The sequence below is a fragment of the Ursus arctos genome, unplaced genomic scaffold, assembly GCF_023065955.2.
Source record: "Ursus arctos isolate Adak ecotype North America unplaced genomic scaffold, UrsArc2.0 scaffold_9, whole genome shotgun sequence".
NCBI classification, from domain to species: Eukaryota; Metazoa; Chordata; class Mammalia; order Carnivora; family Ursidae; genus Ursus; species Ursus arctos.
In genome coordinates, this window is record NW_026623111.1 from 30,588,625 (window position 1) to 30,732,803 (window position 144,179).

Below are 144,179 nucleotides of genomic sequence, written 5' to 3' on the forward strand. Positions count from 1 at the left end.
AAAGACCGTGTCGATCGAGGCCACCGCCCAGAAGCTGGGGATTGGATGAGTCTCCTTCAAAGCCCATGGCTGCTATGCCATGCAGGAGGGGTGGAATGGATACTCTGGAGTTGACCACAATATTCACCACAGGACTTGAACGTATGACTTAGAACTCTGAATCCTTTGGGTTTGTTTGGTTTGGGGTTTGGGTTTTTTTTTCTGGATCTTACATAGTGTTATCCTTCACTCCAGGAACAGACAACTCTATGTAAAACTGCTATGTTTGTGCATGTCAGCGGGCCTAAGAAGGTCCTTAGGTGACCAGAAGTCCTTCCCAACTGGTGCACACCAAGATGGGGCACTCCTCTGTGTGCTGCCACTGTCTGTGGTCTGTGGCTTCTTGGCTTACTTCTCCAACTCACATTCTTCAGCATTCTTTTGCCCCATTTATTTGTGTTTCAAGCACATTTTTGTTTCTTTGTATCAGGGCCCAGCTAGGAAGACAGAAACCACTCCGAATATTTAAAATAGGGGAAATTTAATGCAATGAGATGAAAGAAATGTCGAAGCCAAACAAGGGATTGTGAGGCAATCCAGAGACTAGCCACAGCAGGAAGTTGCTGCCACTCCCGGGCTGGAGGGACAAAGGGAGGAGGTGAGGCTACCCAAGCCCAGGGCCCGGGATGGCCCAGAGGAAGCCGGAACCCTGGCAGGCTTCCGGTGAGAGCTGCAGCCAAGGAAGGGAGGCAGCAGCCGCCAGAGGTGCCACCCCAGTACAGAGGGAGAGGGAGAAACGCCCTGACTTCCCCTTCCTCCTGCTGCCTACACTCCCACCAGAGCCTCCCGTGCGCCAGACCCAGTTAGGAGCCAGCTGACAAGGGGCCTGAGAACCTGAGCCTGGAGGGTCAGGCACCTGAATACAGAGCCAGCAGAGACAGGGCGAGGAAAGGATCTCAGGTCTGAGACGCCCAGAACCAGCATGCTTGCATGACAATACCATCTATGCCCATTGTAGGCAAATTCTAGAAAATACAGATATACAAAGAGAAGAAGGTAAAAATCATGATTTTATTAGTTTTTTTCAGTTTTATTGGTACATAATAGACATACAGCACTGTGTAAGGTCAATGTGTATAGTATGATTGACTGACGTATATCGTGAAAGTGATAACCAGACATCTGGTTAGTTAACATTGATCATCTCACAGATACAAAAAAAAAAAATGTTTTCTTCCTTGAGATGACAACTCTTAGGATTTACTCTATTAACAACTTTCCTATCTACCATAGAGCAATGTGAACCATAGTCATCGTGTGCTACGTCATATCCCTAGTACTCACTTAGAACTGCAAGTCTGTATCTCTGACCACCTTCCTCCAATTTCCCCACCCAGCAGCCCTGCTTCTAGGAGCCACAAGCCTGATCTCTTTTTCTATGAGTTGGGTTTTTTTCTTTCTCCTTTATCTCCGTCCCTCTCTTCCTTCCTTCCTTTTCTTTTGATTCCACATATAAGCGAGATCATAAAGTATTTGTCTTTCTCTGTCTGACTTATCTCACTTAGCGTGATGCCCTCAAGTCTATCCATGTTGTTACAAATAGCAGGATTTCCTTCTTTCTCTTGGCTGAATAATATTCCATTGTGTATATTTATCATATTTTCTTCATCCATTCATCCATTGATGGACACTTAGATTGTTTCCAAGTCTTAGCAATTGTACATAATGCTGCCACTAAATATGGCTCCAAAATGCTAGAGAAGCAGAGAATATCATCTATTAATACTTATGTAATAGGAATATTTTGTATATTAATAATGCTGTTTGTTCACCATTTTTCTTTCAATTAACTTTACATGTTTTAAGGATCTTATTTATTTATTTATTTATTTGAGAGAGAGAAAAGAGAGAGAAACAGCACGAGGAGGGGGAAGGGCAGAGGGAGAAGCAGACTCCCCGATGAGCAGAGAGCCCGATACGGAGCTCAATCCCAGGACGCGGAGATCATGGCCTGAGCTGAGCCACCAGGTGTCCTTCAATTAACTTTACATTTTCCACTTACTCCCAGGATCTTTGCTTAAATAAATACAAAGTGTAGATATGACTTGAACTATTATTTCGTTATTGTTCTTGTTTTTATTGAGAGGGGGCATTTTCTTGTTGAACGTGAGTTTTTGCAAGTGAGTGTATGTATGTGTTCAGTGAAGAATAAATTAGAAAATATTTCTACTAAAAAAAAGAAAATATTTCTATTGATTGTCCTCCTTCCTGAGTAGAGAAAAATGTCTGTATTTTTTATGTTTTTACCTAACGATGCAGAGAAATGCAACTGCCCTGTGTTTCAAATACGAAGACATTCAAGAATTGGTTTTCATATCTGTGTTAAATTTGTTTTTGACAAAAACATTTTCAAAACTTAGGCTGCAATAAACATGGGAGTACAGATATTTCTTTGACTTAGTGTTGAAGAGGCAAGTGCCAGGAGGCAAAGTTAAACCTGCCAGTCTTAGAGAATTGCTGAGTGCTGTCTACTGCTCATTAGTCACTGTGGGGGTCAATGTTCTGGTGCTTTCCCTGTCAAAAGGCCAAGCATTCTAGCAGTCTGACATTTTGTTATATATACCCTAAAAAATTCAGTTTCTCTTCTCTATCAAATCAAATGTGAAAAAATAGATGTGACAACCATGGCAAGAAGCTTTATTTCTTCCAAAACACCAATTTGCTTCTGCTCCCAAATAACACAACCTATATGGCTTATCAGTTCTCCCCTTTTTGCCCAGACTACCAGGAAACTCAAAGTTACCTCTCATACCAAGACCAGCAAATTTTAGCCCTTCTGGCGGCCTTGTGCTTCTTTTCTCTTCTCCGTGTTCCAAATTATGTTGTTTCATGTCAGCTCTACGGTGTATGTGTATGAGTCAAGACAGAAAGAAATGGAGGCACGTAAGGGAGAGGCCCTTGAGTTATTTCCCCAGAGGGCTGCTGGGGCATCACTTTGCCCTGTCCACTTTGTCCACTTTAAGCCAGCTGGCCAGCACGGAGGAATCATCCACCACAGTGGAACAGATTCTGTCCACCGCCCTCCCCAACAGCAGATGGCCCCTCTGGACTAATCCATGTCATACATCATAGTGAGTGAGACACCACCATCCACTGAGCAAATCACTAGCGTCTTTGCTCCAATTCAATAGGCTAAGACTTACATGTGCGCTCAGTAGACCCTGGTTCAGAAGTTTTCAGCTGTGGGGGCCCTATTGAGCATCTTCACAATGGAAAGGGGTGGAGCAAGGGGCTTCCAGAGAGATTAGGGTTAGATGTTTAATTACATTGGGCATTTTAATTAGGTCAGGCAAAGCTTTTGCAAAGAGGTGAAAGCATTGGCCCTTCAAGCAAGCTCCTCTCTGGCCTGTTTCGCTTCCTTGATTCACAAGTTAGTTTCTTTAGAAATGCTTCTCTTGTCCTTTGTTTATTTGAGGCCGACAGTCTGGCATCAGGCCCAGTTTAATGTAATTTTTACTGTTGCTATCACATCCCCAATTCTATCAAGAAGGTGATTATCATGTTGTCTCAGACACCTTACCATGGTAATTACCAGGCCAGGTGCACACCCGTACTCACTCCACCCCACCCCTCTCTACTTCTAATTTCAGAAATGAACTCGATGCTCACTCCCATTCCATTGAGACAAGAACCTGTGACTCTATGGCGTGGCAAAGTAGATATTTAGCAATTATCTAGATCACTTGATTGGGATAGGCCAACAATTCATATAATTTAGGTTCTAGAGTATATCTGTGGGTCTAACACACAGGGAAAATCGTCCAATTGCTTATAATTGCTCCAGACTTACATAAACACACAGGCTGCTTTTATAGCAAATTTGCTTCCCTAATTATGTTTTACATAATCTACTGCGTTCATATTAATTTGTATTCCCTACGTATATACCAGCCCAAAGGTATGTGGCCTGGTAAGCTGGTGAGGAAAACTGACCACAGGTGATCATCAGGGTAGAGCTAAAAGTTGGCAATAACAGGAAAGATCCAGTACTGACAAAAGGAAGGAATCACTACAGCATCTGGTTTGGAAAATGGTGTGCGTGTGCACGTGTGTGTGCGCGCGCACACATGTGCACACGTGTGTGCAAGTTTCATTGTTGGTTTCGGGGCAGAGTTGGGCCAGACCCTTAGCATGACTTTAGAACATGGGCAACGATGGTGAATGACGGTAATAATAACCCACTTCAGGGGTGTGGACGTTAGCCACTAGACGTACACCTCTGGCTTTGAGCCAAGACTTGAGGTGGGGCCTGGGCCTGGACTTGTCCAGGAGGCCTATGCCTTCAGCAGATAGAGGCTTACTGCAGAATTATATCACGCTGACAATGAGACTTACTGGAAAAACAAATAAAATGCTTTAAATGTTTAAATGCATTTCCAAGTATTCATCCGCCAAATATTTAGACTCTGAGCTGACTGGGCCATGAGCCCAAGCTTCCTGTGCATGCTGGATGGTTCCAACAATCTCCCCAAGATCAGCAAATATATAACGACTTAAAATATCATCCTTTTGGAGCCAAAAAAATTATTCCCCAGGTGTTTCTCCAGGAAATCAGCTAGGTCTCTGTCCAAAGCCTCTGTAACGTCTACAGGAGTTGATTCATGTTTAATAAACTTTTACAAAGGCCTTCGTAAGACCGTGGTCTCTGTCCACCGTGAGGTTGCAACGTAAATAAGACTGGGATAGGGGTAGAGGTGAGCAGGAGGAAAAGGAAGGAAGAGGGAGAGGGAGGCAGAAAGAGCAACATGTGGAGGACACTGGTCGCCATAGAAGGCTTTGATGCCTGAATCAAGTCTTCAAGAGGAAGTATGAGAAAACCAGGAATTTTGGTTTTTTGTTTTTTAAGGGAGGGGGACAGAAGGGAGAGGGCAGCAGAGACGGATTTCCTTTTGCATTTAAATTTCTCTAAATTCAGTAATCATAAAATTCATTCTCCTTTTCCCAGGGATATTCATACAAAAGCTTCCCCTTTTGGAAGCCTGCACAGCAAAAAAAATAAAAAATAAAAATAAAATTTATCTGATTCCATCTCTTCTTTAACTAAGAAACCCCACCAAATTAAAGAAATACCCTTCATGTAGATCTTAATTCTCGAATATTTCATTAGTACTTCGTTCAGTCTTCCCTTTGGACTATTAGGTAGAAGAGTGGAGTCGAATTTTACGTGCGTGTAACTTTTGTAAGTTTGATTATATGAGAAAGAGAGAGAGGGTGGGAGTGGGTGGGCGTGGGGGCGGGTACTGACTGAGAAGCAGTCCACCAGTCTCGGGCATGGCACCTCCCTAAGAGAGTTTGAAAGGCAGTTTCGATTATCTGTGGCCTTCAACTTGTGGCTGGCTTCAGAACCTGACCCTCGGAGCAGACACATCAATGCTGAATGACTGCCCTCAGGAAATGGGAAAAAGCAAAAAGAAGTGGAGTCATTTTGCTGATGTTTCTTAAACTTTACCAGGAGAATCGTGGCTTTCTACATCTTTGGATCCAGCTACAAAGCCCACCACCACCTCTTCTGCCTTGTTTTCTTATTGTGCGGAACAAAAATGGGGTCCACTAATGAAAAGTATGGGAGACAGAGCCTTTCTTCCTTCCCTTCTTCTTTCTTTCCTTCCCTCCCTCTCTCCTTCCTTCCTTCCTTCCTCTCTTCCTCCTTCCAATATTTGTGGACTATCAGCAATGTATCGGGGCAGGATTCAGCAGTAAGCTAATGCGAGTCAAAAAGGGAGTCAGTAGGGGCGCCTGGGTGGCTCAGTCGTTAAGCGTCTGCCTTTGGCTCAGGGTGTGATCCCAGAGTCCCAGGATCGAGCCCCACATCAGGCTCCTCCTCTGGGAGCCTGCTTCTTCCTCTCCCGCTCCCCCTGCTTGTGTTCCTTCTCTCGCTGGCTGTCTCTCTCTGTGTCAAATAAATAAATAAAATCTTTAAAAAAAAAAGGGGGGGGGGAGTCAGAAGAGCAAGTCTGGACTTGGTTATGTAGAACTAGCACTGTGACCCTGGGGTCACTGCAGATCCTTCTGGGTCTCCATCCACCAAAAAAGGCAAATAAGTTCCAAACTTTCTCCCAGTGATAAAATAATGTGAAATCAACTTAGAAATATTTTCTTAAAACTTAAAAAGGGGCCCCTGGGTGGCTCAGTCAGTTAAGTGTCCGACTCTTGATCTCAGCTCAGGTCTTGATCTCAGAGTCATGAGTTCAGGCCCTGCGTTGGGCTCCACACTGGGCGTGGAGCTTGCTTATAAATAATAAATAAATAAATAAAATTTAAAAAAGTAAGTAAGTAAATAAACAAACTTAAAAGAAATAGAACAAACTGTCCTTACTGCAACTTCATCGATGCCTGACAAGCACTTTGCCCTAAGCAACTCTTGTCCCTCTGCTTCGCCTTTCCAGGCTGCTGCCAGCTCCACCCACCTCTCTCTCCTCCAGATTCACCCTCACCTCCTCCTCCTCTTAGCTCTGGGGCTTCCGAGCAGACACTTCCACCAAATGAAGAGATGTCTTTCTCGATTTTGTTTCCTGTGGTGGATGCTGTCTTTCAGGCCCCAGGAGGGTGATTCAGGCTTCAGTGTTTTGATGAAATGTAAGGATAGCTACGTTATGGACAAAAGATATGGAAATCGATCCCTTGTAAGATTAATCATACTTTCGGATTGTGCAAATGCTTCATTTTCAATGACTGCACCATTTGTAATGTGGCTTTGTGGGCTATCATGGGGCATCTGAACCTGTTTGCACTTAGTTGGTGAATTTGGCAACAATAGTGGTTCAAACACCAACTGTCTTTGTTTAATCTAACCTAAAAAAATCATAATAAAACACTTGGCTACTCTCAAAGGGGAAAATATTCTTATCAAATGCCTGAAGGTTTGTGATATCCTATCAGGGAACGTTGAACGGACACTACTGTGGGTAATACCTGCTTCTCAGTTGTTCTGGTCCATTCAATAAACATGCCGTTGCAGAAGACCTATTCAGTCAACAAGGGAGCTCCCAGTCTCTCCCTGAGCATTAGGGAGAAGACAGAAAATGTAGAATTTCCTGGCATCACATAAGATGCGGTGGAAAGCCAGACCACTTAAATATGAATCCCACCTACTCAATATGTGATCCCGAGAGAGGCACTCTGTCATTGCGAGCTTTCTGTTCCCTGCAAGGGCGTCAATGACTCCTGTGTTATCTTCCTCATAAAATGCTGGTGAGGATAAACCGATGGCTCTAAGAAGAAGAGGGGGTTACAGTCACGGAACGCGCCCACGGCCAAGCACTGTGCAGATCCATTCAGTCCATCTTCATGAGAACCCCATTTTATAAGAAACCCCATCCCTGCAAGGGGGAGGGTCTTGCCAATAAAAAGTGGAGCTTTTTATCCCAACCAAAGCAGAATCCATGCATTTACCTCCAAATGCTAATCAGTTACACAAAGGTACCTACCAAAATGTTTTAACACAGAAGAGGAGGAAAAAACTTTTCTTTACCCTCCCCCACTTACGACGGCCAAGGGGGAGGAGATAAATGTGATATTTTAAGTGCACATCACATGATTAAGACGACTGCTAGGTTAACAGCATGAAAATGTTTCACATCGTGTGGTTTTCTTGCAAAGTTACAATGCTTTTGACTTATTAGGCTTTAAAATAGCACGCATTTATGCAACAATCCCACATTTTCCTCTTGAATTTACATTCCAACAAATTAAAAATAATTTTTTAATATCATGGCATTACAAATTGCTGGACTCCAGGGAATCCAGCATCTCTTGCTTTCTGTCTGCTTCCACGAAGCAGGCAAAAACTTGAAAACCAAAGACACCAGCAACCTTCCAGCAAACAGAGGCAGTCATTGTGTTTTCTGCACTTAGGAGCTTTTCCTCTGCCAGGCAGATACAGAGAGTACTCATCTCCTTCCAACTCCCAAATCTCTTGACTTCCTCCTTCTCCTTCTCTCTGTCTAGGGCCTTTTGAGTGAGATGGCCAATAAGCCCCTTGTTTCAAATCTCTGCAGGAACAAGTGGATGCTACTCTCAGTGTCCACTAAACCATAAGTCCTTTGAGGATACAGGAAGACACCCACCAATCTCCAGATCAAAATGTAACAAGGGGAAGTCTGCAAAGAAAGGAGGGGCTGTCCACCACTACCTTCTCTTGCAAAAATGGTAGAATCAGTGGGGAGAGTAAGCAGTTTACTCTTGCATAGTGCATATACTTAGCAAGGGTTCAAGAATAATATTCTCTACTTAGTTTCACTTTTTAAAATGTTCTTATAGTACAATAAACAACACTATTAGGAACTGAATACTTTGATGCATGTTCTTTCTCTGAACTTCATAGTGACAGTATTTGAACCTGTGTCCAGCAGACTCCAACACTCCGCCCTTCTCTTTCTTTCTTTCTTTCTTTTGAGAGAAAGAGCAGGAGCAGTGGGGAGGGACAGAGGGAGAAGCAGAGAGAATCTCAAGTACCCTTCCCACTGAGCCTGGAGCCCAATGCAGGGCTAGATCTCAAACAAAGGGCTGTATCCTACAATCCTGAGATCATGAGCCGAAATCAAGAGTCGGACGCTTAACCTACTGAGCCAACCAGGCGCCTCTCTCTTTTTTCTTTTCTTTTTTTAAAGTAAGCTCTACACCCAATGTGGGACTTGAACTCACAACCCCAAGATCAAGAGTTGCACACTCTGTGGACTGAGCCAGCCACGTGGCCCCAACTCCTGCCGTTTTCTTAACAACAGACTGACCTGAATGGATTCCCAAGATCACAGCCATTTATGATCATATTTTCTTAATGATTTCATTCCACATTCTAAAACATGTGTAATTGTACATTTTCAGGAAAACAGCATCAAAAGATCTAAAGAGAATGGGAGGGAAAATTTCTTTCTGAATTTTTTAGGTTTTAGTTACAAAAAGCAACACATCTACTCTAAGCACCCCTTTCCGTCTTTGATTTTATGACTCCTGTAATGTTTCCCTGACCCCAACTGCTAGGAAGGGGTAATTGGGTAAACCCAGAGAGGGTTATCAACAGATGGCCAAATCAACAGAAAAGATCAATTTGAATATAAAATGGTTTGAGATGGATTGACTGCTGGAAAATCAGGGTAGCCATCTCTTTTTAACATGTCAGCCATGTCCCATATAGTTGCTTGCATTGTCCAACAAAGTAGGAATGCCCAAGGAACTAGGACCTTGTCACCTCCTTTGCCTCCTCCCTACTCCCACTGACAATCTGGCAGAATTCAGCCCCAAAGGTAGGAGTTTTGTCTTGATACGTCTGGACTGGCCCTGGGGCCATCCCAAAAACCCTAGCATTTCTATTGTCACTTCTCTCAGCATGGCTGTTTTCACAAAGAGGACATTCCTAATCATTCGGTAGGAACTGGGTCATCACAACTAATTACTCACCACTTAGAAGAATGAGGTCTGCTAGACAAGCATTCCCTTCCAAGCGTGAGGATGGCTTGACCGTGATACAGGGTAAAGTGTCCACCATCACATTCTTCTTCAACGGGTAGTGGGGTGGGGCGCTTCATCCCCAAGAAAGTCCAGCAGGAAAAGGAGAAGGACGGTTTCAGAATATTTAGTGCTGCCCAACCAGGCCAACTTAAGTCGGGAGTGGTTAAGACTTGCAGGCATAAGGCCTATCATTAGTTATTCAGGAAAGCAGCATGGGAAGTCACTATCAGCTCAGATGGCCCAAAGCACACAAGTCAATTAAGCAGCCCAATGAAGGTGAGACGAGGCATGAGTGATGTCCAAAGAGGATGCCACACCCAGCATGGCTGGGTCCGAAGCAAGCCTCCTGAGAGCTGAATATGCTGTGAAATACTTGTAAACTCCTTGGATAAGTAGCTCCCATTCTTGTGATAAATAGAGACTCCCAAGGACAAAGTACTAGCCCACTAAGCCAGAATACAAATTGATGGAGAATGGTGGCATCCACAGTACGGAATGGCCTTGGAGGTTCTTTGATCTGCGCATTACTATATTTGGCTCAAGGCCCCATTAAAACCAAGCCGTTTATGTTTGGGCCAATAAATAGAGCTAATAAAAGTCACCCTTGGACTGGGACTCTTTGAATGGGGGAAACACAGGTCATCTGTGGTGTTTGGTGAGCGCGGTGCTGACGGTACTGCTGCAGTGTATATACTGGTCTCCCCGCACCCTACAAGAGAAGGACCAGTAGCACCCAGGCCAGCGAACGGAGTAGAAGCTTCTCCAAGCCCCAGCACAGAAATTTCATTAGATCAATATGCATTGCGCATCTACCAGGTGCCAGAGTTTAAACAGAAAGTAGACAGGGATGAAGCAGGCCCTGCCCGTGAGACTTCAGACTAGAACAAAGGCATTTATGTATCCCCAGAAATAATACAGCTCAGACTGTGATGGTGGCCACGGAGAAGAACGAAAAATTCGTTCTACGTGGGAAGAGTCTGGAAGGCTTTACAAAGAAGGTGTTTTCAGCTAAACCATAAAGAAGGAGTGAAAAAAAAAAACAGCTAGAAAAGGGTGGTATTCTGAGCAGACACAAGCTAAGCAAGACTTTGAAGAGCTGAGGGGCAAAGGCAGCTAGAGAGAGTGCTAGAATTCTGACAAGGAGGGAGTGCAAGGCCTGAGGCTGAACAGGTAGGTCAGGACAGGCCGAGGATAGTCTGGAATCGCTTGCTACGCCTGCACTTGACCTTATTTTTGTAGGCTGGGGTTGTAGGCATTTTACATTTTTGTACTTTATATTGGTTTTTACATTTTTATATTTCGACAGAACTTTTGTCAAGTGACTCCTGCATGAAACTTGAACGTATACATAACCAAGAGAAGTGATGCTTTATCAATACAAACTGACTTTTATCATCTCAGCTTCATGACAGTTGCCTCTTCTTAAATTAACCAATGGGAAGAATTATAATCTTTTGCACGTTAGTCAAGATTTTTTCCCGAGCACAAGTGACAGAAAACCCAGTCTACACTGACTCAGGGAAGAAACAAAAAGAAGGATTTATTTACTTCTGTAAATCCAGAAGTGGTTCTGGGATTCAGGAGAGTCTAATGGAATAAGATCAAAGCTTTTCGCCCATGTTAATGCAGCACCACTTCCCTCCCACTGGCTGCTCTGCTCCCAAGAAGGGCTTCCTCCCGGTGCTGGCCCTGGGCTCTGAGCCTATAACCAGCTTTATCAATTGCCATCTCTTTCCCAAGAGAGCCCCACACAGTCCCAGAACTAAGCCTCAGTGGCCAGGCCTGGCTCACACGCCTATCACGAAACCAGTCACTGTGGCCTGACAGTGGCGCCTACTGGGTGGCCACCGTGGGTCCCCCGGACATCCAGAGTCTCCACAGACTGGGTGTGGAGGCAGATGGCGACTCAGAGGGAAACTGAGGTGCTTTTACCAGAAGAAGGAAGGATGCCGGGCAGGTAAAAACAACACAGTTTACTCTGTTGTACAAATACAATGTGAACATTTTAAATTGGGGACAAAGAATGACAATTACAGGCTCTTATCAGCCTCAACACCCAGTCTGCGTCTGTATTGTATTTTAGTTGCACAGTATTGAGAAAATCCTGATTCACAGAGGGAGTGGTTACAAATAGTAACCTTCTTTTTTTAAGATTTTATTTATTTATTTATTTAGAGTGCACGCATGCAGGTGGAGGAAAGGGAAGAGGTAGAGAGACAATCTCAAGCAGACTCCCTGCTGAGCACGGAGCCAATTGCAGGGTTCGATCCCAGGACCCTGAGATCATACCCGAGTCAAAATCAAGAGTCAGACCTCCAACCAACTGAGCCACCCAGGTGCCCCCAAAAAACAGAGTAACTGTTTTTTAAACAGCATACCTGAAACACCCAGGATATTCTTCAATTCAATGTGTGCCTAAGTTTGAAAGTAGACCAAAAAGTTGAGTAACAGGAAATTCTATTTCAAAGTTTAATTACAGAAACCATGATGAGGCTCCTTTGCTGATTTCAGTGTTCCCTGGAAGATGCTTCTCAAATATGTCTGTAATACATGATGATAAATTCAACAATATCATTTTTTATAAAACTCCGATATCTCAGTAACTATGGTTCAAAGTCCGAATACAGTAAAGTAAATGCTGTTTTGCTACTTGAGTCACAATTTGAAGTTTCAACTGAAGTGTTATCAGCAAGTAAGCATGGTGATATAACCCCACACTGCCAAATCGAACACATTCAGCTTATTAAAAAAGCATCAGCAAGTGATGTTACTCTTATGCCAGAGTCCTATTTTGCAAAGTTTCCTTTTGGAGAAAATACTGATTTCTCATCTCAGTTGAAATAGTAATAATAACACCTTCTTTTGAGACAGTGGGTAAATATTACCAGAAAAAAGTAAATTCAGGAGCTCACAATCTCGTACATTCCAAATAACTTTGAAAAGCCTGGTTTGATGGTCATGCCTTATTAAACTGACAATATAGAGAATATTATTAACCACCTTTTCCCCCAACATTTTATTTATTTATTTGAGAGAGAGAGAGTGAGCACACAAGCAAGGGTAGGGGGAGAGGGAGAAGCAGACTGCCCGCTGAGTAGGGAGCCAGACGTGGGGCTCGATCCCAGGACCCTGGGATCATGACCCCAGCCGAAGGCAGACGCTGAACAGACGGAGCCACGCAGGTGCCCCCATTAATCACGGTTTTAAAAGACACTGCTACCTCCTAATAGCGCCCTTTCTATGAAACTTTCCAGGGTCTTTTCTAAAATCACATTTCAGTAATAACGTTCCCCAGTACTCTGCACCACTGTAGTCATTCCACATTATTTTATTTTTCTGCGTGTGGATGGCATGCTTACGTTCCTAGACTGAAAAGCTCCATGAGGCTGGGACTCTGTCTCATCACATGCTTCCTCCTCATACAGCACATTATAATGTATACTAACAGCTTAGCGTGATGTCTGATAAGAGGCAGGACTCAATAAATGTTTGGTAAATAAATGCTTAAAAATTTAATGTGGCTTATTTACAACAAAGCTGAAGGGGAAGGTTTGTCTAGCCATTGTGTCAAATAAAAATCCTGAGATGAAACAGTGTTGTACTCCAAATCAAGGGCAGACGAAGTCAAAAACCAAAAACTTACCTTCTTTAGAGAACTGCTCTCCGACTGAGCTCTGTGTGTCCAGGGCTGTTTGGGCCACATGCACGCTCACCCTTTTCACTGGTCATTCACTCAGCAAACAAGTAGTGAGTACCTACTATGTGTTTACGTACTGCCTGGTTGCTGAGGATGTTTTAAGAAGGCATTGAACATAGTCCTTGACCTTAAGGAGTGTAGTCAAGGAGAAGCATAACAAATCATCATAGAGCCACCCGATACGTGCCGTAATAGAGATATGAATATTACATGGCGTCGATCTGGCTTTTTCAGGTTGCCAGGAAGACAGCGGTGCTCTGGTGACTCCGGTTAATGTGGTTCATTGTGAGGATACCGGAGGAAGTGGGGAAGAGCAGGAAGCAGTTTTAGCAGCTGCCTGGCGGAGCTGGGAATGTCATTCAGGACACAGTATACCTCCAGCCACCTGTTTTTCCTGACATTGCTTCAGCAGTAGGCATCTGTTGCTCCTTCTCTAACGCTCCGCCAGTGTGGTGACTCAACTACACTCTGCCTCTGCTTTTCTCTGCTCGTGCTTCCAGATCCTCACGGCACTTCTTTTCCTCTACGCCATTGTTCCTGCTCTGTCACGGCCTCCACCGCCACGTGGACAGGGCTTTCTGACTGCGCTCAGCATGTCTGCCCATTTCCCCCCAACCTTTTGGTTTAGCTTTCCTCCTCCCCCACACCCAATAGGTTTCCAATTCAAGTGGAATTTGAAAGAGGTTCTGTGTGATTGGCCAATCATCATCCAGGAAACACTGACACATGGGGCGGAGCTCTTGCATCAGCCCATTTCATTGGCTACTGGACACTCCAGGTATGGCTGCCTTTGGGTCAGGCCTCAATGTTCAGTTCAATCTGCTGTAGCCAGGAAAGGCTCAGGGTTACCTGCGTCACAGGAGGGTTGGAGCTGAGGCTAGCAATCTTATCAGTTGACTTTTCTTCAGTGCAATGTTCCACTGTATTGTTTGCCAACTCAAGTTTGTGTCAACTGTTGGGCTTTGCTACGTATGGTGTCAGAGTTATCGATTTTTGAAATAGACTTTTTTTTTAAGATTGATTGATTGATTTTAGAAAGAGAGATGAGTGGGGTGGGGAGAGGCTGAAGGAAAGGGAGAGAGAGAATCTTAAGCAGGTTCCCCATCCATTAGGGAGCCAACTTAGGGCTCCATCTCAGATCCTGAGATCATGACCTGAGCGGAAACCAAGAGTCAAACTGACTGAGCCACCCAGGTGCCCCTGAAATAGACTTTTAAAAGTTATTTTAAATAGCAAAAAATTAAAAACAACTTAAATATCCCATAAGAAGAAAAGAGATGAATAAATTATATTTATAAGAAGGAATATTATACAGCCTTCCAAAAGAATCATAATTTGGAAGATATATCATGATAAAAGAAAATGCTTATTGATATAATGTTAAATAAAAATCAGTACTCACAAGTTATATGGTATTATTAATGAGCTAATTATACACTCACCTATGAAATTGAGAGAGAATAAACCGGAAAGACAAGGTGACGGGGACTTGGGATGATGAAATGATGTGTAAGTTTTATGTTTGTTTTCTTATGCATTTTTTTGTATCTCTCAACCTTTCAAAGGTAAAAGAAAAATTCTCCATTTTAAGATATATAAAGCAGTATAAATGACCACCTTTTCTTAGGATGCAAAACCTATAAACTGGTTTGACAAAAAATACAAGGTACTTGGGATCCCACTTTCAGTAAAGAAAGTGAGGTTTTCTTTCTTATTCACAAATGCCTAACAGCAGAGAAAACAAAGACGACGAGGAAATCAAAAGTACAACAGTATAAAAGGATGCATGATGGCTAATCATGTGCCCTGTGTTATGTACTCTTGGTAGGGTGTCTGGGTTGTCAAAATATAGTCCTTGCTTTTCCCAATCACGTATTATTCGTGGATCACAATGGAATGGGATTCAGGAGGTGCAAAATGGGAGACAGCCTGTGAACAACTGTAATCCAATGGAAAAGAAGTACTAACGAGATAATATGAGGCAGCATGGAGGCCCAGAAGAGATGGCTAATTCTGCCTGTGAGAGTGAGGGAAGAATTTAGAAGGTGAGTGACACTTGAGCTGAGCCTTAAGAAATAGTAATTGAATTTTCAAGGGATCCAGGAAAAGGGCACCTTTCTTCCCTTCCTGAATTCTAAACTAATTGAGAAATGATACAGAGGGATTAGGCAGATGGGAAACCAAACTATCACCTTTATTTGATATAGTTGATATTGAAGAATAAGGCTTTATGGCTGCAGGTAAGTGGATTTCCAGTTCTGAACCCAGAATTACACAGATGTATCCATGCAGTCCCAGGATCGCATGGCAGAGACAGACTTCCTGATGGAGGGCAAGACTCCTCTAAAACTTACAACAGGAGAATCAGCGCAGAACCTGTGTCTTTAGCAGTCAGGCCCACCCCAAGAAGAAAAAGGGAGGAAGAGGCTGGAACACATGGGCTTGATGTAGTGGGGTTGAACGGTGGCCCCCTAGAAGACATGCCCACCCAGAATCTGTGACTGTGACGTCATTTGTAAAAAAAAAAAAAAAAAGCTTTGCGAGTGTAACTAAGTTAAGGATCTTGGTGTGAGATCATCCTGGGTTTGGATGGGACCTAAATCAAATGGCAGGTGTCCTTAGAAGAGGACAGAAGACAAAGAGAAGGTCATGTGAAGATGGAGGCAGAGCCGGGAGTGACACTTCTGCAAGCCAAGGAACACCAAAGATCATGGGCAACCCCTGGAAGCAGGGAAAGAGGCATGGGACAGAAACTTCCTCAAAGCCTCAGGAAGAAACTAATCCTGTCCACACCTTGACTTTAGACTTCTGGCCTCCAGAACTGCGAAAGAATACAGTTCTATTGTTCTAAGCCGTTCAGTCTGTGCCCATTTGTTAGTGCAGCCCTATGAGACTAATACCCTCTGCTTCTTCTTCCAAACTCGGCCATCCGGGAGTAGAGAGAGGAGGGAGAGGCCAGATGATTCCCCTAGTAGAGTTGCCTCCACATAAAAGGAAATATTATGAATGGGGAAGACCTATCTTCCCCTAAAATAGTAATAAACGCCTCTAACATTTTTTGAGTGCTAGTCATACCAGCTATTGTTTTGAGTGGTTTCAGAAAGAATACAATAGGGGACTATGTAAAGAAAGGGAATTCCAGGCCAAGGGGAAAGCTCTGTGGGGTTTTCCCGACCCACGCACTTCCTCATCTATTCCTGCACAACTTCCATCCATCCCACGGACATTTGGTCCCGGGCTGCTGTGATTTACAACTTTGGGTCTTCGGGTTTCTCATGTCCTCTAGGCATAAAGATAGGAAGGTGTTTAATTACAAAATTTCTGTAAATATTATATAATGTTTATGAAAAAAAAGTAGCTATATTAGTCAGGGTTCCCCAGAGAAACAAAACCAAAAGTTACTGAGTTAAATGTTAATCAGATCGAAAAATACCTTCACAGCAACATCTAGGTTTGTGTTTGACCGTTCAGCAGGTGCCATACAGAGCCTTGCCAAATTGACACATAAAATTAACCCTCACGATGGGATCTTTTTTGTTTTAATTTATGTGTATTTTAACTGTGGTAAACTATACCTGACATAGAATTTCCCATTGTAACCATTCGTAAATGTACAGGTTCAGTGAGGTTAAGTACAATCGCGTTGTTGTGCAGAACTCTTTGCATCCTGCCAAACTGAAACTCTGGACCCATTAAGCAGTAATTCCCCATTTTCCCTTCTCTCCAGCCACTGGCAACCTCCATTCTGATCTGCGTCTCTGTGAATTTGATGACTCTAAGTACCACATAGGAGTGGAATCACAGAATTTTTCCTTTGGTCATTGGCTCATTTCACTTAGGTGTCTTCAAGTTTCACCCATGCTTTAGTATCAGAATGCCCTTCTTCATTAAGGCTGAATAATGTTCCACTGTACGTATAAACCACCTTTTGTTTCTCCATTCATCTGTTAATGGCCACCTACGTTGCTTCTACCTCTTGGGTATTGTGAATAACGCTGCTACGAACGTGAGTGTGCAAATATCTTCCCGAGATCCTGCATTCAATTCTTTTGAATACCTAGAGGAGGAATTACTTGATCATATGATAATTCTACTTCATTTTTTGAGGAACTGCCATACTAGTTTCCACAGTGCCTGCACAGTTTTAGTATGCTGTAGTCAGCATTTAAAAACTGGTAGCAGAAGATAGGATTAACCATTGTTTAAGGAAATACATGTGTATTAATGTTCAGCCTGTATGCACACACCCCAGAGTGAGCAAAGCACTCAACAAGTAACCAGAATAAGTTATGGGTACTGCAGGTTGACTATGCAGCCGCCATTCAACCTTTCCATCTTTCCTAAAAGAATTCTCATTTTATTCATTACTCTCCTCTTCCCTGCAGTGGTATGTGCCTCAGTGGAAAGCAACCCCAGCTCTAGGAATGGGTCTGATTGGTCTAAGGAAAATACTGCCTTTGTCAGGAGTGAGGCTGTGCTTAGGCAAGTGACTCGATTTTGGCTAATGAAATGAGAGTGAAATCAGTAGTGGGGCTCCTGAAAAATTGTTCCTCATTCTTAAAAAAGCATCACAGGAAGAGATCCTTTCTCTTCTTCCTCTAGATGTTGTCATTTCTGCATATAATTCTTGGAATTGCTACAGTCAGGCTGCCACTAACCTGAGGATAAAGCCAACATTAACCATGGAACAGTGGAGAAATGGAAAGAATCCATCACTGAATTGCTGAATTAACTGAGTCTGGAGCCCGCCCTATGCACTTTGGTTGACTTGATGACAGAACAAGTTTATAAAAATATTTGGCCTTCCATGAAAATGTACTCTGGTTATAAATATGTGAAAACTGAAAACAAAGAAAAGGAGAAAAAAGAACAAAAAATAAATCGCTCACGATTTCACTGTATTGCTCAGGGTTCTTGGTTGCAAGAAATAGAAACCAGCTCTGGTTCACTTAAGTAGAAAAAGAATGTATTGGAGGGATTGTTAAGGGCCTGACGAAACCAAAGGCAAGAGAACCAGGAGTCTTTCCCGGGGACCTGGAGCCAAGCTCATCCCAGGCTACATGATGCCACCATTGGCATCAACAGCACCATAGCCACTGCCACCACCATCACTGTTTCTGCCACCACTATCATCCTTCCACTGTCTTCACCTCCACCCCCACTATAATGATCTGCTTTCTGACTGTCCAAGTGTCAGACCATAGCTGGGACTTGAGAAGGCAAGTCAGGAGGCTGCGGCACAAAATTGAAGGAGGTCATACAAATGCAGATTGGTACCCGAGAATGAGTGCCTCCTTAAATTTTACACCCTATCACCCTAGATGCCTCACTCACTTACCTTATTCCAGGTTCTAGGTTCTGTGTCACACACCCAAGTTTTGAAGTTCCAGGTGGAAGCCTGGAAGCCTTCAGTGTCCAAGTCTAGCTCATAGGACCACACCCTCGTTGCTACGCAGTGAGCAGGAAAGGGGCTCCCCTTGCAGCTTCCACAGGCAACTAGGGCAAGGGACTCTGCCAAAACTAAACATAATGGGGAATTGCCTCCAAATGGGAACCACTCAGAGATGATTACAGTTAACACGGTTTGGGATCCGTCCTTTCAGATTTTCTTCCATGCGTACATATCTTCAGGGTGGATGCAAAAAATGATTTTATGTTTCTTACTGCAGTTTTTTGCTCTTAGAAAATATCTAATATTTGAAGGTAAAATTTACTCCATAGTTTCTCCTAACCAGCGTCATACCCTGATATCTGACGTATATCACCCCTGTAGTACGTGACTCAAAAAAATGGTATATTTTAAGTCAATCCTATGTTTAAGTCAATCATAGGTTTATATTTTTATTACCAACATCTGATCATTGACCAAAGACCCATATTGTTAATTCTTTTCTAAAATCATTGTGGTTTGCCTTTGAAAGCCCTGTCACAGATATTTAAGTTGTTGTAGGTAAGCGGATTGGCAATCCCAAATCCCCCATACCCAAGAGCATGCTAATGACAAAATCCTACCAAAGGATCAAAATACTACCAAAAACAAAACAAAAAAAAAAACCCAAACCCCACAGTGTGGAATTCACTAATGCACGGGCTGCTTTTACTTTGACAGTGATACTTATAGAAAGAGGAAAAGCTTTTTGAAGTGTAAGCAGTTTAACAAGGAGAAAAAAATAGATATTCAAACAAATCATAAATGGAAGGAAACTGTAGAACATTGTGATTTTCAATTTTGCCTTTCAGGGTAACTTTTTAAAATTAAACTGTGTTTACTTTAAATTTACATAGTTTAATCTTTCTCAAAGCCTGGTCAGAAGTCACTTTTTTTTTTTTAATTTCACTTTCTTTAATGGTAAAAATAATTACCCAAGCCCTCTCTGCAGGTTTACTTGCAGTTTTACTTTGCCTTCGTAAAGCTGATTCAGTTGACAGTTGCTAAGGTGATGGTATTTTTACAAGACATTTTATTTATGGAGACTAAAGGAGAGGCACATTTTACTTGAGACTTCTTAGAAAATGATACTTGCATATATGTCATAGATACATATATGTCACTCCAGTCAAATTTTAAAGACAGGAGAACTAACAGATGTTGTGAGACTTAATTAAATTAAGGACAAACGTAGTCCATAAACAAAAGCTCTAAAGTTTCCTAGCTGGTAGCTATGTTTTCATCCTTTCATTCTTTATTTTGCTGTTTAAGACTGTGAAACTCAGACCTCATTAGTGGTCTGGAAGATTCAAAGAAATATACTTTCTTACATGGCTCAAGAAGCAGACATAAGTAGTCAAAATAAGAATCATGTAATGAGATTTTTTTAATTACTTGTCCTAATTTACTTGAAATCTCTTGAGCCCAAGACATCACCTCCTACCAGTTGAAATCATTTTACCATCTATTGTTGTTGTTGTTATCATTACTATTAAATAATTCATTGCAAATGGTAGGGATATCCAGAAGGATAAACCCAAAGCCACTTTCTGCATGGAACTACTTGCCCTATGTTCACCATTCCTAAGCTGTTGTATTTCTTGAGGGAAATGTATACATAGCTTACCACCATTTTTTTTTTTAAGATTTTATTTATTTATTTGACAGAGAGACAGACAGCCAGTGAGAGAGGGAACACAAGCAGGGGGAGTGGGAGAGGAAGAAGCAGGCTCCCAGTGGAGCAGGGAGCCCGAGGCAGGGCTCTACCCCAGGACCCTGGGATCACGCCCTGAGTCAAAGGCAGATGCTTAATGACTGAGCCACCCAGGCGCCCCACTCACTACCTTTGTTTCCCATCTTCCTCCCTCAAAAGCTGGCAGTAGGAAGTCAACAAGCAGAGCTTCTCAATCTATTTACCCTCAGTTACAGTCATATGATATAAGGGGACCGAATAGGAAGACTGCAAAGGGCTTCTGGGCAGATTTTCCTCATTTCTAAAAGGAAACACAAGACAGAGACACTTCATCTTTCTCTTGTAGACCTTTGTCATTTACAAGTAAAGCCTGAGACTGTCACAGACATCTTGCTAAATTGTGGACAGAAACAAAGATGCTGGAAATGACAGAGTGGAAATTTGGATAAAAGAAAATCTAGGACCATGATGGCATTGCTAAGCCATTAAAATAACCCTGTAATCACTTTTCCTCCAAACTTCATATTTTGTGAGATAAATGTCTTTATTACTTAAGTAACTTAGAGTTGGATTTTCTGTTATTTAAACCAAAAGCACTCTAAATGATTACACAAATGGCCATAATTCTTTATCCCCTCCCCATATCTATAGCCTATATAATGCAATCCTGATGGAAGGAGACAATTTCTTCACCCCTTAAATCTGAACTGGGCTTGTGACTTGCTTTGGGCAACAGATTATGGCAGAAGCAATGTTGAAAAGTTCAGACCCTGGGCTTCAAGAGGCTTTGCATATTTTTTTCTCTACTTGTGGAATCCCACCGCCATCGTATATAAAGAAGCTCAGGCTAGCCTATGGAAGAGGAGAAGCCCTGTAGAGAGTGACACATTATTCCCAACCACCTCTACTGAGCCATGAAACCATCCAGCCCCAACTAACCCACCAGTTGATCACAGATACATACATGAGCTCAGCCAAGATCAGCCAAGATCAGCCAAACCAGCCCATCCCAGACCTTCCCAGCTTTCTAGCCCAAATTGCCAAACTACAGAATTAGGAATTAAATGAATAGTTATTGTTTTAATAAGATACTATGTGTGGGATTGTTTGTCATGTAGCCAAAGTTAACTGATATATGGATACAAGTTAAAATATGGATTGTTGGTAAGAACAAATTCTCTTAACTGTATGTTTTAATAAGCAATCTTTAAATACACAGTTGACCCTTGAACAATGTGAAGAGTGAGAGGTGCTGATACCCCATGCGGTCGAGAATCTCTGTATAACTTTTGACTCCCCCAAAGTTAACTACTAACAGCCTAGTGCTGACCACAAGTCTTACTGATAAATAAGCAGTTGATTAATATGGATCGTGTATGTTATGTGCACTATATGCTGTGTTCTTACAATAAAGTGAGCTAGAGAAAAGAAAATGTTATTGAGAAAATCATAAGTAAGAGAAAACACCTGCAGTACTGGACAGTATTTGTTGAAAAAAATCCATGTATAAGTGAACCCATGCAATTCAAGCCCTTGTTGATCAAAGGTCAACCGCATATCAATCATGGCATTAGAAATGGATACACATAAGTACTGCCAAGATTAAGTCATGAAATAGTACAAATGAGATTTTTGCAGTTGTAGAAATGGAATAATTGAAGACAGTGCTGGCATCCTACCATCATTTCCTATTTTTGATCTGTTATAAGGTTGGAGATGAGAGTGAGTAGAAAGAAAGGACGGGTGGTATAAAACCACATACAATCTGAAACCATTTATTTTTGGCATCAGAAAACCATATTTGTATGCATCTATGATCCCAATATTTCCTTCCTAATTAAAGTGTTCCTAGGCCTGGGATTGAAAGGAGATTGCATTGTCCATGCATTCCCTAATCAAGTGCAGAACTAGAGAACAGAGGGGCGCCTGGGTGGCACAGCGGTTAAGCGTCTGCCTTCGGCTCAGGGCGTGATCCCGGCGTTGTCGGATCGAGCCCCATGTCAGGCTCTTCCGCCATGAGCCTGCTTCTTCCTCTCCCGCTCCCCCTGCTTGTGTTTCCTCTCTCGCTGGCTGTCTCTATCTCTGTTGAATAAATAAATAAAATCTTAAAAAAAAAAAAAGAACTAGAGAACAGAAACTTCCTGAGTGGTGGGGACGACCAACCTTTAATTAAATGGCATGTCCATTCACCCAGCTGCTCCAGCCCAAACCTAGGAGGTATCCTTGATTTGTTTCTTTCCCTCCTGCCCCATTTCCAGACCAGAATCAAATCCAGTCAGCTCTAACCACCAAGATATGTCCAGAATCTAACTTTTTCACCACCTCTATCACCACCAGCTAAGCCTGGTCCATCTTTTTCCATTGTATTCTCCTAATGTGGTTTGTTTCTTCCACTCTTCAACTCTTTCCAGTTTATTCCCCGCACAGCAGCCTCAGTGAGCTTTGTAAAATGTAAATCCATTCATACCACCTTCTCCGGGGGTTCCCCTCCAGTGATTTCTTATCACACTGGGAATAAAATCTAAACTTCTTGCCGTTAAAACCAAACTCCAAGGGCTTGTAGGATCTGACCTCTCCCTTGTCTGATTTCATCTCCTGCCACTTTCCCACTTGCTCACCATGCCTCAGCTACACTGACCCTTCTGCAACTCCTGAAAGTCTTTCCCTCCATAAGGCCTTTGTCAGCTCTATTCCTTTTGCCTGGAATGCAAATCCATTGTTGGTCCTCTCATTTCATTCAAGCGTCTCCTCAAATATCATGTCACCAGAGATGCCTTCTCTGGCCACCTAAAAAGGAGCCCCCACCTCCACTAATTCTCTATCCCTTTAACCTGCATCATTTTCTTCTTATACGTATTGCCTGAAATTATAGTATATATTCACGTGTTGACTTATTTCTTATCTGTATTAGTATCAGTTTCCAATCACTGTTGTAATAAATTACCACGACCTTCATGGTTTGAACAATACGAATGTATCATCTTCAAGTTCCGGAGGTCAGAAGTCTGAAGTGGGTCTCGCTGGGCTAAAATCAATGTATAAATAGGGCTGTATTTCTTTTGGAGAACTCATTTCCTTGTTTTTTCATCCTGTAGGGCCACCTGCACTCCAGGGCATTCGTCCCCTCTCCATCTTCAAAGCTAGCAACAGCAGGTCAAGTCTTTCTCACTCGGCATCACCCTGATGTTCACTCTTCAGCCTCCTTCTTCTGTGTTTTAAGGGCCCTGGTGATACAGCAGGCCCACCTGGATAATCCAGAATAATCTTGCCATTTAAAAGCCAGTTTATTAGTAACCTTAATTTTATCTGCAAACTTAATTCCTGCTGCCATGCAACCTAATATATTCACCTGTTCCAGGAATTAGAACATGAACATCTTGCGGGGGGGGGGGCATTTTTCTGCCTACCACCCCCCACAAATGGACTAGAATGTGAGTTTCACTGGGGCCAGAGCCAGATCTCCTTCATCCTTCTCCAATACCTGGCACATAGCAACACGTATTGCATATGTGTTTGTTAAGTGAATTCTTGAATGCAACGTACTATTCTAAGAACTCTTCATGTATTATCCTAATTTTGTCTTCACACCTACTCTGTGAAATAAGAACAATTATTTTACATTTGATACAATGGAGGCACAAAGAAGTTAAGTAACTTGCTTTTGGTCACATAGTAAGTGCCAGAGCCAAGGACACAAAGTGAAGCAAACTCTAAGGCCTTTGCTCTAACCACTGTGCTATGGGCCCCCTCGTAAGGGAGTCATGGAAAAGGCAAGGTGGGGCCCTCCTAGAGTCTGCCTTGAATAAACTAAGAGGTAAGCCTGAGTGGTAAACACAGGGAGAATGCCATTCTCCTTGACACATGGCTATTCCGTCTCTGTCTAGATGTTGTTAGTGAAGACAAACTCACTAATTTGAGGTGGAAGTTATTTTAATCTTTCAGCCAGGTCTGGTTTGGGTCCAACTAACCATAACTACCCACAGGTTCCTGAGGATATTTTCAAGATAAACGCAAACTCTTCCATTTTTCCTGAGGAGGCCTTCTGCACAGAATTGTTCTCTGCTTTCCTACTCTGGTGAACAAGGCTGGGCCCTGAAGAAACTCAGGAACCACCACCATCTTTGCTTCAAGGCTAGATTTGAGCCACCTCAGCAGCCAACTTCTGTAGCCTTTCCCCTGTGTCTCCCCCTGGTCTCACTCAAAGATGAAAGGCCCCTCCACACAAACAAGACAAGACCCCTAGTCCCTTAACTCAGCACCCAGAATGCTTCAGAGGAGGGAGAATAAATGAGCGCCTTTTATTATCATTTCCCTCCACTCCTCCCCCAAGTTTCCATCTCCCAGGCCAAGAGAGAGGGTGGGTGAGGCATTGTTCTAAGAGGACCCTATTGTATGTTTGATGAATACCAGGGCCCCTCCCTCAGGAGGCTGGGAAGGAGAACAGAGAGTGGGTGGCCAACAGACAGTACTTTTCTTTTTCTGGCAAATAGTCCAGAAAATGGGTAATTCCCACAAACATAATTAAGTTAGCAGTTCATGTGTAATTTGGCAATATGCTTACTAATCAAATAATGACTTAAATTGCTTGTGGGATTTTTAAAGGAAAATGTACTTAGTCATTTTAATAAGGATGTTCCTTGGAGACCAATTTTTTTAAGAATTTTGAGGCAAATAAGACTAAGGTCAAAGGATTATCTCTAGATCTATGTCATTACAGCTGTTCGGAGTACGTTATTTCCCCTGCAATGATCCAGCTACCATACCTACACATGCCATACTCCCTCTGCCTCCCTGTCCCTCTCTCAATCTCCCTCTCAACAATCTCAACCATACACACACACCTCCATTTATATAGACACTTACTTACACCCTTCCTCCTAGTATCTCCCAGTCACCCATTGAATTCTCCCAGCCCTTCTCCCACATGCTGTTCTATTCTCCACTTCCACATGTAATTCCATTTGTATAATGGCACCCCTGGAATCATCAAACACTACCCATGTAGACTGTTGGTATCAGTCTTTCTGCATAAGTTGGTATCCCAGCTCCAACACTTAATATCTATGTGACTTCTGTCAAATTAGTTAACTTCTCTGAGCCTCTGTTTCTGCATCTGAAACTGATATAATAGTACCTAGCTCATGCTCAATATTGAGCATCAGCTTTGTCCCTGACATGGTTTCAAGTGCTGAGGATAAAGCAATAAAAATTGAAATCCCTGCTCTCAGGAGGCTTACGTTCTAGTGGGGAGGAAATGGATATCAAGCAAACAAGATAATGTCAGGTAAGTGCTATTGAAGATAAAACACAGTAATGTGGTACAAATTTAGGAGGAAGGTGATAGCCAGCCTCAAATATGGCTACTGATGATCCCTACTTCCTGGTATTCCTGCCCTGTGTAGTCCTTACCACAATGAATAGAGCTGACCAAGGTAACAAATAGGATGCTACGGAAATGATGGAATGTGGCTTCCAAGAGTAGTTCATAAAAGACATTGCAGCTTCCACATTGCTCTCTCTTGGATCACTCACCCTGGGGGAAGCCAGCTGCCATGTTGTGAGAACATTTAAACAGTCTCATGGACAGTCCCACTGCAAGGAGGTGCCATTGGCCAGTGCTTACCTGCTATGTTGAAAGTGATGACTGCAGACCCAGCAAACTCATCAAAGACACCAAGTCATAATCAGTCAGTCAAGCTGTTCTGGAATTCGGACCCACAAAAACTATGAGACTAAATTTTTATTGTCCTTTCAAGTGACTACAAGTTGAAGTAAGTTGTTACACAGCAACAGATAACGAATACAGGGAGCTTTAGATAGAATGGTCAGGAATGACTTCATTGAACTTCATGCACTCTGGTTAGTGTGAGGATCAAATAAACAAAGTGTACAAAGTGCTTAGTCCCGGGTCAGGCTTTTAGTACATGCTCAGAAGCACTGATAATGGTTATTCTAATTATCTGTGGTGAAATCAATCTTCACCCAACACCCTCATATTACAGGTGAGGAGCTTGGGAGCTGGGGAACTTCAGACATTTGTTCGTATCATACAAAGGAAGCATTGGTTAATCTAAGTCTGAGGGACAGGTCTCCTAGCTTCTACTAGAACCTAAGCCAGACCGCTTTCTTGTTATACGCTTCTTGGACACTCATATTTTTGTCTCTTCCTTCCTTGCACAAAATTTGTTGAAGTAAGGATATGACAACTCCGCACGCAGATTAAGACTCTCACCAAGTCTGCTCTACTGCCCTTGAGTGACAGTGCAGGGACAGAGAGGAAATGGGTGTGGTGCATGCAGGAGAGGCTCTTTGACGGCTTACCCATAAGGACCCCTTCAGTAAGCAATTCCCACAGCCAGCTGAGCATTTCTGAATTTATGTGAAATGCACTCTTTGTGAATTGCTGTTGGAAACCCAACAGCTATTTTTAATATTTTGATGCTAATCACCTGAAAGGCCATGGGGAGGAGGAAAGAGAGAGAGGCAGATAGTCTGCAAAGCCCATGAGCCTCTCTGTGCCTCAGCCTAAAAGATCTTCTCAGAACAGCCTGGCTCCCATATGCTGCTGTTCTCATCTTTCCGTGGGATAACGGAGGCAGCCCACTTTCCTCTCTTGGTGGCTGCCACACCCATTCTCTCCCTGGGCATTCCGTCCTCCCCTCCGCCCCCATGACCAGCTGTGGAGTAGCACATGTCCCCCATACCTTCCTCTTTCCTTATATCTTTCGAAGTTAAGCCCATAGGCCCTGCGTGCTATAAAGAGTTCGCTGCCAGTCACTATAGAGAAATAGACAACAGGCAAAGAAAATGACCAATGCAGAACAAATAACAAAGACGACAGAATCTTTTGATGTGGCCATGTCACTCCCTTCCTTAAAACCTTTGGGTCACTTCACATCAACCACGGAATATACCCCAAGCTCTTTAAAGAGGCACACAAAATCCTCCAAGACCTTGCTTGGGTTCAAATCTCTACACCGCACTTGCCAACTTGTGCTTTTGAGCAAGTTACTTATTTTTTGTGCCTCATTTTCTTCTAATGTAAAAAGGGGAACAATAATACAGGGTTGTTGTGAAAATTAATGAGTTAATATGTATAAAACCTTAGGTCAGTATCTGGCCCATAGTAAGTGTTCAATAAAGATGATCTATTACTACTCACTGTTCTTACGAACACCTCTGCAACTTTACCCAGTGCTCTCTGCCTTACCTTGCTTGACGATCCCTCACATATGTACCAAGCTTTGAGTCACCTCTATGCTATTTTGTTCGATTCTCCCGTCTCTAGACAGCATTTACCCTCTTATAAGTCTGGCTCACATCTAGGTCATTAGAGAAGATTCTACTCAAGCAAACCTCCATTGGAAAGCATTCCATGACCACTGTCTCATCATCTCAAGCTGGCTCGGGTATTTTCTGCTGTGCTCCTATGCATCCCTCCGTCATTAAGAATATTTGTGTGTGTTTCAATTATCTATAGCGGAATAACAACCCACTCCAAAATTGAATGGATTAAAATAATAGCCATTTGCTCACAGTTCTGTGGGTCAAGAATTTAGGCAAAGCTTGGTTGGGTGGTTCTGCTCCATGTGGCATCAGCTGAGTTCGTTCACTTAGCTGTAATCAACTAGCTGCTGAGCTAAACAGAAAGCCTATGAAGGTTTTAGTCACATGGGTAGTGCCTTAGCGCTCCTCTCACGCTTTTGCTCCATGTGACTAGTTTGGGCTTCCTCATAGCACGGTGGTCTTAGGTAGACAGACTCCTTACGTGGTGGCCGGCTGCAAAGAAGAAGCATTCGAAGAGTGGCAAACGTGAAGCTGTAGCTCCTTGAAGGCCCAACTTTGGAAGTTACACAATATATCTTCCACCACAGTCTACTGGTCAAAGCCAGTGACAGGACAAGCTCAAATTCAGGGAAAGGAATAAAAAGACCTTATAGCCATCTTGAAGTCACCACCATAGTTCCCTCTCCCAATAAGATTCTGAGCTCCTTGAAGGCAGGGAGAGAATCCTATTAGTCTTGGGAAGCCCAGCACCTACTTGGGAAGAGTGCACGGTAGAGAGTAGGCACTTACAACGTTGTCGTCGCACTGAACTCCCACACAAACACAGGAAAGCTCTGGAGGAGGAGGAGTTGGCCTAACAAAACCTTCAAGGCAGCTCACAGAGGGGTTGCCAAAGCCTCCCACCCACAGCCTCTGCTTCTTGTCAAATTCATCTTCAGCTCTTTCCTGGCACAGCAAGGTGTACAAGCAATGCCAAAGTCACTAATCAAGGGACACTAATCAGTGTCTCTAACTGGCCTTAGCATGGATAAAGGGCAGAAGTGAGAGAAGTTAGTATAATTGGAATGTTCCACATGCCCATCTAAAGGACAGATAAAATATGAAATGTATCTGTATATACATTTCTAACTCTAGTGCTTTGGGGATCCGGAACATCCCCAACCAAGAGAGCTCTAAATTCTTTTTATTTGGGAAAAACCCTCCCCCAAACCTCATGCAAATAACAGTAAAAGTCAGTGGCTAGATCATGAGATTCACTCCTTAATTCCCTAGAGAAAGCGCTGTTGTTTTTCCCCTGGTTCATGACAGCAGCCTGAGATTACTGCAAGACCAGGTGCCAGGGGAGTGACATGGGGAGGAGAGGGTATGCGAGTGAGTCAGCTCAACCAACAATTGTCTGTAGAGAAAATGGCCAGGCCTTGTCTATAGCCAGAATTGGCACAAGCATTCAATTTTTAATGAGCAAACCATTGGGAGGAAAATAAATACAAGTTTAAAATATCTGAGTAAGCAGGATTGCTTCTTTGTTCATCTTAGTGGTCCATGTCCTTGTCAATGGGATGGATCGGGTCATTTCTAACCTGGGATCCCAAACTGTTGGAGCCACCTGAGGGGAACAACTATAGTCAGAGCCCACGTGGCACCCAACAAAGGTAGGGAAGCAGCTCTCCCCCGCTCATTATAGCTGGGGGCGACTTGGCAGATGCCAGTCATTCTGAAGAGAATCACTTGTACAAGTTAGGAGCGTTCTGGATGGGTGAAAAAGTCACCCATTTTGCAACTCTCTGGAGTACCTGAGAGTGACAAGTGTCACCCAAGTCACCATCTTGTCTTCTTATGAGGCAACCAAGAGTGTAGAAGACAGCATGGGGGAGGGAAAAGTACAAACCCCTTTCCTTCACATTACAAACTGGGGAGAATCCTGGCAGCTGTGACATGTAGGAAAGCAGGTTAGGGAGGGACCATATTCCATATTCCCCAGGTTACCAGCATTCTTCACTTCCCCTCAGAAGCTAGGTTCTAAAGTAAGAAACCCGGGGCGCCTGGGTGGCACAGCAGTTAAGCGTCTGCCTTCGGCTCAGGGTGTGATCCTGGCGTTATGGGATCGAGCCCCACATCAGGCTCCTCTGCTATGAGCCTGCTTCTTCCTCTCCCACTCCCCCTGCTTGTGTTCCCTCTCTCGCTGGCTGTCTCTCTGTCGAATAAATAAATAAAATCTTTAAAAAATAATAAATAAAGTAAGAAACCTATGCCAAACATTGATGTTTCCAACCAACAGATATCTTGTGAGCACCTGCCACATAAAAGGCCCATTCCAGGAGGGAGGTACCAAAGAACTTAAGAGACCAGGTATCTGCTATATTGGAATTTTCCAATAAGCAAAAAAAAAAAAAAAAAAAGCAATTTCAGATCACAATAAGTGACATGAAAGGAATACTTTAGGATGTGGGAAGTGTGATGGAGAATGGTTCGTTTAGATAGAGAATGCCTCTCTGGAAAGGTGATATTTGGAGCTGGGCCTTCAGTGATGACACAGAAAGAGGCTGTAATTTGGGAGAGAAGAGCCTCAGGCAGAGGAAACTGCAAGTGCAACCTTGGGACAGAAATGGGCTCGATGTCTTTGAGGACCAGAACGAAGGCCGTGTGGAAATAAGAAACACAGCGCCAGACAAAGTAGGTGAAATAGATGGGTTACATCACGCAGGACCTTGTATATCCTTGTAAAGCAATTGGATTTTCTTTTCCTCCACATTTTGCCTAAATGTTACTGCTTGTTCCTTAACACATTTATAAGGCTTCATTTATCAGAGACAAAGATGTTCCAAAGCAAAGGTCCTCAAAATGTGGCCACAAACCAACAACATTGGCATCACCCAGGAATCCGTTATAAATGCAAAGTCTTAGGCCCCAATACAAACCTGCTGAGTCAAAATCTCTGGGAGTAGAGTCCAGCATTTTATGTTCCGTAAGCCCTCTAGGTGATTTTGGTGCATGATAGTTTGAGAACCATTGCTCCAGAGAAAAGAGCTTTCTAGATTGCTGAAACTTCCTTAAGTATAAACACATTGTTAAAGAAGACAAGTAAATGTATGTTATATATTTTAGTGTGTTTCCTGCCTTAAAAAAAAAAAAGGAAATGACAGTACATAGATTCTGTTATGACCTTTTATGGACAATTCATGATCCTCATTATGTGGACTCTGACAATTACTTCTTAGGGTCTAGGAAAGCAGATAAAATTTCTTGGCTCTAGGGGCGCCTGGGTGGCACAGCGGTTAAGCGTCTGCCTTCGGCTCAGGGCGTGATCCCGGCGTTCTGGGATCGAGCCCCACATCAGGCTCCTCCGCTGGGAGCCTGCTTCTTTCTCTCCCACTCCCCTGCTTGTGTTCCCTCTCTCGCTGGCTGTCTCTATCTCTGTCGAATAAATAAATAAAATCTAAAAAATAAAAAAAAATAAAATAAATAAAAAAAATTTCTTGGCTCTACACTTAATGGCCCAAGGTGGCTATTCTTTGAAGTTTTGTGCTTGCTTTTTATAGTGGCTCTATAGCTTTCTTTGTTCTGAAGCATTCACTTTACTTAATAATAAATGTAATAAAAATAAATAGTTATTTATTAAGAATTTACTGTAGAACAGAGACTAGGCTTCAATAGCACTGTAAGCAGATGTTATTACCATTAAAAAAAAAAAAAAGTAAACAGGCTTCAAAAGGTGAAGTCCTGTGTCCAAGGATACAAAGCTAGTAAAGGGTAATGCTGGTATTCAAACCCAGATATATGAGTTAGCTATCTATTACTGAGCAACAAATGACTCCAAACTAAGCAGCTTAAATAGCAAGCATTTAAAAAAACAAAACAGGGGGCGCCTGGGTGGCACAGCGGTTAAGCGTCTGCCTTCGGCTCAGGGCGTGATCCCGGCGTTCCGGGATCGAGTCCCACATCGGGGTCCTCTGCTGGGAGCCTGCTTCTTCCTCTCCCACTCCCCCTGCTCGTGTTCCCTCTCTCGCTGGCTGTCTCTGTCAAATAAATAAATAAATAAATAAATCTTTAAAAAATTTAAAAATTTAAAAAAAATAAAAAAACAAAACAAAACAAAACAGCAAGCATTTATTACCTTCCACATTGTCTTCTTATGAGGCAGCCAAGGATGTAGATATCCCACAAGGAGCTGGGAAGACTGAAAACCCCTTTCCTTCACACTGAAGACATCTGAACACACATACACACAGCAAAACAAAACAAAAACAAACAAACAAACAAACAAAAACCAAAGCAAAACAAAAACAGAAAAGCAAGGATATAAAACCACATGAATGAAAAACAAGAAAATACAGCCATAGAGTGCAGAGACTCAGATATTAGAACTTCTACATACTTAAAAAAAAAAACACATTATACTTAATTCATTGAAAGAGAGGAAATTCACCCTTGAAATTTTTAGCAGAGAACAGAAAACCATTTTTTTTAAAAAGAGCCACTGAAAATGCTAGAACTGAAAAGTAATAAACAATTAAGATATATATGGAATATATTAAATCTACATATGAATAGATTTAATAGTCAATTACACATAGGTAGAGAATTTGTAATATGGAAGAAAATATCTAGAATGAAGCATAGAGAGAAAAAATAAAGGAAAAATTAGAAGAGAGTATAAGAGACCTAGAAAAGCCCTTCATAATTTTTTTAAATAGCCAAAATGTCACAAACGGATAGTTCCGTACAATGCACTTAAAGTAAATCAGTAGAAAAAGATATAATAAATATAAGTCCAAATTTTCATTAGATTCATGGCATAAAATCAGTCTGCCAGTTGCTATAAAAGTGTTAAAATGGTTACTTTTAATTCTTGTACTTACCTTTTCTCAGATTCTGGCACTGACACAAAAGATCCATTAAAGTCTTAATGTATATTTGGTTGAAGTCCTGGAGAGTGAGGAGAGAGATTATGGAACAGAAATACAACTTGAAGGGTTAATTGCTGAGACTTTTCTGAACCTAATTAAATACATCAATTGACAGATCCAAGAAACCCCAAATGGGTTAAACAAAGGAAAACCTTGGTACTTTATAGAAAAACTGCTAAAGATCATAAACAAAGAAAATATTTTAAGAGCAGCCAGAGAAAAAAGACAGATTGCCATTAAAGGAGCTGTAATTAGACTGACAGCTAATTTCTCAACAGCAACACTGGAAGCCAAAAGACAATGGGATAATAGCTTCAAAATAATAAGATAATAATAAGAATAATAAAAGGAATTAACTGCCAACTCTGAATCCTGTTCCCAGGATAGATATATATCCCGAAAAGAGAACTGTTCCAACAAACCAAAACTGGGAGAATTCATCCCCAAAGATCGGAACTAATATATATAGCCTTCAGGCAAAAGGAAATGATTCTAGGTAAAAGGTCAGAAATGCAAAAAGGAATGATAGATATAAAACAATAAGAAAATAATGTCTTGGGGAGAATTATATATGGAGTTTTATAATACACGGCAAGAGAATTAAGTCAGGAGTGAAATAATAGGGTTACGGTGTGTTCAGGTCTGTGCATTGTCCAAGAAGAGGGAAAAGAACCAATTAATACTGACTTTGTATAAGTTAAGTGTGCACATTGCAATAGCTAGTGCAATCACCACAGGATTTTATAAGATTGGAACAACATTTTAAAGTCCTCGATCAACGCAATGAAATCAAGAACTAAAAGAAATGGAATAGAGAACAAATAGTAGAAATTGAAGAGCTGAGCAAGATGGTAAATTTAAATTTTAAAAATCAGAAATTAGATTATACATAAATGTTTAAATATCCTGTTTAACAGCCAAAGCTTGTCTTACAGAATTACATTGAATTGCACGTTATTTACAAAAGACAAGTCTAAAGCATTAGATTTCTCAAGGATATAATGATATCAATATTAGACAAACTATATATATTAAGGCTAAAAGCACTACCAAAGGCAGAGAGAGTGACTTCATAGTGATAAAAATTAAGCTCAAGAAGATATAAGAGTTCAAAACTTATATGTAACTAAGATACATAGCCTCGAATATTATTAACTTCTGTGAGATCTGATAGATCAGACAGAAGCTAGTTCAAATTCACAGGAGTGTATACACATTCATAAAATTGACTTAATGGGCCTGTAAGAATACCATACCCAACATCCGAAGAATACTCATTTATTTTATACACCAAAATTACAAAATTCTGGGCCTTAAAGCAAGCCCCAACTAATGTCAGAGGTCTGAAATCATGCAAAGTACGCTACCTTACCACAGGCTTGAGCTAGAAATCAATAACAAAATAATATGTAGAAAATCATGCTTAGAAATTTTAAAATACATTTGTAAATAAATCTATCGGCTCCAAGAAGGAATCACAATGGAAGCTAGGAAATATTTTGAATAGAGTAATTATGAAAATATGACAAATTCAGTTGTTCTGATACAACATAAGCTGTGCTAAAAGGAAACTATAGCTTTGGACTTTCTTAATCTGAAAGAAGGTATCGTCAAAAAAATCTATTTCAAATATTATACTTACTAAATCATGTGCTCAACCTCATCCATAATCAGGTACATGCAATCAATACCTCAATGAAATGCGACCACAAACTCACCAGAATGGCTACAGTTCAAATGACTGACAATACCAAATGCTGATGAGAATAACTGGCACCTATACTGTTGGTGGAAATATAAGTTGGTACAATCACTTTGAAAACCTATTCAGGGATATTTACGCAGTAAGTAAATATATATGCATTCTGTGTGACCCGGGAAGTCCACTATTCCACTTGTACTTTCACAGTCCCAAGAAATTCATATCCTTACATATCCTGGAGGAGAGGTGTAAGCGCCTTATAAGTCTGGGGGTACATGGAGGGGACCAAATCTTTGATAGAAAACATGAAGAGATTAAAAAATTATGAAGCAGTTTTTTAGTTCTTCTTCTCTTCTCCCGGGAGACTTTGAGCAAAAAAGCTTTGTGACGGAACGTTTTCCAGGCACTTAATCATCCGGAGGCACTTATTCTGAATAGTGGGTCTACATCGAAAACCCTGCTTTTTTCTTGTCTAGCTGTGTGAATTTGGGCGAACTCCTTAACTTCCCTGGGTCTCACTTACAGAAGGGGAACAATGGTAAGGCTGAAATGAGATAATCAAATGGCTACCTGGTGGACATGTTAAGACGGTTTTCCCTTCTCCCAAGACAGGTACAGAGGAAAGGGAGGAAGGATTTGCCCAAAAGTCTGGGCTTTGGGCAAGAGGGATTCAAGACATCTGTGCACGTACATCGGGTATAAAAGTAGAAAAGAGATTTAGGACGATGAAACTGGGGGATAAGAGGAGATGGGTCACAAAAACAGATTAAGAAACTAGGCATAGATGTGGAGAATGAAAAGTAAGGTTGACTTTATACTCCTCTCAGCTACCAAATCAAGATTCTTGACATTATCCCTGACCAGTGATTGTGGTCAAGGGGCTCTAGAAATGAGGAATGGAAGTGTGCCAGGACAAGAAACTACCCAAGGCATTGTAGAGCTCCTCCTTTGCGTGCATACACACCAGGCAAGTGTTCTTATTTCATCTCCACTCCCACGGCAGCCTGTACACCCTCTATTCTATCGCATGTGACAGTAAATAGTAGATGGCATTTCTGTCCACTGCCCACTACACTCTGAATTTCTGGAAAACAAAGACAGGTTTTTACTCATCTTTGAACCCAAATACCTAGCATAAGAGGCTTTCAATAAATGTTAAGTTAATGAATAGACAGATGAATGAATGATTGACGTAGTTCTGCTTGCTGGAATGAGGGTTCTGGAACTGTGCAGCCACCTAGGAAAACTCATCAATAGAGTGCACTGACCCCACTTCCCACAGTGCTCTCTGGCCTCACACATACTTTGCCACCACCAACTTCCTTCCCATCCTTCAGGGAGAAGCCTGGAGCCTGAGGGGACATTCCTTGGCTTCTCTGACTCCATCCAAAATATCCCATCCGTTGACTGATATTAACCTGAATGTTGCTTCTGTTTTCTTCTCCAGATCTGGGTGAGACTAGATTCTTGACAGTGACTGTCACACAAATATGTAGTTCTCCTGAAGATGTGCCTCTGCCTCCATTCACTGCTCCTGGACCAGTCACTAGTCCTGAGGCAGCCCGAGTGGAGAAGCAGAGTGCCCAATCCAGCAGAAAACATCTTATCCTCGGAAAGCGGTGCAGGGCTTGGCTGAGAGGCATCAGCGTGAACTAGGGGCACATGCGTGGGAGTGATTTTTGAGGATGTTAAACAGGAGAACAAGGAGGGGAGCAGAATATGAATGCAAGGGAGAGGTTCTTGACTTGGAAGCCCCTTACAGTTTGTAGTAGTGTGTTTCTGAATGGCTCCTTGAGGCTTGGACATGGTGATGCCTGACAGTGAATTACAGGCAGAGTCCGGAGTGCCACGGCAGGAAACTGAAGAAGGACTCACAATGCTCAGGGAGCCAGGAATGTTAGAACAAATCTATCGTGTGAGACATATGCTTCTTGGAAGGGTTCAAAGAACATTATTTTCACTAGGCGATAAAGACTATGTCAGCAAGGGGCATCCTCTCTGAGAAGCCTAGTGATGACCCTCTGCTGTGGGCCAGACTGAAAATAGGTGACTCCTCCTTCGAAGCAGTCTCCCTCGTGTCAAGGGCAATGATGGGATCCCAGAATAACGAAGGCCAGATGCCAGTGCTTAACTCTCAGAGCCAAACCAGACATAGACCGTAACAGGCAACAGAGCCAGAGGGGCGACCAGTGGGCCTCCACCCACAGAGGTTTTGATGATGGTTAATAGACCATGGTGTTCTTAGGAACGAGATAGAGGAGCAGCCAATAGAGTGTTGCATGGCTTGTAGAACTGGCCAAAAAATAAAAATCAAGAGCTATTAGGAGAAGCCTGATGGGCCCACAATTTCCAGAGCTGAGCCAGTTTTCAGACCCAAAGCCTGGGTCCTCTTGAGAAAGGATCCTGTACTGCTTCCCATTCTAGAAAAGTTTTTAGATCTTTGAGGATCTAAGGCATGTCAGGACACCCCTGAAAGGTAAAGAACAAGTTATTACACCTTGGTCCTACCGTTGCTAAAGAATCCAAGGCTTGGTGAGCCCCGTTGGGTTTTGGAGAAGCGTAACCTATAACAGGGAATCAACTGCTCCACATACGTATGGGGTGATTCAAGACGCTTGTAGTTTGAGGGCCCAGAGCAAGAGCTGCTCTGCAGCGGATCAAGGCTGCCGGGCACAGTGCCCTGGGGCTCCTCGATCTGGCAGACCCCCTGATGCTAGAGCTCCCTTAACAGATAGGGGGCTGGTTAGAGTCCTAGCAAGCCCCAATAGGAGAGTCACAAGATAGATTTCTAGGGTTCTTCTGGAGCTGCTTTCTTGAGAAAAGAACAACCCACTGTTTTAAAAGCAGTCCCCGGCATGCTACTGAGCCATATTAGAGACTGACATTCCTCCCTCTGGCAACTGCCTCTATTGTTGTTGTTGTTGTTGTTGGCTTCTCTTTATAATAAAATTCCTTGAAAGAATTGTCTACATATTCACTATCTCCACTTACTCTTTTCCCATACTGTTCTGAAACTACTCCCAATCAGGCTTTCATCCCCACGGTTCCACTAAAACTGCCTTTGGGTGAAACTTACCAATGACTTCCATGTTCCAAATCCAATGACTAATTTTAGTCTCTTCATACTTGATCTATCAGCAGCATCTGACCCAGTTGGACACGCCCATCTTGAAACAGCTTCTTTCCTTGCTTCCGAGGATGTCACTCTCTCTTCCTGTCTCACTGGTTCCTCCTCATCACCTTGGCTTATTCTTCTCACATCCTTAACCGCGAATGCTGGAATCCCTGAGGTTCACTCCTGGATTGCTCTTCCTCTCCACCTATATTCCCTCTTCTTAGGTGGCCTCCTCCCACCTATAGCTTTAATGTTTCATGTGCTTTCCACTCCCAAATTTACACCTGTAGCCCCATCCTCTCCCGTGAACTCCAGACTCATGTATCCAACAGCTTATTGGACCTCTCTACTAGCTGTTTATCAGGCATCTTAAACTTAACAATTCTAAAACCAAACCCTGGACCCCTTATTTCCAAACCTGTTCCTCCACCAGCCTTCCCTACCTTAGTAAGCAACAGCTCTATTCCTCCAGCTGCTCAGACCCAAGTCTTCGACTCATCTTTACTTCTCTCCTTCTAAGTTCACATTCCACTCATCACAAGATCTTGCCAACTATCCCTTCCAAATATTCAGAATCTGGCAAATCCTCAGTCCAAGCCGCTATCATCTCTTGCTTAGATTACTGTACCCTGTTCCCTTGCTTCCATCTTTGCCCTCTTCAATTTATTTTAAAATTTGTAGCCAGAATGATCCCGTCTCACTTCTGCTGAAAATCCTCCATAAGTTTCCCATCTCCTTCAGCATAAAATTCAAAGTTCTTGAAGGGCCCCACAAGGTCTGCCTTTGCCTCTGATTCCCCTCTGACCTCACCTCCCACCACTTCCCCGGCACCCTCCCTGGAACACCCCCTCTGTCTTGGACACGCTAACTTCAGACAGCCTCAGGGCTCTCCTCCTCACTGCTCTCCAACGCCACTTCCCCAGAGATACCGCCCCCCTCTATCTTTTGTACCTGTCTTCATGTTTCCTCATAGCATGTCTTGCTACTTGACATATTACACAATATATTGATTTTATTGTCTGCCCCAACCCAGTCGATTTTAAGTTCTCAGAGAGCAGGAGTTTGTTTGATTTCTGTATCCCCAGACCTTAGAATGGTGGCTGGACTAAGATAAATGCTCAACAGATTTTTGTTGAGTGCATGAATAAATATCAGGTCCTGCGCTAACGCACAAGGGAGGGGTGGAGAGGGGAAATGTAGATAAAAATAATTGAGACCTTTAGCAGTCCCCAGCGTGCTACCTTCTCCATTGCACAGGGTTTATGTATGTATCTTCCGCAGACCACAACAAATAGTTGTAACCAGAAAAGTGTAATCAGGCATAGAAAATAATTGGGTTTACTGTTTCTGCTCTTTCTGAACTTAGGATATTACCTTATTTAGGATATTTGACATAGCTCCATTTGCTAAAGCAACTTCGGATGTTAACACCCAAATCCACATGTTTTTCTGCTTGCCTATGAGTTGGGGAATTCCATGTGGCTGGGTCTGGTCTTAGAGACAGCAAGAGTTTCTTAGATGCCTGAGTGACACCATTCACCCCTCTCTTACCAACCCCCTCAAAGGTCTCCCCTACGGTGATTCAGCAGAACCCCAAATTACACAATTTACAATTCACTGACCTCTGAAAAAAGCAAGTCACGCCCCATGGAGAGCTGCAAACAAAAGCAGTCCTGAGCCAGATTCCTTGTTGACTCTGGTCTCTGGTTACACCCCAGGCATAAAAAGGGAGGAAATGTGGTCTTCAAAGCCAGTGCCTCCCCCACTTTTGTCTGTCCCCCGCAGAATCCCTTCCCCCAGCCCAGCCTCCTCTTGAGGTGCCCACTGTGAGGTCAAACACACAAACACTGCCCAGGGAGGCATTTTCAGGTTGCATACTATATTTAGCTAAAGTAACTTATAGGTCCAGTCTCATGTTCTCGGCCTTGGCAAGGGTTTAAAGACTTAAACAATTCCTCTCAAGCATGCCCTGTTGTGAATCCCCTTCCTGTCCAAAACCCTTTCTTGGCCCAGACCCCAGGAGTCACCTATCAGAAGAATCTGGCCACTCCCAGTGTGCTCTCTTTTCACCTCCTCACAAAGCAGCGACTTTTCCCAAGGGCTCAGGTCAGCCCCCAGAAGTAAGGCCACTTGGCTGACATCTCATGAGTGATTACCTTGTCTCCAGAATTCCAGAAAGGACTTTCCTCAGACCCTTCCGTTTCCCGGACTGGGAGTCTCCGGTTTTGGGGGGCCAGGGCTGGAGGAGACAAATGTGAGGCCTGAATGAAGCACCTCCCCTGCCACACGCCACCAGCAGATTTCACTCACCCACCTTGACATCCGGTGTCCTGGCCTCACTGCCCTTCTCCACACAATGTTCCCCACAGCCGTGGGCCTGGTGTGAGGCGTAGTAATACTTGTTATTCCCAGTGTGGGCTGTTGGGTTCATCGTCCATGCCAACCTTCATCCATGCCAACTCTATCATTTTTACAGAGGGGAACCTGAGGCCCAGAAAGTGGAAGCCATGTGCCCACAGTCAAAGAACCTGATAGGGTCAAAGGTGGGGCAGGAGACCCTGACTTACAGACCCAGGCTGGGGCTCCTCCCGTGGCAACAACCACTTCACTTGCAGTCTTGAGTTTTTCTCTTCCTGTTCCTCTCTCTCCTTTAGCCTACTTTTATGTCTTTCCTGGAGTTGTATTTCTTCCAGGGGTTCCACCTGGACCCAGCCCACAAGCATATCTAGGTAACTTCCTTCTTGTTACATTTTGAAAGCTCACAGCTCTGTTTCCCCAGCATCCTCAGCCCACCTGTTGGGTTCAGACCCCTCCACTGCTCCTTCTTGTCTCCATACACATTAGATTGTAAAGAACTTTGGAGTTCTTAAAGCATCTTTATGTCCAGGCCTTCATCTATGATCACAAAAAAGCTTGTGAAGCCATCTAGGAATGTAGGTTCCGGGTCACCTGGCTGGCTCAGTCGGTAAAGCACGTGATTCTTGATCTTGGGGTTGTGGGTTCGAGCCCCACGTTGGGTGTAGAGATTACTTAAAATAATAAAAAATCTTAAGGGAAAAAAAAGGAATGTAGATTCCTTTCTTCACTTTTACAGAGGCAGAGGATGAAATGCCAGTGAGGACTTGTCTACCACTACCCCGCAGACAAGTTACAGAGCCGAGGGGCAGGGTCTTCACTCCCCACCTTCTAAGGCTCTTTCATTCTCAGCCTTGTCTCCTCTGTGGAATGGTCCCCAGAACACCATTCCCAGGCAGCTTTATCCTCCACACATTTATTCCCTTGGTTTTGTTCATCTGTCAACTTCGAAGTTTCCAAATGTATATATTTCTATTTTTTCCTAGACATCTCCACACTTGGATGACCCCTCAGGAGACTCACGCCCCCCCCCCCCCCGAGTCTGTTTCTGTCACTATCACATGCTGTCCAAGCTTAAGGGTTAAGAGTCTGAAATCAGACAGACCTGTACCCCTCCAGGCTCTGCCTCTTACCTGCAGTGTGACCTTGAACAAGTGACTTAGCCTCTGAGATCCTCAGTCTCTTCATTTGTAAATTGAAAGGATAACGATCTGTGTCATGGGGCCATTGTGAGGATTAAGTGAAGATACGGTGGAACATAGTAAGTGCTCAGTAAAATAATAACCATCACCGTATGCCCTCATCATGGTCTTCATCATCATCGTATCTTTTACCTGGGATGGCAGTGGGTCTCTTAACTGTTCTTCTCCCTCTGAGCGTATTCCTCTCCATTGTCCAAACCATCTACAAATTACCTTTCACACACACACACACACACAGAAGAAAAATTTAAGAAAAATTTTCCTTCCATACAAATATGGTATAAAAGGAATTAAAAAAAAAAAAAAAAAACAATGGGGCGCCTGGGTGGCTCAGTCAGTTAAGTGTCTGCCTTCGGCTCAGGTCATGATCCCAGCATCCTGGGATTGAGCCCCTGCATGCAGCTCCCTGCTCAGCAGGGAGTCCTGTTTCTCCCTCTCCCCCTGCCCCTCCCCCTCCACTCATGCTCTGTCTCTTGCTTTCTCTCTCTCAAATAAATAAATAAATAAAATCTTTAAAAAAACAAAAACAAAAACACTGAAATCCCACCCTTCCCTCTTCCCCCACAAAAAACAGATCCTTTCTACGAAGAGGTTAAGGGGCCAGACTCTGGAATTCCAATCCTGGCCTACCACTCACTAGCTGTGCAACTGTGGGCAAGTGGCATATCCTTGCTCTGCCTCAATTGTTCCCTTGATTAAAAGAGGGAGAAAATCTGCCTCAAAGTTTTCCTGTGACAATTAAATGAGACAATCCCTGTAAAATAGTTAGCAGGTGGCTGCAGATAGTAAGCTCTCAACAACTGCTGGGCACTCTTAGTAGTTAGTGTTCGTATGCTTTTTCCTTTGCTCAAACCAGTTTCACAGGATCTCATCACCACCACTCCCTCCTCACTTCCTGTCTGTCTTGCCAGCTGCAAGACACCTCCTCCATGAAGCCTTTCAGGACTGATTGCTTCTGAATTCTCTTTGTGCTAGTACATACTCTTTCCAGGCTGGGCTATTTGCATTCGTTTGCCGGGAGCCCTTCTTTACCGCATCTGAGCATCTTGAAGGAGACAAGTCTCCTGCCCATTGCAAAAGAGAAGAGGGGAAGAGAGGAAAAAGGCAGTGGGGAGAAGAGGAGAAGTGGGAACAAATGCTGATGTCTGAGCTGTAAACTCTCCCAACCTTAACGTTTAACCTGAACCAAAACTTCCAATAGTAGAAATTGCTTAAAAAGAAAACCTTGGGATGCCTGGGTGGCTCAGGCAGTTAAGTGTCCGACTCTTGGTTTTGGCTCAGGTCAAGGTCTCAGGGTGGTGACATCAAGCCCCATCTGGGGCTCCCCCTCAGCAGGGAGTCTGCTTGAGATTCTTTCCCTCTGCCCCTCCCCCCACTCTTTTTCTGTCTCTCAAATAAATAAATCTTTAAAAAATAAAGTAAATAAAACCTTTAAAAAACTTATAATATTAAAAAGCATTATATTGACCCAAAGATTCTCAGTACCACCCGCTCAAGAAATATTTTTAAATATTTAAGAAATCCATTTACATTATTTTACATCGGTTCTCCATCCGCCTCTGAGGGAGGGTGCTGTTTTGCTCACCCCCTTTCCTGACATTCTCTTTCTGAATGGTCTCTTAAAGCAAGGAACTCAACCGCTATGATTGTATTTATCAGACTTACTCTGCTTTACCCAAGGACCCTGGGGCCATCAGCAAGCCACTTTGCCTTGGGAGAGCACCCTGGGGGGGGGGGGGGGAACAGCCACGAAGCCAACACCCGGGGGGGGGGGGGGGGGGGGAGCCGTCTAAGTGTCAGCCTGTACCTCGCGGCTGCAAGACACACAACGGGCACACACAACACAAATTCTTGGCCCAAGAGACCAGGACATTTTACTTGCCATTATACACGCTCTCTCCAGAAATTAAACGCCTCTGGGCAAATGAGAAAGACTTGGCTTTTCCACGTCACCACCTCCCCTCCCGACGTCTCCCCCGAACGCGCACTTCTTCGTATCTACTAGAAGTAGGGTTACAGTTTACATCAACAACTCAAAGTAAATGAGGAAAACTCAACATCTCCTGGAATGGACACTTCTGCATTTTACAGAAGAATAAATACAGCTCATATCCTCTTTTGTTTGTTATGACACAGAGAGAGAGGGAGAGAGGGAGAAGGGGAAGGAGAGGGAGGAGGAGGAGAGAGGAAAGAAAGAAAAAAGTCTAGATTCTGTTCGTTTCAATCTGGCATGCAAATGACAGGCGCCAGCCTCCCCATCTCACAAAGAGTGCCTTGGAGAAATGGTGATGTGCCAGGGGTAGGGGAGGAGCTGTTTTTAAAGAACCAAAACAAAGTTACAGGAACTAGAACACCCAAATGTTTGTAAGTGTCTAAACTAGCTGAGGAGCGCGGTATGCAGGGAGCTATGCGCATGAACACTGCGGGCTGCAGGTGCAGGTTACAGATGCGAGGTTTGGTTGTGGGCACGTGCCAAGGACGTAACAAACCTCAATTGAAGGGAGCCAAGTGGAGGATCATAGCCCCAACTTGAATACAGGAGGCAGCAAATTCCATAGGATTTAGGTATAAAAAGAAAATTGCCATGTTTTTCCTTATGAGTTCATTGAAATACCGAGCACAAGGATGTGGCATCTTATTTACTTTTCACCGAGTGCATTTTCACGATCGAGTCAGCTCTTTAGAAACAGTTCCTCTGCATGATCACCTAGGTCTCCCCTATCAGAATCAGTCCTATCTTCATCAAAACAAAACCAGATTAATTTGGCTAAAGAATGTTTACAGAAACTTGTGTATTTCACGTCCAAGGATAAAATGCAGCCGCTAGAAATATCCGAACATGAAAGCAACACAATCCCAACTTAGATCACAGTTCTGCTTATTTAAACCCCCAGATTGACTTGTAGCAGTGGGATGGATTGGGGAAGAGGAGAAAGAAACAAATAGCTTTTTAAGCCTTTACAAAACACTCGAGACTCTTTACAGCCATATCCAGTCTTCACAGCAGCCCCATGATACGTACTACCGTTCCTATTTTACAGCTGAGGACACGGAAGCTCACAAAAGCGGAGTGACTTAACCAAGATCATACAGCTAGTGGATGGCAGAGACAATATTCAAATTTGCATATTTAGGATTTCTCCTAAACAAATTTAGAGAGAGGCTTTGTATATTACTGGATATTACAGAGAATACAATGAGAACTTTGGTACAAATTAAAGCTTTGTTAAAGTGAGGTGGTTGGGGATCAGATCTTACTATTCATTACAGAATAATTTCTGGGGAGATGCTTATGTATTGTATTTTTTACATGTCAGAAATTGGAACTTGGGATTTATAGTCGATTTTGCAATACTTTTAAAATATTATCTGCTCTAATTTAAAGATATTTTCATGCTTTCCTTTTTTTATTTTTTATGACATAGTTCTAGAATTAAAAGTGAAAAAAGAAATTCTATTTTAGCATGTTCTCTGCACTTCCAAGTTCTCTTAGCTATTACTAGTAGCTCCTAAATACACAAACATGTGTGAACTCTTTAAAGCGGAAATTTAGTTTTGAGAAACAGCTAATCACATTAAAGAAAAAGCAGGCACTGGAAGATACTTTCTAAAAGACAGTATTAATATATGTGTAACTATTTTAGGAAAAACTAGAATCTGGTTAAAGCAAAAAATTTTATAATCAGATCACTTAGAAGAATAAGTGTTTTTCTCTACACTACCCTAAGATCATATAGCTAGTTAACCTGCTTTTAAGCAAACAAGAATTTTTAAACATTTTCTATCCTTTAAGCAAATGCTCTTTGCTTGGCTAAATGACAATGTTCAAGAAATGCCTACCACAGAAGCATAAAAAACCCTTGGCAACATTCCAGAAGAAATTCACCCTGCATAATGTGTTCCAGCCAATGCTCAATAGCTTTCTGGTGAACGTGCTGGCTCAGTGCGCACTTGAACAGGATCTGGAAAGAACAAAAGAAAAACTGATAGACATTTTCCTTTTTGTTAGTCTGGCGAAGTAACCCTCAGCTCATTTTAGCAAACTTTCCGAGCTTGTGTGGCTTGGAGACAACGTGTGTATGGCTAGCTTATAAACCCTGCCCTGGGCTCTGGTGTAAACTTGTTTTACTACCTTTGATTTTCTGAAATTCAAGTATAATTATATTGTTTGTCTTTTCATCCAATAAAATGTGCATTAGCATTTGGTTTGCTTTGGAGTGTGTTTATTTAGATGAATGTATTCTTCAAATGACTAGTAGTGCTGTCATAATGAGAACACTTTAGATTATATATAAACTCTCAATATAACATTAAAAGGAGGGAGACAGGAGGAACAAAGCTCTTCAAAACATTTTAAGAGTGTGTTCATGATTGGCTAAGGCTATTAACTTTGCCAGATATTTATGCAAGTAGTTCACCAAATGCAAAAGTAAAGACTTTAAAATGAAATCCATTTCCCTTCTATAAAGTGAAAGAGATGCACATTTTAATATTTTATGCCCCTTTGCAACTTTTTCCTGGGGTGAACGTTTCCCACTTAAAAAACAAAATGGCTGGCCCTCTTACAGGTCTGGGACCCCGTCGTGATGCATTTGGCCCCGTTGTCTCCTTGAGCCCGGGGAGCGGGGAGAGGCAGGTTTGGGTTGGCCTGGCACGGGGTATGTACTGAAAGCCTGTTTGGCCTTAATGCCCTGAATGGGGAGAGGGAGGATGGTTGGAAAGGTAATTTTCTCTATTTGACGTTCTAGGACAACTGCGTAGTGCTGAAACCGAACCACTTGGTGGGAGAGACGCTCTGGATCCCAACGCCAGGCCTGGCGAAGGGTGGAAGGCACTAGACCTGGCCTTCGTGGGCCCTCCCATCATCCGTGCATCATCCTATTTCATGCAGGGCCTTTTTCTGGTTCCCTGGGGCCACTTGGAGGAGCGCAGCAGCAGAACCGTTGGCTCAAGACTTGAAATGCAGACATCTGATGGTATCACAGAGCTCCATCGGCAGGACTGCAGAGAAAGGATTCGTCGCTCAACTTGAATGGTTGAACACAAACATGTAAATTACACCCAGCACCGGGCTGGTTGTAACCTTCTTCTGGCAGGTCTTCATTTAGTACTGTGCTGGAAACACAAAGAAAAATGGAAGAGACCCCATTCGTGGGACCTCTGAAAGGCCCTGGCTCTCAGGAAGTCATGTGGGACATCTGGAGAAGACGAGGTATTTACAAAACCTTCGACCGCTTTCTGCAGAAGAGAGCTGGGCCTCGAGACTCCCAGTCACCAAAGCAAGTCGCCAAATAAAAACCAGCACAAAACAGATGAAACTAAAGATAACTTTGACTGGCACCCTTATCCTGATCTCGCCATCCTCAAAAAGTAACCGTGATTCTGAGTTCGACGTGTCTCCTTCCTGATCTTTAAAAAGAAATACACACACACACACACACACACACACACACACACACACACAGAATAAATGATGTTTTTTTATGTGGGTTTTTTTACATATTTGGTATAATGCTGTGCATACCCCCAAACTGCTTTATTCATTCGATACTATTTTGAGGCTCACCCCTGCAGCCACCTTTAGATTTATTTCCATACTTTTGGCTGCTGAATAGTACTCCATCATTTGGAATCACTGCTTTTATTTAACCCCATTCCCCTCCTGAAGGTCATTCAGAATTTTTCTCTTGATGATCTGATGTGTTCTTCCAGCCCACTTAATCTTACCCTTCTCGGAACTCTGACTGTACTCTATTCTCCTTGGTTGACTCAGGAATATGAGACCTGTCTCCCACACTAGCAGATAAACTTCTAGAGAGTAACTTCTACATCCAGGTATCATATGCATTCTGTCATGTTTGGTGAATGATGAGGTGTGGGCTTTTGACTCCCTCAGAAAGGTTAACAGAAGCTTTGGACTCACAGAGGCTCAACAAATTCTATCTATTAAGTGATTTACTCCCTTTTCCTCAAAGAGAAGTTTTGTATTTTCGAATCAGATTCAACTAAAATTCAGTTCCTTTCCCAAGCTAGTTTTATAGTAGTCAGCATCTCCTTAAGATGTTCCAAATCCTGAGACTGGTGATATAATGACGATTGTACCTTTTAAAGATGTGTGTGTGTGTGTGTGTGTGTGTGTGTGTGTGTGTGTGTGTAAGGGAGAGAACAGAGAGGGAAACAGGGACTAAGAGACACAGAAAGAGAGAGATAGAGAGACCCAGAGACAGAGAGAAAGAAAAAGGAGAAGGAGGAGGGGGAAGGGGAGGAAGAAGATGAGGAGGAAGGGGAGGAGGAGGAGGAAGAAGGGGAGGAGGAGGAGGAGGAGGAAGGGGAGGAAGAGGAAGAGAACGAAAAGATCCAAAGCTGCCTTGGGGTGTGACGCTGTGGCCCTGGCTGGCCCGGACGCAAAGCCAGCACAAAGGACTGATTGTCTTTGCAATAAAATCTGGAAAACAAGCACTTTTCCTCCTATTCTTTTAAAAATCTCATCCTGTCCCTTTTACTTTACACTTTTAGGTTGGTGGTGTCAAAATCAGTTTTCATTTCTTTCCCTGGGAACTTTCTCAGACACTTTAGTTTTCCTTAAAAAAAAAAAAAATTAAGCCCTTTCTAGGGATAATGAAGAAAGTGCAAAGTCTCCATATCCACTCACCAGAGATCCTCCAGACCATTCAGTGAGACCCTGAAGTATGTCATAAAGCGCTGGCCTAAAACCGTGACACACCTTGCAGAAGAGACGCCATCGTTCTGTTGTTTGTTAGAGGACAGGAATCGGTGTGGGGTTATTAACGCAAATAGGTATTGGACGTGTCTGTGTTTTGCCATTTTTTCATCTCGTGAAGTCACTTTCATTCTTTCCTATTTTTTTAAAAGATTTATTTATGTATTTGAGAGAGAGAGAGAGAAACTATTGAGTGGGGGGAGGGAGAGGAAGAGACAGAATCTCAAGCAGACTCCCTGCTGAGCACGGAGCCCGACACCAGGGCTCCATCCCACAATCCATGAGATCCTGAGTTGAGCCAAAACCCAGAGTCAATCCCTTCATTGACTGAGCCCCCCAGGTTCCCCACATTCTTACCTATTATAAGACACCTTCAGCAACAGTGTTTGTCTTGTTTAGGTCTGATCCCTTTGCTCTTGCCAGGGTCTGGTGTCCCCTCCCCCTCACCCCTGCTCCAAATGCACATATGCTTATATCATGCAACTCTGCAAAGAATTCCAAGGACTTCAAACATTCCCTGGGACCTACAAGAGCCCAGGTTAAGATCTGAAAGCAAGATTGTGAAGGATCCAGCTGTATGTGGAAACACTGGAAGTTATAGGCACGCTGAGCATTGATAGTAGCAAAATCCAGCCCATCTCCATAGCGGGATATCGGAGAAAGAAATGCTGATCCCGAATGGGCCTTTTCAGACACCGCCTTATCTATGATGGATAACAAGAGTAACAATGTGTCATCAGGATACCATCGTCTTTGACTACAAAGATTGACTCTGTGTCTGGAAAATGCTGGACAAGACACAAGACTATACTGATAACGAGGAGACTTTCTCATCAGAAATATCTACACCTGTAACGAGGGCTAGAAGTAAGTGAATAGAAGGTCTCGTCCACCAGTACCTTCACCTCAGTTTCTTATCACTCCATTTTCATCATTTCCTTCAGTAGCTGTTCGATCCTCAATGTCCACCTTAGTCCTTCCTCAGCTTCAAAGACTTGATAAGCCGTCTTCCTTAGATCGAATCTATTCCAAATCCACCGCTATTCCCAAAACCAGACACTCAGAAGATGACTGTCACCAGTTACAGAGTGGCTGCAATGTACCAGCCAAGCATGCAGTACTTATAATGTACTATGCACATTTATTAAACCCTTAAAACACCTCCACTATGTAGAGCAGGATTTCTATTTTACAGGGGAGACATCTAAGGCCTAGAGAGAAGAAATATACTAAGGGTCACAGAGCAAGGAATGGGCAGAACTGGGTTCAACCTTAACTCCCTTTGTCTGCAAGCTCTCAGTCCTGTTGGTTGGTTGCCAGAGTCTTAAAATTTCGGAATTCTCAGTTTACATGTATTCTTAGCCTTCTGTGGCTCATAGAATATTTGATCAGAAAAGACAATCTTGAGGAAGAGCATGTGACACTTGATCTCAGGGTCGTGAGCTCGAGCCCCACGTTGGGTATGGAGATGACTTAAACTAATAAAACTTAAAAAAAAAAAAAAGAGAGAGGAAGAAAGGCAATTTTGTTAGAGGCAATCTTGTGTGATCCTTACACTTTACAAATTAGGAAACTGACACTCCACAGGATGGGTTCCCGTTCCAAACATGGCCGCCCCTTTTCCTGTTCTGAGGGGGCAGGACCACAACCTTTGAGAAGTAATTTCATGCTTCTCCCAGCATAGCTCTAAGTAGAACAAAAGTCTCCATGTGGACATCTGATGACCGTTCCAAATGGAGCAGAACTTAAGTCCAGAAAGTCTGAATAACCAGAACAAGGAATGGCCAAACTCAGATGGCATCTGCTTCAAAGGGAGTAGAACAATCTAGGGTGTGCCCCTTCCTACTCGCCCAGGGGAAGCTAAGGATGTTGCCTGGTCCTGGGAGCTAGTGTAGCAATGCAAACACGACATGTAAAATCACAGCAAAGGAGGCCCAAAAAGCCAACACCTGCATCTTAAAGCCACTTCCACAGACAGCAGTGACATGTAGCCCAATTAAGCAGATAATTTCAAAGCCCTGCACTTGAAGTGAGTAGTAGCTGGAATGAGGAGGGAAAGGACAAGTCATTGCTTGAAAGCTTGCCTTTAGGTTTATTATCAAGCTAGAATAATAAGGGATTGCCATTTTTCAAATGTGTTTAGGAAGCCCTGAATCGGATAAACTATTATGCCTTGCCTTGTCCTTGAAAACGCAAAAATAGAAAAGGAAGAAATTATCTAAAGGAAATAAACCAGAGATGCCGAGACTAGGTGGAGGTGTGAGCCACAGATCGTTAGTACTGATGCTTATAAACACTTACCGTATGATGGTCGTTGACAAGCTCTCTTACGAGCAGAGAAGTCAACATGGTTCCAGTCTATCTCCAGGAGAGAGAAATAATAATAGAGCAAGAGAAAAGGAATATAACTGGTTAATCAGCATTTTTATTTTCTGAAAGAGGCAGTTTAAATGACCCTAATGCTTTTAACCTTAATTTTGGTCACTTCATTATGTTATTAGGGAACAGCAAAATACAGAGTACTAGGGTTAATAGATCACACACAAAAGAGAAGAGGACACACTGGGTGGGTCCATGACCTGGGCTTGCCTGAATTAGCTTTAATTGATTCACTTAACATCTTCAAGATTTCCTGGGCTATTTTGTAAATAAGTGTGGTTGAAGACAAGTTGCTGTGTTAATGTTCAAAAATGAAAGTACGTATGTGTATAAATCTTTATTTACATATATACATACACACATATATATTGAATATATAGATTATACTATATATATATATATTTTTTTTTTTTTTTAATATACTGTGACCACTTGACACATCCAGGTACTGAGCCTGTTGTCCAGCCGAGTAAGTCAGTTCCCTGGGCTCTCAAAGTATAAATTCTGAGCCATCTCAGGGCACATGCCCTGTTTGCTCAATCTGTAAACACGTAATTATTGAACTTGCCTGCTAAAGTAACACCACACCCTGGATATGATGCAAAACCCAGCATTACAAGATAAGCTCTGTCTCAAGTTTCTGCTCGTTATAGTGCCTGAAGTATTTGCTCATAAGCTCAGGGGCTGAAGCAGAAGTAAACAGTCAGGCCAGTATTATAGGGACACCTGCGTTACAAAACTGACTTTCTGATATTGTGAAAGCAATGAATGAAGCCCGGCAGGACTCCTGTAAGAATGCCGATTCATCCCACATCACGTTGGTCAAACAGGACTTCGGCCTTATCGCTTCCCTCCCTCAGCGGCGCGGGTCAGACTGCTCTCCTCCTCCGGGATCAGATCTCAGCTGGGGCCGCGCTGCCCCGCCTCACCCCCCGGGTCTGTCTTCTGTCCGCACCTCGCTCCGCTGCACCAGCCCAGCTTGCCCTCCGTGTGCCCAGCTCTCAGGTCTGGAACAAGCCTGTGCACAGTACATTTAACATGCCTGGACTAATGATTCTTTTTATCTTTAAAACTCCACCACTCTGCACACTTCCTTTGTGAATCCTTCTCTAATTAGACAGAATGCCGAGCTCCGGCCAGAGGCGCTGGCACAACTTCGTGCGGTAGTTGGGTATGATTTTTTATATTCTTCTCTCCCTGCCGAGATGTGACACAGCTCAGGGGTTAACAGGGAGAACTTGGAAGCCAGATGACCAGGGTTGGAATCCTGGCTCCACCGCGCACTGACAATGCCTCAGTTTCTTAACTTGTGACAGGTAGGTATAGACAGGGAACGAAGGAGCTCACAAATAGTGCCTGGTGTGCAGCAAATGCTCTTGAAGGGCAGGCACAATAAATGTGCTAACGGGCAGCAGCTCCTATCTGCCTCGGGGTTCACAAGACAACAGCAAGGGACGGGGCTGCCCCTGTGATGAACTGTACGTCCCCTTGGAGGGACCTGGCCTAGTGGGACCCACTGTTCACAATTTCAAGAGAAGGGAAGATCCACATTTTTGGATTTCAAATTATTGGGTGACATTTTTTTTTAAGTTTTTGTTTTTAAGTAATCTCTACAAGCAACATGGGGCTGAAGCTCACAGCCCTGACCGAGATCGAGAGTCGTGAGCTCCTCCAACCGAGCCAGCCAGGTGCCCCTTATTGGGGCACACTTAATAATTAATGTTGGAGCCAAAGAAAGCCTGTCTGGAGGCAGATTTAGCCCTCAAGTCACCATTTTGTGACCCCTGACATGTACGAATCTATAATGGTGTGTGATTGTGTGTGTGTGTGTGTGAATGCGTGTGTGTGTGTGTTCATGCACTTCCATTTTTCTGTTTCTTTTCTATACATCTTCCTCAATGCAATATCCTAGAGGCAGTAGAAAGCATGCAGAAGGTATTCAATTAAGTCCAGCTGACCAATCAAGGTTTGTTAATAACGAGACACCAGTGGAGCTTTTCTGAAATAAAAGAACAGGTAACTTCGTGTCACCCACATCTAGCGCCCTCTCTTAAAATGCATCTTTGGGTCACAAACCAGACCTTGGAAATACAAATATGAACCAGGTGTCGTCCCTGATCTTGAAGAGCATACAGATTTGTGGGGGACACAGAAATGCAGACAACCGTGATATTTACAAAACATGTAGACATGTGTTATCTCATTTACATCACAAGAACCCAATGCAGTAGGTACAGCACATGATTTTTATACGCAATGTACAGAAGAGAAACTAAGGCATAGAGAGATTAAATGACCTACCCAAGATCACTCCACTAATAAGTGAAATTGTGATAAGAGCCCAGTTCTGCTATCTGCAGATCCAGGGTTCTTTCTGCTGCACTGTGATGTCTAGCATAACACCCATGTTTTCCAGCACGGTGACGCTGGAGAAATCAGGCTCAGTAAGAAGGTCGATAGCCAGTGAGTTAGAAGGAGGCATTGACAGCATCTTGGAATGCAGGCTTTGAAAAGCACCTGTCAATGGTTAGGGAAATATTTTTTCTTCTCATTAATTCTAACTTTCCATCTACTGAAAAAGAATTTGAGGCCACTTTCAACAAAGCATAATGCCGTATATTTTTTTAAAAGATTAAACAAACAAGGTAATGAAGCGAAACAGGTGAAATCACTGTTTCAGAAAGTTAAGGGTAAAAATAGGTAGCACAAGGGGGCAAAATCTTCGCTCTGAGCTTCCTGCAAGACACGACAAATTGGGAGTGACATGGTGTTTGTTGTTTATAAAAGAAGGCAGACTAATTTTAAGTTTAGTATATATTATCTCTACTTGTCTAATTTCTGAATCACACAGCAAAAATTGCTATTCTTATGGAAAACACTGATTTGGAAGTATAGCATTTTACCCCCAAAAAAGGCTGATGTGTTATATTTATAAAATCTGTGGTTGATCAGAAAATTTGGACATTTATAACCTACAGACAAGCACGTGATTGCCAATATTAATGGTCCGGCATGTTCTGCAAGAGAAAATGGGAGGAGTAGAATCCAGTTTAGAAGGATTGTGCAGCAGAGGATTGGAACGGTAATTTGGGGAAGAGGGTCCGTAAAGGGTTGCCCTGTTCATCAACAGCACACGTTTCAAGTTTTTAACTGGGCGAACTAGAGCGCCTCAAACACAAGATGGTCTTCAACGGCCATGAGGACATTTCATCGTCTGTTCACTCATTCAGCAAACAGTTCCTGAGTGCCCGCGGAGCAGGCATCTATGCACTGTCCTTAGAGAGGGAGACGAGCAAGGAACAAATCAGGCAAAAATCCCTGCCTTCCCGCAGCTCTCTGGAGGGGAACGGTATGTTGCGCAAATTAAAGATGGAGGCGCCCATTGTTTAGGGGATGGCTGGCCTGCCCACAGCCGCACGGTAATCCAAATCAGTTGTCCTCAAAAGGCTGCCGGCCTGTGTTACGGAGAACCTCGAAACAGATGCTTGGCTTCTGTCACACAACTATCTAGAACGCAGGAGCAGCTAGGAACGGGAGGAGCCGGACACAGAAGAGACACAGCACGGGGCTGAGGCCTGGGTCCCACTGTCTGAAGTTCTCAATGGACGAGGGCGGGTCTCCCCTCCTGCTGCAGATAGTCCACAAGCCCCTCCCTAGTGTGATGAGATGGTCCTCCTCTAGAAATGGCTTTAAGAAGCCACTGGAAGAAGAAAAGCTACAGCAGCTGTAGAAACTGTTAGACAAGGTACAAACAGAAGTAAATAGGGGCTTTTCAAACCCATACGGGCATTTATTCCACCAATATTTATTCAATCCACGCTACATATGTAAAAAAAATACCCATGCTAAGTACTGGGAGTAGGTGGGGGGAACAGGAACATGGTTCTAGTCTTCAGGTGTCTTACATTCTAGAAAGAGTCAACATAGAACAGCTAATTAATTTTAATTAATTGTCTCTCTCTCCCTCCCTCTCCCCTCTCCCTCCCGTCCCCCTCCCCCTCATCTCTCAGCCACACACACAAACACACACACGCTGGTGCACACACTGATACACGCACAGGTACGCACACAGGCATACATAGCTAAGGTGTGATAAAGCATCTCATGTCTTCCTCTCTCAAACAGGCTTTCTTGGGGGCTGGAAATGCTGGAGATGCTATTCCTTCTGGGTTTTAGGCCAACAGGCTGCACTCTGGTAAATCCCATGGCCAACGTTCCTACTCTGAGCTAAGAGGCAGCCAGTTAAAGAGGAAAAATACTTAGACCGATTATGCCTTCAAATGTCCTTAGATCTTTGACTTTACGGTTGTGCTTGACCCTACTGATAGTTAATTAGAATTTACAAGCCTACAACACGAACATGCCGGAGATTATAGTGTTCAAAACGAGAGTGACTGCTTGCCATTGGATTGTGGGCTAATCGATAGCCGCTCAGTGTCGGATACGAAGCCAAGCTAAACTACATAAAAACAGAAGATATAAAAGCTAAATGTGAAAAACTAAAATTTAGACTCTATATATATACTGAATCTGATGGGCTATCAATTACATTAAAAATGTCAAATTGGAAAAAAAAGCATAAGAAAAGCAGGTAAGAAACATTATTTTGGACAAAACGTTAAGCTAGGAAGATTTTTAAACTTTTTACTTATAGGTATAATGTGTAGTAGATAAAAATTAGACAATATGCACAAGTATACAAAAGGAGGCAAAAACACAGCCATACAGGACTGTGTCAAAATGTATTTAACCAATTCTCCATTACTGGGCCTTTGTGTTTGTTTCTAATCTTTAACACAAAGGCTTTAATGAGCACCTTTATATGTACATCTGCACACACATCTCTCATTATTTTCTCGTGATAAACTCTCAGAAGTAGAACTCCCCAGTTGGACAGCACTCAGACGTTTAAAATAAGAATCGAGGCAATAGCCAAACTCAAAGTCACTTTAAATTCTTTTTTTAAGATACTTATAACACTTTCAAACTTAGAAAGCATCCAAAATTTGGTAGTAAACAGTCTTTATTTCCATATCAAAGTCAATAATAATATTGCATATATACAATTTCCAGACTCTGACATTTCTTCAAACCTCCCCAGATACTAACAGACAGCAATACCATATGATTATAGACACTTGTCAAACAGCAAGCCTGTTTCCCATTGTAATACAACAAATATGTTAACTGACTGTTGCATTCCTGGATTTAAAATGCTGAACAGAAAACCAATCACACCAAACATATATAATATTTGTATACATACGCAATTGCATTACACAGCACAGCAGAAGAATCCTGGACTGAGATAGTTTTTTCCTTGTTGGCTATGGGCAAAGTGATAATCTCTCTCGGTCTGAGTTCTGAGGTGAAAGACACAAGAGCCAGGGTTTCCAGATTTTTTTATTTAATAGACCAATTAAACTAAAAAAAAAAAAAAACCTACAAGCACATAAATTCATAAATAGCCTTAAAATGGGAGGGAGACATTATCTCTGAATAAGAAATCATCATTTAAACCAAATGCATCTAACCTGATTTTTTTTTTAAAAATCTGCTCTATTGCTCATATTTTTCTCATTTTGCCTTGGAGTATGAAGACTTGCACTAGGTTACAGACTTTTTTTTTTTTTAATTTATTTATTTTAGAGAAACAGAGCACAAATGGGAAGGGCAGGGACAGGGAGAGAGCATCTCAAGCAGACTCTGTACTAAGCACAGAGCCCGTCTCGGGGCTGGATCTCAGGACTCCGGGGTCACCACCTGAGCCAAAACCAAATTTAGAGGCTTAACCGGCTTTGCCACCCAGGCACTCCTAGTTCGCAGACTCTTGATTGAAAACAACTTCTAGATGACTCTTAAATCCTTTCTAGTTCAAAAGGGCTGTGCTTTTGTGGATCTAAATTTAAAGTTATGCTCTATGTAAAAAATCAGTTTGTGAGGAATTTTAAAATCTGGTCTCCCATATTTCTTTGAGGCTGCCAATGAGTGGATCCCAGAGAGGGGATGTGAGCGTGGTACAATCCAACAGCCACTTGGTAAGGGCCTCCAATAGCCAGGCTTGGGATATGCAAGGCGCATATAGCGGCACAAAACACAGCTTCTGCCTTCGGTAGGTTCTCACCGAGAGGGCAACGGCATACTAGAGCAAGGAGGCAGTAGGGCACCACAAGTAATATAACACAGGGGGGCTGCGGGGACATGGAGCATTTAGGAGCAGCGCCCTGCCCAGACCAGACTGCGCTGGCCAGTGGGCTGGATCTTTAGGAGGAGGTGAGATTTAAACTGGGTCTCAAAGAAACAGAAGGAATGTTAGGTGCCTGAGGATGTCTTTGGAGGCAAGTGAGCAACCTGGGCGTAGCCAACATGTAGCAATAACCCAGAGAATCCTCGGAATCCACATCCTAGCACGTTCCGGTGAGGGCAGAGTCTGTGAGTTGGAGGATTGCTGAAGACACAGTAGGGGGAGGCAAGTGGCCAAATTTAGGAGAACCTGCAGTGCTACCTCAGGAGTTCAGACTTTTTTTTTTTTTTTTTTAAGATTTTTTATTTACTTATTTGAGAGCCAGAGAGAGAGAGAGAGCAAGCATGAGCGGGGAAGGGGCAGAGAGAGAGGGAGAAGGACAAGCTGACTCCCCACTGAGCACAGAGCCCAACATGGGGCTTGATCCCAGGACCCTGCCATCAAGACCTGAGCTGAAGTCAATGCTTAACCAACTAAGCCACCCAGGCACCCCAAGGAGTTTAGACTTGATCCCCAACACATGGGACATCACTGAAATATTTCAATCCAAGGAGGACCCAAGGGCACATCTTAACTGTTTGCTTCTTCTCCCATCTCAAATTTTGAAGTTAGAGCTGTACAGTTGAAAAGAACCTCAAGGGGAAGAATTCTTACACTACCTTTATTATTATTTATTTTTTTTAAGAATGAAGATCAGGTAGTATAGGCTTGTTAAAAAAAATCCAAACAGTATAAAAGTGCCCAAAATAAAAGAGGAAGATTTCAAGACTTCCCTCCCTCATCCCTTCAACCAAATCCTATTCCCTAGGGTTAATCACTATTTTGAGTTTCATGTACATCCATGTATTTATTTTCTAAATATATACAAAAGCATTTATATATAATGATATTTTTGTGAGTTCTCTAATAGAGACTGTATTGGTCTGCAATATGCTTTTTCACTTAATATATTGTCAGTACAGATCAAGTGCATTCTTTTGGACTGTATAGTATTCCACTGTGTGGCCTGGGTATGTCCCAAAGGTATTTAACCATTTCCCTGTTGGTGATCATTTAGGTAGTTCCCAATTTTCTAGTCATTGCTGCAGTGAACATCCTTGACTGTTTTCATACATCCATGTGTTTTCCTAAAGGATAGTTTCTTAGGATGGAATTACTAGGTTGAAGGATCTAGGCATTTAAAATTTTGAAAGGTACTGCCTAGTTGCTCTCTCAAAAACTGTTCCATTTTGCACTCATCCTGAACATACAGGAGTGCTCATTTCCTCCCACAATGGCCAAGCTGGGTTTTATCAATCATTACCGATCTGATCAATAGAAGATGCTATCTTGTGGGGTGCCTGGGTGGCTGCAGGTTAAGTGTCAGACCCTTGATCTCAGCCCAGGTGTTGATCTCAGTGTCATTGAGTTCAAGCCCCACATTGGGCTCCATGGTGAGCATAGAGACTACTTAAAAAAAAAAAAAAGATATTATCTTGTCATTGGCTCAATTGTTTGTTAGTGAGTTTGACCATCTTTTATATATTTATTGGCTAAATACACTTATTTTTGTCTGTGAATTGCCATTTTACAAACTCTACAGGTCAGAACTTCTTAGTCTGGGGTCCCAGGGCTCCTGATTTCTGATATGGCATTTTCTGTGTGTGTGGGATGCACGCTATTATCAGGATAAGGCCCAAGGAACATTAAGAGTCACTGATCTTAAACCGTAGGCTGACAGGAGGACGTGGAAAGAAAGAAGCAGGCTAGAAGGAAGGATGGGAAAGGAGTGAGGGCCAGGTTCCGTGACTGGTTACAAGCACACACTCCGCTTTTATTACCTTCCCCTGGTCTATACCAGGCCTTCCAGATAGCATTCCTTTACTTGCATCCCCGAAAGACCCACCAGCCACTCAGGGGCTACGAGATCACCGTGGATTGGGCTCAATTCTTACTAATATTCATACACATATCACAGAGAATGCTGACAAACAATTCGAAATGCATCTTTATTTAGAGTTTGGTTCATAGAAACAAACAAAAACCTTATACAAACAGGGCGCCTGGGTGGCTCAGTTGGTTGAGCATCTGGCTTGATTGCAGCTCAGATCATGATCTCAGGGGTTGTGACATCGAGCCCAGCGATGGGCTGCACGCTGAGTGGGGATTCTGCTTGAGATTCTCTCTCTCCCTCTCCTCCTGCCCCTTCCACCCCCTCCCTCACTCTCTCTCTAAATACATAAATAAAATCTTAAAAAAAAAAAAAACCCTTATACATACAAGCCATCACCGATTTATCTGAACGTACAGAAAAGCCATTAACTTCAATTTTATGTCTTAATTATTTCTCTAACGTACCCACAGCTTTTCATCACTGGGACCGTCACATAGCCCGGCCATACTCCTTAATCCCGCATCTGCACTGAAGCCTGAGGATCTTTTCATTTCCACATCCCCCAGCTGACACCCCTCTCAGGGCTCCCCTTTGCTCCTGGGCTAAAGGGCCAATCCTCACCGCCTGCGCGCACCTGGGGCTACCTGGTCTGCCCCGCCCGCCTCTTCTGTTCAGCTAAGCCCCTCCTCCCCACTGGCTCAGCTGCCAGAGACACTCAGGCATTCTCTCTCCCCCTCTGCGACCTTTGTAATTCTGTTTCTTCTGCTGGAATGCTGTCTCTCCCACCCAGCTCTTTGCCTGAGTTCACTTCTAAGCAGCTTAAAAATCACTTCCCTGGGGGGCGCCTGGGTGGCACAGCGGATAAGCGTCTGCCTTCGGCTCAGGGCGTGATCCTGGCGTTCTGGGATCGAGCCCCACATCAGGCTCCTCCGCTATGAGCCTGCTTCTTCCTCTCCCACTCCCCCTGCTTGTGTTCCCTCTCTCGCTGGCTGTCTCTCCCTGTCTAATAAATAAATAAATCTTAAAAAAAAAAAAATCACTTCCCTGGGGCACCTGGGTGGCTCAGTTGGTTAAGCAACTGCCTTCAGTTCAGGTCATGATCCTGGAGTCCTAGGATCGAGTCCCGCATCGGGCTCCCTGCTAAGCAGGGAGTCTGTTTCTGTCTCTGGCCCTCCCCGCTCTTGTGCTTCTCTGTCTCAAATAAATAAATAAAACCTTAAAAAAAAAATCACTTCCCTGACCTCCCAGCCCAAGTCATGAGGTCCAGTTTCAGGCTTCCAGAGCATCGTGAATTTTTTTTTCCTCAGCGATTATCCCAGATTTGCAATTACCTAGCTCATTAACGTCTCTTCCACTCTGGCAGGTGAGCACCACGAAGATAGAAAAGAGGATCTGTTCTGTTCTCTGAAATCCAAGCGCTCAAAACAGGGCTGGCGGGGAGCAGGTGAGCAATAAACGCTGTCGAAGGGAGGGAGGAAGAGGATTCTATTAGAAATGGTCCCTTGTCGGCCTTTATTTTCCTCTAAACCTTCCTTCAGCGATGAGCACATACAAATTATGTCATGGATACAGAAATTCGCTCTTTCAGGTCATTCCCATTATTTATCAGGAACCTATTGTGAATGGACTAAGCACTTTTCCAGGAGCTTGGGGGACACCACAGTGAATGAAATAAACGATCCTCCCCTTCAGCTTACCTTGGAGGAGGACCAAACAGGTCGTAAACACACCAGATGTGATATAGCATATTTAGAACGTGTAAAGTGCTGTGAGAAAACTCAAGCAGGGTAAGTTGGATAGGACAGTTAGGTTGGGGAGACCAAAAAAGAGGGGGTGTGAGTACTCTTGTGAAGTTTGAAATAAATTTGAGAAACCCCAAGGAAACAGATGGGGCTGCACATCAGCCCCGGTACTGCCCCACCTCGCGAGAGGGCCACATTGAGCAGCCTGGAGGCTGGCTCCAGTAGCTCCTCTGGCGCCCTGATGCCTCGACGTCTTCCTCAAGAACTTCCTACATTTCAACGTCGGTCTTCTCCGCAGAACCCTCCCTTCCTCCTTGGAAAAGTTGGTGGATCGTTCTTCCAGGCTCCAATGACCTTTCAGTCGTCTCTGTGCTGTTATCACTTATCTCCCTGTCCTGAAACCATCTATCTCCAGGTGCCTCCGCCCACCAGGACCCAGGAATTCCTCAAGGTCAGGGACCCGGTCCTGGTAGGTCCTGGTATCCGAGATCGGGTTGTTTCCAGCCGCTGCTAATAGAGGAAGTGCTCAAAGTATTTGATGAATGAGAGGAGGAAAGAATGGATAAGGAATGAATGAGGAGAAACAGAATAAGTGTACCCACGGGAATTCGAACCCCTTCAGTTCTCCAGAACCTCTCCATATTTGTGTATGCATATCTGCAGCACTTCTGGATCCTAGGAATATTTTAATGGCCGGACAAGACATTCTTTAGAAGGAATCAAAATATTTGGGTAGGGATTCATTACTGGGTTACAAACTCGATTTAATAGAGCCTGAAAAGCATCTTTATAATTAACTAGGATACATGAAAAAAATAATAATACAAATAAAAAATAAAAATAGTAAAAATAAATAAATAATAGACTACGGATAAAATAACAGAATGCATCAAAATAAATAAGATTAGGTGGCTTTGTGACATGTGGCTCGGTTTTCCCAGAATAGCTCGTTTACTCCTGTTGGATCAGCATAGTTATTACTTTCAAAAGTAATAATTTTCCTAATTTTTACAATAAATTAGGTGATCACTTTCATTATACATATACATGTACATAATGGTTCTACTGGTTTGTGATCGCTGTGGACACGGGACAAAAAAAGTTTCAAAAAGGCTTTTCTGGAGAGGTTCAAACTTCTGAAACTAAAGAAGCATCATGAAGGAGAGAAGATTAGGGAGAAGCAGAGGGAAGAAAAGAATACCGAAGCTCACCTGGGTACCTTCCTCACCCTCACACTATCGTGCTCGGGAGGCAGAACCATTCCATTTTACAAAGCTGAGAACTAAAATAAAGCTCCCAGGGCTCAAAGACTTTGCCCAAGCTCATATGCCATCAAGTCTTACACCAGTGTTGAATTCTAGGTCAACAAGGGGGGATGGGTGTAAAAAAAGCATTTTGCTCTACACATAGGAAAGGGAAAGTTGGGGGGGGGTTGTCTTTGTTTTTTTTCCCACTTCTTGGAGACCATGTTTGTAGCCACATAAAAATTTAGGAGGGGATAATGGAGTACATCTTCCATCTAGTATTATAAGTTTTATAATTTAATACACATACTTTTATTTTAGAAGTATTTTGCATTTGGAACTACTTAATATTTTGACTCAGATGGAAGTTCTTAATTATGGACTGAAAAAGTGGATAAATGTTTAGGAGTGGTGAAATAAGCCTTGCTAGGCGAAAGCAGGGACAGTGAGCAGTTCTTTGTAGAGTGGTGCAGGATCTGGAGACAGACAATATAGGTCCAAATCTTAATAGCTATGGGACTGTGGACAGGTTTTTAAGTTTCTCTCTGCTTTAGTTTACTCATTTATAAAATGCCTACAACAACAGTACCTATCTCATAGGGTTTTTATAAAGATTAAACAAGAGCTTCGCATATGGTTCTGCACGTGCTTCCTGGAATGTGGTAAATGCTCAGAAATGTTAGCTGCTGTAAGGATGAAAATCAAGACTATTGAGGCTAATGACGCTCCCTCTCCACTTCCCATTGGCACACACCCCCACCTTCAAAGGTCTTCCTCGAGATTTTCTGACATTTCTAAAATAACCACCCACCATGATGTATTGTTTCTTTTAGAGATTGTTGGACTTGATTTGCTAGTATTTGCTAAGGATTTCTGTGTCTATCTTCATGGGTCATATTGGTCTCATGTTGTTGTTTCTCTTTTTTCCTCTTTTGTAACATTACTCTCAAATTTTCATATTAAGGTGATGCTGGCCTCATGAAATGAGTTGGAAAGTATTCCATTCTCCCATTTTCTGAAAGAGTTTGTGACATGGTGGTATGTTTCTTGAATGTTTGATAGAATTCACAAGTGAAACCTTCTGGGCCTAAAGTTTTCTTTGTGGGAAATTTTTAAATGTACATATTTCAATTTCTTTATAAGATATCAGGCTTATTCAGGTTTTCTACTTCTTCTTCAATCATATTTGGCAAATTGTATCTTCTAAGGAATTTGCCCATTCATCTAAATTGTTGCATTTCATGACAAAATATTCATAATATCCATTTACTGTCCTTGTAATGTCAGTAGCATCTGTAGTGTGTCACCGATATTGATCATGTGTGTCTTCCCCCTTTTTCCTTAATGTGTCTAGCTACGGATTTATAAATTTTGTTGATATTCTCCAACTAGCTTTCGGTTTCAATGATTGTCTCTATTGTTATTTTTATTTTATATGTCATTGATTTCTGCTTTTATCTTTGTTATTTTCTCCCTTCTATTTTTTTTTTTTTTGGTTTAATTTGTTCTTCCTTTCTTGCCTTTTTTTTTTTTTTTTTTAATTTAGGGTTGCCTGGATGACTCAGTCTGTTGAGCTTCTGCCTTTGGCTCAGGTCATGATCCTAGAGTTCCAGGATCGAGCCCTGCATTGGGCTCCCTGCTCAGCACACAGTCTGCTTCTCCCTCTGCCCTTCACCCTGCTCATGCTTTCTCACCCTGCTCATGCTCTCTGGCTCTCACTTTCACTCCCTCAAATAAATAAATAAATAAAGTCTTCAAAAATAAATAAATAAAATTTTTAAATTTAAATTCAATTAGCCAACATATATTCTTTTCTTGCTTTTTAAGATAGAATCTTAAATTATTGATTTTAGACCTTTCTTGTTTTCTAATATTAACATTTAATGTTATACATTTCCTTTGAGACACTGTTTTAATTACACCTCATAAATTTTAATATGTGTTTTCATTTTCATTCAGTTCAAAATACTTTTTAAACTCCCTTATGATTTCTTCTCTGGCCCATGTGTTGTTTAGAAGTGTGCTATTTGATTCCTAAATATTTGGAGGTTTCCCAAATAGCTGTTATTGATTTCTAATTTAATTTCACTATGGTCAAACAAACCCTATAATTTGAATGCTTTTAAATTTGTTAAAACTTGTTTAATGACTAACATATGGTCTGTCTTGATTAATAATCCAGGTGAACTTTTAAAAAATGTATAATTCTGCTGTTGTTGGGTAGAGTATTCTATGAATGCCAATTAGGTACACTTGATTGATGGTATCATTCAAGTCTTCAAAGTCCTTGCTGAGTTTGCCTTCTTTCTTTATTGATTATAACTGAAAAGTGCTGAATACTCCAACTGTAACTGTGGATTTTTAAATTTCCTTTCAGTTCTGTCAGATTGAGTTTTTTTTTTTTTTTTTAATTTCACATATACTTTTATCTAATCCTCACAAAATACCCATGAAATATGTGTGATTATTTTTATTTTACAAGGGAGTAAACTTTCACTCACAGATTAAATGATTTTCCCAATCCCACACAACTGATTCACCTCAGAGAATTTAAGTGATTCCCAGAACTCTGAATCATTCTGTCAGGTTTTGCTTCATGCATTTTGAAGCTCTATTATTTACGATTGTCATATCTCCCCAATAAATTGAATACTTTATCATTATTCCTAGTATATTCCTTTTATATTCCATGTATTATCTGACGCTAATATAGCCACTTCAACTTTCTTATAATTTATGTTTACATAGTATATCTTTTTCCCTCTTTTTAGTTTTAATCTATCCTGCCTATATATTTGAAGTGATTTGCTCCTACACAGCATATGATAGGATCTTACTTTTTTTATCTAGTCAGGCAATCTCTGACTTTTAATTGGAGTCTTTAGACCATTCACATTTAATGTAATTATCAGTCTGGTTGAGTTTAAGTCTACCATTTACTATGAGTTTTCATTTTGTCTCATCATCTCTCGTTACTTTTTTCTTCTTTTCCTGCTTCTTTTGAGTTAATTGGTACTGTTTAATATTCCATTTTATCTCCACAGTTGGTGAGATATATTTTAATTTATTATTTTATTTTAGTGATGGTGCTACACTTTACAATATGCATCTTAACTCATAATTTACTTTCAAATAGTATCATACTACTTCATGTATAACATAAATCCTTAACACTCTAGACTTCCACTGCTCTCATTCTGTCCTTCAAGCTATTGTCATACGTATTGCTTCTATGCATTTGATAAATCTCAAAAATACATTGTCATTATTTTTGCTTTATATAGTTGATTAACTTTTAAAGAAATTTAAAAATGAGGAAACAAATCTTTTCTAGTTGTCCACATATTTATCATTTCTGGTATTCCAAGTTTCCATCTGCTGTTGTTTTGCTTTTGCCTGAATAATTTTGTTTAACATTTCTTTTAGTATATATATGCTGGCAACAAAGATTCTCAAGTTTTATTTTTCTGATAATGTTTTTATTTCACCTTTGGTTTTTGGGTTTTGTTTTGTTTTGTTTTGAAGATTTATTTATTTGAGAGAGAGAGTGTGTGTGTATGAACAGGGGGAAGGTCAGAGGGAAAGGGAGAGAGAGAATCTCAAGCAGACTCCCTGCTGAGTGCAGAGATGGACATGGGGCTTGATCTCATATTGGTTTGGTTTTTTCATGAGTTTTTAAGCTTCTCAGATTTATGAAATATAGTTTTCACTGAATTTTGAAGTGTTTCAGTCATTATTTCTTCAAATATTTTTCTGTCCTCTTTTCTTTCCTTTCCCAATTATGGTAGATCATTTGATATTATCTCACCAATCACTAAGCCTCTTTTCATCTAATTTTTTTTCAGTCTTTTTTCTCTCTGTGGTTCATCATGGATCGATTTAATTGCTATGATTACAAGTTTACTTATCTTTTCTTCTGCAGTGCCTAATCTGATGTTAATCTTATTCACTGAAATCTTCAGTCCAGATATTGCATTTTTTTAATCTCTAGAAGTCACAATTGGTTCTTTTTTATATCCTTCATTTTTTTCTGATTTTTTTTTTTAGTTTTCCTTTAAATTCTTATACATAATAATAAAATCTGTCTTAACATCATGTCTGCTAATTCCATTATTTTGTCATTTCTAGGTCTGTTTCTCTTAACTGATTCTTCTTGTTGTATTTTTTTCTTGCTTTTAAGCATGTCCAGTGATTTTTTTATTTGATGCTGACTTTGTTATTGTTATATTATTAAGTGACTATATTGTTGCCTTCTTTTAAAGAGCATTGGACTTTGTTTTGGCAGGCAGTGAAGTTAATTGTTCCATCAGTTTGATTCCTTCAAGACCTGTCTTTAAGCTTTACTAGAGAGAGGTGAGAGCTGCGCTGCCCAATATGGTAGTCACTAGCTGTATGTGGCTATTAAAATGTGACTAATCTGAATTAAGATGTGCTATAGGCATAAAATACACAACAGATTTTGAAGACTTAGTATGAGAAAAAGAACACAAACTTCCTCATCAATAATTTTTATATTGATTACATGTCAAATTGATAATAGTTTGGTAGTATAGGGTTAAGTAAAATATATATTAATTTTACCTACTTCTTTTTCCTTTGTACTGTGGTTACATTTAAAATTACATATGTGGCTTGCATTATATTTCTTTTGGACAGTGCAGTTCTAGAGCAGAGGTCAGCAAACTACAGCTCACAGATTGGCCACTTGTTTTTGGTTAATAAAGTTTTATTGGAACACAGCCACACCCATTCACTTATGTATTTTCTATGGCTGCTTTCACACTACAATGGCAGATTTGAGTAGTTGTAATGAAGACCATATGACCCATAAGCCAAAAATGATTGTGATCTGTAAATTTAAGAAGTTTCCAACCCCTGGTCTAGAGTATCTCACTGGAAGGATAGTTCAGACCTATTACTAACATATAATTACTTTAGGGTATCCACTGAATGTTCCAAGGATGAACAAGGACTCTCCCCTTTGGCTAACCAAACTTTCTCCCAGTTCATGTGTGCTCTGAAATTTATTCAGCCTATAACTCACCAGTCTTTTCTGTCCAACCTTGTGGAGTGTCATTCTATACACTTGTGTTCTGGTACTCAGCAAAGACTCAAGAGACTCCTATACATATTTCTGGAGAAATTTTTCTGCATAGCCCCCTCCTTCCCAGAACTCTGCCCCGCTACCTCTAGCCATCTCAGCCTCTTCAAACTCCAGCCTCCATCTTATCAACTCGGCAAGGCTACCAGATTCTGTTTGGGTCCCTGTTCCTGAGTCCACAGTCTAGAAATTGCTTCCAGGCAGAAAGCCAGGGGAATGACCGAGTTCACTTATTTGTTTTTCTTCTTTCAGTAATCGTAGTCTTAAGCAGACTATTGTCCAACGTCTGAAAGCCATTGTTTCATATTTTATGCAGATTTCTAATTAATTATGGTGGCCATTTAAGTCTGGTCCTTGTTGCTCCATCATGCCTAGAAAGAAAAATCCCCTCTACTTACCTTTTGATAGGTGAAACTTTCTAGATAGCGCATTCTGAGTCTTCAGACTTTCCAAAGGAGGTTTGTTGGATTTGACTGACTTGGGTGGAGAGAGGTAAGTGTATGTTTGCCTAAATAATTGATGATACACTATATTATTGCTGACTTGGGTTTTTTATGTCCAGGTTATGACAGAGAGGACAGAGATGACTTTATAGGAGAAGGTGAAAGCAGGCTAATCTTGGGCTGTGCCTTTCTGAATTCATCTGTGCTTTTATATCAAAGGTACATCAAACATATTAGCAGCCCCATAAAGGATGTGCCTTGCTTCTTTTAAAAACCTATGAAAAGTTTAAGAAGTGATTACAATTAGCTCCAGATGCTATATTAACTTACACAGATAGGTCTGTCCATCTCCAGGAGTTTATAGTTAAAAGAAAGAAATGATCCCAAATATAAACAGGTGATATATATATATATAGGTAGGTAGGCAGGTAGGTAGAGAGAGAGAGAAAGAGATTCCAAAAATGTTTGTTTTTTATATTAGTGATATTTCTGTGTTAAGGGATGGAAATGGCAAGTAGTTGACAAAACAAACAAAAAACACTTGAGTAATTTTCTTGCACCTGATTATAAAAATTTCAGAAAAATGTGAGGAAAGAATGCATTTGTTGAAAACAGGATGAGAAATGATAATTTAGCCCAAGGGAAGGGAAGTGACTGGCATGGGAAAGGCATAACACTGAATATGTGAAACATAGATTCAAGAATCAGAAGGTTAGGGGCGCCTGGGTGGTTCTGTCAGTTAAGCATCCAACTCTTGATTTCAGCTCAGGTCATGATCTCAGGGATATGAGATCAAGCCCAGCATCAGGCTTTTCCGCAATTTATAACTACTTCGAGGGCAAATCAGTTTTCTTCTGGCTAACTCAAGCTCAAAACCTTCCAGGTCAAGGGTCACTTCCTTAAAAAGGTCTTCTCTGATCACTAATCTAAATTAACTCACCTGTTGTTTTCCTCTCATGGCAACCTATGTTTTCGCTTCCTAATACCGATCAAGTTTATAAACAAGTGTTTTGTGGGATTTGTTTAACATCTGTACTTCCACTAGACTGTAGGCTCCATGGGGGAGAGAACTGTGTTCTGCCTTTGTTGCTAACCACTGTGTCCTCTGGATCCAGCATGAAGCCTGGCGCATAGTAAGCTCTCAACATTTATTGATTAAATGCACCAATAAGTGCATGATTCATGAGTCAATGAGGTTGGACCACGTGGACATGCAGAACTGTGAGGTCTATGCAGCCTCGGGAGGACTGAAGCCTTTGCATCCAAGGAGTGGGTGGAGTGCAATATAAATGCCCCGGAACTGGAGTCAGAAAGTATGAATTTAACACCTGCCTCTACTCTTTACTCCCTGTGTTCACTAGGGCAAGATCATTTATTCAGACGTCTGTTTCTGATCTCCTCAATGAGGATAATACACCTCACATGGTTGTTATGAAGACTGAATGAAGGAAATTTCAGAACTTTCCAAAGGTTTCCTCCCAAGACGACCCCTGCACCAACCCTGGCGCTCGGAAGGAGAAGGGCAGGTTCTCATCGCTGTCGAACTAAAGGCACAGCTCAAGACAAAAGCAACTCCTTTGAAACGAGTTTCATCTTGAAAGTTCATGCAAATGTTACATTTCACACTATAATATATACCTATATTGTTTCAATATTTAAATTATGCTTTAAATTATCCACTGGTTACCTCAAGTAAAAAAAAAAAAAGGTTAAGTACTTTTTTCCCTGTAAAATAATTGAATAAAATTGATGCTCATAAAAATGCCTATGATCCTTTGGTTTTCCCTACTTACGAAATGCATGGATTCCTGTGAGATGGCCTGCCACATGACAGTACGTCCCCCATAAAAGTTTGCTGAATCTGAATCTGCAATCTCATTTCCTTCACCAGAGGGGCATCATGATTAAAACAGGCAGAACAGGTAATATGATGATTCCTTCCATTGGAGTTGTGCCAAGGCCAGCTTCTTCCTCTGGAGATGAAACAAGAGATACAGGCCAGAAGTGACCTGGAACTTTATTTGAATCTAGCTCATCCAAAGGAAGTGATCATTGCTATAAAAAATGTAGGATTTATTTAATAGATAGTTGTATATATACTATAAATCACTATGGTTATTTGTAATAATGTGTTAGTATATATAATAGTGTTAGTTCATAAAATAATATATTGGATTATTCATGGAGAAAAAAGGTAATTATCAAATATTACTTTTATCTTTGTTTTTTTTCTTGAGAACCTAATGTAAAAAAAAAATGACCTTTCCTCTCTACATTAACATTCAGAAATTGCTTCTGAATCCGAATCATTCAGCCATGACCCAATTTTCATTCCCAACGCTTTGACCAATGAAAACATTAAGCACAGGGCCACTAAAGCAAACACCCATATGAACTACCGTGGTCAGCCCTCAGTTTCCTCATTGTAAAGTTTAGGTAACGATATTGCCCTCCCGGGCTGGTTACAGCATTAAATGCAATGATGTGCGTGAGCATGCCTGGTACAGTGCCTGGCACACAGTGACCAGGACCTCCCCCCACGCCCCATTCTAGACTTTATTCACTGCTCTGTCATCAATGCCCACTTGTTATGGGCTGAATTGTCCCCTTCCCAAAATGCATATGTTCAAGTCCTAACCCCCAGTACCTCAGAACGTGACCATATTTGCACATAGGGTCTTTACAAAGTAATTAAGTAAAAATGAGTGTGGGCCTTAATCCAGTATGACTGGTGTCATTATAAGAAGAGGAAATTTGGACGAGTATCAGGAAAGACAATGTGAAGACACAAGGAGAGAGGCCTAGAACAGATCCTTTCCTCATGGTCCTAACAAGGAACCAGTTTGGCTGATCCCTTGATCTCAAATTTCTAGTCTCCTTATCTGTGAGAAAATAAACTTCTGTTGTTTAAGACAGCCTGTGGCAGTCCCAGCAAACTATTACACCACTAGAATACAAGCTCCATGAGGGCTGAGATTTTTCTTTTTGTTCTATGTTATACCCTGAGTGCCGCTAATAAGGAATTGCTGAAATATTACATAAATGTTCAGTCTTGTACTTGGCACAAGATAGTCAGCAAATATTTTAAGACTGAATAAATTATTTTATTTTCCAAATACCAAATCAGGATATAATCTAAGAAAAACAAAGTTATGTAAATGTATTTACGTAAGTGTTGTAGAACTTGAAATATTAAATCACACTTAGCAGATATCTTAATTGCAAAAGGCAAATGTCCTGATATTTGAGCTGGTCTTGGAAAATCCAACTTTGATAGGATAAATTGTCAATTGTTTGACGTTTCTACTCCTCGGCCTGAATTTACGCACTGTCCCATCTAGCTCTCACTGGTCTTTCAAACCTGCTCCCCGAGTCCACAAGACCCCCTTGCTGGAGCCACAGTGGCCTGTGTATCTTCTGGTTACATCATCCTTGATCAGGCTACATCACCCCGGCTACATCATCCCCTACATCAGCTGCTCTCAGAGGAAGCTCTTCCTGACCCCCCTGAAGCCAAAGTGATACCACACTCATTTTGGATTACCATTCAAAAAATGTATCACTTACTTCCTCATACCATTAGTTATCTTTGTGTGAAGATATGTGTCTGGTTTCCATTTCAGACTAAGGTCTCTGAGGACAGGAACCTTGAAATATACTTAATTCTACCCCTATCTAAATATGGTAGATCAATTTTTAATTAAATCACTGGAAAACAGCATATCAGCATTCGCACCTAGCCACAGCGCTGACAGTATGAAGAGCCAGAGAAGGCACTGGCAATCCAAATCTCTTCTTAACAACTTGGGCACAAACCCTCCCACGAGTGGGAAACAGAGAGTAGTACTGATGCGTTAGTATGGTGCCTTGGGCCCCAAAGAGAATAGCATGACCATTGCGCATGGGTCTAAGAAACATCGACCATGCCCTACTTTTGAATAATGCCTATTTAATTAATGTTGGGCGTTTCCTTTCCAAGGATTCTTACTCTTCTTTCCTCTGGGTGTTTTTTTGATTGAATAGACAATCACCTCAAATAACCGAATCAGCAGGAGGATGCAGAAATTCATTCGCTCTCTGCCTCTGCGGGCTTTGGCAAACAGCTAGAGTGTGTTTGTGCAATTACAGGTAAAAGAAATACTGTACAGAATTAATTACTTTTTGTGTTATTGTTGTTGTTTTTCACAGTCAGTGATTTTTCTGATTCCCTTGATATGAAACGTGATCCAGTATAAGGAAGACTTTTCTCTTGATTTAAGGAAAAGCCTTTAGGAAAAATGAGTGTGATATTCCTCAGTTGCTTTCTGACCACTTGATCTTATCTTCATATGACCTTTAAAAATCCTATTATGTTTCTTTCCTTTTAATTGGATCTAAGCAATATGATAAATAAAGATAATTGGGGAAGGAGGGCCCTAACCTCCCACGTAAGCATGGATGTCACCATCTTGGATTATTTTCGTGGCCAGTCCTTGTTTAATCCCCAATCTAATTTTCTCTCCATTTTTATGTGGTATAAAGAGGACATTTTGAATGGACCTTTTAATTGCAATATTTTAAATATAATATGTAATTATAATATTTTCCCTGAAAAGTCAGGCTCTAATAACAAACACTGCCTTGAATAAAGCTTATATTTTCAGGAATGTAAGTAAGAGATACTAAAGCAAGTAATATGTAATAAGGTATAAAACATAAAAATGCAAATTGATACTCTATAAATCAGAGTATAGGCATTCTTATATAGATAAATAAGTTCTAATGAGAAAACAAGTTTTTATATTGTCAAGGCACTTAGTTGTTGGAATAATATAGAACTGTCTGTTAAATATAAAGAGTTGTAACAGGAACTGTAAAAACATAAAACCCTTACCCTAATTAGCTTACAAACAACTTACTGGAGGTCAAGCTGACTAGAAACATGAATTGCACAGAGAAGCTGAAGGGGGGGTAATTCTAGAGTATAAAAACAGTATTTTAAAGTTTTGGGGAATATTTCTTTCTTAGATTCAAAAGGAAAATCTGAATTATACTCATTTAAAAAAATACGGTAATACAAGAAACATTTTCTTTAAAACAAGTGAAACAAACTTTGCTTTCCTTTCCTAGTTTTTAAAGACTTAGGAATAGAAAGACTGTTATCTAGACTTGAAATAACATAATCAACAGTGTTATTAGGGAGGGCATCAGACAGCAATCACTGCGTCTGAATTATCAGGTCATCTGTACCAAATGGTCTAGATTAAATTAGCTGGCCTTTTTTTTTTTTTTTTTTTTAAGGCTCTAAGTGTACTTTTGCTTGAAGTACAGAAGAAAGTAAAGAAAAACACATTAGGAAATATGATAATGTTCATCCAAATGGCACTACTCATGTGCTAGAACCACCATCTGACCAAAACCACAAAGTCCTGAGGACTAGACTTTTGGCAAAGTACTTTCAAAGGTAACAGAACAGGGACCACCTTGAGATATTGGGGGAGGGGGACAGGGAAGCAAACTAAGATTCTACCAGAATCATCTCTCCTGGGACATGGTAATAAATCCTCATGGAGACTTTTCCCGTGTCCTGAATCTTCTTGGGATCTTCTTTAAGATGCCTTTGTCTTCCCAGCACTATGTGAAAGAAAGTGAATTGTATTTGAGAAATTTGCCAAACAAACAATCATGGGAAGGAGAGAAATTTGTGTGAATCTGGGGGGAATCTTCACTTTCCAAACATCTATGAAGTATTCAGAGAAAGGAGTTTAGAAATACATCATGGTCAGTCACCGCTTCTTTTGAGTCTCTATTTTTCTTATCTTCAGTACAGAAAAGGAAACTGATTAGATAAATTACTGTGTAGCAAAAGTTGTATTCAATGAGTTTGAAAGCGTTTTCCTCCTTTTTTAAGAAAATGAATTTTCTCTCCTGTTGAAGACTATTAGGCAGAATCATATATTCAGTGGTACTGATGACTTTTTCATGGGTGGTATTCTAAAAAAAAAATTTTTTTTAGTGTTTCTCTAAACCTGCAAGACTCAAGAGATGCTCCAGTCCATAGCGTGTAATAGCTAACAGAGCCATTTGCAACAATACTGAGCAAAATAGAAATGTAAGTCTAAATAGTTCATATAAAATTATGGAGAGGCCGAAATGTTCTTTAACATTTAATAAGCTAAAGATTATACTGATGTGAGTATAAACATAGTATACCGTATAGATTTTTTTTGTTCTTACCATAACAGAGTAATTTTAAATAGGCAAAACTCACCAAAAAAGGTCCTGTACATACATTCAAAGTTTCCCATATTTTCTTTTATCTTCTCTACTCTTCCAAATTTTCTGGAAATACAGTGTCTTCAAGACAAGGTGGGGGAGACACACATTGGAAAGTACATGACACACATTTTAAAGCTATTCACAGGAGAAGAAATCATAAATCAATGAACAAAAAATGAATCTATGGCAGGCCTCCTTTGGTATTGAGAACACTGATAAAAATAGAAATTTAAAATTAACTGAGGGAAGAAAAACATGGCTAAAAGCTGAGAGGGGGTGGGGATGGGGCGGGGGACAGAGTCAGGGAGACAAACAGGATGCTGGGAGGTGAGAAATAAGGGTGGGGAGTAGTGGGCAATCTCAAGAGGAACTTACAAGGTCTGTTGCTTATAGTTACCCAGAAAACTTTAAGAACAATAACAAACAAATGTAGCTTAGAAAGAAATCCGAAAGAAGCTAGAACCCCAGTAGCTGAGGCGACGCCATCCCCCCCCCTCCCCCCCCCCCCCCCCCCCCCCCCCCGCCCCGGATTAATGGTGCTTTGGGAAGCTGAAGGTGTAGCCTCGCACATATTCACACCCCACGAAAGTGCTGACACTCTAGAAGTTTCCCGCCGGATCAACAGATCCTGGCGAGAGACCACGGGGAGAGCGCGAGGGCACCTTGTGCTCCAGGAAGTATGTTTCTATCTTTTGAGAAATAGGAACTTGGGCTCTACTCAGTCCAATGTGTAGGGCTTTCTATTTTTGTTTTTGTTTTTAACGTTGACTCTTCGGAGTGGTTTTTAAAGTAAATCCGTATTATCTTGCGGAAGAATTCCAGTTCCAAGAAACTGCACAGGTCCAGCTATCGAAGTTGCCGTGGAAAAGGTAAGAGTCAATAAGAGGAGATGTTCACCGCCTCCCGCAGCCCTCCCCTCCGAGAGCCCTTCCCTTCTCACCCCGCCCTGCTTCAAAATGCACAAGCACACAACCACACCTCTGGGCCCAGCGCGCTTTCAGGGACCCCTCCCGCAAAACTGTGCTCCAGGGCCCACATTTAATCGTACACAACGTGCACATTTCTTTCTCGGCTATTTTTAAAAGCACACCTTTTTTTTTTTTAATCACAAAAGTAGTATATGCTCATTAAAGAAAACAACAGAGAAGTATTTAAAGGCAAAGAAAAAAAATGTCACCTTACTCGTATCACTTAGATACGACCATTATTATGATTTTAATATTGTCTTCAGGTAGCAATTCTTTCTGAATTACAAGGGTGATAAAGAAACGTCTACCGTTCATATATGATCCTGCCATCTGCTGTTTCCCAGAACATATCAGCACAACTTCTAAAGCATTTGGTAAGTGTGGCCTCTTTCCGGGCAAGTACAGGGAAATCTGCGCGCTTTGACACAGAGGGAAACGCTTGCGTCTTCGGAGTTTGGGGTATAGGCATGCAGCACACTTGGAATGAGCAGAAAAAGGAAGGTGGCAAGGCCACTCCCCTAGAACATGATTCCCACGCCCTCTCTTTGCTCGCTTAGTTACTCCTGCACCCACCGCAGACCTATGGTAAACGTTCAGTCAGAACTTCCTCAACTAACGTAAGTCCCGGACTTAGTGCCCGTAGTCTTTCCATGGAGAAGGGAGGGCTGGAAACATAAAGAGTCAGGCTCATTCCCAAACCAGCTGAAAAATGGCAAGTAGTTTATCCTTTGTTGTGGGTCCCCCGTTCTTTACTCACTCTGCCTCCCAGCACAGGAGAAATCTAGGTAGTCCCCAAATTAGAAATAAGTTACATTCTACATCTTTATATGCTTAGGTCATTGATTTGGAAATTACAATTCATTTCCCTTTGAAATAATATAATAATATATTCCCTTTGAAATGATACGATAAATAATATTTAAGATCCCTGACAAGTTCTCCCCCCTCCAAAGGGGGATTCGAACTCTTAATGAAGCAGAAATACTACATTTGCAATAAAAAGCAGAAAATAAACCTATTGACATACTTTATTAGTAAAATAACCAATAAACAACCACATATGAATGATTATTTTTAACTCAAATAATCATGATGCAAGGAAAGCAAATTTAATCATAGAAAAGGGTCTAACCCTTTCTATGTCTAAGCATTCTCTCCTGGTGGCTGTTGTTCACCAGTTCCCTGAAGTCTTTTTCTCACGGACCGATGATGTGGCCTCAGGGCCTCGGTCTTGCTCTTGACCCCAAGTCTGGCCACAATTCTGAGTAATTTTAGGCTCCATGAACCTGCCCCGTACCCCAGTCATTCTTTCTCTTGGTCTCACCACTCCCTCTAGTCTCCCACGCCCACGGGTACACGCTGAGCCTTGTCATCTCTGGTACTGTGTCACCTTCAAATGTTAAGGCCACATGTCCCCACTCTCCAACTGCTCACCTCCTAACCTTTCAGGTCATTCACTACATTATTCCCAATATGCCGTCTCTTCAATGTATTTGAAACGTCCAGTTCACTGATCCTTTGGCTCTCTCTCCAGAGTCCCCTTCTGTTTTAGCTCTTCAGTTTAGATTCCAAGATCCAACATTTCAACTATTTTATACCACTGTCCTTCAATTGCATTGTCTTGCCAACAATAATCCAGGACAGTTCTAATTGCCCATCTGTCCTAGAAATGTTGAGATATCCCGGAGGGGTCAGGAGTTGGGGAAGGGGGGATATCATACATCCAGTTTCATATTTATTATAACTCTTGGTCACCTAACTCTACCTCAAGACTTTCTGGCAAACCTAAACTGAATGAATGAATGGATTGATGGATCAATGGATAATATTGGTGGAATCTGTAGAGAAACCAAAGAGAATCTCTGGGCCCTTTGTAATGCTTTTGGGATCCATGACCCTTAGTCTAGCATTTCTAATTTTATTTCAAAACAAATGGCTTTGCAATTCTGAGAAAGAACAAAGTTGGAGGCTTCAGAATTCCTGATTTCAAACTATATTACAAAGTTATGGCAATCAAAGTAGTATGGTTCTGGCATAAAAACAGACACATAGAGCAATAGAACAGAACTGAAAGCCCAGAAATAAACCCAAACATATACAGTCAACTAATATTTGACAAAGGAGCCAAGAATTCTCAGTGGGGAAAAAGGATAGACTCTTTACTAAAAACAATATTAGGAAAACTGGATATTCACATGCAAAAAATGAAATTCGACCCCATATCTTAACACCACTTGCAAATATTAACTTAAAATGGATTAAAAACTTAAATGTAAGACCAGAAACTGTTAAATGACTAGAAGAAAACATGGAAGAAAAGCTCCTTGACCTTGGTCTTGGCAACAGTTTTTTGGATATGACAAGCAACAAAAGCAAAAATCAATAAATGAGACTACATCAAACTAGAAAGCTTCTGCACAGCAAAAGAAACAATTAGCAAAGTGAAAAGGCAATCTACACAATGGGAGAAAATATTTGCAAACTATCTACTAATGAGGGGTTAATATCCAAAATGTATTAGGAACTCATATAACTCAATACCAAAACAAACAAACAAACCATCTGATTAAAAAGTGGGCAAAGGACTTGACTTGAATAAACATTTTTCCAAAGAAGACATCCAAATGGCCAAGAGGTACGTGAAAAGGTGTTCAACAGCACTCATCATCAGGGAAATGCAAATCAAAACCACAATAAGGTATCACCCCACACCTGTTAGAATGGCTATTACAAAAAAGACGAGAGACAAGTATTGGTGAGGGTATGAAGAAAAGGAAACCCTCTACACTGTTGATGGGAATGTGAATTGGTATAACCACTATGGAAAACAGTATGGCAGTTCCTCAGAAAGTTTACAGTAGGACTACCATATGATCCAGCAATCCCACTTCTAGGTATATGTCCGAAGGAAATGAAATCACTATCTCAAAGAGATAACTGCATTCCCATGTTCATTGCGGCATAATTTACAATAGCCAATATAGTGAAACAACCAAAGTGTCCACTGATGGACGAATGGATAAAGAAAATGTGCCTCTCCCTCCCTCCCTCTCTCTCTCTCTCTCTCTCCACACACACACACACACACACACACACACACACAGACACACACACACATTAAAAAGAAGGAAATCCTACCTTTTGCAACAATATAGATGGACCTTGAGGGCATCATGCTAAGTGAAATAAGTCAGACAGAGAGAGACAAATACTGTATGATCTCACTTATACGTGGAATCTACGAAAGCCAAAACTCATAGAAACAGGCGGTAGAATGGTGTTTCCAGGGGCTAGGGGGGAAATAGGGAGATGTCAGTCAAAGGGCACAAACTTCCAGCTACAAAATGAGTAAGGTCTAGGGATCTAATGTACAGCGTGGTGAATATAATTAACAACATTGTATTATACACTTGAGAGTTGTTAAGAAGGTAGTTTTATATGTTATCACCACACACCCATACATACACACACACAAAATACTAATTATGTGAAGGGATGGAAATGTTAACTAACCTCGTAGTGGCAATCATTTGTAATATATAGGGGTCTCTAACCATCGTGTTGTACACATTCAGCTTACATATGTTACAGGCCAATAATATCTCAATAAAGCTAGCAGGAAGAAAAAAGAAAAAACCATATGGCTTTGTTATCCTTTAAGGTAGATGTTATCTGTGTTGCTCATAATTTCTTAAGCACATGACACTTCTCTGCCTTCATAACGTTAGGCATCATCAAATGAGAAGGAGAAACTTTCCAGTGGAAAGGAATGGAAAAGCTCTGAGAGAGTGGGAGAAGAAGAAGGAATTTCAAGAATATGTCTTTGCATAGCGGAAAGAGACCTCCTGAAATGGAGCTATCTGTGATACAAGGCACGGAGGAGAAAACGGAGGTGTGTGGTGGCTTGTGTCAGCGCAGCTCTGAGTCAGTTTCAGCACACTCTTACTATTTAGTTGTCAGCCATTAACCAACAATTACTTTTGGAACACCTTCTATCTACCAGACCCTGTTGTAGGAGCTTGGGAAATAGGAATAAAGAAGAGAATGTCCCCGCTCTCACAGAGCCCAGGTCTTAGTAGGGAAAAACGATCTTAAGAACTTAACAAGAACAACTAGACAGAGACTGGGGAATGGAGGGATATTTTAGATTGTGTGGTCTAGCAAGTCACCTCTGAAGATGTCATATTTGAGCTGAAGACTAATGATGAAAAAAGAGCTATCTGTATGGAAATCTGAAACCTTGCCTTCTTCTCATGATTACAAGATGGCTGCCACAGCTTCAAGAATCACATCCTCACATAACTTCCATAGCAGGTCTGGGGGTTTACCCTTGCAAGAGTTTCCTTTAATCAGGATGAAAAACCAGCCCCAGCACCCTTCCCTTCATGTCCTATTGGCCAGAACTGGGTCATATAACTACTCTCTAGCCAGTCACTGGCAAAAGAGACCGGGACTGCCATGACTGGTTGGGAGCAGCAAGGCTTGGGCCAGGGAGGGGAATCCTTCCCCTAGTACGTGCTGCCCCCAACCTGAACCAGACCAGCCTACTGTCCTCAAAGAACAAGAATGAAGCACTACCACAAGAACCAAGCTTGAAATATTTCGTGTATGTGGGATGTCTTGAACAACTGAACATGTGTGGGTACTGCACTAATGTTAAGGATAAAAAGAAGACCTAGGCACCACTTTGACCATCTCACTCTACTGCTCAAAGACATTTGGAGAGAGAGAACTCCCTCCTTCCTCCTTTTCACTATCTCAAAGGTACGTACTGTTCACGGCCACTGCCACCTTGAAGCTCGCCAATTCCCTCATCGCTTTAGCTCTGAATGACTTCTTCCCAATTCATAGCTGACATTTATTCATTTTACAAATATTCATTGAACATCTGGGCCACGAGGATACAATTTTGCTAAAAAGACAATGTCCGTGCCCTCACAGAGTTTCTATTTCAATGCCATGGAAAGAGAGTTAAATAACCAATTATAAGGAAGAGTTACAAGAGGTGAATCATGGGTGCTATCAGAGCACCAAGAAGGAGTGCTTCCACTCATCCAAAGGTGGGGCAAGGGATGGTGATAAGACAAGATACGTTTTGTGGACAATGTCATTTAAGTCAATAATGAAAGGATGGAGAGAATGTACAGAAATGAGAGTGGAGGTCAGGAGTTGGGGGAGAAGGCAAGGAGTCTAGTGCACCTAGAAAAATTAGCATGTGCGAAGGGCCAGAGGTGGGGGAGAGTGAGTTGGAGGGAAAGAAGTTGAGTGTTTTAGGAGGGAAGAGTAGGGTAGGGAATAACAGGAAGAGATGAGTCTATAAAGATAGTTGGAGGCCAGGTCATCACAGGTACTAAACTCTTGGACCTTATCTGGTGGGAATGTAATGAAAACATTGACACATTTAGGTTTGTATTTTAGAAAAAGTATTCTTATTATTCCTTTGCTCCAATCCCTTTCCCACACTTCAGCCCCCGCTACAAACAGGATGACCAACAAGACACTGTGCCAATGGGCTGGATCAGGAGAATGGTCAAGGAGTGGGTAGGAACTGAGGAGGTCCAAGATTCAGTGAATGACAGGGCTCTGACCAGCTAGGGGAAGGAGGTGTCCAAGGATGACTTCAGGTATTTCTGGTTCGGGTACCTGGACAGATGGTGGACTCCTTCAGTGGATCCTTCATTTTTGCATAAGTTGTGTTTCAGCTGTCTCCCACCAGGCACTGAACACAGTGTGTTCATTAAACTTTTTTTATAACTTTTCTCCTCCTTCCCCCACCTCCCATATCCAAGCCACTCCCTACTTATCTTGGATCACACTTTTCTCAGACCTATTTCACGTTTCTCTTTTGGGTCCACACCCACATGAACAATGTAAAGAACATGGTTTATATGCTTTAGGTTTTCACCTCTAGTGCCCTCAGAGCAAAGCCTATAGTTTTGGAGCTCCCACTACAGAGCCAGAGAAATGCGAAACGATTTCACCAGTCATCACTAATACGGTCTTTCAGCTAATACAAATCCAAGCCATCCAATCAGACATTTGATGTCAGTGATCAATGAATTGCAATTAGTAATGACACGAATCCAACTTATTTTCCTGCATCTGTCCTTTACTCCTTAAAAGAAACACCTCATCCCTTTTACATTTGAAGATTAATCTTATGGGACAGCACGATGGCTCAGGAACCAGTTCTGGGTGTTCGCCACATGGTCTTTTAGGTTATGTGCATCTTTTTATTACATGCAATTTCACTACTTGAGGTTACCCGGTACTAATTTTATAATACTGCGTAGCTGCATGATGGGGCTCGGTATATATCTCTACGTTTTAAGTAGTACCATGCCTGGATGGAGCATCAAAGCGAGAATGGTGAACTTAAACGGCCTTTAAAACATCTTGAAGCAATAACAAGCCATACACTGAAGCAGGGCGTTTTTAAACATTACACAGGACTAAAACAATTGAACCAATTTGTCCTTTGTTCTTTTTATTGCATTCTTTATTACATTAATACTGTTTAAAAGAAATTCAAAAAGCATTAAAGTCGGGGGCTAGGCTATACCAAGTCCTCCCAGGGGCCTGGTGGGGACAGCAAGCGCGTTTCAAGCAAGCACGCTCGAGCTCGGTCCCAGGGAAGCGACAAAAAATGAAAGGTCGCCGGGCCGAGCCCTCTGCTGGCCCGGAGTTCTCCCTCCGGGCAGGAGGTACCCGACCGAAGTTTGCCAAGTTTTCAGGCAGGCCCGGCTGAGCAAATGCCGCTGCTACCGGTTGCCTTTTCGCTCCAGTGGCAGGCCCGGCCCGTGGGAAGTTTGCCTCCGGGGGTCTGTGGACCTTCAAAGAAGGCCTGGGGGGCGGGGAGCCGCCCCTCCGCGGGGCGGGCGACGAGGGGACCCGGCGCCCCGGACACAAAGAAAGAGCGCTCTAACAGTGTGTGGAATGACCTTGGAAACTCGGGACCATTTTAAGGTTTAAGTCACCCCCACTGCCCTCCCCTTTCCCGCCGTTCTTCTGCCCCGAATCCGCCCCGGTCCTCCCGCTCCTTCACCACTGGTGCCTTTTTCTGCTTTTTCTTTAAGAGAGTTGCACGCACTCGGCCCAGGAGGGGCCGCGCTGGCCGCGGGGCCCAGCCCTTCCCGCCGCGCCCGGGGCCGCCCTTCCCGCCGGAGCCGGCTGATTGATGGCCCGGCCGCCCGGGTCCCCCGCCTCGGCTGGCCCGCGCGCCGGGCTGTGTGTTTTGGAAGCGGCGCAGCGGGCTGCAGCCCTGTGACGCCCGGAGCGGGCAGCGCCGCCCTTCCTTCCCCCCGGGCTGGGGCGGTGGCGCGGCGGCGGGTCCCGAGCGGGCGGGGGACGGGGGACTGGGGGCCGAGGGCGCAGGGAGGGGGCGCGGGCGGAGACTTCGGGGCGGGGACGCGGGGCCAAGCTCGGCCCGGCCGGGCCAGGCTGGGGGCGGGGGGCGGGGGGCGGAGGGCGGAGGCTCCGGGGCGGGGGCCGCGCCGCGCACGCCCAGCCCCTCGGCCGCGCCGCGCCTCGCCGGACAGGTTGGGCCGGCGGGGCGGCGCCCGGCTCCGGGGAATAATGAGTGTCTGTCAGGCCGTCCCCGGGTGACTGGGCGGGGCGGGGCGGAGGCGGCGCGGGAGGCGGGGGTGGCGGGGGAAGGGCGCAGGGCGGGGTGCGTGTTTGCGCGAGTGACTCTGCCGACCCCTCCGGCGGCTGCCTCCACCCAAGTGGGTGGGGACCCGCCCAGCCCGGGCGGCCGCGGCGGCTCCCTCTCCCCTCCCTGACCCTCCCACCCCGGGTCCCAGCCTCTACTTACCCCGCCAGCCCCGGGAGGCTCGCAGAGCGAGCGGCGCCGGCGTCATGTGACTGCCCGGAGTTGGTGCCAGGAGCCAGAGGGGAGCCAGGAGCGGAGCCGCGCGGAGCCGGGGCCCGAGCCGGAGCGCAGCGCGAGCGCCCGCCGCACGCGCGCCCGTCCCCGTTCCTGTCCCCGTGCCCTGCGGCCGCCACCGCCGCCCGGGCTGGCGCGCTGACATTACTGCATTCGCGGGGTTCAAGGCGGCTCGGATCCGGGCCTTTATTTCTCGTCTGCAGCGCTCAGCACCGCGCCTCGAAAAGTAAGTCCCCTCTCCCTCACCTTCCCTCGCCCCGACTCCTGCTGTCGCCCTTTCTGGCTCGTCCGGTCTCATTTTTTTCCCCTGGGGGGCGCGCAGTGAATGGGCTGGGGGTGCCTCGCGAGGGTGGGGGCGCCTGTGGGCTTGGGAAAGTGCAACAGCTCCTCGAAGCGGGGGGTGGGGGCGGAAGGGGAGGCGAGGGGGAGGGGGGAACCCCGGGTTCAGCGGTTGAAAGTGTGGGATTCGGGGGAGCCACCGTGCGGGTCCCGCGGTGTGGGGGACCGAGACCGGCGGCGCCCGCCGCGGCCCCGGCGAGGGCGCGGGCGGGGGCTCACCTGTGTGGTCCCCCGGCTGCCGCCCGCCCGCTCGCTCGCGATTCCCTCCAAAGCCCCAGAAATCTCAGTGCTCTCCGCGTGTGGCAACGTTGTTTGGAGAAAGGTAGCGAGGAGGCCGCGCACTCCTGCTCCTCCCCCTCCGGGTCCCCCACCCCCCACTCCCGCGCCCTCCCCTCCCCGCCGCCCCCCTCTTCGGACGGGGCGCGCGACCGCTCGCCCGCCGGAGCAAACTTGGAGCAGCCTCCCGGGCCTTCTGGGAAGAAACTTGGGGCCGTTGGGACTGAAGGCAGCATCCCATTCTCGGTCCTGGAGCCCAGGAGCTGCCAGGGCATCTGGATCCTCGGGGGCAGGAGAAAAGAGCTGGCCGGGTTTGGAGAGTCCTCCTCGGGGGCACAGAGAGAACCTGCCGCAGTGCCTGGAGCAAGGATTGCAGCGAGGCTGGAGGCGGAGAGCGCCTTAGGCAACTGCCTGCAGCGTTAGGGACTCGAGCCGTGTGGGGACTGAGGGACTGATCCCTGGACCTGGACCCTTGGGACTTACCTAACATTTCAGAGTGGCTTTCTTGGAGATGGCAAATAATACTTGGAATTGTTATATCCACTTCTTTGGCAGATATCAGGGAGAATCTTCTGCTTTACGTTTTACAGCAATATGCAATAATAATAGATGGAGAACCTGTGAACTGGACTTATTTTTAATAAGTCAGGTTAAACGGAAATTGGAAATTGCTCACCTTCTTGTATTGCACTAAAATAAACATTTTACACTGAATTTTTACTAGCTCAGAATGTATTTTTCCACTAATATCACCCAAGATACTTTAAATATATTGGTTATATTCTCACAAGACTCTGGTGTTTGGGGAGAAATATGTAGTGGTATTCTGACTTCAATTACATTTAGTATATAATTATTAGGAATATCGAGTAGGAGAATAGGGCAGTTGTTCATTATAGGTTTTTCCACTGAGCAATGTTGTACTTTTTTTTTTTTTTTTTTTTTTTTTTTTTTTTTTTTTAGTGTTCTCTGTATAAATTTGAGCAGCATTTTTATAAGAAATCCATCTGGATGATAATCTGCCTAACCGGAGGAAAGACTTGCTTTTAGGGGAAAAAACAATCTGATAACATTAACATCTCCAAAATTTTGTGAGTTAGTGCTTTTTAAAGAAAGAATGGACAAATGAGTTTCTTCTGGCTCAAAGCATGGAGTATGTTGACCTTAGCCTGTTAACCAAAACCTGAAATGAGATGTTTGATGAGTTTTAACTCTCTAGAGAAACTATCTCCAGTCCTACAGTCAGTGGGGTTTGCAGGCGCAGTATTAGAAGAAAAAAGCATAATGTACTCTGAGTTCAGTAAAGAAACACTTTTAGGAACATTTGGCTTTCATGAAGGAGAATGCAAGTATAAAAATTTTAGTGTGAGAATAACAAAGAAGAGTAGCTGCTAAGACCACAAAATCTTTGATATAAAACATGCTATTGTTTTTTCACTGCAAAATTTCTAAATTAAAACCCAATCTTCTGGTTGCTATGGGCACAGTGATGCCTTTTTTTTTTCTTTTTCTTTTTCTTTTCTTTCTTTCTTTTTTTTTTTTTTTACCTGTAGTTTTGTCTACACACAGATTGTTAAATCTCTGATCATGGAAACCTGAGTTGAACAGTCCTGGCTAACAAAATAAAGAGACATACTAGGGGAAAGACTGTGAATGGATTTTACTACCTTAAATACACCTAAGGGAAAATAGACGTTTTCGGATAACTTATAAAAATTGATACTCTGTTCTACAGATTGTATAACACTTTGGGGTTAGATGAAATGTCAGGAGCACAATCACATTCTCAAAAGGTGAATTTCTTTAGATGTGTGTACATGGAGAACAGATGTGCAGCTGTGTGCGGGTAGGTTTCTAACTCTGCGGTTGAAAAAGATGGTGAAATTCGGGGGTGGCTCTAGGTAGGCCACACTCTGTGGCTAGGAATGTAGTTCTGTAGAGCGAAGGGACACTTAGAACTGGCCCAGTTTTCAGTTACGTGGGATAAGCCAGTTGTCCTCTGAATTCTTACCAGTGCTCTCTTTGCATCTTCCTCATGGTGCTTAGGCTGAACGATAATCATTACCCGAACCCCGAATTTGGTGCTGGCTGGAGACCAGCCGTTGGGATGGGGGAGAAAGAGACAAAAGAAATTGGAAAGGAGGCTGGTGTTAATTAGGAAGGTCTCTGCTGCCTGCATATGATAAAATCACATGTTCACTTACGATGTTGACTGTATGTAGAAGCTCTTGTTTGTAAATAGGGCAGGTCCCCTGTATAGAGCTGGTGTTGTTATTCACACCCATAGAACAAACACCTCCACCCCCCTGTTGTTGTCTTAAAAAACTCCAGCTGCTCATGAATATAGGGTCAGGGAGGGCCGGCTAAATGTTTCTCTGTGCTCGCTCTCCAGCACGGCCAGCAGAGCTGTTTCCTGTTCTTTGTTTCAAGGCTGGGGTTTGCGTCATACATTCCAAGTGGCATATGTGTGCTCTTTCCTGTTTCAGGCTGTTTTCTGGTAGATCAGTAGCCCAGACCAGGCCTTGGTCCCTGCCCCTAAACTCCCGATCCCCACCCAGGGAGTTATCATGTCTCCACACACTTGCGATTGCCTAAGAGGCCTGTGTTATGTCATAATGAGGAGTCAGTTAACCTTTTTACATATACCCTTTGCTCCACTGTGTTTCTGTGAGTGAATAAATACTCGTACCTTTTTAAATTCACCATTGCCAAAGTGCGACTTTGAGAAACGCGTGTGCAGGTTGGCTAGAAGTCTAAAGGAGGTTGTGTGTGTTTGTTCTCCGTTCTTGTTTTGAGGTGGGCAGGGTGTTTGTTTAGTGATAGGCGTTGTGCCCTGAAGCTGTCAGTTTTGGAGGGGGGATTGCACCTTACAGTTTAGAAGACCTTATTATCTGCAGGCTGTGGCCCACCCTTGTTCCCAAGGAGCACTGGAGCTCCAGACAGGAGGTCCCACTGGATAGAGAGTTTAAGCCAGTTCTGGCGCCCTGGGCTGATTGGAAAAGCTCGCTTAGGTTTTCAGGAAGAAATCTTTAGGAAAAGTATTGAAGCCAAACATAAGAATATTGAGGAAATCAACCCCAGGGTCATCTCTTTCAAAGACAAAAGATGGAAGTGCTAGGATAATTTTCCTAAGGACCAAGATGTATTTTCTACATCATATTCCGACCTGTTTTAAGAATAAAAAGCTCCAAGAAAAGGAGAACTGGAAATAAGAAATTCATTTTCATGACAGTCTGGAAAATGTTAATCTTATATTTTGAAAACTGAAGGAGACTTCTCTTGTTTTTATTGTCTTACAACACCAACTTTTTCATAATCCACCGTCTTTTTTTTTTTCCCCCGTATATTCTGTCAGTTCTGGGCTAACACATTTCTAGGTTAACTACTTAAAACCTACTAACTTTTTCTCTTGGTTCTTCAGAAACTAAGTCTTAAAGAAATTGGATAAGAAGACTCCTGGCAAGTTTCTTTTTAAACTTATTTTTGGATTTTCTTTAAAATCCAAAGGAATTATCTACAGTGTTCTCTAATGGAATTAATTCAGAGTTGCCAAGGCCGCAAATCAGACCCTATCCTCCCCAAAATTGATGATAATAGTACTTTGGTTTTTAACTTCACATTCCACCACTTTTTTTTTTAATGGATAAAGGGGAAATATATAGTATGATATTAAGAAAACTACTGGAATCAAATAGAAGGTTACTGATAACCTTCCTTGAAAAAAATGGGCATTTTGGAAGCTTTCAATAAGATTTGTTCTTTCTCCTTTGGGAGAAGCAAACTTGAAATACTTAGCTGACTTATAGCACAAGGGACCTTTACACTAAAATTCGTAAGTAACCCAAATAGAAGCAGCTTCTTCAGTTTTAGTTCCAAAGCTGTTAACAATCCAACTAGATTTTGTAGACAGAACCTTTGTTTAACTTTCTCCAAGTTATTCTTTCCTCCCCATTTGGGGGGAGAGGGAGGTGGTTGGCTAATAGACATGAGTAGGGTCTAATGTATTTTATCAGAAAAAAATTTTCAAACCTTTGAAAGCTCAGCTGAACAATTTGGAAAAATTACACGAGTCTGATACTAAAATTACAAAAGGAAAAGAAGATGGGAATAATAGTTTCATCTCTTGACCATGGAAATCATTACTCCTAATTTAATCCCATTTTATTTCTACCCACCCCCGTTTACATACTTGTCTGAATATTTCCAAGTCAGCATTTTTGCTAAAATGAACAGCTTTCTTAGGTGGTATTTCTTAGTCTGTTTTTCCATACCAGTTGTGTTTAAGAAATAAATAAATAAATAAATATAAGCAACCTCATCCTTGAAAGACTAGGAATTAAGTTATTCTGGAAATTTGGTTTCTTTCTGAAATGCTTCGTATTCATTGGTTCGAGCTTTAAAAAAAAAAAAAAAATCCCTAGATTCATAAAGCAATTGATGCCTGGTGTGCTAACGTGTAATGTTCTAGTCAAAATTCATCTTGGAGTGAGTTGCGAGAGGATTGTGGTGGTTTTTAGTATTCTCATTTTCAAGCCTGATCTGTCCCTTTCTTAGACCCCAGTTCTCATCTGAAGCAGTAATGCCAGAGCTTGAGACAGGAAACCAGACAGCAGTCTGCCCTGATAAGGGAGATCATTGTCTAAAGGAGGTGGCCCTGCCTCTCCCCCCCCCCCCAACTCTCCTTCCTTGAAATTTGGTAGTGATGAAAAAGAGACACAGTGCTGTAGACACAGTTCTGCACCAGAACTAGGACTGTTTTCTCCCAAAGCAAAAATATCCTTTTAATTGGATCTGTGCTTTTTCTGGGATGCCACCATAGTTCAATGAAACATTAAAAAAAAAAAATTAAAATCAGCATATTTTGTATCCCTTGTCAGGGTTTTTAGTAGTCAAGTTCATTTTCTAGCAAAACAGGTTCCTGGAGCTTTTTGAAACTCACTCCATTGTGTTGGCAGGCTGAATACATTATCATTTCCTCCATCCAATTATTAAGGGGAGCTGGAGACCAAATATAGCAAGTGAAGTGGCCCTTCATCCCATGTGTTCTGAACTAACCTGGGTCTAGCCCCTGCCCTGACTTTTAGAAAGGGGGTGCTTCCCGGGGCAACCCCCTGACCAGAGGACACTGAAGAGAGCCCAGCTTAGCCTGGGACATGCTTAAGGAGGTTGCCAGTCTCTGGCAGGCCTGGGGATCTCCAGGGATGGCCTGGGGCTTGTCTCAATCCGGATCAGTGGAGTATCGCCAAATCTAGACATAAGAGACCAAGTGGACATTGAGGTCAGCGCATTCTACCCTGGAGAGCGACCTGTGAATGAACTGTGGGTTTTTTCTCCTCTGGCCTATACACCTTCTGTCTACTAACTAGTGTGCTTGAGTCTAATCACTGAAATCCACTCCTTTATCTGTTCTTGCACTTTTATACCCTGATGCCTTCCAAAGCTTTGCACCCCAAAACTACTCTCCTTAGCAAGTTCAAGTTCCTGTTCCGCTCTGTTCTCCAAACAAGGGAGTTTTTCTCTCCCCAGCCTCTCAAAGTGGTTCACGTGTACTTTGCGTTTTAGGTTTTAGAAGATGATTTTCAGGCTAGCTTCACGGGCCGTAGGCAAGGTTTCCTTGTGTGACACCTGCACTGTCATTGTGAGGCCCTTGCCCTTTTTATCCCCTCACGTGTAAGAAGGGTAGTTTGACATCCATTCATTTATTCATCTCGCAAGTATTTATTGAGCACCTACTCATTAGAGCTAATCTCAAATTACGTGCAGTCATTATTATTAGTTATGCCACAGGATGGAGTAGGTCCCGAGTGATCTAACCTGAAAAGGCATTTTGAAATCTTAATTACCCTCTGGAACATCCCCAGGGTACTGCCTACCACGGGCCAGCAGGCACTGTACACGTCCCATCCCCCCTGTACCCCGCGAGTGATCCCCGTTTGGGATGACTCGGCCATGGCACAGACTCCGAGGCGGAGCAGAAAGAGCCCTGGGTCTGCCGCAGACACACTTCTGTTCTTGGCTGCGGCTCCAACCAGCTCTGCGAATTTGGGCAAGTCATTTCACCTCTGTTCCTCCATTTCCTCATTTCTAAAATGGGGATGAGGACCTGACCCTTCCACCTTTGTACAGTTATTACGAGGATTTCCGTATTTACTTGGGTACAGCTGCCAGTTTTTTTTCTGAGCAGTTTTATGGACCAGTTGCAGGTGCATTGGCTGGGAAGAATAATAGGCTAATTTGGGGCCTTCAGAGTGTGTCTTTTGATCTTGCGTCCAAGCATGCACGCTCAGAGACGGGGTAGGCGGCAGGGGCCAGTTGCAAGGAGGTGAAATCGCCGCTACTGTACATGCTTTGTCCCCGCCTTCCACATCCCCTGTGGACAGATGCGTTTGCAGAAGCACTAGCCCACGGTTGCCATTTGTGGTGGAATGTTGTCCTCTGCCTGGAAAGGGAGTAGAGTAGGGTGCCAGGTCCACCAGTTTTGAGGTCTAACTGCTTTGGGTTCAGAAACACCGCTGTACAACTTAGCAGCTGTGTGATCTCGGGCAGATTGCTTTACCTCTCTGTTCCATTGTTCTCGTAAGTAATAGGAAAGTAGCACCCACCCACCTGATAGGCATTCAGTGGCACAGTCCAGGTAAAGAACAGCACCTCAGTCATGAACGTGGTGATGATGATTAGCAGGAAACCTGTGACGTCACCTAGCCCCTTGCTTTCCATGGTCAATAGAAGTATCCTTAAAACCTACAAATACACACGCTCTCTCTCCCCTCCTGGAAAACTGCCTCTTCTCGTGCTCTTTTTTTTTTTCCCTCCCCTATTCTAGGTTTTAAAACAGAGGGTGAGAGACCTTGACACTAGATTTGTTTCGAAGATCTCTCTGGGTAGCTAATAAAAAATTCTTGGAGGATGATACTAATAAGGTCTCTGGAGGACCCGTAAGTGGCAAGGTTAAGGTTAGGAGCAGTAACTTTTTTCAAGGAAGTTTGGTTTAACAAATTTCCTTTAAGGTTAGGCCCCATCACCCCTGTTACCTAGGGGAGATTTCAAGTGTCTTCAAAGGCAAAAGGAAAAGAAGAGACTGTGGAAGTCCTAGGATGGGCTGAGTGCTCTTCGAGCCCCTCCTTCTGCCTGCCAGAAAACGTCATTTAGTGAGCAAGGCTGACCTCCTTTGGGTAGTTGGGAGGGGGCCCTCTCTGCTCCCCTAAGGAAATGTAAGGCTCTCCTGGCCTTCAGGTGCTCCCAATCCAGGTGGTGGTCTGAGACAAGGCAGTTAAAAGGCCCCGCCCATCTAGGTAAGACAGGGCGGCCTCAGCTCAACTGGGGCGCAATCAGCTGGCTGCACAGGGTGGAGAGGGCCTTGAGCTGGTCTTTGAAGAATTAGGAGGATTTAGATAAGCCGGAAGGGGATGGGGCATTCCACGCTGGTTGCCCAGCATCAGGGCCAAAAATGAACAAAGGCATGAGGGGTGGGGGGCTGGGGGAACAGGGCAGCCAGCGTGAAGGGCGCTGGAGCAGGGGGCAGCCCGTTAGAAATGGGGTGCGGAGCGTGGGCGCTTGAACCCGCTCTGCTAGCCCTTGGGGTCCCTTTGGAGGAAGGTTTGTGAGCTTGAGCAAGACTGGGGAGAAGACGGCTTTGAGAAATGTCAGTGGCAAGGGGGTCAGATTGAATTGGAGGCACCAAGGGACATGGTGGGGAAACCGGTGGAGGAAAAAAACCCAGTCACACAGTCTGGAGGCTTCTGAGGGCCTGGCCCCCAGTGGCAGGAGCAGGAATGGAAAGAAAAGTCGGTGAGGAAGATTGCAGGCTGACCTCTGGGTTTCCATGGTGAATGACCAGAAAATAAGGCACATGGGGAGGCGGCAGGCAGGCAGGCTTTTTGAGGCGGGAGCAAGGAGAAGGAGGATTGGGGTTGGGGACGTGTTGAGTTAATTCTCTCACATAGCAGGGGCTCAGAATGCTTTCCTCCTTCCCTTTTGTGTACTTTTGAAGGGAGGGGGCTGTATTAGCTCACGGTTTCGGATCCCGACGTTCGGTGGCTCTGTGAGGCGAACTTTTCACGGAGAATCCTTCGGAGCCGAGGGAACTGCCACCACCCTAACGATTCTCTCTGGTTATTTGTAAGGTTCCAGCCATCCCTGCTCAGGCCGGAATTTCCAGGAACTGGCTGCTGACCGGAGCCAGTGGGTCGGTCCCTCCCTGCCTCCCACTCCCTCCAGGGTGGGGCCCCATGGGTGGAGGCCCCTTGGGGTAGAGCGGGGTGGGTCTCCAGCGATAGGGCACCGCGCGCAGAGGCCCGTGAGAGGCAGTGTGGCCTCGCGCAGCCCTTCTGGATTCGATTATGTAACGCTTCACAGAAGAGAGTCGTGAGGGCTGTGGCCGGCCTTGTCGGGTATGTACACAGCAGGATTATTACACAGTATCGATCTTGGGTTGCGGGCCCCTAAAACTAAAACACCCAAGTTGTCCGAGAGCACAGAGAAGGAAAACAAGTGTGTAACCTTAGGAGGCGAAATGATTTGCATTTGCGAAAAATTTCTTTAAGAAAGGTGTGGAATGCTACTAGCCAGGTGGCATTGAACTTGAGGGTTTACCTAAGGGTATGGCTTCGGGTTTCCCTTCCCCCACCCGGGCTGAGCCGGCCTCTCGGTCTGCAACTGTGTAGGGATTTCTTGGTTACCTTTGCACCTGTCCCTATTTACATGCAAAATCAATTGCTTCACTTGGTCTTTTCCGAAGTACAGGGTGTGGGCAGAATCTTATCTGAAGCCATGTCCTGTTTGGACAAGTTGGACTCGCCTTGGCAACTCTCCACAGGGTGGAGCAGATGGGTGGAGGCAGAAAGTAAAATTGGGTGGCTTGTTAGCAGAGAGAGGAGAGAGGGCGGATTGTTTGCTCGCTGGATCATTATATTTAATCTAAAACTAAATAATTAACTTCTTTCCCATTTACAAAACATTTTGATGCAAAATGGCTAATCTAATTTGTGAGGGGCAAAGATTTAGAACTACTGCATGGAATTTTTTCCTCTCACACCAACTCTAGGAGACAAAGGTAGGTCATCCTGTGATGGGAAAACTGGGGCGCATTTCCAGGTGGGGGCCAGCATCTGGCTGTTCTGAAAGGAATCCCCAGCCTAAGTGTGCCTTTTCCCACATCTGTGGCCTGGCCCCCTGGATTTGTGGCCAGGCCAAGTGCCATGAAATACTCGACGACTGGGAGCCCTTAAAAAAGAGTTTGGGTACAGAAGTGAAGAAAGAAGTGTTTCTTCTGCAAGGAAGTTTAGCTGCAGGGATGTGGCCTGCTTGCCTGGCCTTGGTCCTTCTGACCCAAGAATCACACACACACACACACACACACACACACACACACACACACGATTTTTTTTATTTTTATATGTTTTTGTTCTTCCCCTGCCATTCCTTTGGGGAGTAAAAAGTGGGGGAAGGCAGGGCACTTCCTCTTTTAACATCCAAACCCTTGGGAAAATTAAGGGGGCTTGCAGATGGTGTCTTGCTTTGGTCATACTGTTCTTCTCCTTAGACCTTGCTGACATCAGCTGGGAGACCAGGGTTGCTCCGAGGGAGGGTGACAGGTAATTTGGAGTCTCAGGGTCAGGCTGGGTGGGGGGAGGATAATGCAGGACCCTTTGAGAATCTGAGGAGAGGGAGAGAGATGGAAAGTGCCCAAGAAGGGAGAACAGCAGAAGCAAATCCTGCTGTGTCACAAGAAACTTTGCTTCAGACCCACACATTCCCTCTCTCTCTCTCTTTGTATGTGTCTGTCATGCTTCGAAGGAAGGGACAATCATTTATAAGATTGTTTCTATAATAAAACTTGCTCTCGCTTCAAGACAAGCTATTTTCAAAGGAGGTTTGGTGACATCATGGCCTCTTGCATTAAGGGCTGTGTTTATTTCTGAGCTCGGCTGCTCATTTGTACCCTCATAAAGCGACTGTTGAGTAGGCCTCACGGTGGACTGGATATGATTGTGAGATGGAACTATATTGCTTCTGAAACTGTATGTAAATGATTCACCAATGCTTTTAAATACATAAATCACATCTTTTTTGCATTTTGGCAAAAAAAAAAAAAAAAATCTGACCGTATTTTGACTTCTGAAAATTCAGAAGTGTAAGTAGAGAGAGTGAAGGGAAATAGGTTTCTTCCTTTTGGAGGAAAAATTCAGTCGTATCGCCCTTCCCAGCAAAATAATACAGAGAAGATGACATTTGTTCCAGTTATGGAAAATTATTCTGGCAAGTTGAATACAACTAAGATGTAAATGTGTTAATGATTGGAAGATAGTTGTTTGGAAGAAACAGAATCACATTTGGGGGCTTCTCATCTCTGTGATACCCACATAAAATGGTTAACAGAAGTCCTGGGCCCGCTTAAAACCCACTAGGTTTAAAGACCCTGAGGTTGGCAAAGTCGAATTTACTGCCTGTGTCCTTAGCCTCTAATACCTGTTGTAGTGCGCCACCTACTGGTTGTATTTAAGACTGCGGTCAGTGTTGTGTAATAGATTTCCTACAGCGTTTGTATTTTCTTGAGCTTTCTTTTCAAAGGATGGCAATATCCCCAGAGCATGGGTGGTCCATACGTAAGGAAAGCCACTGATATCTAATTCTTCCAGTACGTAAGTTACTTCTTAGTTGTATGGAATGCCCCTTGGAGACATTGCAGTCACTCTTCTCATTCTAGACCCAAACCCAAAGAGGAGGTCAACGCCAGTAGCCAAAGTGGTCTCACAGGCACAGTAGTAACAGAGTATAGATTGTTTCTGCAAATAAATAAAGAAACGCCTGATTTGAGTTAATGTGTGCGATTCTCTTCCTAAATTTGGTTTCTTTCTAGCTTAGCTTCTCTCCCTTGTTTTTATTGAACGGTTTAATTATAGAATTAATACATTTAAAAATTGGCGCACATGTGTGTAAAGCCGTCCCACCCCACAGCCCCTCCCAAGAAGGGCTGCCTTATTTACAGCTGAGAGTGGACGGTTTTCTTTGCATGTCCTTCACCTTCTCTTGTTCCATATCCCATGACAACCACTGAAAGTATGATCAGTCATTTTAGAAGCCACCAAATCGGGAACAGAGTACTGTTGGATGTGCGAATGAACAGTGAGTGAGTTTGGTTCTGTTCCTAGTGATACTCGACTTTTGCGCAGTCTTCGATTGTCCAGCGATGCCTTGTTTAGAAGGTTGAAAATGAGGTATTCCAACTCTCTCAGTCCTTTTTCACTCACGGCTGAAATACTTCTATAATGAGACCTATCCCTTCACCAGTGATTGAGTTACCCTTGAGGTACTGTTCTGAACACATAAACATACCTTTACAATTAGCTTTTTAATACAAGTAAATCAAGTTTTATTAGGGCAGATGCTCCACGTTAGACTTGACTTTTTTCTCGTATGATTTCAAGTCTTGTGAAGCATTAATTTCCTTAAATTTAGATAAAACATAAAAATCGAAGAATGCAAGTGATTTAAAGAATGTCTTAAAAGGAGAAGAGCTGTAGTAGGTTAACGTGTCGTTCATTTCTAAATGGATTTAGTAGTCACTGCTGTGGGCATTAGGAAAAGTCATTAAGGCTTTATGAGCTCAATGGTGGAGCTGGAATTTGAAGCAGAGCCCATCCTGATTCCGCTGCGCGATCTTCCTGGTAGCGAAGGGTGTAGGGTCCCGAGAGGCATACACATGCTGGGAAGCTGTTGCAGGGCCCTGACTGAGGCCTCGGGCAGGATGTAGGCTGCTAGCCACTTTCAAACAATTCAGTCTGAGGTGTTTGGGGTTTTTTAAAGATCTTATTTATTTGTCAGTAAGAGAGCGAGGGCACAAGCTGGGGGAGTGGCAGGCAGAGGGAGAAGCAGGCTCCCTGCTGGGTAAGGAGCCAGAGGCGAAACTCGATCCCAGGACTCTGGGATCATGACCTGAGCTGAAGGCAGATGCTTAACAGACTGAGCCACCCAGCCTACCCTGGTGTGAGTTTTTTAAAGGGCGGTGGGGACTGACCCCTAAGGCAAGGTATGTTAGCAAAGAGGCAAATACTTGACGTTGCTCCAGAAGTTGGAACCGACAGATTTAGTGCCGTGAATGCGGTATGTATATCCAAAAAATTGTATACGGATTTGTGGATATAAACTGTTTACAGGGCAAAGAGTTTTGCTTTGCTTTAAATTTCATAGCGAGAATGTAGTCTCCTACTTCAGTCTCCAGGCCAGGGCTGTTTCATTATGCACCTGAGAATAGGACTGCTTTTATTTAGAAGGATTTTCATCAAGATACCCTCCAGTAGAGTGGATGAATCTCTAAGAGTAAATTCAATTTAAAAGGCTTGGGGGAGGGGTGGCCATTAAATTCAATTTAAAAGGCTTGGGGGAGGGGTGGCCAGCCAAGGGTCAGGGCTACTGAATTACCTGACCTCATTGATGGAAGCAGGAGAGCTCACATCTTTTGTTTAGAGTCTGCTAGGAGGCACCGGACAGCAGTTCTTAGAACCGTATCCATCTCCGCAGCTGCTAGGCTGGGAACTGGTTAATAATAGATCCGAAGACACAAAAGCGGTTTTCATTCTTCATTATGAAATCATCCATTTTTCACTGGCTGTTGGGGTTTGTTTTTGCTGGCATACATAAGAGGGTATTAGCACCATTGATTTGAGCAGCCTGGCATCAAATCGTGTTCACAGATAATAATACATACTGTGATGTGGGAGAATAAAATTCGAAGTCAGAGCCTTATGTTGAGTTAATGACGATGCTCACGTGTTGTCATGAGACCCAGAACAGTCTTTCTTCAATGGAGCAAGGGAGCACAAGAACGACACAGTATTATTTTTATAGTCGTGCGTGAAGATTTCCTAGTATAACCCACAGAGCGTGGATACAGCGAACTGCAGGACTGCGGTCGTGGAGGTGGGGCTGGGGCTGGGGGTTTTCAGACTGAAACACAGGTGGTAACCTAGAACCAGTGACTTCTGCGGCCTTTTCTGGTAGAATGCGGTCTGGAACGTGTCCACTTTCCCACGGAAACCAGAGTGGTCCAGAAAAGACCTTCCCTTTAACCAAAGCTCTGAACCCTTAAGCCAAATTTGGATAGTAGGTGTCTGAAGCAGGTTGTTGAAGATCTGGGTGGTAGTTGGGCAGTGATTCCAAAACCTATGAAATGCAGTTGGAGGCTGTCCGCAACAGTGAAGGAAAGGGAAGGGTAACACGAGCGTAACAGCAGCAGAAGAGAAGAGAAAGGCCAAACAGGATTAAGATGGACACTTCCTTTACATTAGGCTGAAGATTAGCTTATTTTCTAATGAAGAATTGGAGTGATTACAAACTAATAGTCTTCGTATATAAAAAGTGCTTAGAAAACAATGGGCCGCCAAGACCCTAATTTAGGCATTTCTCTAGAGGAGACATGCAAAGGGTAAATAAAGATGGAAAAAATTGGACTTTAATAATTAAATCAATTTAGGATAAAAATAGTTTGCCATTTTGAAACTAAAGTTTGTTTTTTTTTTTAAAGTGGTAATACACATTGCAGGTGGACATGTTAAGAAATGGATTCTGTTTTATTCGTGGAAATTATAGAGCATTTTTGCTGGATGATACATCAGCTGCTTTGGGAAATGTACAATACTTCTCACCCAAGAATTCCCCTACAGATGTACCCTAAAAAAGATTTAAGGATGTGCAGGAAGACAAGTATAAAGATAGATGCTCACTGCCATCCATAATGGTGAAAATTTTCAACCTCAGTGCCCAGTCAAAAGGGATACTTTAAATAAACCGATCTGTTTGCACAGTGGCACACTGAATTCGACGGTATGGAACCATCCTTGCTGAAAAAGAATCGTTTCCACAATCGTCAGGTGAAATTATGGGTACTAAATAGTATGTGTGCTGTAATCCATTTCAAAAGAGAGTTTGGAAGGATAAAAACAAAAGATATGAATGCTGGTTGGTTCTAAGTTTTTTTTTTGCCTGTCTTGTTATTTCTTGATTTTTTTCTGTAATGAACATAAGGAAAAGTGTTTCACACTCATATATCATGTGAACTTCTGGGGAATCGCACAGCAATGTTAAGCAAGCTTGGCTGCTCAGAAGGGGCTGTACATATTGTTCCAGAAATGTCAGGGTTTATGTCTTTGAGTTAGAAATGCCAGTTGGCTCTCATCGACTGACGACCATGGAATCTGGTTTTAATTCTATCAAATGGCATCTTTCATAGGTAAGGAAAATAACTTCCAGCCATTCCGGGGCCAGGGAAGAGGAAGGAGCAGAGAAGGGGGTTGAGGACTATTATGTTTTATTTTTACTAGTTTATATTTAAAGTAACCGTGGGATTTATTTGGACCCCTTGTTTTGTTTTCTAGGCCAAACACCAGAGCACCCTAGAGAGCTGAACTAAAAGAATGCTCATGTTTGACCCAGTCCCTGTCAAGCAAGAGGCCATGGACCCCGTGTCGGTGGTAAGTTCTCCAGCATTGAGCACCTCTTCTTCTTTATTCCCAGTGCCGGTAACAGGACTGCGTGTTGCGTTGCGCCTTAATGTTACCCATCACTTGACAGGCGTTTGGCAAACAGACTTTTCTCAAAGCCTCGATCAGTAACTGGGGTAAACACCCTTTTAGCAACTGTGCGTCCTTGAATAAATGGGGTCTACATCTCCTCAAGCCCCGTACCCCATGCCCCCCAAGTTGTGATCAGCACAGAACTTGGGTCACAGGTGAATCTAGTCACGACAGCAGGAGGTTTACGAAAACTCCTCGGTTACCAGCTTTTTGTTTGGGCTCTCAGGATTCTTGCTTTGGGCCAAAAAAAGTCTAGCCACACGGACTTAAAAATTAATGTGCACCTGGGGCATTTAAAAAAAAAAAATCCTGTAGTCAGTGTTTATCATGGTTAGGAAGCAATTTTCAGATGTGCTTCTACAAGAAATCTGCGTCAAGAATGGGATGCTGTGAGGTGTTTTTTACTCAGAATGCCCACCCCGATCATACAGAAGAGTTTCTTAAAAATGTTGGTGAATGTCTTCTTCTTTTTAATACTGGAAGAAAAAATACTCCGTTTTGTCTCCTTCATGGAGCTGATTAAATAAAAGATGAAACCTGGAAAAAAACAAAAACAAACCCTCAGAACCCTCAGTCCTGCATCTGAAAACGTATTCAGAATAAAATGATTTGCTTAAAAACCAATGACAGTGGCGATACTGAGCTGTGCCTGGGTGAGATGGTTGAGGACAAGCTGGTGAAAGAGAACATGGCCGTGAGGATGGGATTCCTTTCCACTTCGAAGAGTCTGTGGCTGGGAGAGAATCTTGTTGTCTTTTTCAACACCTTCGTGCGAAGCCAGCCCCTCTGTGAGCCCAGCGCCTCGGGATGCTTCTCGGCCACAGGCGGCTAGGAGTGAGGCCAGGGGCTTAGCGAAGTCCACACTGCTGCTGTGGAAATGGGACGGGGTGGTGACGGAGAGGGGTCCAAGGACTTCCAGGCAGGGAGTGGTTTGGACTCCCGGCGATCTGGTTGGGCCAATAGGAAATAACAAGGCAAGGCTCCCACTCTGTCTTGCTCTTTTCTTCCACGGGCTTGGAAAATAGTCACAAGGGGAAAAACTTGGCCCGAGTTGTGTATCTGAAGGTTGGTAATGACACGCTTGCAAAATTAGATCATCCTTATGCATCGGCCGCTGAGGCTCCTGCCAAAAATGTTTATACAAGACACAGGGGTCACTCGGAGGCCCTTGGAGCTGAGTTGCCATGGGTATCACTGAGCCAGCGAAGTGTTTACCACTGTGAACAGTGACAAGTGAGGTCCGAGTGGCTTTAGGGAAATAACATTTACATTCCCGCGTGATAACTGGATAACCAAGTGTATGAATACGATAATAACCGAGCAGTAAGAACTTCATTAATCAAAAAAACTGAATTGACTCTGATGTTATTTGGTGCTGTCACCGTATTCATCAACCCCTCACCCCAAACTATGGCATGATCGCGTTGGAGGAAAATTGAGGTATAAAATTTCCCTATTAATTATATCCTTGAAATATGAATAGGTTTTTAGTACTGGGGAATATGATTAATTTTATAAATGATGCAGAACCATCTTTGATGCGTTTTAATATTCAGTATACTTCCAGTGCTTTTAATCAAGCATGAAAATATGGCTGAAGAGCCAATTTAAAGCTTAAATGAAGATCCTCATTGCTAAGTTGGTATGATACAATTAAGTGCGAGCAAATGCACTTGACTGAAAAAAAAGGAAGTAAAATGAATTTGAAGTAACTATAGTGCTGTAACTTATATAAATACATGAAGTTAAAATATGTAGAAGTATTTTTGCAATTAGTGGTCTTTTTCTCCTTCACACTGTAGTTTTCAACTTCCAGCTAACACCTAGAGAATTTAATTAGATCATTTCACCAAAAGTTAGTATCAGTCCTTACAGTGAAATTTCTGTTCCTTAATTCAGCAAAACCTCAGTTAACTGAAACATTTGGGGAGTGTGGGGTGTTGTGATTATTTCACTTAAACAAAACTAAATAAAAAGCTTTTGTCCACTCTTGAATCTTCAAATTTTATCTTTCCTGCCTCTGCAGGTGGCGTGTGCTAAGCTAATGTATTATTCCTTTATTCCTCTTTTTTTTTTTTTTAATTCAACCCTTGACCTGAAGGTTGATTACCTATTTGGTATTTTGCTGTAGTTCAGAGAAAATAAGGAAGTGTCATTTCTCTCAGTGAAATGTACGCCTTCGGTACCCTCGTCTGCTAAACCTTGTGCTTTGAGGCAAACAGGAAGGCTCTGGATTGCCCTCTGAAAATTTGCAAGAGTGTGGAGCAGAGTAGACCACCGCCCCCCTCCCCGTGCTGTGGATCTCTGCTACTGCCTATCAGTGTGATGTTGGCAAACCACCAGCAGCTCCCTGAGCCTCTCTTTCCTTTCTGTAAAATCGGAGATGATAATACATGCAATATGAGACAGCATGTGAATACAAAACGCACATGTAAAAGAATTGCTTTTACCAATATATTGTCAAAGAAGGTTGGAAATTAAAGAATTTAATTCAGGAAGTGAGAAAGAGAAAGTTATTAAAAGTATTCTTTCTTATTTTATTCCTGTAGGAAGATTACTTTGGGGAAAAAAGTATATTCTTCTTTTTTCCCCCCCTTTTCCTTTCTCGTAATGAAAATTATCCTCTAACAGACTCCTTACAGGTGGAGAAGTACTTAGTATCAGTAGTACCTCTGTTCTGTTCTCACAGAAACTTTCATGACTTTTCTGAGCCTGGTAGAAAGAGCTTTCTACTTTTGTTTGCACAGAAGGGTATGACATTTGCCGTTTCCAGAGTGTGTGTTTATAAACGCACCACGCCTTCCTGCACTAGGAACCCCGCCCTTGGTGTGAAGATTCCTTCGACTTGCCTTTGCCCTGTCATGGACGTTCACTCATTTTTCCTATTAAAGAGCAGTGAAATAGAGACTCTGCTTACCCCCGTTCCGTGCAGTCACTCCATCCACTTCAGCTGCCTTGTGGTGGAAAACTCAGCAAAACTATTCCCAATAAAACAAGAAACGATGGAAACGCTCACTGAAGTTACAAAGTGTTAGCTTTGGAAAATCATCCCAACCCCGTGCCTTCTTCCCTGTCACAGTTAACATCCTGGTTTTCGAGAATCAAAAGAATCGGCACTATCCTTAGTCTTGACAGTAGTAAAACACTGCTCAGTGTGTGCATTGATTCACTTCATTCATTCATCCCGTGTTTGTGATGAATGCCAGACCCTCATCTCCCGTTCTAGTAAGAGGAGGCAATCAGCAAAATAAATTAATTACCCATGGTGTGGAGGGTGAACACATGGATGTATGTTACAACAGGAAAGAACTGTTTGAAAAGTTACAGCCATCACCACCCCCCGTGAGGGCAGGAGGATCGGAGAGACCCTTGTGGGAGTCTTGTCTTCAGGCTGCTCTGTTCTCGGTTATAAGGCCTCCCCGGGGACGTGGTGTGCACAGGGCAGGGGATTGGATGGCTGTCAGTGGCCGGGGAGCTCTTGCTGCCTCATCAACACTTGCCTTTGATTGGGATTTGGGGCTAGCTACTACAGCGCTTGCTTGCGCTGCTTTGCTAGAAGATGGGAAAGGTCTGGAACAGCGAGGAGGCCCCTCTTACCAGGGTGTCCTCACCTAAGGCACACAGCCAGACAAACCGTGTGTCAGTCCTGACGCTGTGGATTACCTGATTGTTGCAGGCTGATCGGAGCAGCTTGTGTGCTCCGCCCAAATAATTAAAGCAAACGCATCTTATGGAAGGTTCTGATAAACATTGCTATGGAATTTTCTGGTGAGACGGCGTGAGGAACCACATTTCTTCACCCTTTTACAAGGCGATCAGACTGGAAATGGTTAATTGTGTACTCTGTTGTGTATCCAAATGCGTCTCCCTACTTTTAGCCAGGTAGCCTTGCAAACACTGCGCGTGGTCCGGGGGACGGGGGCATCCACTGGGGAGCGCAGTCAGCAGGAATGTGCATAATGTTTATAAAACTTGGCTTGAGGTGTGGCCTTCTTTTTCTTTATGGCTTGAGAAACCTGAGAATATTATTAAATTTGCAAAATCTCCCAGGTTCTAAATTCCTCCTTTCCTTAAACTCACCCCACAGTTAGAAAAATCCAGCAATGACAGCAATAAAAGTGTGTCCTCATTTTGCTTTCTATTTAGCTGCCAATAACTTGGCATTAAAATCTAGGTCATAGGGAGGTCTTTGAAGAATGGGGCTGAAAATAAGGGAGAAGCTACATTTTGGTGAGTAGAAACAATTAATGCTGCCTCCCATTTCCTAACTTTTTGTTTCTAGTACCAGAACTTTTGCCCTTTCGAGAACCTCATAAAGTGAGTTAACCTTTAGAACTAGGAGAAATCTTTCTCTGCCTGTATTTAATGAATTCTTTAAACCTTTGTTGTACGTATTAGAATTTTTTTCTTTTTTGGTTAGAGGATTCCTGCCTATTTATTACCTATTTTAATATTTAAATGTAAATATATTTAATATTAATATGGCGGTATGTTTTGGGCTCCTTACCTTGTAGTAAGTATACTTATGTGTACCTGGTTCTAAAGAAAGGTAGAAATAGTCTTTTCCTTGTTTGATTCTTGATACATAACTCAAAGCTCTTTTCAAAAACAATACTTTATAGGGGCATCTAAGTGGCTTCATTGATTAAGCACCAGACTCTTGGTTTCAGCTCAGGTCACGATCTCAGGGTCATGGGGTCGAGCCCCACATTAGGTTCTGCGCTCAGCATGGAGTCTCCTAGAGATTGTCTCCCTCTCCCTCCCCTTCTGCCTCTTCCCCCCCTCATGTGCACCCACGGGCTGGCGCTCTCTCGCAAATAAATTAAATCCTTTCTAAACCACAATTTATATATTTTGCATTTCCTGATTTTGTATCCTTCATGTCCTTGTTTTTAAGCAGTATTATTAGTGAAAAATTCTTCCCCCACCTTTATATTGTTTTTGAATGGTTTACCAAATTTTAATACTAAAAATTAGTATTTTTAGTCTATATCTCTTTGCCAGTTAGAGCTGTGTTGTTCAAAAGGGGTCTGTGCATGTGGGGCCGCTCCCAGAAATTGAGAACCTGTATTTTGACAAGATGGTCAGGTACATTTGTGCACAGGAAGGTTTGAGAAGCCCTGATGGGGAGGATCAAACCCATTACGGTACTGCTGCTTATCTGGAAAGAGGGTGCTGCTGCTTATCTGGAAAGAGAAGGGACTTCTAGCACCACAGTGTGTTAAGCTCATTACATAGCTTATCTCATTGAATCCAATTTTAATTTTAACCTCACAGCCTCCTAGAATGTGGGTTTTCAATATCACCTTGACAAATTTTGCCCTATCCTCATGGCACCTGCTCTTCTAATATTTAGTGGGTAATTTTTCCTGCCCTCTTTTGTAGAATTGCTTTTATTAACATAATAAATTTATTTTGAAAAGGAGATTTATATCACTACTGTAAAAACAAAAAAGTGTTTTCTTAATGCATTTAAATAAACACATCACTATTTTAAAGCACTGTGTATTCTTTGTGTAGTATCTAGAAGTATCTTCAGCGCCCCCAGAGAGATGTGTACCCTACTCTGGGAATCACTGTCCTAGGAGATGACAGAGGTTGCGTTGGTAGGGATAGAGAAAGGACAAAAGAACAAAACACACAATCTTAACGATGAGAAACTGACTTCAGATAAAGAGAAATACTGCCTGGTCCTGTACCCCCCCCACCCCGATACTTAATGCTTGGTATGCCCAGAGAAGGGAGTTTTTGAAACACCACGGGGGATGCATGGCCAAGTGGAGATTTCACCTAGGGGAGGCCCAGAGAAGAAATGGTATGATCTCTGTAGTAATCCCAGTAAAAATCACCGCTGTCCCACAATCATTTTTAACTCACAATAGTGGCCACTGGGGGACTGGGGCAGCCCAGAAATTTATCATGCATTTAAGCTCTTTAATTATAAGTCCCCATTGGTGGGTTTTCTTGGTTGTATCATGAGCTAGTATCGCCTCAGAATGAGAACTGCGTCGGATTTGAGAGCTGGAAGGGAGGCTTAGTATGTTACTTATCACTTTTGGTATAAAGTATTCAAATACAAGTAGTTTTCTGCAGATGGACTTGACATGTTACCACTGAACGTTTCAGTTTCCCTAAAATCCTACAAGTGAAAAAAAAAAAGCTTATGTTGAGTTTAATGTTTTAAAAAGCATCCTACAACAAAGATTTTTTTTTTTCCAATTTTAGTTAAGGAATAGAAGTCATTCTGGTGAATTCCATGGCCAAGGGCCACACCCACAGTGTGCCATCATTATGACTGTTTTGTGTATAAAGCTGGTAGTAGTCCATTATTATACTATAAGAGAGGAAGGTATTTAAAGATAATTTAGGTCAATTGTCAGATCTTAGGTATGGAGGAAATGCTGGGCCCCAGTTTGTGTGCAAGTCGCGTCAAGCACCATGTATCCTTACTTGAGTCCTAGAGTCCCATCTCCTACAGTTCTGTGTCATGTGCAGATTTGGACATCAAGCCACCCCGCACAGTTTCATTCACACTGTGAATAAGAGCATCGAACAAGCTGGGGTCAAGAACATAAATTACACAGTAGCAGGTGGCCTCAGTGTCTGGAGGTGGGTGGCATGACTGACCCTCCTGGTTGCCTGAGACTGAGGCATCACGTGGGATGTAGGGCTTCTAGTGCTCAAACCAGACTGTCCTGGGGCAAACCAGGACTGTTGGTCAGGTCACCCTAGGTGTGGACTGGTCAGCAGCTGAAAATGAAGCCCCCTCGCCCCCGCAGGTACTGCTGTGCAGCTCCCTTTCTCCCTATTATACACAAGTGTATGGTGAGAACTACAAACGTCCTGCGCCTGAGGGGAAAGACAGCATTTCCTGCTTACTGAGAAGCCCCATCAGCAAAGCAGTGGAGTTCATTGGCTTGGCTGGCTGTCGGTGAACCCCAGTACTGACTCCTACCGATCAAGGCCCATAGGAAGTCTTCTGTTCATGACCTGTTTTAGAATTTTTCACGGTATCAACCTCAACATTTGACAGGGGATTCACCTTAGAATTAAATTGGCGATTTTTCCTGTGACACGGTTATCCCGTTAACCTTAACGTTGATGAGACCAGTGCCCTCACAGCATTGTTTCAGGGTCAGTAGGCATCTAAATGTAAACCGCCTGTTGCGCCCACCTAATGGAGAGTGCCTTGTAGTACATTCTCGTTTTCGTTCACGTTTCCAAAGCGAATGCACCTGTGTCACGGCTTCGACGCTTCTGTTTTTGCTTCCCGATAGTCGTACCCATCCAATTACATGGAGTCGATGAAGCCCAACAAGTACGGCGTCATCTACTCCACACCGTTACCGGATAAGTTCTTCCAGACCCCGGAGGGCCTGTCGCACGGGATGCAGATGGAGCCGGTGGACCTGACCGTGAACAAGCGGAGTTCCCCGCCCTCTGCGGGGAATTCTCCCTCCTCGCTGAAGTTCCAGCCCTCGCACCGGAGAGCCTCGCCCGGCCTGAGCATGCCTTCTTCCAGCCCGCCCATGAAGAAGTACTCGCCGCCTCCCCCCGGCGTGCAGCCGTTCGGGGTGCCGCTGTCCATGCCGCCGGTGATGGCCGCCGCGCTGTCCCGCCACGGCATCCGCAGCCCCGGGATACTGCCCGTCATCCAGCCCGTCGTGGTGCAGCCGGTCCCCTTCATGTACACCAGCCACCTCCAGCAGCCGCTCATGGTCTCCTTGTCGGAGGAGATGGAGAACTCGAACAGCAGCATGCAAGGTAAACGCCAGCGGTGCCGCGGTGCTGGGGGGCGGTCTGTACCCGCGGGCGGTGTGGCGGCGCTGGGGCGGGGCGGGGCGCTCTGCCAGAGACAGAACCAAGAGCCCTTGTACTCTTCGAGGAGATACTCCCCTAGAGTCCGCTGGCCTGAGGCATTTCCTTTCTGATGTCGTGTGTGTGTGTGTGTGTGTGTGTGTGTGTGTGTGTGTGTAAGTGTTGATACTGGAAGAGCTCCCAGGAATCAGGCTGTTTAATGCCATAAAATGATTACTTTCACTGCGTAATTGTCAACTTCGGGATAGTAAAAATCCTGGCTTTCTATTTTGCTTTATTGAACACCGACATGGTTCTGTTAAAATGGCATTTAATAAATGCCTTTGATCGTGGTGATAAGTAATGGTTACTAAAAGCCACCTAGTTTACTGGCTGGTGGTAGGCAGAAGACTGGGGTTAAAAGGAGATCACCCAAAAATGTAAGAAAGAACCCTTTGGGGGCCAGTGCGCTCAAAGGCCAGCTTCCTATGCATGCTGCTTGCTGGCAGAATAGTGGTCATAGTGGTCGGGGGAAACACCACTATTCTGCCAACCCCCCCCCCCCATAGTTGCTTTCTGCTATAATTTTGCGAAACGTAAACAGATACTCCATACGTCAATGTTGTAGATAGAAGCTGTGCAGTAAACGTTTAAAAGCTGAAATTGGTAAATTGTACATGGAGTGACTTTTCTATTTTTATTTTTTAGTACCTGTAATTGAATCATATGAGAAGCCTATATTACAGAAAAAAATTAAAATAGAACCTGGGATTGAACCACAGAGGACAGATTATTATCCTGAAGAAATGTCACCCCCTTTAATGAACTCAGTGTCCCCCCCGCAAGCACTGTTGCAAGAGTAAGTATGTTCAGGTCTGCCCGACATTTGCATAGCAGCACGCATCTTGGGACCTGGATTGGAAGCACACGCTTCCACCTCATGGTGTGGTTTGGATGGCCAGGAACACCTTCCAGTAGGGGCAGCCACTGGGAAAGATGGGGAAGTCTCTCCAAAGGCAGCGTGTTCTGCTGTATGGACTACGTTACGACATTTACGTCAAGTTGGCAGCAAATTGATCACTCACGATTTGCCACTTGTCACATCAGTCGTTCTTATCTCGGTGTGTTTTGTTTTAATCTTTCCAGATTATACATAGTTTCCCCGTAATCTTAACCCCAATATGGATTGAATTTGGTATTCTAGACATTCTGCTTAAGGTTGGGTCCTGAAAACTTCGTAAGACACACGTCGTCCTCTCAGGTGTCACCTCTAATACTGTTTCTGTGATGGTGAACGTCTTGAATCAGAATTTTCAGACCAACCATAAGCCCAAGGAAGTCAGTCCAAGAACGACCTGTAAATAGTGGTGGCAACAGAAGGTTGTCCATGTAGTTCAGAGAAGTTCAGTGTTGGAATAACCCGTTATTCTCTGGTCTTTTTCATTACATCTGCTCTTAGTATATTCAGTCAGCTTTAGAACTGCCATCCAGGGGGAAGTTTTCTCTATTGAGCTACAGCCAAGCACTGAACAGTGGTCTGTTTCAGGTATAACTTGCTATAATGTGACGGGTGTCATTCGCAAGTTAAGTAGCATCTCTGACGGGATTTGCCACAATAGATAGCCATGCCTTCTGCTGGAGGCTGTGTTTGTAGGAGCTCAGAAGATGACCTTTGGGCCAGACACCGTGCATCCCAGCTCTGCTCTCCACCATATGTATGACCTTGGCCTAGTCAGTCTTGCTGCCTCCGTTTCCTCTTTATTTTCATTATCGGTTGTAATTATTTTTCTTAAAATTGTCTTGTCGCACTTTCGAGGTTGGCTGCAATGGCCAGCTTCCTAGTACAAGACAATAGTTATCATTCCCTCCAGGTCCCTTCCATCATCTTTCTCTCATAGCACTTTTTTCCAACTTGAGATAGTGTTCTACCCACCTTTCTACTTCCATCTTTTCCCCTCTTTCTTACCCAAGTCGTTCTGCAACAGAGTGTGAATCCTCTGGCTTTTGAACAGCTATTTTCTGGAACTTAAAATACATTCTAGTTCTATCCACATTCAGCCCAAGTAGGTGCCTTCATCATAGGGTCGTGTTAATTGCCCACTGAAGTCCTAGTCATTTATTTGGGGCGGAGGGGTTATGCTTTGCTCCCTGAGAGATGAAGAAGAGAATGAATTCACGAGCCACCACATCAGCAGGGGGAGAGTGTGTCTGATGAACTCGTACATTATTACCTTTCACAGTTGGCATCATACCCAGCCCCCACCCCCAATGAGACTTTCCCACATGTTTTCAAAGGAATTATTTCATTCCCCCACAACGAGCATGTGGGAGTCAGAGCAAACGGAGACTGGTGAGCCAAGACATTAGATAACTCGCGTAGAATCACACTGCGAACAGCAGTGGGGCCCGGGCTTGATCCCCTGCCACCTGATGAGTGCTCTTCCTACTGAGTCCCCATCTAACCAGGGCCTCCCGCTCCTGCTCTCAGGTGAAAGGAGACACAGAGAGACCAGCCAGAACAGACACACCTTGTAGGCCGAGTTCTGCCAGGTGTCTCTGGCAAGGTGATTGGCAGCATGACTTGCACTGGTCATGACTCCTGCCCGGGTGATGAGTAAGATGCTGTCCAGCTCAGTAAGGCCAAGTGCCCGCAGAGAGAGGGAGGCTCCGTGGACTGAAAAAGGGTTATTCCAAAGTCGGGGCGATTATGAATGACAATGTAAACCGTGGTAGAAGAAGAATATTTGAAAGCAGGTTCTGTGCTCTAAGTGCTGCTGAGAAGAAAATACTTTTTGCTTACTTAAAGTGATGTTCTTTTGACGATCTCAAGCTCAGCGGCTTCTAATGATTAATGAGTAATATGCTTATTTTAATGCTGACCTAAGAATGCATTTTGCTCCTCAAAAAATTCAACAGATGAGCCACAACTGGGACATGTACTCTTTAAGTAATTCTCTCACAGATGTGATTAAGTAATGTCTTGGAATGTGCCCAGTAGCAGCCCACATAGGAAACCAGCTAGCCAGGAAAGAATCGATTGAAACCAAGCGCCTAGTACCATTGCGATGAGGCAGCCCCACTGTTCGCCTTCCGGAAACCCTTCCTTTCCAAAGGCGGACTTTAAAATACAGCTTTGAAATCCATTTGCTTGAACGTAAGAGTTACAGCTTTAGGATTATTTTTAAAGGCACTCAGATGTCTATCAGATTCCTTTTTTTAAAATACATTTACACGTGTGAAATAAATTTAGAACGAAGAGCTTGAGGATCAGATCTCCCCATTTAATTGTGTCTGCGAATTACAGCAAACTTAAGAGGGGCCAGCTTAACTCACAACAGTGAGCAGGTATCTGATACTTAATAGCTGTTCTAACTCTTGGTTGTAATGATCCCAAACAGCCTCTCTGAAAATGAGCAGTGGAGAGTCCAGAAAGGCGGAAATCTCGAGATCCCGCCCTTCAGCTGCTGCCTGTCCCAGCATCTGGCTCCTTAGAGATGGGGCCCCAGCCACTCTCAGAATGGCACTACCTTTCAAGGTAGACGTTGGCTTGAGCAGTGATTTCCTTTTCCTGGTGTTGGGACGTCCCCCTAGAAGCTCCTTGTGAAATTGAACAGGTTGTAGGGTCAAAGTTAGCATTTGGGTTTCTGAACCTCAGAATACTAACAGCTACCGTTCAGCCGATTTACATCTGCAACAGATGTTACCCTGCAGTGCTCTGTGTACATTACTCACAGCTTTCTGAGGTCATCTTATTACCATCATCCCCACTGTACAGAGGAAACGGAGGCACAGAGAGGATAAATCCCTTGCCCAGGGTCCTGGGAGTATGCGTGACAGAGCTGGGATTTGACGTTGGAGCACACAGCCTTCTAATGTACCTTTCTATGCAAAATAAGCTGGGAAAAGCAGTCCTAAGTACCACACAGAAACTGTTAGACAGATTCCCAACCCGTAAAATCTAATCATTGGGAGAGACTTCTGAAATCACTTGGGATATTCCCCCAGTATACCAGAGACAGAGGAGAGGTATTTAACCATTCAGTTCTTCCCCTACCATTTTATTTCCTGAAGTTCTCTTAATGAAGAGGAAACATTTCAATCAGTGGCATTCAGGTTGAAAATAAACTGATAACTCTTTTCTTTGTATTGAAGGATTTTAAATGAATAATTCAGCTTTCTGAAAACTGTATGTGTCCACAGATCTGTCACTTTTCTATTTTCTCTCTGTGTGTACATATATATAATTGAAGTCCTTGTCCCCCCCCCCCATGTTCACTTTTCCATCTAAACTTGGCTATTTTATTCTTCTGTATTGCCCCTGTTAAACATCAGGGTAGGAAGGTAAAGACTCAAAACTGCCAGTTTTCTTGGCTAATAATAGAAGTGAGAAATAAGTACAGTCACTTAAAATCAATGCACCTTTTAGTCTTTTCCTAGTTACTTAGCGTGTCTGGAAGAGTTCCTGATAGGGGACATGTATTGAGATTTTTACAAGATCAAATAAGTTTCATTTCAGGGGCTCTCTTTTGATTTTTATGGTGGAATTTTATTATCCTTTTTTTTTTTTTAATCTCCCAAGCTTATGCCTCCGTCAGATTGCCTCTCTCCTCATCCACACTTCCACAGAAAAATTCGTATATTATTTGGGACATTTTAAGAACTTTAGATTCCAGTTTAAAGACAAAGAAGTCTTTCATTACGGTCGGAGGCCACTTCCATAAGCTTGTGATGTATCAAGTAATTAGTCGTTAGGAAAGCAAATGAACAGATTAGAATTTTTTTAATTACTGACATTAATCAGCAGTGGAAGCCCAAGAAAGCTTTACAGACTTTCCCCAGCTCTTCCCCATCTGCCTCTTCTCTCCTTCCAAAAAAAGAGAAAGTTTAGAGCAATGGTGTTTGACATGGTTAGATTTCAAAGCCGCCCTGGAAAGGTGTGCCCACGCAGGAACAGGTCTAGGTGAGGAAGGCAGGGAGACGCCAGGTGCCCGAGAGCAGGCACTGCACCAAAATTCTCCCTCGCGCAGGAATGACAGCAACAGTAAAGGTTTGAGGTGGTGAAAAACAGCAGTGCCGTTATTTAGTTACTTAGTTATTTAGGAAGAGCCAGAATTTGAAACTCAAATATGAATTGGTGATCTTTAAGAGACGCTCATCGCCAGTAAAGGAGAAAATGAAAATGTAGATATAACTAGTGGGGTTGCCTGAGCTTTAGGAAGTTGACCCTTTGCATTCGTCCCTACAGAGCAATGAGTGAGCACCAAGGCAACCTGTGCAAAGACATTGTAACCGTATTGAGCAGTGCTTTCGTACCACCAGGTTCTATAAATAGGCAGATGGTTACTGAGGGAGAGAGCCTCTCCTAGCACCTGCAGCTCCCGCTAGCATAGCACCTAACCCTTCTTACTGTCATTACTTATCTACATGTCTGTCTCCCCCTAGAGTGTGAGCTCCTCGAGGGCAGGAACCCTGTTTTTATTCATCTTTGTGTCCCGGTGCCAAGCACAGTGCCTGGCTGATGGTAGGTGCTCGCTCCGTGTTTGTTGACTGACTCTAGCAGAGTGCTGCTTGGGTTTGATCAGCTCATTTCTTTTTTGTTTATTTTGTCGGGTTTTTTGTTTGTTCGTTTGTTTTTGCCTAGTGTCGTTAATGCCTTTGGTATAGACTGAAGGAAAGGAAAGAGGCTTTCACCCCGTATTTTACATTTCCCATTGGCTTTCGTAGGAATCACCCATCAGTCATAGTACAACCAGGGAAGAGACCTTTACCTGTGGAGTCCCCGGACACTCAGAGGAAGCGGAGGATACACAGATGCGACTACGACGGGTGCAACAAGGTGTACACTAAGAGCTCTCACTTGAAAGCACACAGAAGAACACACACAGGTACCAGAAAGACAAGACGCACTCCGTCTGTGCCTCTCAAGACATGACAGTGGGATGGCATGTTAGGAGCAAACCTTGTAGCCTTCGAAGGTGGTTGTAAGGACATGGTCCAGGCATCTCAAAAGGGAGCAGAGCTGTCGACAGATCTCTCTGCCGGTCGTGAAAAACTCACTTTTTCGGGCAAGGTTTCTTTTTGTAATAAGTTAGAATAGATTCGAGATGATCGCCATGACAAGGTCTCTCCCAGTCACGTGGAGTTCTGTGATCTGTGTTTCAGGGAGAGAGAGAGGGTTGGAAAGGCTGTTGGAACAGAGGGAAAAGTGCTCTTAGCCATGGGCGTTTCATCAAGGATGCGGCCTTCCTGTGGACCATCCTTTAATAAATGTGGTACATCATCAGATTCACAAAGGCAAAAAAACCACAGTTCTTTATGCAGAACAGATACAGAAAAGTAAAGATATTTGGGTGATTTGTGTCTTCTAAAACGGAGGGAGCCTGTCCTGTTTGTTCGGGGGTATTGTTTATTCTGCCCAGGGTTGAACGTAGAGCATACGGCCAGATCTTCCAAAAATGATGACATGGGTGAAGAAAACATAAGACTCTTCTATTTGCTCTTGAATGTTTCATGAGCAGAACAGCTTCCAGAATCCATATAGAAATGTCATACACCGCCTGCTTCATCAGTCAGTATGGGCGATCCATGATGACAGCAGGCCTCATCTGACCTAACCTCAAGCCCCTGGATGTGAAATTCTAGTATAGTAGTTGTCCCCGGGCACATTTCCCTTCACTCAGAATGTCCCTGTTTGTTTGTTTGTTTGTTTGTTTGTTTGTTTGTTTTTGAGTCATTCGTATTAGGAATGTTCACAATAAGGAAATTCTGGGATTGGGAAGAGAAAAGGGACGAACGGGTGGTGTGGAGTGAAGTTTCAGTGACTCCCGGGGAGAGGGAAAGTCAGCTTGTGACCACTGAGTTCTCGGGCTTTGTCACTGTTCTTACAGGGGGAACTGAGGGATATCCTTGTGTAGAGGAATATCCAGGCAGGGCTGCCAAGGAAACCAGTAAAAGCATCCTCAGGGTATTAATACGACCTGAGAGGTGAATGTTACCAACTTCCAGCCTAAGATTAAAAGGACATTGAATATTCGCATAACAATTTAGATGTAGGAAAAAATACCTCAGCATTTATATTCTCTGAGGCAAAGCAGATAAGACAATTCTGAAGAGCTCCTGAAATACCAAGGAATGTCAATCCTTAAAATGTCTAGAGAACAAGGGATAGTAAGCGGGAATTGTTTGGTGAGGCCACATGCCCATAATAACTCATAGAGACATGTAAGGTTGCCACTAACAGCCTTTTTATTCCTAAGGGCCTTCATGCTGGCTCTCCCTAAGATTTCCCCCAAGGGTCTCTTGTTCCTCACCTGCCAGCTACCATTATCCCACAGGAGGGTTTTGGAGAGACCTGACTGCTGACAGGCTGGGGAGGAATTACTGTATTTTTAGTATATCTCAATTAGAGCATTATACTTAGGCATAATTGCTGTTGACTAAACAAAAGATAAGATGCTGAAATCCCTGCCAATGTCTGTCACGCTTCTTATTTTTAGGAAACTGTTAAAATAATAAAGAAATCCCGCACACTTTCAATTTGGACTTCCTAAGTAGAAAGCACTACATATAACTAAGAGCCTCAGTAGCTTGAAAACTTGGGAGATAAATACAGATCGCAAGTTGTTTCTTAAGTGATTCATCCCTACTATGGAGGGCAAAACCAAAATTATTTGCTAGCTGCTCAGAATAGATGTCAGTGGCTTTATGCTTGAAGAACTCTACAAATCTTTTCTTGGGGGAGGGGGGGAGACGGGCAAAGTGCCAGTTAAATATTAAGAGAATTAAGCCCTTTGTTTCTTGTTTGTCCTGCCATGGTTTCTGTGGCACTGTTGGTTTTGGGGGAACACATGGACGGACATACCTTGGAAATAATATTTGCCCAGAGTTGCAGCTCCAGAATCTTAACTGCACTATTTTTACTAATGAGTAGCCTTTTGCCCTGAGGAGAAAAATAAGCTCTTCCGTTTTTCCTTTTTGCAGGAGAAAAACCCTACAAATGTACATGGGAAGGATGCACATGGAAGTTTGCTCGGTCTGATGAACTAACAAGACATTTCCGAAAACATACTGGAATCAAACCTTTCCAGTGTCCAGACTGTGACCGAAGCTTCTCCCGCTCTGACCACCTTGCCCTCCATAGGAAACGCCACATGCTAGTTTGAATGGCTCCGTCTCCCGCCTCGGCGTGGCTCCCCACTCTCCCGGCTCTCTCTCTCTCCTCCTTCCCATGATCTAACTCATTTTTTACATGTACATTTTAATTTGGATTCAGCTGGTCTGAATCTCTGAATTTATATCATTCAAATTTCCATATGGTCAGTAGTAGATGTTCTCTAATCCTCCTCTCCTTACCACGGGTCAGACCTAAAGAATGTGAACACTTTTTTTTTTTTTTTTCTGGGGATGCTAAGCAAACCCTTCTTACAGATACGTTTAATGTAATGAGAACAAGGGAACATGTAAACTTAAAATAACCAATTGTTGGTTTCTCCATGTATTTCTCAAAAGAATGTCAAAGTAAATGTATTAGAAATACAGTATCCAGCCTGCAAGTCCTTGCCAGGGACATTCATACCTCTGTGCCCTGTGATCGTATTTTGTGCTCGCCAGCAAGAAGGGTGGACCCTCTCCCTGGTTAGGTAGCCGTGCAGCGAGATTCAGGTAGGACCTTCCGTCCACTCTTCTTCCCTTCCAGTGCCCTGCACAAATCCTGCTTGTCAGCTTGGATTTATCACGTCCTCTAAATTAAGTCCTTGACACTCCTTTGTGCCTACAGCTAACAAGGAGGTCTTTGCCAGCCCTGGAGCTGAGCCAGAGCTGCTGATTTAGGCGGGTGATGTCTGTCAGTAAAGGGCTGAATGCTCTCCTTGCCTCACATGGCGTCAGAACAAAGGGGCATGGTGCAGGGGAGAAGCGGCGGGGGCAAGGAAGGAAGCCGGCCCTTCCTCCTAGGCTAGGGCTCTCCGGTGAGGTTTCATCATGGGATTAGCTGCGCAGGGCGTCCCCAGAACTTCAGTCTCTATGCTATGCTCAACTGTAGAAGCCAACAGCAAAGCGGAAAATGGATGGAGTTATCCCCGCCCCTGTCACCATTCCTCCGATGTCCCTAATGTGGTTCAGCAACCAATGATTGTCGGGACACCACAAAAATATTTTGCCTAGTAATGGTATTAAAAAAAAAAAATCTTTTGGGTAAGAATATGGATGGCCTTTCTCTTACCCAACCTACTGCAGCTTTTTGCCAACAGGAAAACGTTGAGTGGTAATTGTATTCCCGTATCAAATTAATCGTACAGCTTTTATACAGAAACGCGTGTGTGTGAACCGTAGGGTGCCTAGTGGGCTGTTCTTGTGTTTGTGAGGTGTATGGCAAGTAAGCCTCTGCTGAGGCTCTCGTGATGCATTCAGTTAAGACCTCAGTGACATGATTTGTAAATCTAGTTGTGAAGCACACATACCTTCATTCGGGGGACAGATGTCTGAAAAACACAGAAAACCACAGTTCAGAGATTCATCTCTTTAGAGCTCCAAAATTCCCCAACATTTACTATTAAAGATTTGGAAATCAGTCACTATCAAGTATCCCATTAGAAGAACCTGGAAATGACTCGTGTTTATGGTAAAGATAAATAGCGCCATTATTTGGGGGAAGTTTTTGTGTTTTGTGTTTTGTGTTTTTTTTTTTCAAAAGCTGGCTTTTGAGCACCATAGTCTAAATGCCAATAAAAATAATTCATGCCTAGAAATGTCATTGGTCCTAAATTGGAAGAAAGTGGGAGACGGTGGTCAAATGTGGGTGCATGTAACCAGATGCGCCTTCATCCCTCAATAAAGGACGGAAGAGACGAGAGAAGAATGGAATCCTGAAGATTGATCCCAGCCGAAACTCAGGATCCAACACAACCTTACTGGGAGGAATACATTGTTCAATTGTTTTTTGAAACATCAGTGAACGAGTGATTCTGGAGGCCTGCAAATCACATGGGGAGCTTACTTTGATGGCGCTGTGTTAATAAAAGTTAGTTGTAGGGACTTGTGCACCTAAGAGATCCCACTCATCAGCCCTGGGCACCGACTGAAAGGAAATGTAGTTGAGAAATGCAAAGTAATTTGTTATCTTCCTGGCACTTGGTTTTGATTTTTTTTTTTTTTTTTGGTAAGCACTGCGAAATTTGTTTAGAATATTAAAACCTCCTAATTGGGCTTTTTTTGTTTGTGTTTTTGCAACTATGACATGAATTGAGGGATAAAAATGGCTCTTGGGAAAGTACTGTAAATGCTTAGTCACATTCATGCCAAAGTGTTTAATTCTAGAAGTGGCTCTTACAACACACTGAAGAGTCAAGTTGGAATGCAAGGAACTTTTTTGTTGGAATGGAGATGACCAGTCATGGTGTGTGTTCCAGCCCATAGAGAAGGTAGGGAAAAAAGGCAAAAAAGGGTAGAATTGACCATCTTTGAATAATTAGCTTTGAGTGTGAGTCCAGTTGATAGAAAAGCTTCGTAGGTTCTCATGGAATTTGATGTGTGTGTTATGGCATATTTAAATTGTGTTCAAAAGAGCAAGCAGGACCCTGCAAAGACTATTCCATTATTATTCAGCTTGCTTAGGTTATGTTAACAGTTCATTAGCAAAGATCCATTTTAACTCTGAAAGAAAGGTAACCCAGAGAGGCCATTCTCTGTTCCTGTTGCTGGTCTATGTACGTTAGTTACTGATTGGCTCTTGACCAAATTTTCCTTTTTTATATATATTTGTATTTTACTATGATAGTTGAGAAATTTAGTCTCTTAGGCATTTTTAGCTGTTATTGTGGAAGACCTCAAGTACAAGATAAGATGCCCTTGAACATGTGGTTTTAATGATGTGCCATGTTACTATCAGTGGTGGTTTTAATTGCAATGTTTTACATTGATGAGAATGATTTGTAAACATGAAGTTAGTGTTGTATAAATTCTGTTATAGAGTTTCTTTTGATTATTGTCCAAGTGTCATCTTGGGGAAGTCAGAAAAATTAAGGCTGAATCCATCATATGTTAGAGTTTTAAAATGTGAATCTACATCATAAATGGGCATTAACATTCTAAATCATCTGGTGTGGAGGATGTGTTAGCAGCATAGCTACGGTCAACCAAGGAAACGCTAAATACATGGAAGTTTCAAGAGCCTTGGAACAGATTTATAGGGGAACTATAGATGTAAATGTATATTTTATTAAACACCCATCTGCACTATCAGTGTTGCACTAATGTGGAATTTGAAAGACTTTATTGCTGATACTGTATATCTCTACGGCATTCCTGATTAGATTGTTTTAAAGACAATCTCAAAGATCTTAAGATTTTAAAATAATTTGGTTTGAAAATACACAGTCATCTTGAAGGAATTGCTGTTATACATGAAGTTTCTCAGAGTTGTCTTTATTCTCTTCTCAGTCGAGGTTAACAATTTCTAAATGGTCGCAAATTCACTTAATACATTTACAAAGCCATTTTACGTGCATTAAACGAGGGCTACAATATTACGTTTTACAAATACTAGCACTTTTTTTTTTTTGCTGTTATGTATTTAGTGTTAGAGGGTCAAAATAATCTTTCTGCTTAGCATCTCTTAAACCATACCTGCAAGTATAGCAGGATTATTACATTTACAGTACTTTAATACTTGTATAAACTATGCAGAAATTTTTAATAAAGTGTAATATATTTTATAAGCTAATAAGACTGAATGGGTAAAGGTTTTTAGCATGCATTAGTATACTTGCGAATACTGAAACATTTTGGTAATCTTTCTTACTAAAGATGTGAATGTTTAATGTACCTTCTCTGTTTCTACTCTGTAGTCCAATGGGAATTCAGTAATGACATTTTGTCATGTCAAACTGTGAACATTTGTACTGTACAGTCCTCATATACTATATACAGTATGCAATATATGTATTATATACTTGTTAATAAAACCATCAGAATATTAAGTGTGATCATGTGATTACTATATATGCAGTGATCACTAGGAGCAAAACTTAGCAATGTAGCATGTAAGAGACAGCACTTAGAAAGTGCAAAGTGAGTCACTCTTTGATAGGCGATTGTTGGTGGAGGGAAAGAAAAAAATTGAACTGGCAGATGCACAGAGGAGTTAACTTAGCCTTGAAGTTTTGTCCCTGGGTTTTTGATAACAGCAGGAAGTCTAAACTACAAACCATAAACTTGTAGACAACCCACCTTATATCCACAAATTTACATAGTTCATTCTTGGAATATTTTTTATGATACCCCCTTCTTGTCAAAAAGGATTTTCAGTGCCTTGTATTGAAAGATAAAATATCTAATACATTTTTAAAGTTTTTAAATAAGACATTAGGATTCATAGCTTGGGGTGTGGGGAATCAGGACAGTAACTGCATTAAATAATTCCAGATAAACTTTCAAGCCTTCAGTAAACCATCTCCATGGACACTGCTATGTCCTCAGTATCCTAGGAACAACAAAGTTTCTCATGGGGAGTTAGAGTTCTTGTTTAAAGCAAAATGTAATAACCTCTCTAAGCACCGCCCCCCTGCCCAAATGTAATTGAAACTAAGATACTGGCTTGTTAGAGATCACAGCAGCTACCTTGAGCCTGGACTTCATCTTAGCATAACATGAAAGACTGTCTGGCTGGCCCCTTCTACATGATATCTCCACAGTGTGGAGAGGGGAAGGAGGTTGGGGAGAAGGCTGAACTCTTAACTTTGAAGCACTCTCCATCAGGTTTCTCCAGGAAATTTCCCTGCTTTTACACTGAGTTGACTATCAACTCAAAACATACGTGTGACTGTTAATCCCAGGGAAACACTGGCTTTGATTAGTCCAGGTGATAGGCTGTATTCTTCCAACCATATTTCGTGTATGAGTGACATGACCTTCGCTGAGTTCCAAAGTAGACCCATCTTTCCAAGGAGGTACTTACATGAGAGCTGCATTCTGCCTGGGTGAGTGATCAGAATGGTGAAAGAGGCAAATTTTGTGAGAAACCAAATTCTTGGAGGAATAGTTGAAGGAAGGATGTTCACACACACGCATGCACAAATACGTAATCATTGTCCAATATTTTAAGTGCTGTCAGGTTGAAGAAGAGATTAGGAGCCTTACTGGGGGCAAGTTATCAGTTCTAGTGTGCCTAAAAGGAAAGAAGTGGCTCTGTTCAGGAAGGACAAGTTGAGATGGTAGCAAAAACACATACATGGAGATGTAGGGGTTCAACTGTTGGGGACCAGAGCGACGTGTGTGTGCACAAAACAATGAATTGTTCTTCAAGGGTACCTTCATTGTAAGATGTGTAACTGAACCAGTTACCTTTCCTATTTCTGACCCAATCATAATCATGGTGGTTGGTAACGGTTCTGTATACACCGTGACCCCTAAATTAGAGTGATACATGCTACAAAGTAGAATTCTTTTAAATGCAGGAGTTCAGCGAGTGGCAGTTCTCACTACATCTAGACGTGTTTATTGCTTTGAGTGCTTCTGCTCATTATGCCCCTCGTTTTGCATTCCCCATGGGCATCCTGAGTGGTCTGGGTTAAGGGTAGAAGACAGAACCTGGATCTTTAGGTTCTTTATATCTCTCACACTTCTTGACCCAGTGTGTCAGACAGGGTTCCCCAGAGACAGACCCAGTAGAATACATATACACAGGAAGAGATTATGAGAAAATGGCTCACATGACTATGGAGGCTGGGAAGTCCCATAATCTGCCATTTGCAAGCCAGAGCATGGAAAAACCAGTGGTGTAATTCTAATCCAAAGGCTTGAAAACCAGGGGAGCCAATAGTATAAACCGCAGTCCAAGGGCAGATCTATGCCCCAGCTTAAGCATGTAGGCAGGAAGCAAAAGGAAGCAAAACTTCCTCCACCTTTTTGTTCTATTCAGGCCTTCAATGGATTGGGTGATGCCCACCCACACGGGGAGGCAATCTACTTGACTGAGTCCATAGGTTCAAAAATGTTAGTCTCATCCAGAAACAGCCTCCCAGCCACACCCATAAATCATGTTTAATCTGGGCACTCTGTAGCCCAGTCGAGTTGACATACAAGGAACTTCATCAGGCTCCGAACTCAGCCTCTAAAGAACTCAAAAAGAAGGCCTTTGAGGACCTTCAAGTCTTGCCTGTCTGCTGCGGATCACGTCTCCTGCAGCAAAGTCCAACCGTCTCCCCACCAGTTGCGTGCCTCTATGGCTGTGCTCACGCAACCCCTCAACAAACTAAAATCCCACCACACATTCAAACCAGCTTCTCCCACATCATCCACAAGGCTCTCCTTCATGAAACTCATGTAACACTCTGTGCCAACTCTACTGCAATTAATTTTTTTTTAAATAGGCTCCACACCCAATAGAACCCAACACAGGGCTTGAACTCACAACCTGGGATCTAGACCTGAGCTGAGATCAAGAGTCAGACACTCAACTGACTGAGCAACCCAGGTGCCCCTTAAATTAATTAAAAAAAAAAAAAGAAGAACAATTCCATCCTCCCTAATAGTCTCCCATACCCTTTTGCCATCAATCCTTACATCCACGCCTATTTTGCTTCCCTGTACTTTGGCCTTTTTCAGAATGGATTGCAGCCTTCTGAGTTTGACTTCTATTGCTTGGCAACATGTATTTGAGATTTCGTCCATGTTGTTACATGTATCAGTAATGTGCTCCTTTTCATTATTTAATATGGTTATACCATAATATGCTTACACATTCTCCAGCTGAAGGATATTTGGATTATTTCCAGCTTGAGGCAATTATAAATAAAAGTGCTGCAAATATTCACGTAAAGATTTTCATGTTAACATAACTTCTCACTTCCCTTGGGCAAATGCTGAAGAGTGGGATTGCTAAATTGTGTGGTAGCTAATGTTTAGTTCTTTAAAAAGAAAAAAAAAAGATTTATTTCTTTTAGAGAGAGAGCAGGAGGGGCAGAAGGAGAGAGAGGGAGAGAAGCACTCTCCACTGAGTGCAGAGCCCAACTCAGGGCTCAATCTCACAACGCTGAGATCATGACCTGAGCCAAAATCAAGAGTCTGACGCTTAACCGACTGAGCCACCCAGGCGCCCTGGTAATATTTAGCTCTATAACAAACTGTTCAGCTCTTTTCCAGAGTCACCATACCATTTTGCATTTCAACCAGCAACATGTACTCCACAACCTCACCAGCACTTATTATGGTCAAGTGTTTTGTTTTGTTTTATCCCTCCTAATGTGTGGAATGGTATCTCATTGTTCTTTTAATTTGTATTTCCCTCGTGACTTACGATAAGCATCTTTTCATGTGCTTATTTGACAACCATATATCTTCACTGGTGGAGAGTCTGTTCAGTCTTTTGCTCATTTTTAATTGGGTTGTTTGTTTTCTTATTACTGAGTTTTGAGAGATCTCTATGTAAGTGCTATTTTGCTAGTATTTTCTCCCAGTCTGTGACCTGTCTTTTCATTCTATCAAAAGTATCTTTGAAAAGCAGATGTTTTTAATTTTGATGAAGTTTAATTTATCATTTTTTCTTTCATGATTCATACATTTTGTGTTCTATCTAAGAAACTTTTGCCTAACCCAAGGTCACAAAAATTTTCTATTTTTTTCTTCTAGAGGTTTTGTTGCTTTAGGTTTTGCATTTGACCCACTGGGGGGTAATTTTGATATATAATGTATGAGTCAAGGCCCATTGTTTTAAATATGAATGTCCAATTGTTCCAGCACCACTTTTTTTTTTTTTTTTTAGAAGGGGGGGGCAGAGAAAGAGTGAGAAAGAATCTTAAGCAGGCTCCATGTCCAGCACGGAGCCTGATGCAGGGCTCAATCCCATAACCCTGAGATCATGACCTGAGCCAAAATCAAGAGTCAGATGCTTAACTGACTGAGCCACCCAGGCGCCCTCCAGCACCACTTTATTTTTAAAGATTTACTTATTTATTTGAGAGAGAGAGAGTGTGCATGCATAAAGCAGGAAAGAGAGATCGAATCTCAAGCAGACTCCCCACTAAGCAAGGAGACAATTGCAGGACTTGATCTCAAGACCCCAAGATCAGGACCTGAGCCAAAATCAAGAGTCAGACCCTTAACAGACTGAGCCACCCAGGCACCCCATCCAGTACCACTTTTGAAAAGACTACTCTTTCTTCTTCAAATTGACTTGGTAGTTTTGTCAAAAAATCATCTAACAGTATACATATAGGTCAATTTCTGGTCTTGGTGTTTCACTCTTTGGTGTCCATCCTTTCACCAACACCATATGATTTTGATTACAGTAGCTGAAACTGAGACTTCCTATATAAACCCCTGGGTATGAGCAAATACCAAACACTTTTAGAAGAACATACTCTTAACCCATGACAGACAGAAAGCCTTACTTTGATTTACAAAACCACACTAACAACACACACAAGGAAACAGACTGGATGCAGGAGTCAGCTGTCCCCACCAATGCCACAACACAAGAAATTCACATGGTGGAATTGTCAGAAACAAACTATAAAATAAGTACATTTAAAGACATAATAGAATTAATCAAAGCCCTAAGAAAAGGGTCTCTGGTTCCAGTCAAGGTATGAATAAGTGCATTCCACTCCATTCCTCCTGCTAATTACAACAGAAGACTCTAAAATAAGACATAGAAAGCAACTCTCGGTAGACTCTGAAGGGTGAAGAGAAGATGGTAGGCTAGCTAGAGAACTTAAAACTTGAGGGACAACCCAGCAGCAAATTCCTTGGGGTAGTTTTCTGTTTGTGTGTTCTCCTGCCATAGAGCCTGGTCTGGGAGCTAGAACAGCCCACAACCTGGAACCACTACCAGGTAGAGACAGGGGAAAAAAAGACCCAAGGAAAACCCATTCTCTTTCAACAAAGGACAAGGAAGAGATGGCTCTACAGGATGGAGCCTTTATGACCATAACTGTCCGAGTGCAGGCAAATACCACAGAAGTTGCAACACTCCCCCCACTGCCCACCATGCTGCAGAGTCTATGGGATGGAGCCCAGTCACCAGCCTTTACTCTGCACTAAGTAGCTCCCCTTTCCCTAGGTACTGGTGCAGTGGCCGTGGAGACAGTGGGGAGGAGCCCAGTCCACAGTGCTCACCCAGCACTAAGCAGCAAAGAGGCAGCATTTCCAATCTCCTCTCCTTCCCAGCTAGAGAGTTGGGAGAGGATTATGGAGAGAAGAGAGCGGAAAACAGAGACTCATCTCTGAGTGAGCCCAGCATTACACTGGCCATAATCAACACAGCAAAAGCTTTGAGAATCAACTGCCATGTGGAATACCCCCCAGCCTGCAGACTGGCCTCTCAGCAGTGCACAGTGGGGCAGACCAGAACAGCACTGCAAAGGTTCAAATGTTAAATTAACATTTAAACCACAGCCCACAAAAGTGGGCCAGGATGTGTGTCCTAAATCTAAATGTGTTGACTGCCTGCTAAAATAGAAGATTTAAAGAGGAACCAGAGTCTCAAAACATTACACACAGAATTTCTAAGATACAATCCAAAATTACTTGGCATAGTGAGAATCAGGAAAAATCTCATCTTGCATGAGAAAAAAAAATTAACAGATACTTATGCCCAAAGAGTGTTGGGATTATCTGACAAAGATTTTAAAGGAACGATCATAAAAATTCTCCAAAAGCAATTACAAATACTCTTGAAACAAACGAAAAACTAGAAAATCTCATCAAAGAAGCAGAAGATATTAAAAAAAGAGAATCAAATTAAAAATTTAAAATGAAAAATACAACAAAATAAAAATAAAAATATTCACTGGGTGGGGTACCTGGGTGGCTCAGTCAGTTACACATCTGACTCTTGATCTCAGCTGAGGTATTGATCTCGGGAGTTGTGAGTTCAAGCCCCACGTTGGGACTCCATGCTGAGCATGGAGCCTACGTAAAAAAAATTCATTTTCACTGGATGAGCTCAATAGCAGAGATCACAGAAGAGAGAGTCAGTAGACTTCAAGCTCTATCAATACAAATTATCTGAACAACATAGAGAAAATAAATTGAAAAACAAATGAACACAACCTGGGGGACTGGCGAGAATTACAAAAGATTTAACATTCATATCCCTGGAGTGCCACCAGGGAAAAGAAAGGGCAGGGCTGAAGAAATATTTGAAAAAATAATGTCTGAACCCCTCCCCGTCCCTGGTTTGTTGAAAGACAAAGCAAACAAATAAATAATAACCATCACGGCAAAAACCCATCAGATTCAAGTAGCTGACTCAATTCCAAAACATTGTCTTGGGATAAACCCAAAGAAATCCCCACCAGACCCACCATAATCAAACTGCTGAAAATGAAAGACCAAGCCAAAACAGTGTAGGGTTAGACATAACATGCAGGAAGCATGATGTTGAATTTTTACAGCAGCAACTAGATGGATATGAAATACCAGAATTGCAATGGTCTTATTTTTATAAAGACATTTAATAATAGTTCATGAACTTTTCCAAAAATAAAATAAAATTTCTCAGCTTCTCTCTCTGCCTCATCCTGTTTCCCTCAGTCTCATGCAAGATGCCCTCTATATTACAGGCGTTGGTCCTCATTAAGCCACCTGCATGCAAATGTCTGCCTGGGAGTGTATTTCCAGGGATCCTGGCCTGGCCATGTGCCATTTAGCCTAGTGGCAGAAAGAAATGCTGGCCTTCTGTCTCCTCTTTCACATGGTGGCGTGGTGAGATAAGCAACCCGTGAGCTTGCTGATAGACATTGTTAAACGTATTCCCATATTATAGCTTAATTTAAATAGCTTTGATTTTTAAATGTTTGATATTTAAATACACGCTGTGGTCTTCATTTGTATTCCTGCCCCAGGTACCACAAATGTTTGGAGTGAGCCTGCTCAACCCTCTTTATTTCTGTTATGTTTTCTAGTTTCTGTTATAAAGGAACACTACTGGTTTTATAAGATGGTCTTGTATCTGGCAAACAGGCTGAACTATCTTACTAGCTCTATTACTTAGCCTGCTGATGCTATGGAGTCTTTTTTTCTTTATGAGGATAATTAAAATACCTGCAATAATAACTATTTACTTTTCCCCTTCAGTCCTCATCCCTCCTATGCCTTCCTCCTGCCTTATGTGCTGGATTATTTCTGCAACATTGTGTCAAGCATTAGCAGCATCCGTGTCTTATTGTGATCTTTATGGAGATGCATCCAAGAATGTCTCCAATAAGCATGATTTCTGTTATAAGATTTTTTATCTGGGCACAAAGTTTAACAAGTGTTCTTTCTTCGTCTATTTATACTCTTGTGGTTTTTCTCTTGAGATCATTAGTATGGTAAGTTACAGTGATAGACTGTGAAACCAATCTTGCATTTCTTATACAAAGCCTGCTTGTACATGACATATACAAATATGCATATTTTAATAAAAAGTAAAGTTTGTGAAGCTCATGTTTTTTTAGGATTTTGTATCACTGACCATAAGTGAATTGGGCTCACAGTTGCCTGTTCACAGTTTCACTAGCTTCCTAAACCGTGTGGAAATAAATGAAGAAGACCAACTAAATGAGAACAAGCAAAGGCTACTATTTAGAGCTTAATATAGCAAGAGAGTCAGCCACCATCACTTGGGTTTTGGCAGAGAGTCAAAGGCAGGCAGAAAAGTGGGAAAGCTTTACGGTGGATTAAAAAAAAGGCTTCAACTATGCCTTGATTGGAGGCTGTTGGCATAGGGAAGCTATAGGAGGGCCAAGTATAAGCAGGGGATTCTGTGTGACTGGTTAGGGCTACACATTTGGCTTTCTCTGGTTGGCCCTACGATGAACGTGGGGGCAGAAATCGGGGAAGCTGTCAATTAATTTAAAAAGAGATTTTCTTCTTCTTTCTTTTTTTTTTTTTTTAAAGATTTTATTTATTTATTTGACAGAGATAGAGACAGCCAGCGAGAGAGGGAACACAAGCAGGGGGAGTGGGAGAGGAAGAAGCAGGCTCATAGCAGAGGAGCCTGATGTGGGGCTTGATCCCATAACGCCGGGATCACGCCCCGAGCCGAAGGCAGACGCTTAACCGCTGTGCCACCCAGGCGCCCCGGAAGCTGTCAATTATTAATCAAGTCCTGGCTATTTGGGACCGATCATTATAGGAGTTGTTATTTGGCTTCCTGGACTGTTTACTAGAGATAGTGGTCCGACTTCCTACAAATCTGACTTGCAGCTAGTACGCTGGCTTCCTAGGCTGGTTATGATAAATAATGGATTAATTTCCTGGGCTGCGCATTGTATATTATGGGCCAGTGTACTATTTTTACCAATGATTTGGCCATTATCTGTTTGTATATTCAGTCTCTCAGTGGAGTTGAACACCCTTTCCTTCTTTTTCAATTTTCTGGAATAACTTATAAAAGATAGAAATTCTTGAAAGTTTGATACAATTCCTCCGAATAACTGCTTGGGCCAAATCCTGGACAGTGGAGGTCTTTGTTTTTAATAACTATTAAATAATCGGGCTTTAAAATAATCATTACTCTATTTAAATTTTTTATTTCTTTCTTCCACCAATTTTTACCTTTCACATTTTTCCAGAAATGTATGTGGTTCTTCTAAGTCAATATTTATTTGAAAACTGTTAGTCATAATAGCATTTCAAAATTCTTTTAATCTCTGTGTCTACAAGCTATTTTCCTTTTTATTCTACCTTTTACGTATTTCTATTTTCTCTTTCCTTTTCTTGATCAGTCTTGCCAGAAGTCTATCATCCCAATTTTTTCAAACTGCTAAATATGTTTTATTAATTAATCTGGAGTGCATTGTGTAAGTTTTGTTAGTATCTGATTCCATTAATTCCTTTATTATTTCCTCCATTCGTGCTGGGTTTCCATTGTTGCTATTTTTTACCTGCTTGAGAAAATTGCCTAACTCATTTGTTTTCAATCTCCCTTGTTTGCTTGTTTTTAAAATGTGTTTAAAGTTACAAATTTCTTTTTAAGTTCTGCTTTAATCGGGTCCCGTAAATTTCGACACCCAGGTGGAGTAGCCCCAAAGTGTAATGCCTTCTGCTCAGTGCACCTTCAGGCCTGCAGGTGGTGCGTGGAGGCCCTGCAGAAAGGAAGGAATGTTGTTTCTTTGCCCAAAGGGCCCTTTAGCTCCCTTCTCATAGCCCCTCAGGGTTGGGATCGCCCAAAACACATGCCTCTGATTCAGGGATGCCACATAGGGCGGTGGGAATCCTGAGATGGGGCTGTTGCTTGCTCAGCCCCAAGTATTTTGTTATTTGTCGTCGTCGTCTTCTTCTTTTTTCTGAATGTTACTTTTTTATTCATTAATAAATTACTTATGGGGAAGAGTTGAAAAAAGCAAGGATTTACAATTATTTATGGAAAAAGTGCAGGATCTCAAAAATGCTTCCAAGAGAATTAGTTGAAATTCACTAGTGATCTTTTGGGGAAGGGCTCAATGAATAATATCATATGAATGAACTAAGGAAGAACTAAACATACAGAATTATAAGTCCCTAAAAAGTTAAATCCTTGATTTATATATATTAATAAATCCACACCTATTCCAAGGTCCCACTTTTTTTCTACATTCTGCCACTCAGTAATTTTAATTTTTAAAAGTAGAAGAAGTGTTACTAATGATTATATCTTCCTTTGGAAACTGTAGAAAATTTGGAAGGGCACCTGGGGACTAGTAGGTATAAACACAAAGAATCAGAAGATCTGCCCTTACCATTCTTGGCACGGGCTTATGTTTTCCATGGTGGAAAGTCTCCTTTAAAGAGAAGACAAATCAAATACTGCTGAGGGATTCCTGAAGCCCTCTTGTAAAGAAGGTTGCTTTGGGTTCCCGTGAGAGTTCGCCATTGTGCCCAGGCACCTGCATGCCCTGGAAATCCATATCATTTTCATTTTTTTTAACTGAAAAGTTATTTAGTGATGTTTTACTCAGTTTCCAGATATCTGGGATTTCGTTTTAGTAATACGCTAGAGGAGGAAGGGGAAAACAGACCAATGAAACTGAAGAGACAAGTCAGAACCGCATCCTGGCACATATATGTAAGAATGGTGGTACCACACATTAATGGATTAAAAAGCCACTTAGGAAATGGCTTGAAAAGAACTGAATCACTACCTTAGATCATATAGAAAGACAGATACCAGTGTAAAGAAAAAAACTAAAAGCTAACTGAAGGAAATGCAGGAGACCATCACTGTGAGCTCCCGGTAGAGAGAGATTTCTTCAACAAGACCGAAAATATATAAACCACATGGCAAGTCTTGGTGGATTGAATTGTACCAAAAAAATTTTTTTTCAGTGAAGTTAGAAGTAGTTAACAGGATGGAAGATGACATTTTCAGTATCTTTACAAGGACTATACAAAAAACACATGTAAATCAATATTGATAGCTCTCAATAACAGTGTGGACTGAGAAAAGTAGGAAACAATATCACACGCCATTCATATAAAGTAGGCATATATACATACAAAATAAAACTACATATTTTATAAAAGTACATGCAAATTTGGGGCACCTGGGTGGCTCAGTCAGTTAAGTATCCAGCTCTTGCTTTTGGCTCAGGTCATGATCTCAGGGTATGAGATTGAGCCCCATGTGGGGCTCTGTGCTCATCAGGGAGTCTTCTTGAAATTCTCTCTCCCTCTGCCCCTCCCCCCTCTAAATATATAAATAAATAAAATCTTTTTTTAAAGAAGAATACATGCATATTTAAAGAATACCTTCATATTTGAAGTATGTTTCAACAGAGTTAGGAAAATAAGGAAGGAACTAAGGAAAAAGGGAAAAGAAAGAGAGGAAGAAAGAAAGAAGTCAGCTCAGAGCCTAAGGGCATCCTGAGTCTATACATGAGTGACTCAACTGTATGCAGTCTAGTCCTTTGCATACTAGCTGTGTAGTTGTTAGCTGCCTTCATCCACCACTACCTTAAAAATGCATGTAACACTGTGCAACCTAGCCTAGGTTTGCTGTACATATTTTCCTTTTGAATAAGCAGAAGCTTTCAACCTTACTAATCAGAACTTTCTTCTTACAAAAAGTAAAATGTGAGAAAATGGCTGACCTGAATGTTTGAAATGAAGAGTCATCTGGCTAATTTCATTTAAAGGTCTCTGTTCCCTCATAAAGGATGGACTGAAACAATTGGTTTTATTTGAGCTTTTAATTAGACCAAATTTAATATGCCTACAAGTATTTTGCCTGCCAGGCATTGCAAAAATCTCTGCTGCTGATTTTACAAGAATTTAATACATGGGCAGACAAGTTGGCTATGTTTAAATAGATTATCTTGGTAAGTGAGAATGACAAAAGAAATAAGGAGAAACACAGTCTTATTGGAAGGGGAGGTAGGATAAGAAGGATGGGCTGGCAGGGATGGGCAGGCAGCCATGTGGGATGTGAGTCTCAGAAATGCAGTGTAGGGGCTCATGGGTGGCTCAGTTGGTTAAGTACCTGACTCTTGATTTCAGCTCTGGTCATGATTTCAGGATTGTGAGATTGAGCCCTGTGGTGGGCTCCAGGCTGGGTGTGGAGCCTGCTTAAGATTCTATCTCTCCCTCTCCCTCTGCCCAACCCCCCCCGACCCCCCCACCCCCCACCAGCTCTCTCTCTCTCAGAAAAAAAGAAAAATGCAGTGTAATTCAGTCAGGAGTAAATCCAGGTTTTGTGAGATCCGAAGCTTACCTATTTAGGAAGGAGAGGGACTCTTTAAAAAAAGAATATAAAAATACAAACACAAAATCAGCTATGATTATGTGAATATTTATTTCAAATGAGAAAAGAAATCCAAATAAACTATAAAATTTAAGAGCTGATATGTTAAACATTATAAAATCTATAAAAATATCATAGTATCACTTAGCAAACTGCCCAAAGACCTCTACAATACTTATTTTCTGCATTTTTTAGATGCATAGTCTTTAATAGCCTCTTTCTATGGCAAAAATTTCATTGTTATTTTATTGAAAGAATAAGAAGACAAGCCAGTTTTTCCTCTCATGTGGTTGATTAAAATTTGTCTTTTATTTTTATTTATTTATTTATTTTTTAAAAGATTTTATTTATTTATTTAATAAAGATAGAGACAGATAGAGACAGCCAGCGAGAGAGGGAACACAAGCAGGGGGAATGGGAGAGGAAGAAGCAGGCTCATAGCAGAGGAGCCTGATGTGGGGCTCGATCCCATAACGCTGGGATCACGCCCTGAGCCGAAGGCAGACGCTTAACCGCTGTGCCACCCAGGCGCCCCAAAATTTGTCTTTTAATAACTGGATGCAGAAAACATGTGACTTCACACACCCATGTACTCACCTTTATAGAACTGCTACAGGCTTGTGTCCTATAAATAGAGAAATTCTGAAAAAATCTATTTCATGTGATTCCTTCAAAAAGGAAAGATATATATATATAGATAGATATTTCCTTTATAATTTGCAGCATTATTGGGTAGATGCCTTTTTTAAATTGAAGTATAATTAACATACTGTACTATATCAGTTTCAGGGGTACAATATAATGATCCAACAATTCTATACATTACTCAGTGCTCGTCATATGTGTATTCTTAATCCCTTTTATCTATTCACTCACCGCCCACCTACCTCCCCCTCCGGCAACCACCTGTTCTCTGTATTAAACAGTCTGGTTTTGTTTGTCTATACCATATGATTTCCCTTATATGTCAAATTTAAGAAACAAAACAAAGGAACAAAGAAAAAAAGAGTAGATTCTTGATAGGAAAGAACTTCTCTGTTTGGACCAGGTATTGATGAGAACGAGTCGCCTACTTATGATTTTACGTGCCTTGATAACTGGAGGAATTTTCTATGGATTTGCTTCTGACCTTATTTTTCTTCCACGGGCACATCTGGACTAGATGTCACAGGACACATTCTTATTGCCGTATGTCCTCTGACCCTGCAGCTTCAGGTGTCCATGCTCCCCCAGTGGGTGATAAAAGTATTCCTGGATAGTATTCCCACCCTGGGATGAGCTGACAATAACTCAGCATGGAAGTCATGTGAACACACGCATGCATTCTACTAACCCCAAACAACATGAAATTCCTTAGATAATATCCCTTTAGGTGAATTCCAAAAGTGTCAGCAGATGCTTCGGTCCTATTGACAGGAGCAGAAGTCAGACAGGAATCTTGGCCAAATGCGCTAAAATATTGTACTACTGCAAATTTCACAAAAACAAATGGCAAAAGAGCACGACACTGGTTTCCGCTCCAGAACATAGAAGGACTCATATACGTGAACCCCTTGATGCTTTATTAGCTTCCTAGTCAATCCACGCCTGACACTATTAGGCTGCAAACTGGGCTGATAAACTCATCTGCTGACCCTGTCAGAGAATGCACACTCTGGGGTCTCCCCTCTGGAGATGCGGACTGAGTGAAGCAGTGCTTTGGAGAGGAGTGGGGTGGGGCAAGGTGGGTGTGGAGGTGGGAGGGAGTAGAGGACAGAGGGGCCCTACGGAGACCGCCTTATCTCATCTTAAATAAATGAAGAAATCATTATCTCCAGGGCTCGTCCTGCCAACCTATGACCCACGCATCAGCTTTTGAAGTCTCCATGTATTCCAAGGAATGATGGCCAAGGTCAACTTCTCCAAATTGCTAGCACTGCCCTTCCCCCACAAACACACATCCTCCTTCTCCCCATGCACTCCCATTCTGACCCTTTTTAAGTAAGGCACGCACGCACGCACGCACGTACACACACACACACACACACACACACGCACGCACCCTGGGTAGCTTCCTCTAAGTTACCACCGCAGGGCAAACATGAAGTCAGAAGTCAGGAGCTGAATCTATTGATTGGAATCTTGGACTGGCCACTTGCAAACCGGGAAGCTCTGGTGTCCCTTCTGTGTTCTAAAATGGAAGCCCTTGTGCTTGCACTCATCTCCTGCACAGCCCATCCAGGTGAGCAACGACATCAACACTCCGCCCCCCCTCCCCCGGTCATAGAAAGCTGCTTACAACCTATGGATGATCTTCCTTCTACAAAATAAGATTTTATTTCTGCACTGCTGGAGGTAGACAGAACTTTGGCCTTGAGAGACCATTTGAATAATAATTAAATACCAACCAAATACTGTTATGAAAATGGTAAGAGCCCTTGCCATTAAGTCTGTCTCTCTCTCTCTCTCTCTTTTTTTTTTTTTTTTGATGCTTCTGCTCCTAAACACACAGGCTTCAGAGGGGATCGCCCTTGTTCACGTGTCTGCTGTGTCCCTGGCCATTCTGAATGCCGGGCAAGCTCTTGAACCGCTCAGGACTTCACTTGCCTGGTTTTAACACAAGGGCGGTTCATATCGATGTGATGGGGTGGTCAGAATGGAATGAAACCGTGTTTGCGAAGTCCTGACTTCGTGCAATGTGGAGTTTTGCTCCATAAACCGTAGTTGTTGTCCTCACTACATTACGATTTGCGCTCTCAGAATGAATAAGGAGGCCATGCCAAGAAAAAGAGGAAAGAGACCCCAGAGCTGCTAAGGTGACAGGAAAAGGACATTCTCAACCGCTGGTAATGGGAGGATTGAGAAAGATTTCTTTAGAGAGTAACTAGATAGTGTTTATCAACATTTAGTATTTTCTAGGAATGTGTTGCAAACTCACCTGAACTAATTCGGCTAGGTAACATCCGTCAGGTGCTCTTGGTAAAATCAGTGGACTCCAGTGAGCAGGCAGATGATACCACGTTAATACGGAACCACATCCGGGACCCACGGGCGTCTGATGAGCGCGCTTCCGGGATGAACTCTCGCGCGAGTGGCGATGCAATTACACTGCGACACGGCGCTCACGCTCGCGGCGGATGGGTGAATTCGCCCTCTGCATTCATGCAACCCTTTCTTAACATGCCCTCTGGGACTACAGAGCCTGGAAAACTAAAAATGCCACTTCCTGCACTATCTTGCTGCTGAGATTGGGGATGAAAACTAGGTCCCACCAAAGGCATGTCAGACGTGGTTCAAGATACTCCCTCTTTTTACAGAAAAAGGCTCGGCTGGAGGGCACACGTTAGGTGAGTCCAGATGGCCTGTTAATCGAAGCCCAGGACTGGGCCAACAAACCTGCCCATGTAGGACTGGTGGTGGCTTCCCACCCTGGGGGAGGGGAGGTGGCGGTGATCACCAGTAACACTCAGGACAGAGGAGAATTTGCCTTCCTTCCCGACAGCCCCATCCCAGGAGGAAGAGAGGCAAAACCGGAAGGAGCTGAGTTCCCAAACTCACCAACTAAGTGCGGCCACCTCCTTCCTCCCCTGGGCATGCCAGAAAGTGAGAGGAAGACAGGACAGGAGTGTCAAAACTTCACACGGAGGGGAGACACCAAGGAGGGTGAGAAGTGTTCATCCTTCTCCATTACTTATGGGCAGAAAGCCTCGGAAAGGGGCAAAGAGGACCGTCAACACTTTACTGTTGTAGTTTCATTATTTTAAATTAATGTGTATAAGGGTATTGCATTTGTGTGCCGCTTGTGTAGTTAAAAAAGAAAGAAATGTGTGAAAGTAAGTGCTGTGAATTCCACTCCTATGTGGAATAAAGTAGCCTACAGCACACCAGAGCTTCTGCCAGAAAAAACTGGAAAATCTAGATGCAGCAGGAAAAAAATCTTTGAAAAGCATCAGAGGGCTGGCTGAAGCCACGGGGATTAGGCGGTGCTGATTCTGGAGGTGGGAGAAGTGGGGGGAGGCAGGCGCGCTGCTGACTGGCAGCCACTCTTCCCCTGGGGGGCTCCTCGCCCAGCTAGCTGCACAGGAAAAGTCACTTTCCTGGAGGACCCTCTCTATCTAAAGCAGCTCGCCTCCTCTATCCTCTGTTCCGTTGTCGAGGTGGCTTCTGGGTCTCGAGGCTCGCACGGCAACAATGTTGGTTTCATTGTGCTTCGATCTGTGTCAACCTATAGACTATAAACTTCTTGCAGGCAGCAGAAGAGTTTGTCTATCTTGTTCACTGTGGTATTTCTAGCTTCCGGCCAGTACACGTTAAATAGTTAGCTGAATCCGTTGAATTCAGTTGAGTTGAGTTGGATTGAACAGAAACAGTAAAAGCTTTACGGCCCTTATGGATTTCCTGGGGTCCATCACTTCTCGACCTCTCCGCTAAGATCAAGTGCGGATTTCCTAGGTTCCAGAGGCACGTTTTTCCACTGGAGGCCCTCCTCTCAGGAAACTTCGTCAGTAGGGTCAGACCCCAGCCCTTCCTGCAGAACACTGCACCCTCTGGGTCCTGCTGTAAAGCAAGGAGGCCTTGAAAGTGGGTGGGATTGGGAGCGTTACCATCCCCCCAGGCCACACCCAAGCCACACCCCTCGGGCCCTGGGCCCGCCTTCTCCTAACCACAGAAAGTCCTGAGGCTCTAACAGAACGAGTCTCAGAACTTCCACTCTGAGAGCCCAGCAACCATGCAGTTTCGGTTTAACTCAGCGCATTTCACAACCTCTCCCAAACCCTGTGGGTTCCGCAAGTCTACCTGCTCTCAAACGCTTACCTCGAGATTCTGAAACTGGCTTTGCCCCCCTTCCAGTTCCACTGCCAGGCCTCTGGGCCCCACCTCCCCTATTCTCACCTCCTCCAGGGGTTCCCCAAAGTTCCCACCTTGAGGGAGCCCCCGCCCTGTGAGTGAGGACCGTTGATAGAAAGCAGACTCCACGGTACCCACTGAACTCAACTGTGGGATAACCTCTTACGTGTGTGTTTGTAAGCGGCTCCACGTCCTCAGAACTTCATTCCTGTATTAAGTCCTTCCTTTCTCTTTCCAAGTATAAAGCACCATGACCAAAGTCAAAAACCCCAGGCTTCTGGTCCTGATTCTCCTTCTTAAAATCAGATTAATTCAATTGATTGGCTTACACCTTTATTGACATTCAGTCGCAGATTATAGCGAGGGCACCTGGCAGCAGGGACTGGGGTTAGTTTCACGTGAAATCCCCACGGTTTTGCATAGTGCCCGTAGAGTATTCCATCAGTGTCTGTTTCATAAATGCATGGATTTGATTTTGGTGTTTGGAGTCTCCCTAGCCAGCCATCTACAACACACCTTGGAGGTGAGTTACGCCTGCAGATAGCAGATCTCATCTACTACTTTCTCCCTAGTTTCTCAGTGGTAACATTTACCCAACCTCTCTTCCAGAACGTGGTTGCAATTTTCCAAAGCCACTACTTAGAGGAGGCCTGTGCCCAGAGGGGGATGTCTTTCCTTTCCTCCAACCCTTACCAAATCTTTCTAGTCTTTCAAGGATTAATTGATAACTGATAAATGATAAATGGATGGTCAGTGTCTCCCTCAGTTTATTCCTTTCTTTCATCTTATGGAACAGTGTATCTTTTTTAGAGAGAATTTTTTAAAATTTAAAGATGTATTCATTTATTGGTGGGGGGGGAGTTGCAGAGGGAGAGGGAGAATCTTAAGCAGGCTCCATGCCCAGTACAGAGCCCAATGCAGGTCTTGATCCCACGACCCTGAGATCATGACCAGAACTGAAATCAAGAGTCAGACGCTTGGGGCACCTGGGTGGTTCAGTCAGTTAAGCGTCTGCCTTTGGCTCAGGTCATGATCCCGGGGTCCTGGGACTGATCCACCCTCCCCCACCCCAGGCTCTCTGCTCAGCAGGAGCCTGCCTCTCCCTTTCCCTGCTGCTTCTCCTGCTTGTACTCTCTCTCTGTCAAATAAATAAAATCTTAAAAAAAAAAAAAAGCCTTTAAGAGTTAGACGCTTAACTAGCTAAGTCACCCAAGCTCCCCATGTAACAGTCTACTTTAAACCTCCATCTAGAGGTGGGAATTTCAAGCAAAACAGGATAGGTGTTTTTAGTTAAGGCCCTCAAAAGATGTAAGGAAGTTCAGGTAGCTGTCCAAATGGAATTGCAAGCAGAGAGAATCTTTAGACTTGTCAAGCTGTTTGATCACAACGCAGGGGCTTTTCGGTTTGCAGATTGGCCAGTGAGCTCCTTGTGGGCAAGACCAACATCTCACTCCGGAGGTGGATCCAGGACCCAGCTCAGTGCCCAGGGAGAAGAGCTCTGTAAGTGCTTATGAACTGAGCACTTTGGAATGTTTCAACCAAGTAAATAAGGTCACAACAGCTTGGCTCACAGCAAGGCACTCAATCAAGGTGTCTTGGGGTGAAGTTGGTCAGTGAAAGGCAGTAAGACACCGTGATCCTGGTTCCAGAGTTTGAGATTCAGAATCAGGTAATTTTGGGAGCAAATCCCAGCTTTGCTTGCTTCTTTCCGTGTGCCCTAAGCCTCTGCTCTTAGAGGACTTGTTTCAGGATTGCTGTGAGTGCGGCACGAAGTCGTGCATGTGAAATTTGCATTAGCAACTGCTAATACTTACCCAACACTACCTCGGGCCAGAAACTATTCCAGGACTTTCTCACTTAATCCTCCCACAACCCAAGGAGGAAGGTGCTTTTCTTCTTCCTCCTCCCCTTCTCCTTCTCCTCCTTCTTCTCCTTCTTCTTCTTTTACAACTTACATATACATTATTTCCTTGATTGAGAACCTTATGATATGTAACATGTTTTAAGTAGTTGACCTTTGCCTTGTTCAGTGAGTTCTCATTTGGTTTTCTGTGCTCAAGGCTCCGCTCAATTACTACTGTTGCTAGGTGGTCTGTTTTCTCTCAGGATCAAGGTGGGTATTTTCATATAAAATCTGATAGTTAATTCCTTCTCTGGCAATTCTTTCCTGGATTCTTAGCTTTGCCTCCTTATACCTACATGCACCCGACATCCGAAAGTCACCAAGATAAATTCCCCCACCCCAACATCACCTGGTCTAATTTTGCCTTCCCCTTCCTGGGTCCAGCATGGTGGCCGGGGGGGGGTCCTGTGGGTGCGTCCAGCCCTGCAGTCCACAAAGGTGCTTTAACCGCCCCACTTCTTACAGAGGAGGATGTCGAGGAATCAAGAGGCTAAGTCAAGTCCCCAAAGTCATGCAGCTAGTGGGGGTGGTTTCAGGACCCACACATAGCTCCTGGTCCTAATGACGAAGGCAGAGCTTGGAGTGCTACGTGTGCTTCCTAAGGACTCAGGAAAGGTCATGCTATTTGTGTTGCCGTTGCTGTTGTTGTGTGCGAGGAGCAGAGAGCCCGAGTCTCCACAGCTGCTCCACAACAGAGCAGGACACACAGGGGACCTCAGCCTTTAGACCTGGGCCCCTGCGGCTGGTGGCTCGGCTCCTTTCTCCAAGGCCTGTCCTGGGCAGCCCCACCCAGTGTTCTCGCCACACCCTGGTGCTCTTGCCACCCCAGAAGTTCTGGCCACACCCTGCCCGCTCCCGGAAGGTAAACAGGGCCCCAGGAGAAGGGACACATTGTTGGGCCTGCAGTCTTGGCCCCGGAGGCCCTGCACTTTGGCTTATAAACGCCACAAATCAATAACAGTCAAAGTCAGAATGTTGGCCCTCTTGAACTTCAACTGACCCAACCCCGAGCCAGTTAGTCACGAGGGTAAATGCCTAGGGACCCGATTGCAGGAGAGAAAACGTCCGGCATAGCATCTAGTCAGCGACCTTGAAGGAGGGAGTTCGCAGTTCAGAGGAGGTGAGGAGGGCATTGCGTTCTGGGGGGAAGACAGGAAGTGTGCCCGTGCGGCCCGGAGCAGAAAGAATGACCTGGGAGATGGCAGTGGTGGCAGAAGGCAAGATTCCTTCCGTGAGGAGTCTGGCCTGCGTCAATAGGTTTGACCACAACAGCTCAGACTCACAGAGTGCTTCCTACATGCCTCTTAACGTGCCTTAATTCCTGGACGTGTTCAGTGACCCTAAGGGATGCATTTTATCACTTTCCTTGTGCAAGAGAAAGCCGCGGTGCGGAAAGGGGGGGGCTGCCCAGCCCCTCGGAGGCCAAACGAGAATCTGAACCCGGGTAATCTCTAGCCCCTGGAGGCTGGCACTGTTTTTCCCCTCTGTTTTTCCTCTCATTTAATTTGAATCATATTTCTTATACCAGAAGATATTCAGAAAAGGGGTCACTTGGAGGGGCTGCTAGGGATCCCCAGGGCAGCTGGAAGAAACTGGGGTTCTCAGGGCAATCCACTCTGTTCCTGCTTCTAGTCTGAGAGGCCCCGTTAAAAGTTACCCCCCCACACTTCATTGCAGAGTATTACAAGGGTGGAGGCAGTGCCTGAGAGGGGTACACACCCCTCCACGAGCTACTCTCCTCCCACCACTACCAAAGGTACAAATTGTGTCAAAGCCACTCCCCTGTCTCTCGTGACCAGGTTGAAGTGTGGCCTTCCCCTTTGCTCCTCAGATCTAGTTCCTACGAAGGGTATAACAAAGGTCACTAGAAAGGAAACACCTCGACATAAGCTCCAAAGGGCAGCGCAGTGGTCCGGCATGGGCTCCACGACCTTACGGACCAGGTTGGGAGGACTGTGAAGTCCGAGGCCACCCCGAGAGCTGGGGCTCGTGTGAATCACATGCTTTCTGAGTGTGGCAAGAAAAATCCCTACCTCTCTTGTCTTTGTGGTTTATCTGGAGCCAGGAAATGCTGCTGTAATCTTGGTGCTTATGCAGGTTTATCGGGCTTGTGGTTATCGATGCCCATTGCAGGTCCTCTAAGAAATGTAGGGTATTATTTCCTGATTCTTTCCACACATGGGAGCTTTCCTTTGATTAGTGCACTATACATACTTCAAGAATGATAGACAAAGTTTTTTAAAATGGGGGTTTTTCCTGATAGAGGTCAGGAGTTCTGGTTCTCAACAGCTGAGGCTTCGGTCCTTAAGAGTGCACCCAGAAAATGTGGACTGTGGGCGCCCCCTGCTGGACGGGGGGGGGGGACCCAGAAGTTCGGGGCCCTGAGTTCAGAGCCTGGGGTCTTATGAGGTATTTGCAGTACCTCCTGCTCCCCTGAGATACCTGGCTCTTCTTCTTGTCCTTTTAGGACTGAAGTGCATACAAGGAGTGAAACAGTAACATGGCTTAGGGGTAAGGAGGGTGGACCCTAGAGCTAGACTGCCTAGGTTCCAATTCTATCTCTGCCACTGCTGTGTGGCTTTGGGCAGATCACTAAACCTCTCTGTGCCTTACCTTCCTCATCTGTACAATCAGGATTCTAATACTTGAACCCACCTCACAGAGAAGTTATAAGACATGAATGAAGTCATATGTGAAATTGAGACATAAATGAGGTAATATGTGTAAATGAGCATAATTCTTAATTATATATGTATTGATTATTGCTATTATAAATGCTATCATCATTATTCTCGTTAGCATTATTAATAAAACCTAAGAGAAGTCTTCTTTCCTCTCTCTGAGCCCTAAGGGTCACTCTCACGGCCATCAAAAATTCCAACAATCTGGGAGACAGCTCAGAGAGGGAATATGGTAGAGATAATGATATATGTAAAAAATACATCTCCAGTCCCACCCCTCAGTAGATATGCAATTCCCAGCAGCTGTTAGTCATCCAAGCCTTGGCATGCATCATAGCACACATTATTCTAGACACCAAAGGAAGGGGAGAAATCATTAACTCTGTTCCAACAATAAAGCTTTCTCAAAGGAAAAAGGTAAAATAATTTGTATCAGTCAAGCACTTTCAGCCAGCCAGCCAAGTTTGTTGAGTTTATTGGCTGTTTTTGATAGTAAAATATGCTGTAGGCCACCTTTTGTTATTGCTTTTGGAGAAATTTAATAAAGTTTGGTATCTGAGGTACCAAACAGTAACCCCAATTGAACAATTACTGTTCTTGGAAATTTGGAGATTATACATATGTATATTGGTGCATATATATGTGTGTATGTATATGTATGCAAACATGTATACTTATATTTTACATTTTAAAGCATTTCCATATGTAACAAACATTTTGAAGACTGTACATATGTACATATACATATGTATAATACATACAGAACACCTTCAAGATATTTATGCCCCTTTGAGTGGAATGTTGGTGGTTTGGGGAGGGAGTGAGGCATGAAAGAATTTTTGATAGCTATAGGACTACACAGGGCACTGTATTTTTTTTTTTAAGATTTATTATTTTTTTTAGAGAGAGAAAGCATGAGCGGGAGGGGTAGAAGGGGCGGGAGAGAGAATCCCAAGCAGGCTCCGAGCCAAGAGTGGAGCTGATGATGGGCGTGATTGCATGACCACGAGATCATGACCTGAGCCAAAACCAAGAGTCCGGTGTTCAACCTACTGAGCCACCCAGGCTCCCCCAGGGCACTGTATTTTTAAAAAGTTTGGAAGTAGGGCAGGGTAGGGCTTGGAAAGGGAGGTGGTGGTGATTGATGGTGCGGTGTATCTAAATGATACAGCCGACAGGTGGCAGATCCCCCAATTGCTTGATTGCAGGGGTAGCTAGTAGTTGTGGTAGAAAGAGCTTTGCCATCCTTCTGCTTGGAAAAGCTTGTGCTAGGCATCGCTACTTGTGGGACACCTTTCCTGACCGCAGCGCCTGGACCGCGTACCTCCTCTGGGCATCTGCGGCTCCCTGCACCAGCCGCGGCACGTACCACTCTCTTCTCTGACTTCTCGTGCGAAGGGGAACGTGGGGGTGAGGATACGCCTTTCCTTTTCCCTTCCGGATCTCCAGCACAGAGTTGGCATGCTCTAAATATTTGTTCCGGGTTTGAATGAATAAGCAGACAGATGGACACGTGTATGAATGGACAAACGAATGAACGAATGAATGAATAAGAGAAGCAGAGGGCTGCGAGCCTGGAACTGAGAAGTATTCCTATCTGATGTGTTCCAGAGACGTAGGACGAGAGCCTGGGATTTAGTATGTGAGGGAGTCTGCCTCCTGGTAGAAGGAGGATTAGTGACAACAGCCGTTTCACCATAGCTTAAGGACATAATTTAGTCTTCTAAGTCAGAAGGCTTTTTTTCTGAGACTGAGGAATCTCCTTACTGACAAGATAGTGCCCAACGCAGCCAGAACCAGGTGGGAAGTCATTTAGGATGAAGTCACCCTGGGGCAGTTAAAAATTATATATACTAGGGGCGCCTGGGTGGCTCAGCTGGTTGAGCAGCTGAGAACTTGGTTCCAGTTCAGGTTATGACCTCAGGCTCATGAGACCTGAGCCCCACGTCAGCTCCACACTCAGGGGGACGTCTGCTTGAAGAGTCTCTCCCTCTGCCCCTCCTCCACGCTCTCTCACAAATAAATAAATCATTAAATATATGCTATCAACACCTAGAATCCACAGCTAGATTTCACATACTCTCTCCAGTTCAATCTTTACACCCACTTTGTGAAGTAGGCATGATTATTCTACGGATTGGAAAACCACACCTCAAGGAAGATGGGTGACATCTGAAGTCGCACCACGGGGAAGCAGCAGTCAGGATTCCAGCACAGCTCAGTGGGTTCCAGGATTCCCCTCCAGCTGTTGGGGAAACCAGAGGAGACGAAGCCAGTGGTGAAGAGAAGGAAGAAGGTCTGTCAGTAGGGCAGCACTCGTGGCTGTACAAAGCTCCGAAATTTGTAATTGCTCCAATAATGGAAGTTTGCTTCTCCCTGGAATAAGTCTAAAATGGGGCTCCTCTCCTCCAAGCAGGGATACGGGAGCCTCTGCTCCTTCCATGTGGCGGTTCCACCGACTTCACCACGCGACTTCAAGCTGCTGTACCCATCTGCATCCAACTGGCAGTAGGAGAAGGAGCATGAGAAGGGGAGGCTTTATGGGTCAGACTTGGGAGAACCACACATCACTTTCAGCCTCATTCCTTTGGCTAGAACTCAGTGACCTGGTCAGTGCTTCGCAAGGCCGGCTGGGAAACGGAGTGCAGCTCTGTGTCCAGGAAAAGAAGAAAATGGGTTTTGTAGAGCCGGGCAGTCCCCGCCACAGCCTTAACCAACAAGCAGGAATGTGAGATCCCACGACAGAGAAAAAGCAGAGATCAGACCTTCCCTGGGGACACTAGCCCCCAGGCAAGCTGGCGGGAAGTCAAACTTGTAGCCTCACCTCAAGCTGCGCATGTGCCCGGAGCCCTTCTGTGATGGGCAACTCCTCCTCCCCAATTTCAACCCTGCCGGGCCTAGTCGCCCCGGACCCGTGACTGGAGATGGGCTCGTGCTCCGGGTGGACCCAATCATATTTCCTCAGCCTCTCAGAATCAGGGGTTGGTTTCGGGAAGGTCATGTGATCCAAGGAGAGCGTGTTGGCATCCTTCCCTCACCAACTAGGAAAGTTCTTAATTCTCTGGTTATGAGGCAGTATGGATGGAAGTGTGGAGTGTTCGAGCATCATGCCTGCTGCCTCACGGAGACAGCCAGAAGAAAGAAAAGAGCAGAGGGTGAGAAAGAGATTTGACAGCTTTCAAGTCCCTCCATCCTTAAGGCTCTTTCCCTCCTGCTGTTTCTGTGGTTTAATTGTATAAACCAACCCATTCTCTCTTGGCTTATCTACTTCAAGCTGAGTCCCTGTCCCTCACAACCCAAAGAGTCATGACTTAACACATCCAATGTGCTGGTAGGTGGTCTTCAACAATTCGAACCTCTCCCCTCCCCCCCTTTTTTTTTTGGTCAAGCGCTAGCCTTGTTCACACGTATTCTCTTACACACATGCACACTTCTACACACTGCTATTGGTTGAACTGTAACCCTCCCCCCAAAGATAGATTGAAGTCCTAACCCCCGGTACCTCAGAACATGACCTTACTTGGAAAGAGGGTCTTTAACTGAGGTAATCGAGTTAAAATGAAGTCATTTGGGTGGGCCCTAATCCATGATGACTGGTATCCTCATAAAAGGGGGAAGTTTGGACACCAAGACATACACACGCAGAGGGACGACTGTGTGACGAGACAGAGACACAGGGAGGACAGCACGTGAAGAAGAAGGCAGAGATCAGGGGGATACTTGTGAGGCCAAAGAATACCAGAGGTTGACAGCAAACTACCAGAAGCAAGGAGAGAGGCAGAGGACAGAGTCTCCTCACAGCCAACAGAAGGAAGCTCACAGACGGCAAAGCAGTAAATGTCTGTTGTTTGAGTCACCGAGTCCATGTCTCTTTGTTCCAGCAGCCCCAGGAAACAGATACACACACTCAGTTTATTGGCAGATAGCTTGGTGGCTTTGCCAGAGTTATCTGTTTCTAGGAAGAAAAGCAATGGTTATTTCTCTTTGTTATTGTAAGTTCTCTGAAAAGAGCTTAAGGAGTTCCAATTCTCCTTTCATATTATTTATTTATATACCATGAGTGATAAAACCAATAAGGAAGAAGGCTAAGGCAATGCAGTATACAGATTCTTTGTAATTGTGTGTGTGTGTGTGTGTGTGTGTGTGTGTGTGTTTGGACATGAGGGAGGAGGTCCCCATAATGTAATGATAATTGCCATTTATTTAATCATCTACTTCGTGTCAGCTACTGTTCGTGGTCATTTTAAAGATTGTCATTTAGTTCTAGGAAGAAAGCGTAGCGTCTTGATGTGAAGTCGGTTCAAACCTGAGTTTGAATCCCAGTTCTGCGGCTTATTAGTTATTTGGCCTCGGTCATGTTACTTAACTTCCATGAGCCTTTTTTCTCAATGGAATAGTAATTTCTACATCATGGAATTTCTGTAAGATTAATCCAATAATATATATAAATTGACTGGCCTATAGTAAGCCCTCTAATAAGTGGTAAATATTAATATTCATCTCTAGAATCACCCTGTATGACAGGCATTTGTAATTTCCATTTTATACATAAGGAAACTGAGTCCCACACAGCTAATAAGTCAAAGAAAACTAAATTAGACCTAAATCTGTCTGGGGGCTTTACAGCTAAGGTCTTTCTGCTATACTCTCCTTGAAAAAAGGAAAAGACCCCCCAAGCAATAATTTGTCAGGACCACAGTTACATTTTAAGTGAATTTGAGTTACATGTAACTATGTAATACAAAACATTCACAAGGTTTTGTTTTGTGCTCAAAATGAGAAATCATGCAAATCCCCCAAATTAAAAAAGAGGCAAAGAATTGCTCAATTTCAAACCTGCTCAGACAAGGGAATTGCAAACTGCAACACTGGTTCTAAAACAGAAATTCTCTCTTCCTTTCGTTAGTATCTTTTAAACTCTGCTGCTATTCATATGACTTAGAACTTCAAGTGATTTTGGTGACAAGTGTGTGGTTATTATAATTTAAAATGTTTTTTTTATATCCTATGACCATGTCATCAGAGCATTTATAATGGTGGTACAAGGAAACACCAAAAACGATGCAGTTATTACACACTTTAGGGGTCATAAAAAGGCTCTGAAGAAGACCTACCAGCTATTACGATATGATATGCTTATAATTTAGCAGATTCATTTCTGCAGAATACCAGAGATCATGCTGAAGAAATGAAAGGCACCATTAAAAGGAAGTTACATGCCAGTGGGTGTAGATTTATGTGCTCTGGGAACATACTCCTCCATACTTTAAATTTATTAATATGGGAACATTTGCTTTGAATTACATGAGTTTTGAATAATGCAAAGGCTTCAGTAATTCATCCATTGCATAAAATGAACCCACGCTAAAGATACCATCCACGTACTCCCAGGAACTCAAACAACTAACATACTTGGTCTCTGTATTTCTCATTAGGATTTATAAATTGAAACTTTGATGTATACATCAGTCTCTAATGACCTTGATTATCATGAGTCGTCTCTGGAAATACCAAGGAAAAATCATTTCCTGGTTTGTAAGCTGAGGACAGGGCAGTTCAGTCCCTGGGATGCAGTTGCATCCAGAACATGTAATTGGACCCCAGTTTCATTTCCCCATTTGTACCACGGTGTGGACTGACAAGCAGGGCTTTCTGAGAAGCAAAGGAAGATGTACCATGGCATACAGTATACAACTGATAATGGTAGCTTGCATTTATTAGTTGCTTTTTGTATGCCAGAAACAGTATTAAGTCCTTTGTAGACATTATTTCATTCTGTTGACCAACAGTCCATGCGTGTAGACAAATGAGGACACTGAGGCATGGAAATGTTGAATACTTTGTCCAGGTCATTAATTAGGATGTGGCAGGGATGGTTGTTTCCGTGTCTATAGCTTACTTTCAAATACTTGTATGTATGCCGTGTGATATATGTATTCCTTCGGTTAAGCAACAACTCAGGTGGTCTGTTCTAAGGAACAGTAGTCGGTGAACATTCTGATCAGAACCCGGGCTCCAGTATACTACACATGCTTCAGTTTATGTGTGTCTTAGTCCCGATCTACCGCGTTGCCAATCAGCGTGGCGAATGTCAAAATGGGTTTCATTTGTGATCATAGCGGCTGCTTAAATAGTGTGATGGATTTTAGAAATGAGCTTTGTGTGGTGCAATTAAAGGTATTGAACACATGTGACTTGGCTAAACTATTTTAGAGACACTCCCCACAAGTGCACAAATGAAATACATGGACCTTGACTCTTGCGGCTTTCACCCTCAAGGGTCAAGCTCAAGGCTAAGCCCCTAACTGGTTCTGTGTACATCCATGGATTCGGAGGTTACTGGCTCACTCTCCAG

At 43.1% G+C, this 144,179-nt stretch overlaps 1 protein-coding gene and 3 long non-coding RNA genes across 5 annotated transcripts in view; 2 read left to right on the forward strand and 2 right to left on the reverse strand.

Annotated features, from left to right (window-relative positions):
- Nucleotides 1-26,029: 26,029 nt before the first annotated feature.
- Nucleotides 26,030-39,086, reverse strand: LOC130543262 (uncharacterized). The gene is made up of 4 exons (XR_008958476.1): nucleotides 38,938-39,086; nucleotides 32,451-32,517; nucleotides 31,706-31,800; nucleotides 26,030-31,607 (listed from the first exon to the last, which is right to left on the reverse strand). It is a non-coding gene; the product is annotated as an uncharacterized LOC130543262 (long non-coding RNA).
- Nucleotides 39,087-58,190: 19,104 nt separating this feature from the next.
- On the reverse strand, nucleotides 58,191-69,810 carry LOC130543211 (uncharacterized). The gene is made up of 2 exons (XR_008958380.1): nucleotides 68,413-69,810; nucleotides 58,191-59,547 (listed from the first exon to the last, which is right to left on the reverse strand). It is a non-coding gene; the product is annotated as an uncharacterized LOC130543211 (long non-coding RNA).
- A 12,043-nt stretch (nucleotides 69,811-81,853) lies between these two features.
- Nucleotides 81,854-116,687, forward strand: KLF3 (KLF transcription factor 3). Of its 2 annotated transcripts, none has more exons than XM_026508727.4 (6): nucleotides 81,854-81,956; nucleotides 96,718-96,813; nucleotides 104,193-104,679; nucleotides 105,421-105,571; nucleotides 110,437-110,597; nucleotides 112,693-116,687. In XM_026508727.4, the coding sequence occupies exons 2-6, from the start codon at nucleotides 96,757-96,759 to the stop codon at nucleotides 112,872-112,874; spliced, it is 1,038 nt and encodes a 345-aa protein (XP_026364512.1). In that variant the 5' UTR covers nucleotides 81,854-81,956; nucleotides 96,718-96,756; the 3' UTR covers nucleotides 112,875-116,687. The 2 variants fall into 2 exon arrangements, with proteins under 2 accessions (XP_026364512.1, XP_026364513.1); XM_026508728.4 differs by lacking the exon at nucleotides 81,854-81,956 and adding an exon at nucleotides 90,217-90,735.
- Nucleotides 116,688-136,176: 19,489 nt separating this feature from the next.
- Nucleotides 136,177-144,179, forward strand: part of LOC123001557 (uncharacterized) — a 22,761-nt gene continuing 14,758 nt past the window's right edge. The window contains exon 1 of the long non-coding RNA XR_006410568.3: nucleotides 136,177-136,263. This is a non-coding gene — a long non-coding RNA (uncharacterized LOC123001557). The remainder of the gene's footprint in view (nucleotides 136,264-144,179) is intronic.

What these genes read in the sequence shown, in the direction of transcription:
- KLF3 (XM_026508727.4), top strand. Translation starts at nt 96,757, where the DNA reads ATGCTCATGTTTGACCCAGTCCCTGTCAAGCAAGAGGCCATGGACCCC. An exon ending in CCATGGACCCCGTGTCGGTG is followed by an intron (nt 96,814 to 104,192) that starts GTAAGTTCTCCA and finishes GCTTCCCGATAG; the next exon opens with TCGTACCCATCCAATTACAT. An exon ending in CCGCAAGCACTGTTGCAAGA is followed by an intron (nt 105,572 to 110,436) that starts GTAAGTATGTTC and finishes TGGCTTTCGTAG; the next exon opens with GAATCACCCATCAGTCATAG.